Genomic DNA, 143,415 nt, shown 5'->3' with positions numbered 1-143,415 from the left:
AGTCCACCAGGTGAGAGGCATAGCAGCACATGCAAAGGGCCTGAGGTATGACAGCACAGCGCCTTGTCAGGGCTTTAACACTGATAGAGCCTAAAGGTGAGAACAAGATTAGAATGCGCCTAGAAGTGGGGGCAGGGACCAGGTCAGCAACCTACCAGGCAGGATCCCTTGGCCTCCTGAGGATTCTCACAATAACTAGTACAGTGGAATAAACCAATGCTCTCCTGGTCCCCAATTTCAGGGAGCAAGTCGAGGATCAGAGGAAAGTGATAAGGAAGTGGTTTATAGAGCGTCCCCCATGTTCTGAGCCACGTACCAGAATCCTGTGGCATGTGGGTGAGCAAAACAGGCAAAGAGCTTCACTTCTGGGAGCCAAGATATGGGCCACAGGAGTCAGACAATAAATAGCCATCCTAATGCTCCTTAAGTGTGTTGTGTAAGTTGCCAGGAGGCAACACATAGTATGAAACCAAAAAAAGGGGGTCAGGGTGAGGGGCTTGGGAGTTTTGGGGGTGGGGTGTGGATGATGCAATCCTAGTGTGGCTTGACAGGAAGCAACCAGTTGAGCAGAGACTCAAAGAAAGTGAGGGAGTGAGCTATGCGCGTATCTGGGGTAAGAGGGAGTGGCCAGTGCAAAGGGCCTGAGGCAGGAGGGTGTATGGTGTGCAGGGGGAAGGCAAGGGAACCAGGGTGGGGGCCGAACTGAGTGGGCAGAGGGGAGCTGTAGATATGCGCCCAGGTCAGGAAGGCTCCTGGAGGCTACCTTGAACCTTTGACTTCACTCAGAGTGAAATGGGGAGTCACCACCCAGGGGTGACACAGTCTAACTTATGTCTTAAAAGGATCATTTCAGTCATTGCAGTGGGAATGGATGGAGGTAGAGCTGGGGTCACAGTGGAAAGACCAGTTAGGAAGCCAATGGGCTAATCCAAGCGCCAGAGGATGGTGGTTCAAACCAGGACAAAGCAGAGAGAAATAATCGATTGGGAATATAGGATTTCCTAATGTGGGATAAAAGAAGGAAAGGAAGCAACGAGGATTCCGGGGCTTTGGGACTGAGCACGAGAGGGACGGTAATCAAGTAGAGTGAGCTACAGGAGAAGCAGGGGCTGGGGCTGGAGGAGACCAGGGGCCCAGGGGCATGGAGTTTGCGGTGTCCACCCACATTTGGCTGCAAGTGCGAAGGGCGCTGGAGGTATGAGTCTGGAGTTCAGGACAGGGGTCTGACGGAGGGTAGGAGTCTGGGAGTCATCACTGTGTAGGGAGCATGGGTAAGGAGAGCGCCCTTTGTCCCCAGGATCTGGACATGACCCAGGAAGGAGGTGAAGTTCCCTTTAGCATCCCAGAGCCGGGATGATTTTTTTCTAAGGAGCAGGAACAAAATCACATTCATAGGAGAAGGGTGTGTGCTTCTCCTGTGGGTCAAACTATTGTCTTGGGAAGAATCAAACACTTCCGTGCCTGCCTCACAGTAAATCAGGAGAAAGCAGCCACTGCCACTGCTGAGGAATGACACGTAGCAGAACCCAAGGACTTTCCATTGTCCCCAGCAACATTCCCCTGCCTCAACCTACTCATGCATATAATGGGTATACACCTCTGCAGCAGAGTTCTGGAAAGAGTAACCATAGCAAACTATGTTGCTGCTGCTTTCGTGATTAGGGCCGTTCTTAATCTCATAAAGGGCCCAGCCCATGGTAGGTGCTCAGACAGTAGTGATGGTCACTCTTTCCGACAATGAGGATGACGGTAGTGATGGGGAGAATGGCGAGTCTGGCCTTTCCCTGCTAGGGCCCTGCCTCTTGCTGGTGAGAGCCCACAGAACTGCCAGACAAGATGATCAGCCCCAGGCCGGGGACCCTGGAATGCTCCGCAGACAGCAGCGGGGCCGGCTTCCCCCAAACTCGCCCTGCCCCCACAGCTCTGAGGCCCAGGAGGGTCCGGCGTGACCCCACGCCCTGCTGGGCCCCTGATGTGAACCAGAGCCCAAGGACAGAACAGTGATCTTGAGTGTCAGGTCCTGTCCTGAGTGCTTCTCAGGTCATAACTCACGGAGTCCCGGAGACCCGGAGCATAGCGGGGCTCCCATCAGGCCCGGAGCCGGACCCCGGCTGCAAGCACGCTTAGGTACCAGGCAGGCTTGTTGGATGACAACAACGGAAACCAGCTGTGAGCATATAACGTGGGGGACCGAGGTAGTTGGTGGGAGGACATCGGCTAGTTGGCTGAAGCGATGGGCGAGCCAGAGAACGAGGGTCTGCCCCGGGGCGGGGGGTGGGTGGGGGCCGGAGCAGGGCAGCTCCAGGTCCTGGGGAGCCGGCGTGGCTCAGCTGCTCACCACACCCCACGGGGGTGCCCGTGCTCCAACTCTATTGTCCGTGGCTTTCCTGCTGGAAGGGGAGGTGTTTGTCACATCTCTCTCTGTTTTAGACGAACGGTCCAAGAAGTCGAGTTTGGGTCAGCCGTCTAAGAACGGGCAGTGGGCAAGTCACCTGAATTGAGGACGCCCTGAGACTATACCTCCAAGAAATCAGGGTGCTGTGACCACAGAATTAGGAATGAATTCGGGGGGGGGAGGTCCTGCAGACAACCGACACCCATGGCCTTGGGCTCAGAAGACAGGCCGACCTGGATTCACGTTTATGATCTGCCATGTGCAGTCTGAGCCTCGGTTTCCTCATCCACAAAATGGGGATAACAGAATGTGCTCTGAGCGTCATGAGAAGCATCACCAGATGGTGCTTAGGAAGCCCCTGGCCGTGCCTGGCACAGGCTAGGACCTCAGGTAACAGGACGCCGGGAGGTCTGGCTCTAACCCACCCCACTGTCCCCCAGAAGAGACTCCACAGGTTCACTGTAGACAAAGGGGCTGAATTCTCCAGACTGTCTCCAAGAAGGCCTGATTCCTAGGACGTCCTGTAGCCCCAGGGGCAGGAGACTCCGGGCAGGACAGCATTTATCAGCAAGACATGCAAGAGGTCAGTCTGGGGTGGGATTAAGAAGGCGCGTCGGACCCTTCATCTACAAGACCTGGAACACCCTGGACCACCTGCCCTGCCCTCCCCCGGAGTCAAGGAGATTTGCAAGGAGTGTGGAGAAAGCGACAGGGAGACTGTGGGGCAAACAGGAGGCTGCCCACTGCTAGGTGTGGGAAGGACCTGTGGGTTTCCCGGGGCATGAGCAGACCTGAAAGTAGAAATTCAGGGCTCAGGTCAATGTCACAGCCCCCTGCTGAGATCAGGGAGGGACGCTGGGAGTTGTAGCTGTGAGCCAGCCTCCAAGATCAGGGACGCTAGGAGTCAGAGCCGTGAGCGGACCCCTGCTGACCATGAGCACTAAGAGAAGGAGGTAGAGGCTGAGCCAGGGCTGCCTCCAACAGGCACCTCTTCCTGAGAGAGCCTGCCCTCAGGCACCCGCCTCACAGGAGGCAGCCTCAACGTGTTGGACAGAAATACAGGCAAAACCCTGGGGCAGAAGAGTAGTAAAGCTGCCATCTCTGACACGGGGCTGTCTGCAAGAAGCAGCTGGTCTGAACCACCCAGAAGAGCAGAGCCCACCTGCAGGGCGCGGGCACACGAGGAGGCAGCTTTCTCTGGGACCAGACTCCAGACGAGGCACACACAGCAGCACACGCACGTATGTTCACATGCCCGGGCATGAACACGGGTGCACGTGTATATGCACGTGCAAACACACCTGCAGACACGTGCACAGGCACACATGCACACTCGTGCCCCCCGCCAACACACACGCAAGACCCTGGTGTGGAGCCCAGCGTTCACGTGAGATCGACCTTTTAAAATGAACAGGGTTGAGTCTTAACGATCAAAATGAAATGATTCTTTTCAATAACCACAAGTGATCAGAAAGTAACAGGACGGGTCTGTTGTTCTGAGTGGAGGCCAGCCAGAGGATGAGGCTCAACGGAGCACCGTGGGAGCGGTTGTTAGACAAAGTAAGATGCGTGATCACCTTTCCCTGTTGACCTCGAAAGCTGAGGCCCTTCATGCAAATGGGCTTCATTAATTACCTTTGTTGCCCCATCTCAGGCCAGGAAGTTTCGTTGTCACCCTCCCGGCACACGGAAGACATCTCCGTTAATTTGGGAAACTGGTGCATAAGCTAAAATTTGGGGGAGTCGGAGGATTTCTTGCTGCAACTTAGCTGCCTTCATGCCGAAGAGTACGTTTGCAGAGATGTTCACCAGCGTAAAGGGGCTAGAGAAACTTCTGTACCTAGTCAAGGTACAATAACACTCTCCTCCATACACTGTCATGTTCCCCGCAGAACTATCCCCTCCTGGAGGCCAAGGACACCTGGGTGTGTCTTCAAGCCCCCTTGTACCCCGAATTTTCAGGGTTGGTATTAAATAGGGTAATAATAATGACTACAATTGCTTTTTTCATCACCCCCTTCAGGCATCTCCATCTCCTCCCAAATTAAAATTAAGTATGGGAAGGAGCTGGGGATGGGAAGCCCACTCCTGGCACATACCAGCTGTGTGACCTGGGACAAATCACTGCCCTTCTCTGATCCCTGCGTCCTCACCTGTCCTGTGATGATAACGCCCAGCTCAGGGAGGCTGTAAGAAGAGCAGACGGAAGACCCTGGATGGGAAAGGCCCCCCCGTGGGTGGTAACCCCCTAGACGTGCGAGTTACTCCCTTTCTAAACATTTTCGTGACCCCAGCTACTTACCCGCCACTAGGAACCAGATCTGACACCGTAAAAATTCCCTTGTTCTTTCATTCAAGACCAGTAGAGGCAACTAAGAGACTTGGTCCCTGTCTTCTAAAGAGACAGGACACTCTCTCCACTTTGTCCTAACGAAAGAAGTTTCTGGGTGGGTTTGTGTTTTTTCTTTTTTGGCAAGCCCCTCTTTTGCACCTCACTCCTACCACCTGACTTCACACCTCCTGCCTGGGGGAGCCCGTGACAACCCATATGCTCTCCCCCTCCCACCCCCGTTCACAGATGGGGCTCACCAGGGCTGCTCGGACAGAACCGCTGTGCTCCCTCGCCTCCCCCATCGGGCTCCGATGCTGACCGAGGCCTCCGCTAGCCTGACCTTCCTCTCCCTGGGAGGGACTCTGCTAGAAGCTCAGGCTTTTCCTCTCTTACCACGGGCTGTCTTCCCCATTCACTGATCCTCTGGCCCATGAATCAAAGCTTGTCTTTTTTTTTTTTTTTTTTTTTTTTGCCTCTGCTACCAGCCCTTGAGTTTCTGATTTCACCATTAGCTCATTGAACAGTGGCAGCGTTCCCAAGCCTCATTCAGGAAGGCTCCATCGTCGGCAGGAGGCCGAGCTCAGGGCACCAGGGCAGAGCCGGAAGCGGACCTCTTCCCCTCGGGGAACCTCGTCCCCAAGGCCACCCCCAGAGGCAGGGTCTCGGGCCCAAGTGTGACTCCCTGGGCCTACATGTCCTCATCTGTAAGGCTGGGGTCGGCGTCCCTGATCCCAGCAGATGCTTTGTGATGTACACACTGTAAAGTTCTAGAGGAGTGAGGGGTTAGCGATGTGTGGTGCAGGATAAAGGGCTTCGTAGGCTGTGAAATGCAACACCCGTGCCGGGCATCAGCGCCTTTGCAAACACCGGGGAGCTACAGTAGGGTTGTGCCTTTCACGATGTCAGGAGAATGCTGTCCCGGGTGTGGACAAGCCACTGGGCCTGGGAGCGTGAGAAAAAGGGCTAACAGAACTATCCCCTCCTGGAGGCCAAGGACACCTGGGTGTGTCTTCAAGCCCCCTTGTACCCCGAATTTTCAGGGTTGGTATTAAATAGGGTAATAATAATGACTACAATTGCTTTTTTCATCTTAAGGCAGGTGACCCTCACACCATGCTCAGGGTAAAAGGGAAGCAAAAGTAGGATTTCCTCCTCTGTAAATGAGGTTGTAGAATCATCTGTCCTCCACAGTGCCTTCCCATGTTGGCTTTCAGGGAGCCCCGGAGTCACATTTCCTAGGTCCGTGGGACTGGTCAAATGCAACCCCTACGTAATTGTCAAAACTGTATTTACTAAACCCCTGCCCTGTGTCAGTTTCCGTACACACAGCGCCTCTGGTCATCCTCAGTTCAACCCAACGAAAGGGAAATTGAATCACCCCATATGGCCGAGAGGGAAGTTTAGGTTTTCAGGTGTATAGTCATTTGCCTGTTGTCCCATAGCTGAGATTCAGAGCCAGGCTCCAGGTCTGAGCTCCTTCCGTCATACTCCGCCACCTCCCCACCAGGAGAGGGCGCGGGGAATGGATTGCTAAAGCTGCTTCTCCCTCTGAGTGGCGCCCTGTGAGCTGCTGTGGTCATGATTCCTACCTCACAGGGCAGGACACTGAGGCCCAGGCACGTGCCCATAGTCACAAATCGCCACCCTCTGGCCACAGAGCCTATGAGCTTAGCCACGGGGCTACACAGCAGTCCCCATGTGGAGGTGCCCCGGAAGATGCTGGGAAGGAAACAGTGGGAAGCATGGGGGTGCCAGGCAGTACCGTTAGGTATGAGAGAGGGTCCAAAAAGGGGGTCTCCCATCCTACGCTGCTGTGGGAATGCAAGCTGGTGCAACCACTCTGAAGAACAGCATGGAGGTTCCCCAAAAAGTTGAAAATAGAGGTACCCTATGACCCAGCAATAGCACTACTGTATTTACCCTAAAGATACAAATGTAGTGATTCGAAGGGGCAAGTGCCCCTGAATGTTTATAGCAGCAATGTCCACGATAGCCAAACTATGGAAAGAACCCAGATGTCCATCAACAGATGAATGGATGAAGAAGATGTGGTACGTATATACAATGGAATACTATGCAGCCATCAAAAAACCGAAATCTTGCCATTTGCAATGACGTGGATAGAACTAGAGGGTACCATGCTAAACAAAATAAGTCAATCAGAGAAAGACAATTATCATACGATCTGACTGATATGAGGAATTTGAAAAACAAGACAGAAGATCATAGGGGAAGGGAGGGAAAATGAAACAAGACAAAACCAGAGAGGGAGACAAACCATAAGAGACTCTCAATCTTAGGAAACAAACTGAAGGTTGTTGTGGGGGGGGAGAGGGGTGAAGGGATAGGGTGGCCGGGTGATGCACATTGGGGAGGGTATGTGCTATGGTGAGTGCTGTGAATTGTGTAAGACTGATGATTCACAGACCTGTACCCCTGAAAGAAATAACACATTATATGTTTAAAAATAATAATAATAATAAAATTTTTAAAAGAAGAAATAACCAAAAGAGGGGCGGTTCCCATCCCAGACCAGGACAACAGGAGTCTTCCTGTCGGGAAGTGGGGGTGGAGTCCTGGAAGGTGAACAGAACGGGCACGGCAAAGGAAGAGAGAGGAGGTCCCCACACCATGCATGTGGGGGGACAGTATATGGCTCAAAGGACATGAAGTTTGGAAAGATGACACTAAGTCCCCTTGCGGTGGGCTGGAAACCAGGAACAGGGCTATGGTGCCCAGCAAGGTGGGGACACACCTCCCGCAGGCAGTGACAATGGGTGGAGAGGAAGATGCATGCTCAGGACATGTGAAGGAAACCCCCGATGCTTCCATAAGAAGGAGTCCGCGGTCACAGGAGACCCAACACCCACAGCCCTCAGCCCTCAAGGCACACGCGCATAGGCCAATCTCAAAGCCCTAGAGCTGTAGAAGGTGTCGAGTGCTCTCGAATTCAGCTTCCCAAATTCGACTTGCCGCAGGACGCTCATGCTGTCATTTTCAGTCTGACACCCTAGGGAACATGCAATGGAACTAATGTTCCATTGGAATTCACCATGAGGAAGTGAGCTGTGGGCATGCACGGGTCGAACAGAGAAACGTCTGGCACACAGTGGGTACCGTGAGAACGTTTGTTGGCTGGACCAGGAGACACAGCTGAAGCAGTGCCCACCATCCGGGAAGGGTCAGGGCTCCGGGAGAGGCTTTCTGTCAAACCCCCCCCCAACTCCAGACCGTGAGCATTTATGGACCTTACTGTGTGCCAAGCACTTTACTACATGTCTTACTTACAATATCTTCTCCCGTTCACATGACAGCTCTATGACACGTGGAGAAGATAAGAAACTAGGGGCTCCCAGTGGGGTCAGTCAGAAGAACATGTGACTTTTCATCTCAGGGTTGTGAGTTCAAGCCCCATGTTGGGTATAGAGATTACTTAAATAAGCAAACTTAAAAAAATATGCCAATCACCATTTAACAAAACAAAACCAAGCAAAAAAAGAAGATTAATAAACCAGCCAATGGCCACTCAACAAAAAAGTGGCAGAACTGGAATTATGACCTAAATTTAGCTAATTCCAGAACCCTTTTTCTCAGCTGCTAGATGTTACTGATTCTCCAAAGTCCACATTTAAGCATTCACCCCTTTGACTTAAACATCTGCTGTTCAACATAAACATTTGAGGTCTGTGTCACCCTATCTTATCAGACATTTACAGTGTGGTGTGAATGTGTATTTTGGGTTTTTTTTTTAAATATGATTTTTTTTTTTTTTTTAGTCAGAGAGAGAGAGAATGAGAGAACAAGCAGGGGGAGTGGCAGGCAGAGGGAGAAGCAGGCTCCTTCCTGAGCAAGGAGCTGGATGCAGGACTAGCTCCCAGGACCCTGGGATCATGACCTGAGCAAAGGCAGACACTTAAACAACTGAGCCACTCAGACATCCCTGAATGTGTATTTTGAAGAGTATCTGTTATGTGATTATACTAATACAAACACCAGTATTAATATCATCCCTAGTATGAATTTTTCACAGGGTATTTGTCATTGAACCCATATTACGTGCCAAATATTATTATAAGCACTTAAAAGTTATTATCTCTTTTAAACTTCACAGCAAACCATGTCAAAATGTGATAGAATTAGTATTCAACAAAGATTGACCTCCCCCCTACTATGGGGCGCCTGGGTGGCTCAGTGGGTTAAGCGTCTGCCTTTGGCTCAGGTCATGATCCCAGGGTCTTGAGATTGAGCCCCATGTTGGGCTCCCTGCTCAGTGGGGAGCCTGCTTCTCTCTCTCTGCCCCTCCCCCTGCTCGTGCTCTCTCTCTCTCTCTCTCTTTCACACACACACCCACACACCCACACATGCTCTCTCTCTCTCTCAAATAAATAAAATCTTAAAAAAAAAAAAAAGCGAGTTTGGCACTTAGTAGAGCTTCAGGGACTTTCCCAGAGAAGGGCACAGTCTCCAGGGAGTGGGTTCCACGGAGAGGCACTCAGGCCGTATCAGCACATTGGTGGTGAACAGTTGCTGAACTCGGATAAAGTTAGCGGCCACCCTTAGGGAGGATGGCACCCCCAGGCTGCATCCTCCTCCAGCCCCCTGAGGAGGAGGGAGGAGGCAATGGACCAGGGAACAGGAGAGCAAGAGAAGGAGAAGCCCGCGTACAAGAGATGGTGTGGAAGGAAACTCCGTGCTCCAGACCATGGAATTATTTTATTAAAAAAAAAGAAAAAAGCTTCAGGAACATCACTTTGTGGCTCCCTAAGTCTCGTTTAGTATCCTTGCTGAGCCGATAGAATAATCGAGGCATCCAGGAGGGATGTGACTTGTTTGAGATGAAATAATGAATCGTTTTCTCAGTCAGTAGGAATCCAGATCTCTCTCGCAAGTCCGGGACAAAGCCCAGTTTGAAGATGCCACTAGGTGTCTATGTGTGAGAGCTAGAAAGGTCCTTTTCATGCCTGGGATCTACGCTCTGAGACGGGGAAAGTGAAACCCAGAAGGGCCAATGACCTGGAGAAACTCACAGGGCAAGACCCACCGGATTACTCTCCCATTGAAATTCACTGTGATTCTCACTTGTAGGAAACCATCCCATGGCAAAATCCAGAAACCATTTTTGCATTAAAACGTTCATCTCATCATTCTTTATAATCACGAAGAATGGAAACATCCTTACCGCCAACAAGAAGGAAATCAGTCGCATATGTCCCCAACTACATAGCCTCTGGATTTGGGGTCCATTAAACTGCTCTCCATTTTTGGAAGACTTGCCATTTCAAACTTAACTTCATGTCTTTGCACATGCTGTTCCCTCTGCTAAAATTCCCTTCCCTGCATTGTCTGTCTATAATTTCCCGCCCACTCTTCAACACACAGCACAGACTTACCCAGAAAAATGAACAATGTATCTTTATATGCCCCCCACCTAGCTCGGGCTTGGCATATAGCTTGACATATAGAACTGATCACTTAGCAATCTATTGAATAAAGGAAGGGACCATCTAATGAAATAGCAAAGACAAATATGAAGGTGTCCTGAATCACTATCCAGAGCTATTTATTTCTCTTGACTTTTTTTTAACCTAGCACCTAAAACCAAAAAACAAATGTCTAATGTCTAAATTATATAGTTTGGCATGAACTTTCACCAAATCTTTACCCCTTCCACCATCCTCCCCAAGCAGCCTCCCCTGGCACCCAGGTCTTTGCTCCCTGCAGCTTGGCTATAGCTGGGGCCATGTGGTCCAGTCCACGAAGATGTGAAACAAAGAATCAATCCAACAACCAAAACACTCCAGATAATCCACGCTCCTTCCTTATGTGTCTTGGACACCGCAAAGGAACATACACTGCAGCAAAATGTCTTAAAATCCACCTTCCTATTGGCCTCTCTCACCGCCCCTATAGCTCCTTCTATGTGCTCTCCTCCAGCACCCTGAAAAATTCCTCCCGAGCCTTAAATGGTGGGCTTCTTGTCCATTTCCTTCTGTCCCTTTCTTCTTGATTCTGTAGCCCCCAGGCTGCCTCCCCACCCCCCCCCAAAAAAAACTAGTCAGGAATCAGAAGGAAAACAAAAGCAAAACAAAAACAAACAACAACAACAAAACCTCAGCCAAACCTCACTAGCTGACAGCCTGAAAGGAAAAACCAGTAACACTCCTTCAGAAATAAACTGTTCTTTTCAACGGCATCCTCTTATCCAAAGAATAAGTTTTATTTTATAGCCTCTCCGTTTTGTCCACCTGATGTTATGTCCTCAGCCTCTTTTCTTCCAACTTGCAACATCACAGGCGATGGTACTATGAAATAAACCAGCAAACGTCTATGCCCCGAACCTTGCTCATCCACAACTGACACTCCCCTGGCTCGAGTCAAAATGGCAGAAGGGCCCAATGACCCCCATTCACATTCCCCCTCTCCCTGCGTCAGTGTGACTTGTATAAAGGCTACACGACAAAGGTCTGGGTATTGCCAGCTTCTTGTTTCAAGGGGAACATTGTGCTTGGGCACATTTTATCTACAGAATCCATTGAACTTGACATCGCTGGATACTTACTTAGAACAAATACAAACGAGCAGGGACCACATCAAATATTCAGCACACACAACGTGAATCTGATGCAAGCACTTACCACCACCTGCGCCCCTGACAACCTGCCCTGATGTCAGGTTCCTGACATATCCACTGTTCAACCAGGTAAATTCAACTCATCGGAGGTCAGCGAGGCCCGGCCCCCAGCCTCTCACGCACACTTTTGTGTCTACACTGGCTTTGAGGAGTCACCAACCACTCGCTTCCTATGTTTCCAGTTGATTTGGCGTTTTAGAGGCAGCATAGATCAATTGGAAAGTGAATTATCCCTGGTAGTGACTAATAATAAGATAATAAAGTTATAACCACCTCAAAAAGTGTGTAGGAGCTGGAGAAAATGTGGCAAGAGCGGAAAAATTGAATCAAGTTATGCAAAAAAAAATTAAAGTGGGTGACTTTGCAAGAAGGCAAAGAGCAGTTAATTTGGCTTCGGAATTAAATTATTCCTCTGTTACAGACGAATTTAGCCGGGCAAAATGTAGGAAAATGTATTTAAATGATCATTGAGGTAATAAATCCAATAAATCGTTTTGATCCTACTGAGTCTCTCGGTTCCTTTGTTTGAACCTATAAATGCCGTACCACAGTCTGCAGTAAGATCTCTCCGCACCACTGTGCCTACACCGCCTTCCACCTCACCAGCCGCGCTCCAGCCCCACCAAGACTCCGGATTCTGTCTCGGAGTCTTTGCACCTGCTAGTCCTGTGCTTGAATGTCCTTCCCAGATCTCCACACAGCCTCCCCATCTTTTTTCAGGTCTCGGCTCCTTGGAGGGCCCTTCTCTGGTCACACCTGCTGAAGGGGGACTCTGCCCCCTCCTCCTCCCACTATTGGGTGACTGGTCTTCTTTCTCTCTTTCCCACAATCCTACCTTTTTATCTTTCATAGCCCTTCCTGCTATATGAAATTATTTTATTATACATACTGTATCATATTATGTATTACATACATAGCTCTTCATTTATAGTTTCATTGGAATGAACAGATGTAGAAGTAGAACATAGCAGGGGCGCCTGGGTGGCTCAGTCAGTTAAGTGTCTGCTTTCAGCTCAGGTCATGATCTTGGGGTCCTGGGATCGAGCCCCACATCGGGTTCCCTGATCATCAGAGAGTCTACTTCTCCCACTCCCTCTGCCCTTCCCCACCCCATCTCATGCTTTCTCTCTCTCTCACTCCCTCTGTCTCAAATAAATAAATAAAATATTTTTTTAAAAGAGAAAAGTAGAACACAGTGTTGACAGCAAGGCCTTGGGGTCAGAGAGCTCTGCTCCCACCAGCGGGGATCCTGGGCAAGTTACCGAACCTTGTGGAGACTTGTTTTTCTCAACTGGGATGATAATACCCACTTCGTAGGGCTTCCTATGGACTGAACTGTGCCCCCTACTGTCACCACCACCACCAAATTCATGTGTTGAAGCCCTAACCCCCAAGGTGATAGTATTTGGAGGTGGGGGTCTATGGAAGGAGCTCTCAGGATAGAATCATGACCCTTGAAAGGAGACACCAGAGAGGGGCGCCAGGGTGGCTCAGTGGGTTAAGGCTCTGCCTTCAGCTCAGGTCATGATCTCAGGGTCCTGGGATTGAGACCTGCATCGTGCTCAGCGGGGAGCCTGTTTCCCCCTCTTTCTCTGCCTGCCTCTCTCCCTACTTATGATCTCTCTCTGTGTGTCAAATAAATAAATAAAATCTTTTTTAAAATTTTTTAAAAAGAAGAGATCAGAGAGCTTGCTCACTCGCTTGTTCTGTGCTGTGAGGACACAGCAAGAAGGTGGCCATCTGCAGGCCAGGAAGAGGGCTCTCCCCAGGAACCGAGTCTGTCGGCGCCTTGATCTTGGCCTTCCCAGTGTCCTAAACCATGAGAAATAAATGTCTACGGAATTTTGTTCTAGAAGCCCCAGCTGACTGAGACAGGGCTTTTTCGAGGACTTGATGGATTAATGGATGTGAGGCAATTAGAATAATGCCTGAAACATAATAAGCTCTGTATGCGTTTTTAAAACTTTTTATTATGGAATATTTCAAACACAGACAAAGGTAGAGAGAGTAGTATAATAAATATTATACTATGAAGCCATTAAACCCTGTGAAACCATCACGGAGCTTCCATAATGATCAATTCAGCCTTATTTGAGCTGTACTTCCATTCAGTTCTCCCACCCCTCGCTTACTTAGAAACGGATTCAGACTTCATATAATTTTATCTGGAAATATTTCCAGATGCATCTCTAAAACACAGGGACTCTTGGTTTTAAATCTAACCACAATATTGTCATCACACAGGAAAAGAATGAGCACGATACCATCGTCACACCCCAAAGCCGAACTTCTGTCTTGGCCTTGGCTACCCCCAGACCTAGATTAAGGTCTGGCATACAGTAGGTGTCCAATAAACAGGGGTTGGAGAAAACCAATGATTCTTTCTCTTTGCTTCAAGTGTCTATGAGAGTCTCAGTATCCCTGAGGCTTTCTCTAGTTAGAGTCGTCTACTCTGTACACACGTTCGTGTTAACTTCCTTTGAGCTTGCGTTGGTCTTTAATACCTTCTATAGTCCTGGAAGAGAAGGGCAGCAATAGCATTCAACCAATATCTCCTGCTCCCCAGTTAGTTGCTTGACCCCACGTAAGTCACTGGGCTCCAGGGGTGGCCAGCATGCCATTGACTAGAATGATCTCAAAGTTCATCTGGAGGAAGGGAGACCTGGTAATAACCAGATCCAATGAAAGGGAAAGTATCAGGGAAGAACACAGTTTACTAGAAGTGAGAACGAATTGAGGCCCCTGTTAACCAAATTCAGTTGGAGGTGGTGGGGAAGTGATGGGGGGAACAAACCGAGAGAGGAGGACTAGATCAACATATTCACGGGGATTTAATATGGGGCAGAGACAGTACTGCAGTTCAGTTGGAAGAGGGGTAATTGTTTAATTAATGAAATTTGCACAACCAGCTCTCTTTTGCAAGGAAGTTGAAACCTCATTTGACCTCAGATGGATCAAAGTGTTGACATCCAAAAAATAAACCAAAACAATAAATATCTTGGAGGAAAATGTGGAAGAGGACAGGGTCAGTCATAGAGCATTTAAAAACAAGAAAGTCGGACACCTGGGTGGCTCAGTCGGTTAAGCATCTATCTTCAGCTCAGGTCATGATCTCAGGGTCCTGGGATGGAGTCCTATGTCAGGCTCCCTGCTCAGCAGAGAGTCTGCTTCTCTCTCTCCTGCTCCCCCTGCTTGTACTCTTACTCCCTCTCTCTCTGTCCAATAAATAAATAAATAAATCTCAGAAAAAGGAAAAGAAAACAATAAAGTAGTATGTAAAAAGACAGCTTACTCTCCAAAATTACTTTTGCAGGAACAGATTCCATTCACAACATCAATATGAAAATAAGGAATTCAAGTATAAAGCTATTTGGCATTTTGCAGCATATACAAAAATTAAATCATTATGTTGTGCACCTGAAACTAATATAAGGTTATATGTCAATTATTCTTCAATTAAAAGAAACTATTCCCAACATAGTTGTCAGATAAAAAGTTAATATTTATAATAGACAAAGAGCTCTTATAAACGGATAAGAAATTCACAAAGAGGATTGCGTCAAAGGGTAAGACTCAGGAAGACAAGGTGCAAATCCAGACAGCCAACAAACACATGGAGAGAGGCCCTAACTCACTAGTTGCACGGGAACTTGAAATGACAGTAACTGTGAGATTTCATTTTGTCCCCTTCAGACTGGCAAAAACTAAAAATACTACTAACACCTATTGCTGGCATGGATGCGGGGAAATAGACTCATAAGATTGTTGTTGGAAAGGTGACAATTTACAGCATTGCTGGAAAGTGATGTGAAATTTTTAAAAATACATATACCCTCCAACCGAGCAATCCCACTCCTGGGTCTCTAGTCCATCGAAATAAAAGCTCCAGCTGCAGGATACGCATACACGGGTGGGTCCTACAGCACTGCTTACAGGCTCAGGGTGCAGGGGCCGACAGGAAGTAGAGTGAATGCCTGTCCGTCAAAGACCAGATGAAGAAACGAGAGTGACTGCTCACTATGAAATATAATGCTTGTAATGCATTACAGGAATGAATTAGGGCTGATCCAGCTGACTCAGAGCGTCACAGGAGTTGCTATTTGAATGATAAAGCAAGATGCAAAAGCGGGGGCCTCCTAGGACCCTGCTTTGTGAAACCGCACTCAAGCCCCACACGTGCGCGTGCGGGGCACGGGAATAGGAGCAGGTGGGGGTTGACGGGCGCACTGCTGCAGATACTTATGATTGTGTGAATGCCTAGAAATACACAGGATATTAACATGGGGATGAAAGGGATGGGAGAGAGAAATGTGTACGGAGGAGGGAGACAGGCCAAAGGAAAAAAGAGGGGGAAAGAGCTAGCATGGTGATGTGGTCCCTGTTAAGCCCTTCTGCAGATCATCTGCTCGCCAATCCCAGTGGGGAGGTGAGAGGAGATGTGTGAGAAGGGGTAGCACCAAAGGGCCTGGCTCGATCAGAGGAAGAAGGGGAGCATGGCTGGAACTTGGGGTATACGTGGGGGTCGGGGGCTATGGAGGGAATAAAGCAGATGAGATTGGAGGAGACGCGGCCAGGCCTCACAGAGTGTAGACCCCACTGAGGATTCTCAGCAGGGAGATGCTACCATCTCCCACCTTTGCTGGGCACCCTCTGTGTACCCTCTATGCACAGCTCTAGGTGCGTGATCTGAATTAATCCATACTATCTGAGGCGGCTGTGTGATTTCTCCCATTTCCAAGCTGGAGGAATTGAGCCTCTGAGAAGGGAAGCATCTTCCCCGAGATCCCTAGGACTCTAACCCCGTCTTCTAGCTCTAGACTCTATGTTGTTCCCCCTACCCCATTCAGTGTGGTCTCCGTAGCTAAGTACAACCCACTACATCAAGGGTTAGGACTAGGTGTGAGGACAGCAAGAAAGCAAGAGCTCAGCAGATGCCCACCTGTCACTGACTCAAGGAAGGGGAAGGACAGGTGCCCCGCAGGACCTCTCCCCTCTCTGGGGCAGAAACTCTACACGGGCAGAGCTCTGGGCAAACCATCATGAATCTGCCGTTTGCTGCTTGACTTGGCATGTTCCCCTCCCTGAGCCTCAGTTTCCCCAGGTTTTCTGTACTATTAAAGGACGATGAGGCTGGCACACAGTAGGCAGTCAGCAAATACGAGACCCTACAGCGTAAGAACCTGAGGGCTGGCATCTTGACTCTCTCATTTCCTGGCTGTGTAACCTTGGGCAAGTTGCTTACCCTCTCTGTGCCTTGGATTCCCCATCTGTTGAATAAGAACTGTGACAGACCTCCCCTGGAGGGCTTGCTGTGAGGGTCACGGGAGTTCACGTGACCTGAAACAGACCTGGTGCACAGGCCACGCTCAACCAATGTGGGAGCTGGGTGGTCAACAGAACCCCCGTCATTGAAGAAAATGTGCTCCTTTAACATTTTTGCTCCTCATCTCTCTCCTTCCCCCCAGGCCCCCACCACCATTTATCAACCAACATGTACCGAGAGCCTGTTTTGTGCCCAACTCTGCGCCGGATGGAAAGGACAGAGCAATGCTCACGAGGACAAGAGTGCAGCCTCCCGTGACCCAGGACTGACCAGGAAAGACGAGGAACAGTGTTTGCAGCACAGGGAAGTGATGTCCCAGGGAAAGAAGCTCAGGGTGTGCAAGAGACTCCGCTGACACCAACGGGGGCGTGCACAGGCGCACAGGGGTTGTTGAAGAGAACGCTACATCGGGGAAAGACAAACTTGACACCCTGCAAAATTCTCCGAGGTCAGGAGGCGGGGTCTTCTCTACCTGCCACCACTGATTGTCCCCATCAGGCCTGGACAACGGGTGCTGGGCCACATCCGGTAGGCTTTGGACCTGGCTACCCTCCCTGCCCACCACAGAGCCCCCTTTGCCATCTTGACCCCTCCTACAAGGAGTCAGGTCAGCTCACTTACAGAATCAGCGATGAACTTGGTAGAGCATAACAACCAATTGTTCGTACTGAAAACTTCCAAGGGGGAGACACACACTCGATCAATCTTCATGATGACAACAGCCCCATAAAGTCACCATGACGCGCATTTTACAGATAAGCAGACAGAGGCAGAGAGGGGGAAGAACCCATCTCAAGCTCACCTAGCTTGTGGGGCAGGCGTGAATCAGGATTTCTAGCCCTTGGCCCTAGCACCCCCCAGGTTCCCCACATTCTGGTCTTTGGGTCAATAGCTCAATATGGTACCAGCTCCTCCTTCCCTTATACCCAAGGCCTAGAGAGAGAACTCTGCCAGGCTCAGAACTCTTCCCTCTTAAGCCATTCTTGGGTGTGATTAATGCCCCTTTAAGCCCCTTTAAGTTACGGAAGCCCATCCCTAAAAGGCAGGACCGTCAGCTTTGGGACTGCTAGTCCACTGAAGGAAGAGGCAAAGGTCACCTCCTCCATGAAGTCCTCCCCCCTGTTGTTTTCTGGGCTGTCCTCCTGTCCCACCGTGGACTGCCCTCTACCACGCCATCTTCGGGCATTGGTTCCTGCCAGTGACGGCCTTAGTTTTGCTCACTTTTGTGTTCTTCGCACAGAGCTCTCCCCCAGCTAGCACTGCTCTTGATTCAAGACCCTCCCTGATCTGGCCCACCTCCCCTGCCAGCGTGATCTCTGCCAGTCCCTCCTGGCACCTTAGCAAAACAGAATTACCTGCAGTCCCCCCCCCACACACACATGATAGCAATTAAATAATCAATTTGTAATCAATTACCCAAGGTCTGCTTCCTGGGCATGTGTGATCCTGGGGGCTGGGACCATGCCAGTCTCACTCACTATGTGCCTTGGCACATAGCAGGTGCTCAACACCAAAAAAAAAAAAAAAAGTTAGAGGATAAAGATTTTTTTTTTAATAAATGGTTTGCAAAAATCACAAACACCTCTTAGGTTAGAAATAATTAAAAGATTGAGGGATTGATTTTCTAAATCTTTTTTTTTTTGCAAGTATTTATTTTCTAACAAATTCTTGTTGTGGGAACGTTTCACCTCCCCTGTCTTTTCAACTACTGTTCCTTCTGCCTGGAAAACTGTGCCTGGCCTTCTCTGTCCCTGTCTCCTGTTCATCCTTCCAGACCCAGCTCCGCAGCCACGAAGTCCCAGAAACCCTGTGCTGAATACCCAGGTGACACTGCCTTGCCTTCCTCGCCGTGTCCGCGTGTCCCCCTCTGCCCTCCGTCCACATCATACTGACTGCCACCGGCAGGTCTCTCTCCACTTGACAGATTGCCTCTGAGCAGGGACCACATCTTTTTTCATTTTTGTATTTTATTCAAAGCACGTAACATCCAATAGGAGCTCAACATGTAGCTAATATTTATTTAGGGCTTACCATGAAGGAGGCACTGGAAGTACTTTTTTATTTCATTTAATTGTCAGCATAACACCTCGAGGCCAACGACACTGCCCCATTTTTCAGACAGGCCAGCTGAGACTTGGGAATGTCTGGTCGCTTGCCCAAAGCCACAAGGCTAGGGAACATCTGATCCCCATCCTTCGGCTCTTGTGTGGTCCTGCCCCGCCACTCAGCAGCCCCTCCTCTGGATCTGCCCAAAATCTACAGAGAGAGGAGTGCCCTCCCTTCTCTTTGCTGCTTGTCACCTTTCCAAGTTCCACTTTGCCAGGGGACCTTGGAAGCCCACCCCCCCCTTCCTCCCAGAAACCTCCAGCACCTTCTGAAGACACTGTTGGCTTCCCTGTGCAGAGTTCCAGGCCAACTCTCCCGGGATGTTCCAACCAGGCCATTCTGATATCCTGCCTCCTCTTGCCTGCTGGAGCCTCTGTTTCTCTTCCTTCTAGCCCAGGGGCTTTCTCAAGCAATACACAAGTATTTGGTGAGCACCTGCCATGTGCCAGACACTGTGGGGCCAACACTGTGGGGGAGGCAGGGAGGATAATAATAACACGGCCAGACCCTTGTCCTTACACTAGAACTCAGAGGATAGATGTATACATAAGGTGTGTGGTGCAGCGGTGCTACTAAGGGTTAAGGAGAAAATTTCAGCAGGTAAAGAATGAACGATGATAGAGGAGGGGCAGGTGGGTTTCTCTACCCGGTGGTCAGTTGGGTCTCTGAACAGACAACTGTGGGAAGGAGGGACTGAATCAGCTGCCAGGGGACAGGCATCCCAGACACCAAAACTATGATGCAAAAGCCCTACGGTGGATGTGGAGCCGTGGGATCCAGGCATGGAGTCTGGATTAACTGGAAGAGAGGAGAGAGGGAAGGAAGTGGCAGAGGAAGGACTTCGAGGTGGCTGAGCCTGGTCATGAGGGACACCCAGGACCCATTCTCTGTCCCCTCCCAAACCTGCTTGTCCGCACACAAGACCTCCCTCTCACTTCTTCCACCACTGGATTCCCCAAAAAGTCACTGGAAATCGCCTTTTCTCCCTGCCCTTCTGCCCTACTGTCTCTTGTTTTACCTCTGCATCTTTATGTATCCTCTTTATTGTATTATTTTTTTCTACTTTGTAACTTTCTGATTGATTTTCTATCATCCTATTCTCTACCATGGCTCGGTTCCTGGAGAAACTGCACACCGGCCGGGGACCCAGGTTGGGGGCAGCACTTCGGCGATTCCGAGCTCAGACTGGGGCTGCAAGTCCCAGGTGCGAAAGCCACTTCCTGTGGGACTTCCGGTCATGGCCACGTCCATGTGTGGATGTTCAGCTTCTGGCTCTCCCCAGGCTCAGGACTAACTTCATGTACTCCTTTACGAGATGAGCTGGTCCCACTCTTCCGGCCCTTTCCGGCAGTAAACACTTGGGTCTCCCTGAGGCTCTCTCCATGGCCTTCAGCACTGCAAGGCATGAATCCTACCTTGTCTCCTAGCATCGTCCTTCCTCCCAGCCCCACAGGGCCTCCCTGCAGTGCCTGCTCAGCATGAGGCTGAACAGCCAACCGCATGAGAAATCTCTGGTCATCCGTGGTGGCCTATGCTTGGGTTAAGAGAGCAGAGAGCAGAGGAGAGCAGAGCAGGCCCACGAGGGGCAGCGCAGAGAAGCCAGGCCAGCGCTGGCTTCCAGTCTTCCCACAGCATCTGGGGCCCACCCACACCTCCCTCTCCCCACCCCACCCGCCAAGTGTCAGGAGTTTCTAGAGGCCTGCTCCCACTATCTTCCAAATGCTTGTATCTGGTCCCTACTGTTTACTCTTTACAACCTTGACCTTATTCCTTCATTCAAAAAATATTCTCTGAGCACCTACAATATTTCCAGCACTTTCAAGGCATTGGGGATACTGTAGTGAACAGGACCAGTGTGGCCTGACATCCTGGGGGAAGCAGGTGGCTAGGGAGAGACTTCAGATAATAAACAAGAAATGTCAAGTTGTAAGAAACACTATGATGTGAACAAAAACAGGCTAATTGGGGCACCTGGGTGGCTCAGGCATTAAGTCTGCCTTCGGCCTGGGTCATGATCCCAGGGTCCTGGGATCGAGCCCTGAATCCAGCTCCCTGCTCAGCAGAAAGCCTGCTTCTCCCTCTCCCTCTACCCCTGCTTGTGTTCCCTCTCTCACTGTATCTCTCTCTGTCAGATAAATAAAATCTTAAAAAAAAAAAAAAAAAAAAAAAAAAAACAGGCCAATGGCGTATAGAGTGGCATGTTAAGTTGTGCAACCAGCAATGACTTTCTGGAGGTGATCTTTCAGCTAAGACCTGAATGATGAGCTGGAGATCCAGTGTTCAGGGAGGAAAACATTCCAAAAGAAGGAATAGTAAGCGCAAAGAACTTAAGGTAGGAAAAAACTAGGCACGTATTAGCCCCACTTACAAATGAGATAAGCTGAGGCACAGGCCAGTTTCTGCCAGGAAGTGGTAGAACGAGGATTCAAAACCCAACTCTGTCTGACTCCCTGGCCTGTCCTCTTCCCACTTCAATGCTTCTGCCCAGGCAAGGGCCACATGGACAGTGACCCCAATGGGTGCCCATTGCTCCGGTACCCCTATAGGTGACCTATCACCCTGGGCACAGTGGTCTCTCTGGAGTCAATCCCAGCCTTCCTTCCATTCCCATCAGCCACACCAACCTCCTGAGGTCCTCACACTGCTTCAGATCCCTTTGCATTTGTATGTGCTGTTCCTCTGCTCCAAATGCCCTCCTCTCTTCCTTGACCCATATGACCTTTTCTCCTGGCCTTTGAGAGTGAGCTCCTTAGCAAAGCGAAACCTTCTGAGATACTCCAAGAGAGAAAGAAATGTGTCCTTCTGAACTTCACTCATTCATTCATTCATTGGTTCTGCAAAAATATATTGTGGACCTACTATGTGCCAGCCGTTAAACAGAAATTCCAAATCTGGAGAGAAGTACCACAAGAGGATACTTCCCAGGGGGCTGTGGGAGCACGGTGAAGAATGCCACATACACCCCAGACCTTCCTTGGGCGGGGTCACACTGCCCCAGGAATTAGCCGTCTGCTTGCCAATCTCCCTGATTTGGGTATTTTAATCTCATCTGCCTCCCTTGCACCTCAGCCTATGGCCTGACCCAGAGCAGACATGCATTTAGACGCATGCATTTAGATTTTTGTACCAATAAGGTAATTCATTTTTATAGAGCACCTACTATGTGCTGGCAGGATTCCAGGTGTTGGAAATATAGTACGAACACGACAGACCAAAATCCCTGCATTTGCAAGGTTTTACTCTGGGAATGGAGTTGGGAATAGAATGTAATTGAATGAAGGACTGATAGTCCTAATTAATGAATAAACATGCGGAGAAGAGGAAGAATGGGAGCAGGGAGTGGAGAGGCAGTAGAACGTACCAGAACCACACTCAGGACCAAAGCAGAATTCTCAGTCTCCCCACACCCCACATCCAGCCCCCTCCAGCCTGCTTCTTTCTCAGAACGACTATCTCGGTGACATGCACCAGTATGGATTAATTTTCTCCCCAACACCCCCAAAACCTCCACTTCTTTCCATCCCCATTGCCACTACTGGTCCAAGCCACCACTCTGTATTCCCGGGAGCCCCGTCACAGCTGCCCTACTAGCTCTCTGCTTCCCTGTTTGCTTCTCACATGCCCTGTCCCCCCAGCCTCCTCTGGGTTGCTTCTTACCCTCCCACCTCCTTTCCACAGCCTCCATGTTCTGAGCCTAAAACATTTCCTGTCACTCTCTTTAGATCAGCCATATTTAGCATGATTTCCCTAAAACCGGCCAATCATCTTTTCCCGTCTGTGCATCCTTTTAAACCCTGGCCCATGCTGTTCCCTCAGCCTAGAACGTTCTTCCTCTTCTCAGTTCCTCTTCACCCTCTCACCTGCATCCTGGCCTAGCTCTTTCTCATTCCTACATCTCAGTTTAAGGACATTCCTCCAGGGGCAAGGAATGACCTAGGTTGGGTTTGGTCTCCATCACCTACCATACTCCTCGCCTCAGTGTGGCTTTTCCTTAGCTGTCTGCTCCTCCTGCTTGTCTTCGGGTCCTTGGAGGAAAGAACCACGTCTGTCCTGCTCAACATGCCCAGGGAGTAGCATGACGTTGGACACATAGTACATGGTTGATTTTTTGAACCAATAAATGAACTGTGGGGTTTGGAGCTAGCAGAACTTAAAGCAACCCGAAATATTCCAATCCCCATTCTTCCAGTTAACTTGATACATGAGCTTCTGCTCACTCACCTGCAGCATGAGATGTAATCTGCATTGACAAGGTTGTTGGAAAGGTAGGTGTAAGCATCTCTGTGAAAAAACCCAGCACCTAGAAGTTACTTCCTAAATTCTTGCCAAGTCTGTGGATGAGAAGTAAAACCCAGTGGAACACCCTCATTCAGATAGTTTGTGTCTTGGGTCAAGGCTAAAGTTAAGACATAGGCCCTCAGGCTCGGGTGCTGGACTAGGATCTCAGCTCTGTCACTCACTAACTGGGCAGCCTTGGGCCAGATACTGAAACCATGACGTGCCTTGGTTTCCTCATCTGTAAAATGGGAATCATGATCGTACATGTCTCATAGGGTTGTAGTGGGATTCAGCCCAGATCTGTGCCTGGTCTGTTGGCTTCTGTTACTGCTATTAACATGTGATACTGACAACCACATTGTAATGTTCCTCCCCTGGTCCTCCTTGACGGATGAAGAGAGGTTCCCAGAGAGGTTAAGAGACTGCCCAAGGTCAAAAATGAGGAAATGGCAGTCTTGTGCTTCAAGGCCAGGTCTGCTGTACCCAAATCCCATGTTATTTCCACTCCATCAAAGGAGCTCAAAATAGGCCTGTGGCATTTCAGCTAATTTCCTCTAAGCCTTTCCCAAGTAACCAACCGCAGGCACACAAAGCTGCTCCCGTAAGAGCACCCATTCAGCAGCTGCTAAGTCTGTGTGCCCGGTGGACCCAAACCATGTAATGGGGCTCACACTGAGCCAGCTCTTCCCAGGCAGCCTTGTTGGGTCTGCAGAAGGGACCTGAGGAGAAGGGTAGGTCAGTGAGGGGGAAGGGGGCGCAGAACAGGAGTTAGAGTGAAGGACGCTGGAGACCAAACTGGATGTAAAAGTGGGGAGAAGAAATGAGAGGCAAGCCACATTTATTGAGCGCCTACTGTGTGCCAGGCACATCACCCATCTCATACTATAATCATTCAGCCATTGCTATCAAGCATCGGCTATGTCTCAAGCCCAGCACGAGGTCCCCAAGACGTCATGATGAACAGGACATAAGGGCTCACAAGTCAGTGAGAGAGATGATGCCTTCACAGTGAAGTGTTGGAAATGGGATGGTAGAGGCCTGAGCACGGTGGTGGTGGTGGCAGCGGTGAAAAGCAGGGAGTAACTAGGAACCACTCCAGAAAGGAGGAGGAAGCGGTACCAATGCTTTTGTTTTATGTACGGTAGACCTGAGGCTCTAAGAAGCCAACTTATTTGCAGTCATGCAGTTAAGCAGCAGAGGTTAACCTGTGGCCTCAGGCCTGTTCTGTCTCCAGAAGTCTGCTCTGTCCATACTGACAGCCCAAAGCTGTTGCATTCCCCCCAACCCCTTTTCTTCTCTCAATGATGATCTGGCCAGGAGATTAATCAATGCTGCTAAAGCTGTGGCTACCGTCAGTGGCTAAGGTGTTACCAGCTTCTGTGGGCAAACTGAAGTTCCTGAGCCTCTGCTACTGATTCCCTTTGAGCAAAAGATTCAGGGGTTGGTCTGTAATGGGATGAGCGGATAAGGAGGACTCTGTCTCTAGTCTGAATGGACTTTGTGGACAGGTCAGAGGCTATCAAGGTGACAAGCATAGGAGAGGGCAAGCTGCTCAGTCCTGTGTGGCTTTAGCCAACCGTCTCTCCACTACCCCCCCACCCCCGCCAAAAGGCCTAACCCATCTAAGAGGCCTTCCTGCTTGTCCTTCACTTCCTCCCTACAGACCAGAGCCAAGAAAATCACCCACCCGAACCACCGGCTGAACCTGCTAAGTTCCCTGCTCAGTGGATCAGCACATTAGCCCCTCTCCCACCCCAATTCCCATCCCCGTCCTCAGAGGATAAGAAACAAAACTGGAGAAATCCTCAGTCTGCAAATGTCTTGCTCTATCCTAAAGGTACCTTAGCAGAAGTTGTTGAAACTGTCCTTCTGTTCTCCAGACACCAACACCGTCTCCCATATGCCAGGGGCACAGCAATTGCCCCTCGTAAGAGGCCTGCCCTTCTGAGGAAGAAACGGAGCATGAGAAAAGAAAGTTTTCTGCAGGATGGAGAAACAGGTCGGGTTTCTACACCGGTTATACCTGCAGACCAACTTCCTAAGGGAAGGAAGATAGACAACACCAAAAAAAAGTCTGTTTTTAATTCGATCACCTATCATCACATACTCTTTGATAATCACCAAATCACTGAGAAATTGTGATCTTGAGACAAAAATGGAGGGAAAGAGAAGAAAATATGGAATAACTGAGTTTTGTGATTAAAACATCTATAACCCCCAAAGAACCCACCAGACTCCCACCTCTCTGTAGGCTCCTCCCCCCAAAAATGAAAAACTGCACCTATCATGCCTCATGTTCTCCCACTCACTTAACTACGAAACTGATCAGAGAAAATTGTAATCAATAGCGGTACGAGTCTGACGGGCTTCTTTCTCCAGGAGTCACATTAAGGAAAAGTTGCACATGCAGAAAGAAGTAGCGCTGTAATTAACCCAGGATAGCATTCTGCTGAGAAAGAGGGGAGGGTTGCGATGTGTCTCAGGGTTCACAGCAGGGAGATTTATAACTCCTCCAATCCAGTTTATGAATGACACGGTAAGTTAGAGGGATTCACATCTCTCCCACTTCCCCTGCAAACATGTTCATCCCTGCAATGGAAATCATTGCCCAAGCCCCAGCCACCAGTCACCCTTTCGCACCCCTTTTTCCATGAATAATCTTTCCAAAATGTCTGCTAGTAGGAGCAGATTCAGAATTTCACGGAGAACTACAGAGACACACACAAGGCACTATACACCCCCTGTGAGCCGGAAGAGACAAAGAGAGGAGAGAGGAACCACCAAAAGGAGACGCAGCCAACATGCCAATAAAATAAAACGAAACAAATCCCCCGAAGCAGCAAAGTGAAAACACATATAGACGGTGTTTGTAGTTACCCATCCAGGCTATATTTTCACCGCTTCCAGGCAGAGAAACGGCGGGTTGAAGTTTTGTGCCCATCTGACTGTGATGGGAGGGTTGTATTTGAAGCTCTGGGCACGTAGAGATGGAATGAGAAGGAGGCTGAGCTGGAAGAAACACCAAGGGGGGAGGGCAGGGGAGAGAGAGTGAGAGAGAGAGAGAGAGAGAGAGCTATCTCTAGCTACGCCTTCCTCTGAGCTCCGGGAGCCCAGGAGAGCGCTCATTTTAGGACTGGGGAGAAGGGTAAAAAGAGGAAAGGCAGCCCCCCTCTCTGCCCTGGCCTTGCCACCCCCGAAGGGAGGGAGGACTCCAGCCCCGCGCCCCCCTCCTGGCGGGCCGCCCAGAGAGCCGGGGAGCGCGCGGAGCAGGCGGCGCAGGGAGCTGTCCAGTTCAGCACCACCCGGTAATGCAGTAGGTGGGAGCGCCTCCGCCGGGGGCCGAGCCGGCAGCGAGTGGGGGGGCAGGCGGGCGGCCCATCCTGCAGCAAGACGCCGGCTCCCTTGTTTCCAGGAGCTTTGCAGATAGGGGGAGGGAAACCCGCCTCGATTCTCCGGGAGAAACCCCTTCCCTCCCCCACTTCGCCAACACTACCCCCGCCACCAACAACAATAACCGCCGCCGCTGCTCGTCCTGCCGCCGCCGCCGCCGCCGCCGCCGCCGCCACCGCCACCGTGCCTGCCCGCCCTGCTGCCGCCGCCGCCGCCGCCGCCGCCGCCGCTGCCGCTGCCGGGGCAAAACCATGGAAGGCGAGACCCCCGCACCTGTTCAGCTGAGATCAAGGGCTTACAGAATACTGGGAAGTCTGGTCTGAAACGAAAGCGCCCGAGACCCCCCCAAGGAAGAGAACTGGCGAAGCAAAGGATTTTCATGGCGCAGGCCGCAGAGCCGAGCACGAAGACCGAAGGTTGCCTCCCGGCTTTTACAATCTCTAACTGTCTAGGTCCCGACCATGAGAGATTGTGTTGAGAATGCGGCTGTTCCCTGGTTCACTGTGGAAGCCATCTCCAAATTAGCTATCACATATGGAAACTGGAGACCAGAATTTTAGGAAAAGAGATTAAGGCATCTCACTTGGGGGGGTGGGGGGTGTCTTTTTATTTTTTTCTTTAAAAAAAAATACTGCAACTGGAACAGTTTCTGATCTCAAAAGGCAAGCCTCTCTTCCCGTGTGATCTTTATAATTTACACTCTTTTCCGTGAGCTTTCTTACCTCCCTGTTTTTATATCTCTCCATAGTCTCTATTCACACATATATCCATTATATTAGTAGTGGAATTATTTTTATTTATTTATTTTTTTTTGCTTTAGTACTTGTACCCTCACACACACTCTCCCGAGAACCAGAAGTCGGTTGGGTGTTTATATAATGAAGAATTATGGGGCTGTTTGATCGAGGTGTTCAAATGCTTTTAACCACCGTTGGTGCTTTCGCTGCCTTCAGTCTGATGACCATAGCTGTGGGAACAGACTATTGGCTCTACTCCAGAGGGGTTTGCAAGACCAAAAGTGTCAGTGAGAATGAAACCAGCAAAAAGAACGAGGAAGTTATGACCCATTCTGGATTATGGAGAACCTGCTGCCTAGAAGGTATTTGATTTCCCATCTCCTCCCCCTCTCCACCTCACCCCTCCCCTTCTCACTCCCCCTCCCCACCCTCCTCCAAATAAGTCCCCTTTACATTCCACCATTTTCTTACTTCACTCCTTCCACCGCAGATCAAGGTTGGCTGGGTTAGTTTCAGAGGAAAGAAAATCAATAAGCAAAAACCATACTCAACTCTCAAACCTCCACCACCCCCTTCCCTTCAACCTCTTCATTGGAATCATCTGTGATATGATGAAAACAATCAGAGATTGTCTTTAAAAGTCGAATGAGCTCTGCCTGCTTTGGAATCATTAGGATTTGCCATTTGGTGTAGCATTGCCATTTACAAGGGGGGAAAATAATTGCTTCTCTCAACACTGCTCCTCTTTTCCTAATGAAGAATTCGAAAATGCTCTTCCTTTCCCCCTCCTCCACCCCTTACTCCCCAAAAGTCCCAGACACATCATCATCTGCAAATCTCCTTTAAAAAAAAAAAAAGAATCTGTTGTTTCTAAGAATCCTTATTTGGTAAATCCTAATTATTCCAGGATCTCAAGCTGAGTTCAAGAGCATTTCGTAATGTCTATGAGCCACACATATCTTTCGGGGCAACTGACTGCGTGTGTGTATGTGTGTGTTTTAACGTTTACAAAGTCTAAAAATACATACGTCTCTCGCAGGAAACAAGCCCAAGTTCTAATAAACAGCAATTCACTTGAGGGTTCGTCTGAGAACCAATTCACTTGCACGCAGAGTGACATGTCTGTTATCCAGAAGGGACAGCAGCATTGCAGCCAGCTTGAGCATCAGACATTGTGCAGGGAGGCCAGGAGCGAGGCGAGGGCTTGGGGAGCCCGAGAGGGGGAAGAGGGGGCAGTGGACCTGGGGTATCAGCTGTTTGCCTTGATTTTGCAGGGTCACTGAGACGTGTGTGTCTGTGCATGTGCTGTGGGCCAAGGGGTCCCCACGGTGTAAAGCCTGGGAGCTCAGGGTACAGATGAAGGCATGTGTTTCTGAGATACATTAACAAGCACAGAAAAAAAAAAAAGAAAGAAAGAAAGAAAGAAAAAAAACTCCTGCAGGTCATACAACCTGCATTTAGCAACAGACTTGAATATGAGGGACTGCATTCGAACGGCTATGTATATATATATATCCGTATCTGTATGTACAAGCTACAGCTACCCATAGAAGGATGTGAACAGAGAGCTACATGTTTGTGTGGAGAGAAAGGCTTATGTGCTTTGCTTCTGACATGAACCAGTGCCGGAGGCTGTTTGAGGCAGCGCTGGGAAGCGGGGACTGCAGGATTGTTTGTTAAGCTCAACATGGGATAGCGATGCAGGCACTCGAAGCCAGGAGATGGGGGAGAAGAGAGGGAAACGGATTGGAGAGGGAGAAACTGATGTGGCCCCAGGGTCTAACCCAAACTGTGCAAAAGCCGCTCTTTGGGAAATGGTTATGTCTGGGAAAGAGCACCGTTTCATGCCCCCCCTCCCCACATTCTTGGTGCAAACGGTTGAGTGATGGCTGAACATGTTTTGAATAGCTAAGTGACTTCATTGAGCGATGGTCTATTTGACGCATACTGCATTTTGTGCCCTTTCTCAATCCAGAACGCTGCCTTGAACATAGTCTGCAGAGGAGCTGTATGCTGAGTGCTCTGTGCTCTTCCCCAGCCAGAGAATCAATATCAGGAAATTAATAGGGACTGTTTTAAACACACCCATCCTTAAAAAATGAAAAGCCTTTCAAGCAGCTTGTCATTAGCAGTGGAAAGGCTTCCATTTAATTAAACATTTATGGCAGACTTCTCTTCCCAAAGAGAAGAAAAGCAAAGTGAATGAGAGTTGCTTTAGGGAAATGATCGTAGTAGCAATTTGCCTTCCTTGGATTTTAGTTAGATGGATGGAGCCAAGAAATTAGAGGAAAGACGGGACATTATTTTAGGAGAAATATACTCAGAAATTGGTAAGTTAGCATAAATATACTTTGTTATCAGGGTTTTACTTGCAAATTCTTCAGACTGTGTTCTCTGAAACAGTTTATAATTCCCAGAAGGCAAGAGGACTAGAGGTGGCTTTGGATCACTTGTGTATTAAAAAGCTGAAGTATTTTCTTTTAAATTCCATCTGTTTGGTGCCTACGTCCCCATATTTGGTGCCCATCCCCTTTAACTTTCTCTCCACGCTGCACCTCCTGTCACCTTCCACCCCTACCTCTCCCCACCCTGAACTATCGGTAAAAGGGTTAGCATTACAACACTTTCCCAAGGGTTGTGTGATGCTCAGCAGGAACTGTGGGTTTGGCCCCTCTCCCAGGTCTGGGGCTTCCAGGCAGTGAGGGCAGGGCTGGGCCAAGCTCCCTTCAGGACTCTATTCCCTTTCCACTTGTAGCCAAGGCCCAGGCAGGAAGGGTGGGTGCTTGGAGACCCCCATTCAACGTGGCCTTCCATTTCCAAAGCATCTGTCCCTATGGGGCTCTGTGGGTTGGGACCACCTATGGAAGTTGGGCTTTGGCCCCTTAGGAAGTGGTTTAAAGATTTTAAGCCACTTATTTTCACAGACTGCACTGATTTCCGAAGACTGTTCAGAGCATTTACTTCTGAAGATTGGCATAGACGGTTCTCGTGGAGTGTTCCTCTCCTTCCTTTCCGGAGCATTCAAAATAGGGTCAGCCTTTACGGAGATCATGTTGTCAGCGTTTCACCCGTAGCCCAATCTATGTTTTTTTGTGTGAGAACTTGGACTTTCAAAAAAGACTCCCCCGTCACCTCTCTATTGTGTTTCCTGCCCGCACCCCCCAAAAAAGTTGTGAACAGACCTCAAATCGCCCCCAAGATGCTGCTGATAACTCCAGATGAAAAACAACCCTGTCGGCTTCTGATCTCTTCTGCTTTCTGGCTTTCACTCGGGCTTTTTGTCGCCTGAGATGCGTTTTCTTCCTTTCACTTCTTGATGAAAATAAGAATCAGGAAATAGTTCCCTGCCTCTGTTGCTCCTTCTGAAGTGAATCAGTCTGCTGACGAATGAGGAGGGTCGGGACCACCTGTTCGCAGTTGACACCCAGCAGGAGAGGAGAGGAACCAAGAAGCGACAACCTTTATTATGTTTTCCTCTGCATAGTGAACAGCAGCATCTCTGTGTGTGAACTTGAGCTCTCTAGCAGACTGCGAGTCCTTAGTGGGACTGACGGTGTGGGGCTGCGAGAAGATACAGGTAGGAGGAGCCCGATAGGAGAAGTCCTTGAACTTTTCAGGAAAGCTGTGCTAAGTGCCTCCGAATGGAGAGATGAGTTAGCCCTTTCAGGGAACCGTTCAATAAAATCCACAACAGGACCCGAAAACATCATTTCTGCGCGAGGCATCTCTGGGCCGTGCCGTGGCTTGCTGCTCAGGATATTAACCTCTGTTGTCACCTAAAGGAATCATCGTCTCCAGGGACAGCAAGAAATTCACTCTGTGTTTGTTCTCTCCTTCGCCTCCCTCCCCTCTGCCCTGGCTCCACGTCTCCCCTAGAGGATTTCCAGCCCTGCAGAGGAGGAGCCAACGGCAGTACAACGTGGTCTATAGCAGAAACCACCCTCCCTCTCTCGCTCCTTTCCTTGCCGTGTGGCAGCGCAGAAATCTTCCTCTCTGTCTCCACTGTTTCATTCTCTCTGTTGGATTTCCGAGCTCCTCTTTCATCCACGGTTTCTCCCGTCTTGGCTTCCGGGTGCTGCTTGTTCACCGTTGCTACCTCCCCACTCCCTTTGAGCAAGAAGTGTCTCCATCTTCTTGAACTGTCTTTGCCAAGTTGAGAGTTGCATACCCTTTGCTTGGCCTGCAGGGTGGCAAGTGCTCCACGCTGGGTCCGGCCCTGGCTCTCTGGTTCTCCAGAAGGAAAACATCCATCTTTTATTTTAGGGATGACAACAGCTTCCCAGATAATTTTGCCTTTTAAGTGTGTGGATGTGCTGAGTATGGAATTTCCTAATGGGCCATCGCTTGATGCAAATATCACTCGAGAATCCCCAAGATAATCTGATTCTTTGTAGGCACTTTGCACACAATAGGTGCATAAAAATATTTATCAAGGGATGGATTTTGAAATTCTTCAAATTATTTAGGTGGATTCAAACATCATAAGGACATGTGACAAGCGAGTGATCAAGAGAGGGACAAGGGGGTGAGGAAGTCAGGATGGTTGGTGGGTTCCTCCTGGCGCTTCTTTTTTAAAAGAATAATAACGAGTCACAAGATTCATTAATTCAGTTCAGAAGGAGTCTGTCATTAGGGTTGTGCAGCTCCTAATTGGCTAGTGGAAAATTATCAGCAGACTCTCTGCAAGCAAGGAAAAAAATAACCGATTGATTTTCTCCCCTTTTCTGCTTTGAAAGTACACCAAAGTCCAGTTGGATTGTAATAGTCACCAGAATAGACACTTTGGGTAGAGAGCAGCCATTATGGACCGTCCCCATTTCGGTACTCCAGAACCTTCTATTCTCTAGCAAACCTCCCCCACCCAGCACCCAGGACCCTGAGAATAGTCCCTAAGGTCTTAGGTTCTGACCAGCGGTTTTCCAAAGAGCCAAGCCCCACATTCCTAAGCATCCTCACCTGGGAAGGCAAACTTGAACCCTTTACTGTGGAACACACTCTGGGAGTCCTTGCCCACTCACAATGCCCTTCCCGCCGCCACCCCCCACCCACAGCCACCCTTTACAGCTGAGCAGAACTGCACACAGAAGTGACATCACGTACCAAGGCCACATGGGCAGAGCCATCCAGAACTTGAATCCAAGCGCCTCACTTCCACCCTGCGCGCCTTCAGAGGGCTCTACGCACATACCCTGGCCTACTGTGGCCCTGTGCTCATAGTCACTGTTAGCCCTGGATTTTATTCTGTGTCCCATTAAGTGTCCCCCATCGAGGGCCCAGCCTGAGCTTGCCGGGAAATCTGGGTTCTGACACACCTGACACTCCAGCTGCCATGCGCCTTGCGGAGTGACCGTTCTGCCGTAACCCCCCTCATTCCTGCGAGGCCGAGGGAATGCGACACTGAACTTCAGGCCAGACCCACCAAGTGCCTCTTTGGGTTTTGCCCTTTCATTTTCGGAAGTGTCCTCAATGTCAACTATCCATTGGTTTTATGTTTGCAAACATGTTTCAGGAAACAGCAAATTTCGGTCCCCTGGAAGTCATGGAAGTCTTCAGAGGAAGCTTCATGGCGTGTGGGGTGGTTGAAAGAATTTCGCAGCCGCACGGGCCTGGGTTCATTCCAAGCACTGCAGCCTGGGAGATCCCGGGCAGGCTCTTTCCCCTCTCCAAGCCTGTTTCCTTCTCCGAAATAGCGTTCTCACCGGGTGGTTTCTCTGACGGACTTGCCTGCGGTTGCAATCAAGCACCCCAACCTGCACCCCTCCTACAGCCCTCCTGACTCTGTCTTCTTCTTTACAGAGTACTTACCACCTTCTAGCACAGTACCTAGTCTCCTCGTGATATTTGGTGTCTGTCTCCACCCCCGGACTGTGCGCTCCAGGAGGGCAGGGACTGCCATCCTTTTTTTTGCCTGTTGCTGTAACCATGGCAACCAGGACGTTGCAAGCCACCAACCCGCCTTTGTTGGGGCAGGAAACGTAGGACAGGTGGGGATTCAGAAATGGCGGTCCCTTCACACCATCACAGGGCTGTTCTTTCAGTGATACACAGTGATTGGTGGTGGCAAAAGCATCTTTTTTTTTTTTTTGACATTCCAGAAAACAGTGAACTTGACACAGAGGAGAGCTGGCAGGGGAGGCAGGTTGGGGGGTAGGTGGTGGTTAGGGCAGGGAAGAGAAAGAGAGAGAGCAAAAGAGAGAGGGAGGGTGGTGTTCAACACACAAAGGATAAGAATAAGGAAAGATAACAAAAAGGAAAGTGGAGAAAAAATAAATGCCTGAGAAGGAAGTGCTGGGGGGATGAGCGTCCTCTAAATAGATCCTGGCCGCGCTTTCCTGCCTCCACATCACTCACGGTGGCTGGCACAGGGATGCTCGGGGACAGCTTCCCCTGAGTGTTCGCTTTCAGGTCGGAGCGGGGGGAGGTGGGGAGGAGAAGATCCCGGACGAATAATGCAAAAGATTTTTAACCTGTTCAAAATTCGATGGTTCCGTTTAGCCTCAAATATAAGTATTTTGGCCACAAGACCTGTATGCAAATGATACAGGCATTTTCAGGTTCTCGGTCAGTTTACAGGTACGGATCAGGCCAGTCCTTTGCTCATTTGTTTGTTAAATCTTGGATGAAGTTCTGCAAAATGCCAGGTGGAAGTCAGGATGGGAAGTGGCTCCTTTCGGGGTCACTGCCTTCAGTCCTTACAGCCCACTGGGAGAGATAGGCCCTAATTCAAAGAATAGACATTCACACATACATGTAAATTACAACCATGATAAGGGCTCTCAAGGGAGGTCACATGGGACTGCGAGTTCATAATATCAAGATTATATCTAATCAGAGAAGACTTCCCGGAGGAGGGGACATGAGAATGAATATTTGAAGGAGTAGGAATTAATTGGGTAAAGAGAGGAAGAAAGACCATTACGGGTCAGAGGGCAGTGAGTGCAGAGATCAGTGAGGAAGAGGAAGACAAGGCCTGAGTGAAGGCTGGTGGCTGGAGAATAGAGCTGGGGGGCAGGATATAGGGTTGGGGGACAGTGCTGGATGGTGTAGGGATGGGGGTGCAGAAGTAGTTAAGTCCCAAAGGTGTGTTAGTCTTGTTAAAAGGTTTTGCTCTTTGACTTCTGGCTTCTTGCTTATAAACTGTGTGACCCTGGATTAGTTAATCCCATCTCTGTGCCTCCTTTGTGCCATCCGTTTAGTGGAGACCACAGTAACCACCCCTTGGGTCATTGTGAGGATTCAAGCCCCACTCCCTGCTCTTCCTGTCATGCTCCTCCCACTTCCATCCCAATCTAATCATGCTGGTCTCTCTGGCCTCCCAACTTCCCCTGACAGTACAGAGAAGGGAGGAAATAGATCGACTCAACTCCAATCAAACAAAATTCAAAATCAGCTCAGTGGAAGAGTTGACGGCAGATGCCAGCCCTGAGCTAACATGGGAAGGCAGTGGGGAGCAGGCCCCCACCGGCCTGAGAACCGTCCAGGCCAGTCCCCACCGGGGATACCGAAAAGCAGGCATCTCAGTCCATACCAGACATTTGAGGTAGCCTGTTGCCACCTCCACTCCCCCTCCCACAAATTCAGAGAGATTCCTGGCGTCTCTCCCAATTGGTTAGGATCATCAAGGATTCGAGCTGGAATTTGAATGAGGCTCAATTATATCCAGCAGACTTTTTGAAAATAAGAATGAGAGAGGAGAGATGCTCATCCCCGATGCAAAGGAATGCATGTCAACCACTGTGAGATCATCGGTGAGCTGCGTGGGTCTCACGGTATCCTGGTCCTCTCGCCCGGGTATGAGAGGGCCTTCTTCTCCCACTTCCGTTCTCCCCTTGGTTCCAAGGCACGATCAGTTATAAAGTGAATTTTCAACTAAAACAGCTTTTGGTGGAGGGGAGAACGAATTTAATGGACACATCGATTGTAAAACACGCTCGAGGTTCAGAAACCTTGGAACCTAAAATATGTGCCTTAGAAGCAAAGGAAGATGGTAAGCTATCTTGCTGGCAGAGGGAAATGCAGGCAGGGTGTTGAGAGAGCCCAAGGGATTTCGCCAGCGCACAGCTGGTGCCTGTCCCGTGACTCAGGGAGCAGCAGAGGACAGAAGAATGTGGTCCCACCAGCACCTTTCTTGACAAGGTATAGGGTGATAGTGGATCTCTGTCCAACAGCCGTTCCCTGAGCACTAACAGGTACTGTGCGAGGGTCTAGGACGGAGTCAAAGGCTCTGTCCCTGCCCTCGGGCAAGAGGGACTTCTCATCGAGCACAGGAGACACGCCAGTGAGCAGAAGACAACAATAGCACATCACGAAACATGAGCGCAGGGGATTCTGGGAGCACAGAGACTAGGGAGGTAGTGGATGCCGCAGGAGACGGGTCCTGAAGGATGCATAGGGGTGAGCAACGTAAGGAGAGCAAGAGCACCTCAGACTGAAGGAAGGGCCGAAACAGATGCCTAAGCCGCCATGCTGAGGGTCCTGCGCTGCTGGAAGAGAGAAGGCAGGGAGGAGTGAGCATGGGAGGCCGTGCGGATGTGCTCCCAAAGGAATAGAACGGCTCACAAGGCAGTATGTGCTTCAGCATGGGAGAAAAGGAGGCCCAGTAAGGCACAAGCAAGGGCAGCCAGTGGCTTTGCCCATCAGCGAGCTCATTGAATGTGGAGGCTGTCTCGGAGGGCATCAGGGATTGGCCGGAGCTGGTGAGCTTTACTGGGAAGGGGTGAGGCACGACGTGCAGGTTGTTGCAGTGAGCAGGTGACTTCTGCAGAGGTGGTTGTAGTAAACAGAGGGAAGATAGAAGATTATAAGGGATGCGCAAAACAGGTGCATTGAGGTCCTCCCTTCTCTTCTGACGTCCCGGTATAATGCCCCACCCCCCGCCACCTGCCATGGTTGCAAAGATGCAGGAAATCTCTGCTCAGATGTCACCTTCTTGAGGAGACTTCTTGACCACCCTATTCTAAAGAAGCCCCCAGTCCTGCTACCCTCTTTCCTTTCCCTCTTCAACCTTTAACATTGACTTTTCCCTTCCTAGCATTTACTTGTCTGTGATCTGTGCCCCTCTCTAAGACTGTATGCTCCTATGCTTAGAGAGAGAGAGAGAAAAAGAGTGCCATGGAGCCCCACGTTGGATGAATGACTAAAGAAACAGCTCCCGCCCTCAAGGAGCTCCCATCAAGGGAGGGGACAGACAGGCTCCGACAAAAACTTCCAGCATCCTCTTGACAAGTCTTTTCTCGTAGGCTTGGCTGGAACCACACAGTAAAAGACTCGAGAATAGGCAGGTGTTCCCACTTGCATCCTGCACCCTGGGAGGCTCTCTGGGGCGGGGCGGGGGGTGCCTCCTGGCCACAGCTTTGGCATAAAGCCTCAGGAAGCTGATACGCTGCCCAGCGCCAGCTCCTTCCCGGGAAGCAGCCACCTTTTCTTGCGATCTAAATCCTTGTTCATTATCACCTGGCCCAGAGGCACTGACTTAGCAGTGCTGGGTCTGCTCTGAGGAGCCAACAGTCTTTATTCCCTCTTCCCTGAACTTCCTTGACCTTGGGTAGTCTTCCAGCTGCTAACAAGAATGCTGAGGATTAGGTGTGCGATCCCAGGTGCATGGTTGCTGCAGTGTCATTGGGCGGGGAATCAGCACCTTGCTTTGCTACACCAGCGACAGGCCATTTAAGTCCCCCAGCACCGGCCTCTCTCTGGGCTGGCTATGGGGCAAAATTCACTAGTGACTGCTAGTGAGACAGGCTGCTGCTGACCCTGAGACCTTTATTCCAATCTTGCCCTATTGCTCCCCTCTCTTGCTTTCTCTGCACAAAGGATCATGCATTCTTTTCTGTCACTTCCCTCCCTGCACCTCTTATCCTTCCTTCATCCTCCTTGGATTGATCCTAAGGTTGGAAACCCTTCTCCCCAGTTTTCCTCCGATATCTATTCATCAGGCAACCTCGGCATCACTTCGAAACTCACAGTAACTCTAATAGTAACAGCTAATCACTCACTGAGTTCTTCCTTGGTGCTAAGCACTATTTAGAGGCTTTTCAGAGGGTAGCTCTTATTTAACCTTTACGATTCTGAAGGTATGTGCAGCGATGCCCATTATCTCCATCTTAAGAGGCTCAGAGAAGTAACTCAGCCAAGGTCACACAGCAGAGCTGGTAGGGCTGGGATTCCAGCCCAAGCCTGTCCATCCCCAAAACTTGTGCACAGACTTCTGTTACGCTAAGTGTATTTACAATGTTCCCCTAGCCCCCAGATACATAGATAAATTTCTCGGAGAAGTTGGAGGCAAGACCGAGCAGAAATTGCCATGTGCACTCCGCACATGATGAAGTCTTCAAAGCCGTGGGGCTTCAGTCGGATAGGCTCCTTACCCAGGCCAGAGTGGGGACGAGAGGAGGGGCTGCAAGTTGTTCCTTACTGCTTTGAAAACAGAAGAATGCCTCAAAATGCACAGACATCCCTTTCTCTGTAATCTGCGGATATATATATGCACCCTCTCCCCAACCCACTGCCCAGAGGGCCTGTTCCCAACCACATTCTGCTTGTCTCCAGGATTCGGCTAAATTGCCACTTCCCCAACACCTCAGCTGCCCCCCACGTAGGTGACATCCCATCCCTCTTTCCTTCCACAGCGTCTACACATGCCTCTAACACATCGTCCATCTTCCCATTGCTTGTTTCCGGCTCTGTCTCCACTTCTAGACCACAAGTTCCCTTAGCCACTTCATCAACAAAATTCACTTGGTTCCTACGTGCCAAGTACCACTTAGGCTCCGGTTTAAAAAGGGTGAGAGGATGTAGCCCCGCCCTCCAGGAGCTTTTGCTTTAGTGAGGGATGTAGGGACACAAGCAAGCACACTCGGAGTGGGGACCCTGCTCCAAGGAAGAGGTGTGAGAGAGCATGGAGTGTTCAAGGGACCACACAACGTTTCTGGTATTGCTCAGAAGGGTGGGAGGGGAAGGTGTTAGTACCAAGGGACAAAACTGGACAGAGCCCACATCTTGGAGGGACAGCTACGCTGTACAAAGAGACCAGAGAGGAGATTGTCAAGAAGGGAACGACTCTGTCAAACTCGTACCTTGGGAGGATGGTTCGGGAAGTAGGGATGGGAGGAGGAGGAAAGAGAAGGGATTCCAGGAAGGAGAGGACTGCACAGTCTGGCAAGTGATGAAGCAGCCGATCCAGGGCAGAGGGCTGACCCCAGAGGATCCACAGGACCTGGGGACTGCTGCTGAATAAGATGTGACCGTGAGTGACCTTGTTCGAGATGGGGCAAAGAAGAGAAACTTGCAGGGAGAAATTGGGACCTTTCGTCTTGGATAGAGGAATTCCATACCTGTGTCCCCCCCAGGCCTCGCCCAGGGCCAGGCACGTAGTAGGAACTCGGTGAGTGTTGTGTTGAATGAATGAATGAAGAAAAAGGCATAGAACGTAGCTTTACATCCCGAGATCGGGATACATATTAATGTCAGATTTTCTCCAGCACCATCATAGTCAAGGGGTAGTCCTGGGTTCAAATCTCAACCCTGTCCCTTACCAGCTAGGTGACCTTGGGCAAGGAATGTCACCTCACTGACTTGATTTCCTCAAGGGTAAATGGGGAAAGTTGTATCTCACTCCTGAGCTGGCTATGACATTTTTAGCAAGATGTTCTGTGTCAAGTGTTTAGCAACAGGCTAGCTCAGAGTGCGTGCTGATTGAATCCCAAGGGCGTGCTTATCCATCGGGGGCTTGCTACGGATCACACCTCCTGACCTAGCCAGGGGTTGCAAACGGTGACCTGCGCGTGAGTTGGGTGTAGCCCTCAAATCTTCCACAAATGAAGAACTTCCCTACAAAAATCCCTATTTTCAGCTTCTCTTGAGAAAAACAATCTGGTTTTTGTAAGCAAGGGCCCCTTTTCCTATCTGGCCACAATTGGCAGGAGCGCGGCAGGCAGCAGCTGTCCCGCCAGGTGTGGCAGGGTCTCTGCGGTTCCCCCCGAAGTCCCCTCTGCTCCCAAGTGTCTTCCCTGGCTGCCCAGCTCGTCTGATGCCAATGGCAGTTTGTAGATGGAGTCTTTGTCTTCTGATGACCCCCAGTGCTGGAAATGTAAGTCAACCAAGAGCGGCCTAGGCGGGGCAGAGCCACTAACGGAATGAGGGAAGCTGTGCCTCTGGAAACAAACGCACACGGGGAACCAATGTCCCCTGGTGGCGGCTGCTGACCAGATTGATTAGGAGGAGGGGGAAGCCAGCCTCACCGGCCCCCTTTCACAAAGCATCTGTACAGTAACTTGCTGCTTGTAAACAGAGGCTCTCACCCATTTTATGCTACCCCCATAGCTTCTCGCTCAGAGGTTGACATTTTCTGACCTTGACCCCGGTTCGGGGAAGCGCACCCTGTCGTGCAGACCACGTGGTGAGCTTTATTCAATAACTAAATGGCAGGCTCCGGGGAGACAGCCCACACTGTCGCCCAGGCTGAGGAGAGAGGGCGGGGGTGTTGCTAGAGCGCGGGGGCACGGGGGATTCTCTGCTTTCCGTGGTTGCCTCAGGAAGCTTCAGAGAGAAGAGGGAAATTTCTGGAGTCTTTGGGGTGGGGGGTGGGCGGGAGGCGCCCAGCCATTGCTCTGGACGGATAAGATACAAACGTGAAGCCGTGCAGCTGGATCTGGGGGATGCTCACATCTGATCCCGGCTGACACGTGTCGGATGCTTGGTATGCCAGGTTCTGTGCTGATTCGTGGGGTTCGGAAACCTGGGGAAGGGGTTCTGCCCTGCTCCCTGCTGCTGACATCGCCCGTCCTCTTCCCTGCCTCTCCTCCCTACTTCGTTGTCTCCATCATACTTGCCACTCCCTGAATTTGTGTACAGTGTATATTATTTCTCTCCCAACCAGAACAGAAACCCTGGGGGACCAGGGTCCTTTGTCTGTCCTATTTACTGCCATAGCCCCAGGACTGAGATCAGTGTCTGGCACATAGTAGGTACTTAGTAAACGTTTGTTGGATGACAAAATACATGGCCCTGCTCTGAAAGATGGAGGCCTTACAGAAGAGACAGATCCGTATGAGAAGCATTGCCAGGGAGCTCCCACACCGATAAAGTTGTGGGTATGGGCAGGATGAGACAGCAGGTCTATTTGGGGAGGTCAGGAAAGGGATTCTTAGGAAATGCCCTCTGCAATGGGTTTTGAAGCATGAATAGGAGTTTGGCAAGTAGATCTGAAGAGAACAGCGCAAAGAAGGACATGACACTACCTGAGGATGCCCCCATGCGGGTGGGGCCAAGGAGAGAGCAGGGTGCCTGTTGAGAGCAGCGTTTTCAAACACTCATGGAAACACTAAGCCCCTGAGAGTCTTACTGACCAGCTGGTGGTGATTCAGAGGGGGTCAATGCAGGGGCTGAGATGTTGTTTCTAGCTCCCAGGTGAGGGTGATGTCACAGGTCTACAGGCCATGCTTTGAGAAACAAGGTTTTGGAGCATGGCCAAAGGACACGGATCTAAATCCTGACTGGGCCACCAGCCAACTGGGCCTGTTTTTGCTCACCTCTGGAATGAAGATAGTGGTCTTCCTCCCAAGCACTGAGTAAGTTCAGAACACCTGAGTTTGGTAAAGCCATTCGTTCAGTCCCTGGCCCCTCCCATCGGTATGTTTCCGCTAATGTGATTATTTAGGGTTAAAGGTGGTGCCCACAGGTGTGACAGGAATGGATGGTTTTCCTGAGAGCTGATGGTGTTTGAGGGTCTCCTGTGTGTTGGGCCATGTCCTAAGGACCACATGCATGTCACTTTGCTTAGGCCACAGAGCACTCTGGGACGTGGGTGTCATGATTTTTATCTTCCCAGTAGGAAACAAAGGGAGCATATTCACTTCCTACGACTGCTATAGCAAATCACCCCAAGCTTAATAACTTAAAATAATACCAACTTATCACCCTTAGAGTTCAGGAGCTCAGGAGTCTGGAACTGGTCTCTCTGGTCTGAAATCAAGGTGTCAACGGGGCTGTGTTCCTTCTGGAGGCTCTAGGGTGGAATCTGTTTCCTGGCCTTTTCCAGTTTCTAGAGATGGCCCTTGTTCTATTGGGGCAGAAGGGCTTCCTCCATCTTCAAAGTTGGCAAGTGCCAGACACAGTCCTTCTCATGTTGCATCCCTCTGACTCTTGACCCTTCTGCCTCCTTCCTCCACATTTAAGGACCCTCGTGATTACATCGGGCCTGCCTGGATAATCCAGGATAATCTCCCTCTCTTAAGATCAGCCGATTAGCAACCTTAATTCCCCCTTGCCATGCAGTGGAACATATTCGTGGGTTACAGGAATTGAGATGTGGGCACCTTCAGCAGGCCATTACTCTGCCCAAAACAGGAAGTGAGTGTTTAAAGATCCCCTAATGTCACAACCTCAGAATGGTATTCCTGGAGGGTATTTTGGAGCTTGTATCAGGAAGGATTAGACTTGACAAGTAACAGAAACATAAAATGAACAGAGGCTTAAATAAGACAAAAGTTTATCCTCTCTTAAGTAAACCAATCTGGAGACATGTAGTACAAACTTGGTGTCCAGGTGCCACAAAGAGGTTAGCAATGCAAGCGCCTACCAGCTCCCTGCTCCACCATTCCTCTGGTGTGGCCTTCAACCTCACAGTCTATGACGGCTGCCAGAGCTCCAGCCACTGTCCTCACGTTCCAGGCATCAAAGTGGAGAATGGCACAAAGAGACACAGGCAGAGGGCACCTGTCACATGGTTCTTTTTTTTTTTTTTAAGATTTTACTTATTTATTTGACAGAGAGAGAGAGATCACAAGCTGGCAGAGAGGCAAGCAGAGGGAGAGAGGGGAAGCAGGCTCCCTGTTGAGCAGAGAGTCCGATGCGGGGCTCGATCCCAGGACCCTGGGAACATGACCCGAGCCGAAGGCAGAGGCTTTAACCCACTGAGCCTCCCAGGCGCCCCTGTCACATGGTTCTTAAGGGAGTTTCCTAAAAGATATCACATAACATTTTTGCTTCGGTCATTGGCCAGAAGTGTCACCTGACCATACATTCCTTCTAAGGAAGTCTAGAAAAGAGCATCTTTATTCCAGGTTGAGGAAAAATATCTACCAGTACAGCCAGGGAGCTCATCTAGTCCAGACCTTGTGGCCAAAGAACTTGAGGCCCAGAGAGGGAGGGGACCCCACCAGTGCCATCAAGCCAGCCAACAACATTCCAGGACCTGTACACCCTGCTCCTTCCCGGCATTTAGTGCAGAGCCTCCAGCACCCAGCAGGGCACTTGGGACATAGTAGGAGCTCAGTAATAGTGGTGGGACTAAAGAACTTTTGCCATCCTGCAACACCAAACAATCCCCCGTGGACCACACACGCTGCCTCTCTCTGGGCAGAGCTGCCTGTGCTCCTGGATCTCTATCCCATTGCTCCCACCGACACCTCTGTGCATCCTTGGGCGAGCTCCAGGCTTCTCTACATGTCCCATGAAGTCACATGGAAGGGCAGCAGGATCTGGCCAAAGGGAGCCTTCAGATAGCACTGAGACACAGAGGGATGGGGACATCTTCTCGGAGACTGGGCTTTATGTCTGGGGGGTGGGGGTGGCCAGAAACTGTCTGGCATTCTGCAGTGGCAGTGTTCATGCCAACACGGTGAAGTGGGGGACAGAGACCGATCAAAGCCCGAAGCCAGGCAGCCACCCATCTTCCCACGGGCTGCAAAAGCCAAAGGTTGAGCGTCTGCTGCCCCTGCAAGTTCAGATGTGCGCAAAGACCTTATACTTTCTCAGGCTTCTCTGTTTTCAAGCCTCTGTCTCCTCAAGCATGTAATAAGGCCCTTGAGACAGGGGACTGTCCAATCTGCCTGTGTGCCCCATTGCCCGGTGGGGTGCCTGGCACATGAACACTTGGTCCATAAACATGGGACTGGACAGTCAGTCAGAATGAAGCAGCCGTGCCAGCGTCTGGCACATAGTAGGCTCTCGGCAAACTGTTCTAAGGAAAGAAGAGATAAAAGGAGGAAAGGAGGGAAAAATGAAAAGATAGATGCAGGAAGGGAGGGATCAATTGGCTTGAGTCTTGGCTTGCTGTGGAAGCAGCGGCTCGGAGAACAGGTTGCTCTCCCAGCCTCCGCCCTGCAAGAGCAGAATTCCTTCCCCCAGGACTGAGTTCACAGGAGAACAGAAGAACCTGGCCTGGAAGATCTGTTTCAAAGGGCCTCCCCTCTAGCTTGAGAACACTGTGCCTTTCGGGCTTCCCAGGGGGCCTCGGTGGCCACGGCGCCTGGCACCAGGGTTCCACAGACCTGGCTAGAGGCAGAATAGGTGAGATGACAGATGCACGCGAGGGAAAGAGTAGTGAAGGGGAGAGGACACCTCCCCACCCCCAGCTCCATGTCTAAGACAGTGGCTTAAAAAGGGAGAGCCCAGGAGAGCAGGAGGCGGGACCAAGGAACAAACAGGAAGCAGAAACTCAGCAAAATGAGGTTGGGGCTGCGGGGAGAGCTTGCAAAGGATGGGCAGAGGGTGCTGGGAGGGAGGGAAGACAGCCGGGCATGGGGGCCAACCCCTCTCAGAGCAGATGGAGCAATAGAGCCACAGGGTCCATGACAGTTGGTCGGAGAGAAGAGAAGCAGCAGCAGAGCTCCAAGAGGGATCTCACCCCAGGCAGGGACAGACACCCCTTTCCAGCCCCAAAAACACTGCAGGAGGAGAATTCACCCAGACCCAGAGAGTGCAGAGAACCACCAGGCAGGGGAGGAATGTTCGTGGACTGAGGGATGAAGCCACAAAGCCTGTGGCCAGGATCTGGGCTAAAATTACAGGCCAGGTGACAGGACCACACACCAGAGCAGCCTGGGACCATAGATTTTCCCTAGAACACGACCACATCCTGCCCTAGTTTCTTCCCTGATTGATTAAGCAGCACGATCCAACAGAAAGAGCTCTTTCTTTAGGGCATCAGATGGGCGTGGGTTTGAACCCCGACCAGCTCCGCAACCCCGGGGAGGGGGGTTATTCTCGGCCATCTCTCATCTGCCACAGAACATAGGAATTATAATGCGTACCATACAGTGCATTATAAAATTTAAAATAATCTCTATAAAGCACTTGTACACAGAATAGGGGTTCAAAAGATCATCGATGTTGCGAATCGAGGTTTCCCAGCCTTCCGTCATTTGGGTACCCCCTTCTTTACGTTTGCTGTATCCAGGTACCACCTATATTGTTATTAATTGAACAGTTCTCTTTAACTGACCCTGTTTTAGCCTCATCCTAAGCAATAATAGGCAAGGAATCATTGGCTTGATGCACAAGTGAAAATTCTAACACACGTTAAAAATTCTCCACTTAAGGGCGCCTGGGTGGCTCAGTGGGTTAAAGCCTCTGCCTTCGGCTCGGGTCAAGATCCCAGGGTCCTGGGATCAAGCCCCACGTCGGGCTCTCTGCTCAGCAGGGAGCCTGCTTTCTCCTCTCTCTCTCTCTGCCTGCCTCTCTGCCTACTTGTGATCTCTGTCTGTCAAATAAATAACTAAATAAAATCTTTAAAAAAAAATCTCCACTTAGATCGGTTGAAATGTTCATCCCTCTACCAACTAAATTCATCCCAGATACCATAACAGCCCATCATTCACTTGGCAAAAGCACCATTCTGACGTATAAACCATCCACCAGGTTTGAAGAAGATGGAGAGACTGGCGTCCCTTCATCCTCATTACTCACTGACTTTCTTCTTTAGTGGCAGGGGGTCACTGGTGTGGAAAGCAAAGAGAAAGTCAGAGGCCAATCCACAGAAATTGCTTGGACTCCAAGAGCCTTTCTGTGGCATAGGGAACACTCAGCTCTTCATTAAAATTTGACCTATGCTTACATCTCTGGAAGGACAATGGTGTGGACTACAGCCCAAAGAGAGGTCGTGAGCCTATCTCCCTTGCTGACAGATGGGCTTGAGCTGGAGGACTTGCCCTCTGTTTTCCCATAGGGTCTTCAGGAACCTGAAGAGGTTCAGGAGATGCCCCCTCACAAGACCACCTAAGTGAAAGGAATTCGCTCTTTCCTCTGCATCTACTGGAAGTAAAGGGATTTCCTTCTCTACTCTAGAGTCTCTCAAACATCGAGGGATTTGCCCCTAGTTTGAAGAAGTGCTATGAGATCTCTCAGTAACGATTATCCTTGGGAGTGAGACCAGCCTTGTAGGAATAGTAATGACCATCTAGCATGACAGTAATTGCAGAAAGGACTTGGACGGTCTGGGACAAGTTCACAATAATGTGAGTTAGGACTCCAGGTGTTGGGTCAGAGCAGAGGAACACAGGTACGTCCTTTTCTACTTTGGGTCCTGACTCAACCACTTGGTTTCCAGGCTCATCTGTAGAGCATGCTCTTGAAATTGTAGCTCAGAACATCACCCCGAACATGTTTTTCCTGGAGATCCAGCACTGTCTTGTTACAGCCTAGACCGCTGAGAAGAGACAGTTATTTCTTAAGCAGTTGAACAAATCAACACATTATTAAAGGTATAAACTAATTGTGGGGTATTAACGTGGGGGCCTAGAAATAAATCACCCTCTATGCGGCCATGAATGCAGAGGCTGGGAAAGAAAGAAAGGATGCCTCAAAGAAAGAATTGAGAGCAGTGTGCTTTCCCTTCGGAGGGGCCTGAGCTGTCATGAACTAGTTGGCTCTAAGAGCCCCCTTTGGGATGACAAGCGTGGGGGAAGTAAGCGTTCTCGCAATGAAGCTGATGGGATTTTAATAGCCAGACAGATGGCCTGAGAAAAAAGGGAAGATTTTTTTTCAAATGAGGGAAAACACTTCCATAGCTTTCCTTCAATTAAAACAAAGTGAGAGCCCTCCATGTCGGGAAGATTTATCACCATTATTAGTATTGTCAGTTTGGAGATCTTTTTTTTTTTAATAATTGCATGATTAAGCATCAATAATAAAGTAGGGTAGTATTTTACAACAAATTAGAGGGTGTAGATGTCCACTGACTTTCAATGCAATTATTATCACTTTGGCCTCATTTGATTTCACAATAATGATCCCAAATAATTGTGTTGTTGCTCTTCTTATTTATACAATCAAACATTTATTGCTTATCAGATTTTTAAGTGGCCATCCTCCTAGCAACTGCAGGTTCCACACAAGCCACCGGTGAGCAGCCAGCATCTTGTACCACAAAGCCTAGTAAGAGGAGGAAATGCAAAAAAAAAGGAGGCATTCAAAAAGAAAGAGAGGCTAGAGAGGAAAGGAAGAGAAGAAAACATCTGCTGAGCAACCCCCCTAGGTGCTGAGGGCTTTCATTGTATCCTCAGAGCCACATGTAGCATCTGTCTTAGGGTCTCGTGTAGCAGGGAGGAGACTAAGGAGCTAAGAGAATAAGTAATTCATCCAAAGTGGCACAGATAACAGGTGCAGAGGTGGGGGCCAGTTTCAGGGCTCCCTCTTCACCCTCTTCACTCCAGCAAGGTGCTTGCCACCCTGTAACTCCTTCTCCAGGTATTACCATACTGTGAGAACCATCCCTGTCCATAGAGACGGGCTATCCAGGGGTTAAAGGCAGCAAACCCACAGGGGAATTCTACCTCCAGGTCTGCCTATGTTACACTTCCTTAATCCAATGAACTGATTCACCTAATGGCTAAACATTGTGAAGATAAGCTGATGGTAGAGGGATTGCTGACCCCCAAGACCATGCAGCCCAGGCATCCTTTATCTGTGTCCAAAATGGACACTATAGCAGAGGAGGAAGTGATGTTTCATAGGAAATATACATGTACCAAGTACATGTCTACCATGGGCTGGGTACTTTGGGAGCTACCACTGTATAGACTTTCTTTCATTCAATCTCTACCATGTTTCCTGCATGTCAGTAATTCCCATTGCACAGATGAGAGAACTGAGACCAAAAGAAAAATGACCTTTTCAGGTTAGTTGCTGGTGGAGTTGGAATTTAAATCCTAGATACCCAATGGATTCTAAACATTAGTAATCAATTTTACTTCAGCATCAGGGTCATGAATTTCGATAAAGGACAAAAGGAAGGAGTGGGAGAGATTTAGGATGTGGTCCGAAAAGAGACTAAGAATAATGGTGGCTGCCCAAGGGTCTACGGGTTTAAGTCCTCTCCTGCCTGAAAGCTGACACTCAAGTCCAATTCAGCAAGCACTCACTGGTTGTCAACAATGTGCCCATCATGTCCCTAAAGCACCAGGTGCCAACCAAAGGTTTGGATTTACTGCCTTCTTCCATTTTAGAAGCTTTTGATGCTGAATAAAAAGATGTACTCTTTTCCCCACAGAAAGATAAAATAATTGAGTTGCTCTTCACTGTGCTGTGTCCAAATAAGAAAGTTCTGGTCTCTGTACTAGGGCGTTTGGAAGCATTCTCTATGTGCTAGGTTGCTGCATTGGTTCACTTTAGGCTTTGAGCTCCAAACCAACTGCAAGTGAGGGTGGAGGTCTGAAGAAAAAGAAAAAGGGAAAAGTCACTGAAATGCAACCCAAAAGAGAAAGAAGAAGATGACAGGTAGACAGATGATGGATAGTTTGATAGATAAGTGGATGGATAGATAGATTGATTGATCAATTGATAAGATAGGCAAATCTTGAGTTTCTAACTTATGAAGAAAGCAGATAAAAAAATTTTTAAATAAAACATAAGACATTATATTTCTATTTTTCATTCCTGTTCTTTATTTAAAAAATAAATTTATGGGGTGCTGAGTGACTCAGTCGGTTGAGCAACCAATTCTTGGTTTCGTCTCAGGTTGTAATCTCAGGGTCATAAGATGAGCTCTGCATTGGGCTCCATGCTCAACAAGGAGTCTGAGTGGGGTCCTCTCCCTCTGCCCCTGCCCCAGCCTCTGCTCTCTCTTTCTCTCCCTCTCAAATAAATAAATAAAATTAATCTTAAATTTTTCAAAAAATAAAAAATAAATTTATAAAAAGGTTGACAGGAAAAAAGAATAAAAGAGTGCAGGACAGATTCAGAGTTGTTAGATGTGGTGTGCTGGTAAAAATAAAGGTACTGGTGAAGAAGGTGGTGGTGGTGGTGGTGGCAATGATGATGATAATGGTGGTGGTGGTAATGATAGTGTTAGTAGTGATGGTGGTGGGAGTAGTGGTAATGGTGGTGATGATGAAGGTGGTGATGGTAGTACTGATGGTGGTGATAATGGTTGTAGTGGTGGTGGTGGTGATGGTAGTGGTGATGGTGGTGGTGATGATGGTGGTGGTGGTGATGGTGTGATGGTGGTGGTGGTGATGGTGGTGGTGGTGATGCTGGCATCCTTTATCTGTGCCAAAAATGGACACCATAGCGGTGTCCACCACCATCACCATGGTGGTGATGGTGGTGGTGGTGTTGGTGTGATGGTGTTGATGGTGGTGGTGGTGATGGTGGTGATGGTGGTGGTGGTGGTGGTGATGGTGCTAGTGATGGTGGTGATGATGGTGGTGGTAGTGATGGAGGTAGTGGTGATGGTGGTGGTAATGGTGGTGATCGTGGTGGTGATCGTGGTGGTGGTGATGATGGTGGTAGTGATGGTGGTGGTGGTAGTAGTAATGGTGGCAGTGGTGATGGTGGCAGTGGTGGTGATGGTGATGAGAGGTAGTAATGAAGGTGGTAATGATCGAGATGGTAATGACATTAATGATCACAGGGATTGTCATCATAAGAACATTTGGGACAGTCTTCATAGCATCCAAAGCCTTTTAACTCATGTTACTTCATTTTAGAAGAGAAATTCTGTTCATACCAATATGCTGGATTTATCAAAACAACAACTATCTCTAATTCTAGTTCCACCTCGAGTGTCACCCAGCTCAGCCAAGTTCAGAGAAAAGCAAGGAGAGCAACAGGCTCTTCCTGAATCAAACACAAATGGACCAGTGGACAGGGACGAGTAAACAGTTACAGAAGGGAGGACGAGGCTCTGAAAGCCCTCTTGTGCCCTCCCTCAACCACCTGCCCCCAGCCCAAGGTCATTCACCCAAATCAGTCCCCAAAATTGATAGTACGTGATGTCTTTGTCACCTGATAGCTGCTTAGGAGCTTTTATGAAATGCAAAAATGATGGTGGTCTGGTTCCTAGTGGCTAAATAAAAAATCATCTGTGATAATTAAAACATATTTACTTTTTAATTAGATAGCAACCGAGAATGAGGAGTCCATGGAGAGCAATCTCCTATAACCTCTTAAGAAGTCCCACTGACATGGAGAAGGGGGCATTTGGTGGCTGGTGCCTTTGCTCTTTCCCACATTTTCCTGTAAAGACCTTCAGCCCTGAGCTGTCCACAACACCACCAGAACCGTTCACACATCATATTTTTTTATAAAGAAAATTCAAAATGCTGATGGATATGCTGCCAACAAAATGATTTCTTCAAAAATAAGTTAATAACAGAACATCAGATTAAGGCATGGGCAGCTGTGCAGTTTCCTCTGGTCATGCCAGGTGCCAAAACAATTGTCTGCCCTGGGTTGTGCTGAAAACTTTGGGAATGTTGGCTGTGTCGAAGGGTTGGATGTTCCGGCAATAACACCAACCACGTGTCTTTGGGAAGAGGAGGGTGCAATGATATTGATGACCTGAGTAAAGTTTGAGGAGTGGGAGAATCAGGTCAAATCCCTGTAAACGTACCTGGGGAAAGAAAAGATTGCCGCCAAAGGTAGAGCTGTGTCTTCAGCCCTGAAAGAAGGGACTGGTGTCACCTGTAAAAAGGGAAGGTAAACGTCTGGCTCTAGTCCACCGGGGCGGGGGAGGGGAACAGGTGTGAATGACTAGCATGGAGGTGGAAATTAGGTCAGATCTGTAGTGTGGGGAGACGTAGGGGGAATGTTATCGCATGTGCATAGGGAAGGATGGAGCCAAATTGGGTCACGTCTTTGTGGAAATGATGAGAGAATTGGGTCAGAACTGTGGGGGAGAACGCTCGAGAATTGGGTCGCGTCTTTGGATAGAAGGGGGAATTGGGTCAAATGTGAATGCGTATGGAAAGAGGGTAGTAGAAGGTGATAGAGAGAGTGGGCTGATCCTCTAAGATCAGAGAGGAAGGGGATGAGGAAGAACCTTTGATGCACACAAGGGTTAAAAATTGAGCTTCTGACTGATGGTCCTTTTTTCCCAGTTCTGTGGACTTGCTGGCTCCCCTCACGTAATGTTGGACAAAGTCAGGCTTTCCTCCTCCTACCCCAAATTGTGTGTCATTAACCTCAGCCAGGACAGGGTGTGATTCATTCTTCAGCGCTTTGCAAGCCAACCCCAATTGGCATTTGGGGAGGTAACAATTCCATAACTTGGTGTGGCCTCATTTTACCTGAGATGTGAGCCTGGTAAACAGCCACCCTCCCTTTGAGCTTCAGCGTATCAACAGATCCAACACCAATTCTCGATTCTTTCCACCCGCTGGCGTTGTTGCCTGACCTCATGACTCGGAGCCTCAAAGTACATTTTGTAAATAACAGCTGAGTAATAAGTTCATATTAGCGACCTCCAAACTGGCTTTGTTCAAGTCCGTGCAATCAGGGGCAGCCGAACCACGACAGTACTCAAAACCGTGCTTAAAAGGAAAGTACTTTTATTAATTAACTGAGCTCCTATTGGCCACTTGGTTGAATAGAATAGAATTCTCAGGGCAAAAACAGAATGTGCTGTTCACAACTCTGTCCGCGGTGACACTCTATGGAGAAAATGTATTAAATCCGCAGAACTTTATTACAATTGAACAGAGCCACAGGGTCAGCACACGCCAGTATAAACTTCTCCAGTAATTTCAGCTTCATTTATACCCATGTGGGTTAAGCAGCGTTTCTATTAAAACTGATGGTACCCCCCCCCTGACCTGCCAGGTCCTCCTGGGACCTAAGTAGGGAGTTATAATGAATCTGCCCAGATAGGACCTCATTGGTTAAATCTGCATTTCGGCTTCTTCTGATAATTCCCTTGTATTGAGATGGATCATAGTGATTAATGACATAGACTTCAGTGGTGTGTGGACCACTCTGGCACATCCTGGAGAAAGATGCTCGTGGAGACAGTACAGTGATAGGGAAACCATATTATACCCTGTGCCCCATACAATGTTTAAGACATGAGATATCCAAGCACCAATGCTTTCTATTCTTAAGGGGATACTAGGGGTATTTTGGAATTACGGGGATGGATGCCTGACAAATATACGTTTAGATCAAATACGTTGACTCTGGTTTTCCTGGTCTCTTGGAATCTTTGAATGTAGAAGGATCTCGGAGTCTGAAAGCCTTCACCAGGAAGCAGAGAGAGAGGGACTGAAAGAGAGCCATTCCCTCTGCAATTCAAATCAAACCTTCATTTTCCGCCGCAGAGTTATTTTAAGTCATTCATTATTATTTTTCCTCTGAAGCGCAGGCCGTTTGATACCGCAAGATTGTTAGAACCAAAGAGCATAAAGAGGACACTGAAGTATTATTCCTGCTGCAATTTCAGATGAATTTGGTGCTGACAAAAGATTTTTAAAGTACACACACACATGTGCGTGTGCACACACACTTCATATTACAAGAGGCAGAAAGAGAGACGAGTCTTCCGATCGGCAGCTGAGGGAAATGAGGTCCCTGCCATTTTTCCAGGGTGCTCGCCGAGGCTGGTCGGTAGATGTTCCCAAGCAGCAGGGGTAGGGGAAATGGCACCAGATGTGGAGGTCGAAGATCTGGCTAGAGGCTGTCTGCTTTTCCACTTCTGGGTGGTGTGACCTTGCCGGAAGCCCTTTCTTCCCCCTCCGAGGTTGTCTGCCCCTCTGGAAAACAGATAGTGTAGGTAATTTCTAACACCTCAGTAGGGAGCCACAGCGCACAAAGGACCCTCTCGCAGAGGGCCTCCTCCGAGCAGTCTCCCTGGAATGGGGTGTTGATCTGAGTCGCAGGGTAGATCTGAGACTACAGTGACTTAATATAGGGAGTCAGCTGGTGACCTGAGGCCAGTGGCTTCATCTCTCTGAGCCTCGTGATTCTCATCAAGACGAGCGATGCCGCTACTGCAGTGACCGGGCCACATGCCTGACACACGGCAGGTATACCGTGAGTGGTAGCAATTGCCTTAGTCACAGGCGGCAAATTCTCTTCTCCTAAAGAGAGGGCCATGGTCCTAAAGAGAGGGCCATGGTCCCAACCAGTGAAGGATCTGTGGCTCTCACTAGAGAGTCAGGTTTGGAGGGACTTCAAGACCATAGTAATTAAAGGGAGGTCCAAGTGCAGATGGCTGGTGTGCGGTGACAGCGACAGGGAGCACGAGATCAGCTGCGTCTGTGTGGCCGGCTGTACATATCGCATGTCTGACTTCCTCAGGAGACAGCGTGGGGCAAGCCTCCCCCCCAAGGGCTGGGGCAGGACCGCATGTGTGACTGGTAGGCACCCACTGCCTCCAAATCGGCTTCCCTCTTGGTGCCTCTTTAGAATGAGGGAAGGGGGGCATGCCTGGCTCCTGGGGTCGCTGCGAGGGTCCAGCCCGACAGTGCAGAGCGTGGTCCGTAAGGATGGCTGCTGTCACTGCCATCTTGTTGTCTCTGTTGTCAGTGGTAGCTCAGAAGATTCAGATCAGACTTTCTCCCCCTCCCTCTCTCTCTGTCTCAAATATCTCCCTATGGAAAGGGAAGGAGCAGGGAGCCGGGTCCTTTGGAGCCCCTGACACCACAGTGACAGCCGTGTCTTCAACTGGCAGGGTGATATCAGAAGCTTAATGTCACCCGGCAGGCCCGTGGTTTTTTGATGGGACGTAATTCCTAGGACCGTTATCCATACAAATGAGACTTGCCATCTTGGATGTACTCCCAGCTGTCTGAAAAAAGTCAACATCCAGAAGCACCCATGTCTCAGGGTGGCATTCATTCCCACCTGGCTTCAGGAGCTCTCCGAAGCGCACCTGTTAGGTCAGAGAAGGAGACGAGGGGAAAGGCCCGATACTTTTCAATCCCTCACCTCCTTAAGTTACTGTATTCCGCGCTCCCCCAGGCCGACAAATACCAAAAACCAGAATTCACTGAGCACCTACTATGTGCGGGGCGCTGTTCAAAATGACTGGCTTGTATTATTTCACTTTAATCCTGATTACCAACAAACCTTGGAGATGTTCCCACGATTAAACACATGAGGAAGGAGGCTGCGGGAGAGTCACACAGCCAATCAGCAGAGAGCCAGTTACAAATCTCGCTCCAGGGTGCCCACCTTGAACCCCTGCAACTTGAGTCGGGCACCATGAGTCCGAGCAAGGTTTAGGGACTCAAACTGCCTGCGTTCAATCCAACTGTTTCAGTGGCTGCCCAAGGCCTTGGCTTCCTCATCTGTCAAACGGGAATGAGTTTACCCTGGGTCCTCGCTGAGGAGGAGGTGAAGTCGCTTTCCCGTGGTCACCCCTCCCCCTGCTCAGAGGCGGTAGAGCCAAGATGGTGGCCCAGCCCCATGGCACCATCACCCATGAACCAACATCAGTCCACAGCTGTCCACTGCAGGGTGGGGGCCCAGCCAGCTGATCTCCTTGGTCTCCAGGGCTGCCTTGACCAAGCACGGGCACTGCCAGGACTTTCTTGATCTTAAGGAAGGGATGGGCCACCAGCTGCCCAAGCCCCATGGTCCACCAGCAATCAAGGGCAGCTGCGAGAGAGTCACATGGCCCATTACCAGTTTACCCCATCCCCTCACTCACTGCACTCTCCCCTCCAGATGCTCGCTGCCACCTCTCCCACTCCCCTGAGCATTGTCAGTTCCTAGAATGACAAGCAGAGATGACATAGGTTAGAACTCTGGTACTTCATCAACTGTAAAGTGCGCTACCCAGGTGGGGGCTTGGCATGGAGGCTGGAACCGCTGGGCAGAGTCCAACGCCCTTCTTCCCCTACCTGAGCTCACCAACTCCGCTTCCTCTAGCAACAGCGCAGCAGCAGGGTGCCAGCCCTCTCTGCTTTCTTCCAGCTCTTGGGGTCACACCTCCTCCTTCTCGTCTCCTCTTGCCCCCCTCTCCCTCCACCCACAGTGTTCTTTCCTCTTCTTCCCACCAGAATGACCCCTCCATACAGATGCTGTTTCTACTGCATTTAAGAATTTGTAAAAGAGATCAGTGTGCCTTCTGCAAGATACTTTCTTCATAGGCGACTGTCCCCATTAAAGGTTTACCAGTAGTCCTGCCATTATTGGCGTTCAGAGAATTCGACCTCCAGGCTTTTCTACCTTCTCCTAATCCTTGCTGCCTATTCAGCTTGATAGATCACCTTCCTTCCCGTCACTGGGCCCCATCCCGACTCCACTGTATTTGCCTCTGCAAACATTCATTACTGCACTCCTTCAACATGGCTCTATTAAGGATGTGTCCAGCCCTATTAGCAAGGGAGATGCCAGCCTCAGCCCACACAGCCTACAGTCCTTGGGTTTGCTTCTCAGACTTCAGTGAGCACAAGCCCCACCCCCACCCCAGGGTCTGGTTAAAACACAGATCCAGATTCAGGGGGTCTGGGCGGGCCACGGCTGTGGGGGACCCACGTGTAAAAGGGGGGATCTAGTGAAGTTTGATGGTGGCGAGGATGTGGGAGGTAGCATGTCTGCTGGGAGCGTGGGGAAGGAGGACTGACCATGTGAAGTGAGAGCTGGAAGGGAATGGAAACTGCTCCTGGGTTCAAGGTCATCCCAGCAAGCTGGGGGAATCTGATATCCTAAGACCCAGCTAGTTAGCGTCGCTGCTCTCTACCTGCGCAGAGCCACACTGAAGCCAGCCTGGCGGAGGACGCCTCCGTGCTTGCGGTTTCTCAGCCTCCTGCTCCCCATCTCCTCTCCATCTGTTCCAAATGTTGCCCCTCCCTGGGCTCCTTCCTGGCCTCCCCTCCACACGCTTCCAGCAGCTGTGGCTCTAAGTAAGTTCTCTGTTCCTCTCGTCTCTTCTACCTTGGGCCCAAGGAAAGGTTTTTTAGCCTCTCTATGAATTGCATCTGTCTCCTTCTTGCCATCACTCCTTAGTGCCCTTCTTCCTTGCCTTTTGTTGGGGTTACCACCGTTCTGCCCCTTTGAGCCCCTCTCCCATCCCTGCCCTCTAATCTCTGAATATACCTCTCTTCTCTTCAAAAAGACTTGCCAATTTTCCCACTAGTGGAAGCATCTTTCCTGGGTGAAGGGCTGGGAGAAACTGGAGTCCCACCTCCATAGCAGAAGCTCTGGGTTCCTGATGGCCTGGGAAGGAGATGGGAGCTTTGTCCTGCAGAACATGGAAGGAGGGGCTCCAGGCAAGCCCTGGGAGCACACGGTTCCAGTCACATCTGTAACTTAGAGCACCAGCACCTCGGGTGCTGGAAACACAGCCAGCCCTCTCCCTTTGGTCGACAGGAAGGCTGGGAAGGCTTATGTGTTCTGAATATCCAATTTTCTGTTGACCAGTCCATGAGTTACTGAACAGTGAGGTCTTGACACAGAGAGTTGCCTTACGACGCTGGGGGAGGTGGCAGGTCTGAGCCCGTCTCTGCATGTCAGCCTATAATCGCCTGTCAGTCACAGACCTCATCAAGCAAATGCCAATTCCAAGCAATAGGCCCCACGAAAGGGTATGAATTATTTAAACCAATCAGCTGTCAATGAGTGGCCCAATTATGGGGGTCGAATCCAAGGGGAAAGTAGAGTGCTATTTTTTAGCCTGCTTGCAGATTGTCAGATTAATTTTCACTTATTTATTTCTGACCTTATAGGAAATGTATTAGCACAAGGTCAAAACATTTCTTTCTTTCTCTATAATTTTAGAACTTCAGAAACATAGGCACGGACACCAGTAGAGTAAAGAACAGACACTTTGGACCCGGCTGGCAATTCCAGCAGCCTGGCCTGCGCTTTGGACAAATGACTTAAACACTGAGCCTCAGTTTCTCCTTCAGAGAAATAGGTGTGAGAAGGCCTGACCTGAGGTGTTCTGGACACTGAACGCATTGTGGGTAGAGCCTATTTTAAAGCTCAGTTATTTAACTACTGTGATAATCAATCTTTCTGTAATAGCCCAGCAAGATCATCAGGTTATAAAGATACAAACTTAAAAAATAGATCCCTCCAGGGCACCTGGGTGGCTCAGTGGCTTCAGCTCAGGTCATGGTCTCGGGGTCCTGGGGTCGAGCCCCGCGTCGGGCTCTCTGCTCGGCAGGGAGACTGCTTCCCCCTCTCTTTCTCTACCTGCCTCTCTCCCTACTTATGACCTCTCTCTGTCCAATAAATAAATCTTTAAAAAAAAAAATAGATCCCTCCAAACAAGCCAACTAGCCAGAAGACGCAAGCTGTAGAATCTGTATTTACATTTCATGTTCAATGATATCTGTAAGTGACCTAATTTGATACATTAGGGCAAAAGTTGGGTTGTGGAGTTTTGAGCTTCAGAAGATGATTTGCTCCCCAATCTATTGGGTTTTTCCTTAATTCTTTCTTCATGTTTGTCCTCTCATGAACAATCAGTCATGGTCCAGCCCAACACCCCAGTGCAGGTCATGGTGTCTGGTGTACAATGAATGTGTAATACAGGCTTGTGAATTGATTTTTTTTTTGAATGAACGAAGTCTGTGAGGGGACTCTTAAAGTTAGATCAATGTTCTATGGGAGCTGAGAGACACAAGGAGACTTGATCCCTGTCTTCAAACAGTGTATAATCTAAATATGGAAAGAGAGTGATCACAGAAGCACACACATGCACGCACACACCTGTTCACGCACACACTCATACACATGTTCATCCATGCACGTACACACTTGTGCACACATGTTCGTGCATGCACACACCTGTTCATACATACGCACATACCCACGTGTCCAAACATGCACGTGCACATACTCACACGATGTTCATACATACACACTCATGCACACTCGTATTGATACATGCACATGCAGGCACTTGTATACACACAAGGTCATACATGCACGCATACTCATATTCATACACACATAATCGTGTGCACGTGTTCGTACATGCGTGTACTCATGCACACATACACGCACATGTTCACACATGCACACGCACACAAGCACACACAAGTTTATACATGCACGCTCATGTTCATACGTGCCACTCATGGACGCCTGTTCATACATGCGCACGCTTGTGCACCCATGCACACGTGTTCACACATCCACATGCACACATGTGCGCACACAAGCAGTGGACTGCCAAAGATTAAAGCAGGTGGTTTGGACTCTGAGTGCAATGTGAGTTCATATAGAACTTTCTGGCAGTCTTGACTCAAGCCAGACCTCAGAGGCTGCATGGAGGATACAGACCCGAGGCAGGTGGCCATCCCGCGGTGAGTGGGCAAGAGTACCTGGGAGGTAGGGAGCCCAGACAGTGGAGCTCTGGCTTGTGCCTGGGAAGCCACGTGCTTCAAGTGGCCAGGATGCAGAGTGGAGCAGGGACTGGGAAACAGGGGCGAGGGGGAAGAGAGGGCCGGGAGCTCAGCAAAGGTGGCAAAAGCCCTGGAAGCATTAACCAATAGTATCCCCTGCCTCCTGATTGTGCGGAAATCTGAGCCGTCCGAGTGCCCGAACCGCTTAGACCGGCACCAGGCACCAGGCAGGAGCCGGACGTGCTCGCCATTTGGTGGTGATGGTGAACATGACCCTTGAAGAGCTTGAGAAGTAACAGCATGGGTGAACTGCTGTAGGAAGCCAAGACTGGCAAAGCAAAAAAACCAAGATAATTACCAGATATTTAGGCCAGAAGAGAACTGATTAGCATAGCTCTGTAAGGCATATTTAACAACACCCAGTGACCTAATTTCTCGAAGGAGAAACATGAACCCTCGCTTTATTCCTCCTTGATCCAGAGGCGATGTGATGGCAAAATGCAGCATTCCTTCCCCGGCTCTTTGTCTCAAAGGGTTTTTAACCAGGGAAATCATCTGAACAGCCTCTCAGGGCTCTGCACGGACTTAAAACTTCCCCCTCACTGGGCATGTTCTTACTTTATAATAATAACTGGTTTGCAAGTGCCCCCACTGACCTACACTTTCTCCTTGTTAAATGGGCATATTGACTCAGCAGCCACTGACGGAGGCACAGTGCTACGTCCTGGACAGCACTGGCGGCTCAGAAACAAGGCCCAGACCCTAACTGTCGAGTGGGGGACAACAGCCATGTGAGCAGGTCAGGACAATGAAGTCATGAGGAGACCCGGGGCCACACTCTGCAGGGGGCTTGGTAGAGGCACTTAGAAGAGGGAGGGGTGAGTTCTAGGGTAGATGAAGGGGTCCTTCAAGTTCTCCCCAGGGCAGGAGCTGAGTCTGAAAGCTAATTTCATGTCGCATATGGTCAGGGGGATCCTCACGGAGGAAGAAGTACCAGGAGGCCCAGCAGAGGGAAAGAACAAGGTGCTGGCAGGGCCTGCTGGTCCCTGGGTCCAGCGGGGGACGTACAAGGATGGAGCAACACAGGATACAGAAAACTTCCAGAAGGGCCAACAGAGGCCAGATCACAAAGGTGTGGTTTTTTCTTGGGGTTGTGTGGTTTTCCTCGGAGGGCAATGAACAGCCTTCACTCATGGGTTTTAGAAAGGGGAGTGCTAGATGCAGATTTAAAATAATGAAGGCAGTTCATGCTAACTGAGCATCTACTATGTGCCAGGCTCCCTCTAAGTGCTTCAGGCACACTGGCTCATTCTAGCCTCATTGACAACCTCGAGTCTGGCCCAACCTCAACCTTTACTTAGAGATGAGGCATTGGATGTCCAGAATGGGTAAGTAAGCTTCCCACGGTCACACAGCTTGGGAAGGAGCACACCAGGCTTCAGACCGAGGAGGCTTGGCCCCAGGATCCACGGTGCTAATCTCCAGGCTCTACTCTTGCTAGAAAAATCACTCTGGCTGCATGTGAGGGTGGACACTGGGAGGAGAAGCCAAAAGTTAGAGATGAGCAAGGAAGTGTTTGGCATAAATCCAACAGGACTCTCAAACCTTCTCTCTAACGAGTCTCCCAAAGGCACCTATGCCCCATCCTGGGGTCCTTCCAAGTGGGACCTCCCACCCCCAGCAGTGCCCCCAAGGAGTCAGCCGCCTGGTACACCAGGCATCCCGTCGTCAGAGCTGGGTTGTAAAATCAGGAATCGATTTCTTCTGGGTCTATTCTCTTTACGTTTCAGCCTAAAACACATGCTTTTCTCCCTGGAAATTCCTCTCTTAATTCTGCTTTCTTGTTCTGTAAACATTAGAAGATGATGCTTATGAGGAACTCCGTTTTATTATACCGCAGTCTAGCGAACATAATCGAATTAGGTGATGTTTTATTTGAGCACACGTCACCCGGGTTCTTCCTCCAGGATTGCACCAGCCACCCCAGCTTGAGAGCTGTCGCCTCTGAGCAGTGAGCAGAAAAGGAAGAGGCCTGGAAACCAGGCTCCGATCCTGGTCCCCAGCCTAGCGTGCCGCCTCCGCCTCCGACAGGCTGACCTCCCTGAGCTTAGCTCCCTGGGGCAGAAAGTGGGAGTACCCATTTTGCATTGCACTGTGGCTTTAGTGAGATTAACCTGTGCCATTCTGGCTCCTGGAGAAACTCCCCGAAGAACACTGGGATGAACATAAGCTCTGGGGACACAGGAGCTTCAGCGATCCTATCCGCCCCTGCATTCCCCGTGCCCAGGACAGTGCTTAGCACTGAGGGGTTTTCCGTATTTTTGAAAGAATGAATGTCAAAATATGCCTCTCCGTTTCTCAGCATGCATACGCGCGCGCGTGTGCGTGTGCATGCCCGTGTGTGTGTGTGTGTGTGTGTGTGTGTGACCCTGCAACTTTCTCGGCTCTCATATCCTTACTAGAAAACTTTTCAATTCCGTCGCGCACGCCTGAACCTGTCTTGCGATTCCTGACTCACTCAGTCCATGGAATTAGGTCTGCATGGTATCCAGTTACAGACCTTTCCGGGTCTGTAGGTGCTTGGGCGCAAGCGCGGCTATAGGGAAGGGGGGTGTGGAGAAGCGCTCAGCCAGGCCGTGCAGAGGAACGTCCTCGGAAACCAGGGTGTTGATTAGTGGCTGTGCTCCTTAATGAACTCAGGTGTGCCCCTCCCCCCCAGGCATGATTTGTGCTCGTCCCTGCAACAGACAGCCTGGTTCCTTCTGAGCCTCTTCAGGGCATCGGTGCCCTTGGTTAGAAGCGGGCCCATGTGACCGAGGCCCGTGTCCTGAATTTCCCGTGTCATCCAGCCCCCCACAGATGGGAGCTGGGTTAGGGCTGCCTTGTTCTTGCCCGGGACACAGCAGGTCCCCGTGACGTGGCTTTGCTGGACTCTGAACGGTATCAGGCAGTCATCTGAGGCGCCCGGGGAGGCTGAGGACCGCGAGCAAGCAAGCTCTTTGCATGTCTGCTTCCCACAGCTCGTGGGGAGAGTCCCCCCGGAGACACATTAATAAAGATTAAAGGTCCCTCCAGTCCCTGTGATCTTCGCCATGTCAAAGGGAAAGAGTCACTTTCTACCCTTCTCGCTGCCGTTTATTAATATTACAGGGCTTTGCTCTCAAAAGAAAAAAAACTCCGGATGCTGGAGAAGATGGGTGTTCTGAGGGCTTTCGCTTCTGTATTGCTTTGTCATGTCTCATGGGTGCGTGCGGTACTCATCGGACCTCCAATTTCTCGGATTCGCGGAGAGCAGAGATCTAAATACCGCTCTGGCTTAAACCAAAGACCTTTGGATTCGGGGGTCCCCAAGTAGACTGGGATCACAGAGAGCAGGGCTGTCGGAGATGTCACCCGCAATGGGGAGACACGTCGGTATATTCTGAGCGCTTCCTACGGCAGGCCCCGGAGTGGGCCTGTGGGGACAAATGCTGGCATGGGTCTGTGCTCACGGGCCTTCTGTCCTGATGAGCCCTCATCTTCAACCAGCCTGGAGAATGGAAACCTGGGGCACTTGACTGAGGTCTGTTCTTTTTTTTTTTTTTAACTATTATTATTCTAGAAATACCTCATAGTGCTCAGAATTCATTCAAAAACTATTGTTTGAATCCCTCTATGGTGTAGGGCCCCAGGAGGCAGAGACATAAATAAGCCAGGGTCCAGCAAAAGAGACAAGTTAAAGGGAACGTGTACCCAGCTGCCTCTGGGAGAACTACCCTGTGTTCAAATCCTGTGTCCTCAACCATGAAATGGAGAAAAGGGCACCTCCATTGAGGAGGGGCACAAACAGCCTCGCACAGGCCCAGGAAAAAGAAAGTGCCAAGGAAATCGAATCCATTTAGTCCCCTGCAGGTGGTGGGAGCCTGCATCTAGGGGAGGCCAGGCTCAAGGAATGCCTACCTCTAATGCCTCGGCAGGAGGGCTTCCTGGAGGAGGAGACACCTGGGGCGAGCCTTGAAGGATAGGCAAGACTGAGTCAGGTGGAGGTAAGGAGACAGCCAATTCAGGCAGAAGGAACACAAAGGCAGAGAGGCGTGGGTTGGCCTGGAGAGTTGGGGGTAACCTGAGCAACGTGATTCCCACGTACAGGGGAGTAGGAGATGAGAGCAGAGGAGGGAGCAGGGACCTGGTCAGGAAATGGGACGAATGAGTGACCCTGAGCAAGTTACTGACCTCTCTGTGCCTCAGTTTCCCCAACTGTCAAGTGAGGCTATAATAGTCATAAGTACACCACAGGGTGACTTAGAATAGTGCCTTAGAATATAATTAATAAGCTGTTATTAATTCTCTAGTCTCACAAAGAGGGGTATTATCACACCCATTTTTCAGGTGAAGAAACTGAGGCTCAGAAAAATTAAAGAAGTTGCCAAGGCTCCCCTGGGAGTGGGTGTGGAGAAACCATTCAAATCCCCAGCCCATTAGGCCACTTTGCATCTAATCCCAGAAGCTTTGTCCTGGGACAAGTTCTGGACCAGGTCCCCCCACCTAGGGGACCATCAGTTATAGTGTCCCTTTCATTTGGTGACATGCAGGGGGGCTAGTTCCTTCCTTCCAGGCCTGCCTTCCAGCGGGGAAAACACAGCCCTTTGCAAAGGGGAGCTCCAGGCAAACCCCAGAGGCTTTGGGACAACAGCATCACTGGTATGGTGGCAGCTCTTGGGAACAGACCCCGCCAAGACCCTGACACCCATACCTCCCTGAGTCTCCCCGAGACCCGTCGTGGAGTGCAGTTACCAACTCCATTCACAGACGGGGGCACAGGCACGGGACGAGAGTCGTCTATCCCAAGTCACTCAGCTCCCAAGTGGCGAATGCCACACGTTTTTCCTCCGTGGAGACTTCATGATCTCCCAACAAAGGAGTAGCGCTGCTTCAGCCTAAACTGGGTTCTCAGGAACCCAGCATTGAAATTTTGCTCGCCAGCCTGCAGGGAGGGACTGGAGAGAGCCACCATTAGGCCAGTAATGCGTCTAATAGACATGTCAGCCCAGCTCCTCGTTCCATTTCTCGACACTGGATTTGGATGGAACCTTCATCCAGACCTGTTCTCACACGGTGCACCTGGGAGGGTCCAAGCGTGGAAGGGATGGTTTTCCCAGTAAAAGGGCTTAGAGGCGAGGAACGTACCACCCTGCGAAGGCCTGAGCTCTGGGAACAGGTGCGAATGCCGACATAGGACGTCAGCGTCATCGCCAAGACTTACTGAGTGCTCACTGTATACCAAGCATACACGGCACTCGCATTGTGTCTCCTTGAATCCCCACAGTGGGGTGCCAGGGCTGTGACCTTCTCCATGTCCCAGAGGAGGACACCGAGGCACAGAGAAAGTAGGTAGTTTACGCCAAGTAGCGCAGCTAAGTGAGAAACTAGAAAGAGGCCTGATGCAGGAAGCCCTGGGTGAGTGGCGAGTGAATAGGGATGGGAACACGGTGAGTGTCCAGGTTGTTCCCTGGGGAGCTGGCCTCTGTCTAGTTCACGACCCACCACCCAAACCTGGGTGCACCTGCCATGGGGGCACCCAGTGGGTGACAATGCGGCCGGCCAAGCACATACGCTGCCCCTCTTGCCTGGGTGGGGGGCCCAGGCTGGCAGAAGGGAGGAAGCCCTCCAGCTGAAAGCGGCAACGTCTTTGTTTGTGCGGGAACCCAGTGCCATGTGCTCAATTCTGCTTGAATCACGCTGGCAAGAATTCCAGGAGCAGCGTGGAGTTTCCTTGTGATTTTCCAAGACAGAAAGTGAGAATGGGCTGGAACGAAAGCATCGGGAGGAAACAATGCTGAAATGTGGCAGGTGCCTCGTGTACCTCGCATCCCAGGGCTGCTGAGGCGGGGTGAGCCTTGCAAGTACCAGCCGGGGCCACAGGGCTCTGTCTCCACCAGGGACCATCCCAAGGCAAGGGTGGGGAAATTTCCCGTTCGATTAGGAAGGGAATTCAGCAAATACTTGCTGAGCAGCCCCTGTGTTGTGCCAGATCCTGTCATGGGCACCAGGGACAGGAGATGACTCAGGCTCATCCCTGCCCTGCAAGAGCTCACAGTCTAGTGAGGGACGGTGAAACATTGACACACAACCATGTACAGTACGGCAGCACAGGTGTGTGCTGGGTGGTGAGGGACAGGCGGAGGCTTCTGCACGTAGCACCCAAAGAGTCCCGGTGGGATTGTCCCATTCTGGCCCCCGGAGGGGGCTGGGCAGTCGGACCAAGCTAGAAGGTATGGGGCCACTGGACTACTGTCCTCCCTGCAGCTCGGGTGGCAGGGAGCCAAGGTGAATGAGTCAGGCTCTTCTGGGGGACTGCTTACTCAGGCAGCCAGAGGCAAGAGGAGCCATGGGGGCCTCCTCTCCGGGTGGCAGGCTGGGGGAGGGGCAGCATGGAGAATGGGGACATTCAAGACGTTCTCTCTACCTCCTGGATTTTAGCAACTGGGACAGGGGGGGATTTGAACCCAAGTCTGTCCATCCAGAACTCAAAGCCCAGCCCAGTACACCAGAGTTCCACCTGTGCCCCCTTGTCCTCTCACCATCCTCCCTCTCCCCATCATCACCCCCCTCCCCCAGAATGACCCCTAGGTCCTGCTCCTTTGGTCCTGCTCCTCCCCTAGCCTGGCTGGTCTGCTGCCACTGAGCCTAGTTCACAGGAAAGAACGTGGGTTTTGGAGTCAGGAAAGCACAGCACACCCTTAGTAGCAGACTGACCTTGGGCAAGTTACTTTAACCTATCTGTGCCTCAGTTTCCCCCTTGGAGACCTGGGAGACCTCTAGGAAGTGAAGCAGGGGGAATGGTTGACACACAGTTCTCGGCAGAGAAGGCATCTGATCAAGGTTACCTCCCTCCCTCCTCGGTGAGAAATGCCATCGGGATCTCCACAGTAGATGGGCTCCCACCCACACTGGTCCCCACCCACTTGCACTCCCAGAGGGCTCCACCCCAGCCTCTTTTCTGATCTGGGATCAGAGCTCGTGCTGTGAGAAGACAGCCTGTTGTCCCATAGAAAAGATGTCCCACAGCCTTCCATAAAAGGATGCAGCCCCGCCTTCTGTTTGCCTTAATGATGCGTTCGGAATCTCTCTGTGGAACTGTGTCCACACCTGTCGGGAAGCTGTTGGTATTTTCCAGACCCCATCATCTCTTTGACTTCCAAAGACCAGAAGTTTCCTACCCACTGAGCAGGGCTGTATTTCCTCTTCTGACTGGAGTTCCCCTCCGGCAAAGCCCACATGCAAGGGCTGAGAGGACACACACTTTAGAGACACAACTTCTGACTCCCTCTCCCTTCTGCTCACTCCTGTGACATGCATAACCCCTTCCCCCCCAACATCGCTACTGCTCCCCCAGGCCAGATGCAACCCACACCTGGCCCTTCCCACACAGGGCTTCACATTATCTCTGTCCCTGACCCCAAAACCTGAGGACAGCCCACTCCATTCTCTCCCCATGACTGCACCTTGATTGCCCCTCTGTGGTGCTACCACAGCCATGACAATTGGTTCTGTTTTGCTCATTATAACGTCCCCCGGAGATCGGAAGCCCCATGAGGGCAGGAGCATTCCTGCTTTGGCAATGGCCAGGTATCCAGCACCTGAGCAGGGCCTGGCACAAGGTGGGCCCTCGATCCAAATGTGCTGAAGAAAGGAAGGGACTGAGTAAGAGATGGGTGAGGAGGTCAGCCTTCAGTCTGAGCGCCATCCCAACACTCGAAAGAGATAGTAATTATCTACTTCTGAGCTTCGTTGTCCTGGTCTATAAAGTGGGAACAATAACGATTCCAGGAATTTTTCTGGTGCTCTCAGACATGAAATGTCTGGTACGTGTTGGGTGCTCCTTTCTGCGTGGCTTCCCTCCCGGTGCCATCACAGTCTCCAACAGTCTGTCCATTGGGGTGCCCATCTCTCCCCTGTTTTCTGGCAAGGGCACCAGATCCCCTAAAGTTAAGGGAAGAATCTGCCTTGACCTTGGTTCTTGTCCTGATTTGAAATTCACAGTCCAGGGCTCATCTTCTTCCCAACAAGGGTCAGAGTATTTTCCCTTTACACATGCTCACACTCAAGTTCATGGGCCATTTTTTTGTTCACTCCGGTGGCTTTGTGAAGCCTTTGTTCTTATTTGATGCGCTTCTTCTGTCAGGATTCCCAGGGACCAAGCTGGCAACCCACTGCAAACCAGGACATGCTGTAATACTCCAGCAGAACACACTTACAGATGACAACCGAAGAGGGACATTGGGATGGCCCCTAGAAATAACAAGTCTGTAGGCTCATCCCCACAGGCACAAAGTCCATGCCAGCCCTCAGTCTCGCTGAACCTCTGTGGGACCTTGGGGACTCAGAGCAGTTAGACAAGAATTTGAGAAGCGCATTGTGCCCCTGGGCACCAGAACCATACCAGGATTTTGCCATCTGCCTGGTTCACTAGGGTCCCAGATATCTCTGCACCAACTTGATATTCTGGAACCCGAAGCTTCTATTCTCTGGGTCATGGCAGAAGAAAACCGCCAACCTCAGGATAGCCTTCCTCGTCGCAGCACTGCCCGTCCCCGGGCCAATCTTATCATCCAGTTCAAAAAAAAAGCTTAAGATGTATTAAAATTAAAACTCTGTTCAAGTTAAAAAATATTGTAAGCACAGAGTATAAATCCAGTGTCCAGTCCCATCCAATTTAGGAAACAACATCTTGCAAAGATAAGCTCCTCAATCCAGGGAACCTCATCCGAGCGCAGTCAATTCCAGCCCAGTGTCCCCCAGCCTGACTTCCTGAGCAGTCTCCACACCCCTCTCCTCCCAGGCAGAGGCTTCCCAAGTCCCAGCCGAGCTCCTCCATCCTCGACACATGAGCCATGTGTCCTCAGCGACCAGGACCTCTCCTCTGAGGTTCTGTGTATTCCAAGGTCTAAGCACAAAGCATAACCTCCTTTGGTTTCCATCCACTGTTGGAACTCCAGACATGGAGGCCTGGGTTCTCTTTTGCTCAGCTGCCCTTCCATATGCCCAGAGCTACTCAATCTTCCTTAAAGAAGGCAACCAGGCAAGAATTCCACACGAATCCCCCACACTTAGGCCACAGACATTCCACGTGTATAGATGATCATCTTGCCACCATCACTGTGAACGTCAGAAACCAAGGCCCGGGCTATAAGGAGCGACCCACCCATTGCCTATTGCCCGTGAGACCTCTTGATATTTAGTCCCTGATCACCGTCAAGAACTTCCCTGTGCCAGGTGCTGGGATGCAAAGGTGGGCAGAGCCAACAAAAGTCCTCCCCCTTATGACACAATCTCATGCTCCAGGAGATAGACAAGAAACAAATAAAAAAGCAAAATATAGGTCAGATGGAAGTAAGTGCTCTGGAGAATTCAATAGGGAAGGAGGCTGGGGCGGGCCAGGCAGAGGAGCTGCAGTCTGCACTGGGGAGGCCGGAGAAGGGAGGCCTCAGTGGGAAGAACATAAAGAAGGTGAGGGGAAAAAAAACACATAGATATCTGGGGCAGAGCCTTGCATGGCAGGAGAAATAAGAATATGCTCCGTGCATTTGAGGAAGGGTGAGGAGGCCAGTGTTCCTGGAGCTGGGGGAGGCTAGGGAGGCAGCAGGGGCCAGATCGAAAGAACTTTCTTTGGCTTTTGTTCTGAATACAATGGAAACCATAAGAGGGCTTTGAGTGGAGGAAGGTCATGATCTGGTTGGCAGGTGGGGCACAGACTACAGGGGCCTGGATGGAAGTAGAAAGACCAGTTGGGAGGCCATTACAACAGTCCTGGTAAGCGAGGTCGTGGCTTGGACTGGTGGACCAGGAACAGGGATGGTGGTGAGAAGGGGTGGGATTGGGGCCATGTGTTGAAGATAAAGCCAACAGGATTTGCTATGGATTGAATGTGGGTGACAAGAGAACAACAGGAGTTGAGGATGAGTCTAAGTTTGGGGGGCAGCTTAGAATCATCTGCAAACTTACCAATGCACCATCTTTCCAGTCCCGGAATCATCTATAAGAAAGTTGACTACAAGAGCTCAAGACCATTTCCTGGTGTTACATGCATTTCCTAAGTTAGATCAGTTCCCAGAGGCAACAAGTTAGAATCTATTAGACTGTTTCATCCTATATTGCCTAAATGTTTCCAGGACTTAATTAAAGAGAGATTTGGAAGTCTTAAGTGAATCACAGCCATTGGTAGCCTCATACACTCACTCAAAGCACATTTACTGATGATCTAGTGTATGCCAGCAAGTAGGTAAGGTCTTAGCGATGGCTGAAACTGTAAAGAGCAATAAGATGTAGTTGGTCCCTATTCTCCAGAGCCTTCTGGCCAAGGAAGGGATACAAATACATAAACTGATGAATTACCGTATCGAGGTGGGTGGGGTGGGTATGAACACTAGGACAGAGCCATAACCACATTGGTGGCCAGACGTCAAGGAGCTAGCTAATTGCTGAAGGATGGAGGAAGGCTTCTGTGGATCCAGACTCGAATTGCTTAACTAAGGTCTTGGCTAGAAAAGTTGACATTCTCCTTACAGGAACTATTCTATCATAAATCCAATAGAGCCTAAATGTGTGGGATCCTAAAAAATAATAGAGCTCCAAGTGGCTCAGCTCTGCAACGTCACATGTGAGCCAAAGAGTAATTAAAAGAATTCTAAACCAATGTCTACTCCTGATGCCTAAAGAACATGAAAGAGGACCCAATTCCCAACCCACAGAGATAGCTCTCACATCTAGAGCCTCCTACACCACACCCAGAATTCTCCCGCCCAGGCCCCAGCTTTCTGTTCTGGCCCCTCCCTCCCATGCCTTTAGTCTGGATAAATTTGGGCTTCCTTGCTCCTTGATCCTTGGGTCCCCTTTCTGCCTGCCTCCCTGCTTCTCTCAACTTTTCCTGATCCCGCACAACAAAGCTCCTGACGCCAGCTGGGCAAAGGCTAAGTTGGGGTAGAGAATGTGTCCCACCACATTCGTGTAAGAAATCGGAGATCCTGCCCTTGACAACTAGACTGCCCAACAAGGACAAGAAACATAATCCCTTCAAGTTCTAAGAGATCCTTTTGAAATTCTAGTAAATGAAGATCACTCTGACACCCTAACAAGCCTGAATTGGGTTGGAACATTTTTGTAAGGTTGAAGTGAAGACGGCCCTTCTTAATGGATCGGTATAGCTGGTTTGGGCTTGAGGTTTTCAAAGGTATGGCGTTCTCCATATGCTCTCCAAATATGTGTAACAAGCAGTGTTATCATGAACTTCTTGTAAGTATAGGTTTTAAAACTACAAGAAGAAAGGGAAACGTGTGGGAGAAAGCCCAAAGTCACTTAATAGAAACCAGTTGAGGAGGGAAAGAAAAGTGTTCCTCAAAGAGAAAAGTTGACACTCTTTTAAGAATATAGGAAATATCATTCATATGAGGCATGCGTGAGTTTGGACCACAGCTCTTGTATGTGAGAAAGCTGCATCACTATGTTCTAGAACGACTTAGTTCTCTGACTCTGAAAGTTACCCCCCACCACACACACACACATCTGAAATTCGTTGTGTTCTTGAGATGCTTCTTTCTCTCCCTATTATCTTGTAAGAATCCTTTAGGCCAGACACTGTCCAGAGCCTGTAAGCAAGGGACTGTTGTTTCCAGGCCATTTCTTCATCCTTGTCCATCCCATCCTGAAGGTGGGCAGCTCCATGGCTGCCACAAACTTGGACCCAGGGGACCAGCCCAGCCTGGGAGCCTAGTGCCTGGGTCCCCTACAGAGCCCAGAGCCTTTAGAGTCTGCAAACACCTCTGGCTTCCCAGGTTGGCTCTCCTTGACCTCTGGTAGCCCTTGGAGCCCTTTTAATTTCATATAATCCAGCTCTGTTTTCTCCGAGAGCTGAGGCTGACACCACAGAGAAGCTAGGCAGGTAGCCTAATGGAGGACCCTTCCCCCATCCCCCCAAGCAAGGACTGCTGGCAGGTCCCACACACGGGTCCCAACCAGGGCAGCCCAGGTTAGCTCCCGCCAACTGCCACACTGCAGACCCAAGATTACAGGATCTTTCAGCTCTTCCAAAGAAGCCAAATATTCAAATTCTTATGTGAAACCTGACAATTTTTCAGGGTTAGCAACTCAACCAAATTTCAAAAAAGAAAAGAAATACCGGAGGGACCAACTCTGTGCTGGCCGGACAGAGTATCTCTGCATACAGCCCAGGCCCTCCAGCACCAGGGCAACTTTGCATACTGGCTCTAAGGCTTTAACGCCATTAACATGCCCCCAGGCTTGAAAGCTAACTAGCCACTGAAGACCCAACCTAAATTAATTGCTCAGCAGGGCCTCCCACCCAGCCCTGGTTCATTCACTTGAGAAGTGCATTGAGCACCTGCTATGTGCTCCCTGACTGCCTTGTGGGCAAAGATCTCAGAGGTGTGGTCCCTGGTCAGGGGTTCAGGAAAAGGGATGAAGGTGACCAAGAATTAGAGGGAGTGAAGGGTGTTCTGGAAACAGGGGACAGAAGGGTTTGCATGCAAAAAACAAAAGGCATATTTGCAGGATCCAAAGGAGGTCCGAGAGGCAGCGCTGCTGAGAGGGCGGCATGTGGCAGAAGAAGTGGACAGGGCTGGATCAGGCAAGGACTTTGACCTTCATCCTGGGCTTTATGGACAGAAAGCAGTAACTATGGGGAGTGGATGGAGGGGACATAGGGGGATGGTGAAGACCAGTTAAGAAGCACGTTATAAGGAGGCATCCAGGTAGCTTGGCTGATGGTGATACAGGAGAAGTGGAGAGAATGGACAGATCCAAAATATATTTAAGGAACAGAATGGGTGGAACTCAAATGTGGGGGCCTGGGGAGGTTGGTAAGTGTCAAGGGTGACTCCCAGATTTCTGGCTAGTTGAATTGGGAAGACTCAGTTATTCCCAAATATTTTTCTCTTTTCTTTTTATTTAAATTCTACTTAGTTAACATACAATGCAATATTGGTTTCAGACGTAGAATTCAGTGATTCATCATTAACACACAGCACACAGTCCTCATCACAAGTGGCCTCTGTAGTACCCATCACCCATCTAGCCCGTCCCCCATGCACCTCCCTCCATCAACCCTCAATTTGTTCCCAATTTGTTCTCAATCACTAAGTCTTTTATGGTTTGTTTCCTTCTCTTTCCTCCCCCCCATATGTTCATCTGTTTTGTTTCTTAAATTCCACATGAGCGAAATCATATGGTATTTGTCTTTTCTCTGACTTATTTTGCTTAGCATAATACTCTCTAGCTCCATTCACGTCATGCAAATGACAAGATTTCATTCCACTGATGGCTGAGTCCAGTGTGTGTGTGTGTGTGTGTGTGTGTGTATACACCAAATCTTCTTTATCTGTTCATCAGTTGGTGGACATTTGGGCTCTTTCCACAATTTCATTATTGTTGATAATGCTGGGGTGCATGTGCCCCTTTGAATCTGTATGTTTGTATCCTCTGGGTAAATGCATAGCAGTGCAATTGCTGGTCATAGGGTAGCTCTATTTTTAACTTTTTAAGGAACCTCCATACTGTTCTTCAGAGTGGCAGCACCAGCTTACATTCCCATCAACAGGGCAAGATGTTTCCCTTTGATCACATCCTCCCCAACACCTGTTGTTTCTTATTCACAGATCTGTCTTGAGCAGCTACCCCATATGCAGCTCTGTTCTAGGTCTAGGGTTACAGTGATGAAAGGAAGAGGTGAGGAACTCTGTCCTTGTGGCTCACTCTCAGGTGGGGAGAGATGCAAGCAACAAAATAAGTCAAGTATATAGCATGTTGCTGGGACCAGCTACATAATGTTTGGGATCAAGGCCAAATGAGTTTGTGGGGTCCCCTGTTTAAATAAGGTATCTTATGAATTTATAGTCAGCACAGGGTCTGTGTGACTGCACATGGTCACACACACCCACGAAATGAGCCCTACATACTGCAGAGATAAGTTCTAAGGAGAAAAATACATTAGGGACATAGCCTAGAGTGTTTCTGGGGCAAGGAAGTTGCAATTGTTTATAGAGTGGACAGGGAAGGCCTTAGTGGGAAGGTAATGTTTGAAAAACTACCTGAAGGAGATGAGGGAATGTATCTAGGAAACAATAAACAAATAATAACTATCTAGGGAAAGATATCTTTGGTAGAGGAAACAGCTAGTGCAACGGTCCTGGGACAGAAGTGTTCCTGCTGTGTTGGAGGAACAGCAGGGAGGCTAGTGTGGTTGAAATGAAGCAGGCAACACAGAAGGGAGTGGACAATGAGAATAATAGGTATTGAGGTGAATGGGGGGGCAGATCTCATCAGCCCTTAGCAGCCACTGTGAGGAGGTTATCTTTAACTCCTAGTGAGGTAGGAGCCATTGGAGGGTTTTAGCAGAAGGGTGACCTAACCTGACCTGTTTTAGCGTCAGGACTCCAGATGCTGGGATGGGGGTTTAACAAAGAGAGACGGGTGGCAATGGGGCAGAGGACAAGTACAGAAATGGAAAAGCCAGGAGGCTGTCACCACGGTCCTGGACAGGAGTTGGTGGTGGCCTGGACCAGGGTGGTCACAGGAGAAGCCGTGAGGGGTGGCCAGATCTGGGGCACATTCTGAAAGCAGAGCTGATAAGGTCTGCCAGCTGATCGCAAACAGGGTGTTAATTAGAAGAGGCAAGGGGGACTCTGAGCTTTCTGGCCTGTGCACCTAAGAGGCAGGGAGCTGGGGAAGGACAGACTGGGGACCGGAGGGGGTTGGGAGCTCAGCTGAGATCATGCCAAGTTTGAGACACCAGAGGGGGAGATGTTGCATGGAAGGCCCCCAAGTGAGGACAGCAAGAATGGGAAAGGCAAGAACCAACTCGTGTGGGGCTTTGTAGGTCATGGGTTGGAATGTCTTCCTTGGCAAAATGGGAACTCACAGAAGAGTCTTAAGTATGTTCAGAAGACTATGCTGGCTACTGGGGAAGAAAGGAGGGGAGGACCGTTGGAAAACCTTTGCAGGGAGGATGGTGGTTACGACCAGGACAATGGGGTTGCAGGAAAGGACCAGATTTGGGGCAGGAATTGCCGATAGATGCAATGCACCTGGGATTGGGAGGAGCAGAAAAAAGCAAGGATGATCCCCCTGTTACTGCTATGAGCCAGTGGAGGGTGTGAATGGGTCATTTACCCAGACGGGAAGGAAATGTTGTTGGATGAGCTGTTGCTTGGGCAGGAAAGTGAGTGGATGCTTGCCCCGGAGGCCTGGAGATGGAAGAGCAAGGAGGTGACGGGAAAGGTGGGCAGTTTGAAGCAGAAGGAACCATGTTCCCGGCATGGACTTGTTTTGGGGTCCTCTGAGCAAGGTCGTGCTGGAGCAGGTGTGAACAGCGGATGGCAGGACAAGCTAGACATGCCAGTGGGAACCCTGTGAAGGAGGACACTTATTTCAGGCTACCCAGAGGACTGGGTCTCTGGGATGTTTCCAAATCAGTGGTTTCTGGGCTATTTACTTCACTGGTAAAGAATCATCATTGTACAATTGTATGGCATTATTTTATCCTGTTGCTTGATTTGGAAATCATATGCTCTTTTTTAATTGTTTATTTGCATTTAATTACGGGCCTCCCAGACACTTGCCAGGATGTGCTGGAATTCTTTTATAAAAGGCTGAACTTACACTGGGAAAAAAAATAGCATCATTTCTCAGGTTGATGTTGAGGACTCACTGATAGTAGAACGGGTGGTAATGTTACCTGGATGATGAACACCTTCTTGGCAGCTGGGAAACAGACATCTGAGCACATGAATTTCTTCTGTGGCTCCTGCCTTTTTAGACAAAGATCTTAAATTTATCCCATAGTTACTCATTCATTCAACATTTTTTTTTCTAAATTGTTACTTTGTTCCAGGGGATAAGGTGGGGAGCAAACAGCAGAGCCAGTTCCTGCTCCCATGGAGCTTAGACATACACCCCCTAAACACACACACCTACAAACCATCCTAAGTATTGTGAAGGAAAAAGCACTGGGAGTCAGTAGAGTGTACAAGCAAAGGTTTAGCCTGCCCGGGGAAGCTGGGCTTTAAGAGATGACTGGTGGTTAGGAGAAAGTTGAGGAAAAAGAGTGTTCCAGGCAGAGGCAACAGCATGTGCAAAGGTCCTGAGGCAGGGAAGCAAATTGAGATAATTAAGAACCAGGAAGGAAGGTAAAGTGGCTGCAGCAAAGATAGCAAAGCAAGACTTGTGGAAGGAGAAACAAAGACAGATGTTTATTTTTGTCCTTAAAGCCCTGACAACCACTGAAGGGTCTTAAGAAAACCACGGAGGTGATAGGATGTGCATTTAAATGAGCTCACTGGTGACAATGCAGATGAACAGATAAGAAGGAGCAAGAATGATTGAGGGCAGACCTGTGAGGAGGTCACTGCAGCCGTCCAGGTGAGCGATGGTGGTGGTCAGGGCTAAGATGGTTAGTAGAGAGGGAGAAGAGTGAAAGATGTGAGAGGTAAATCAATAGGACTGAATGCGGTTAAGTAAGTGACAGCATCCCTAAGAATTTTAAATGAAGATCTGCCAGGATTGTTTGACTTATTGATCATTTGCAATATGGCTAATCCACTAGGAACAAAAGCCATCCGGAGCTGCTGTGAGCCGACAGGCACTGGATGGTTTGAATAAAATGGCATTTTTGTCCATCAGACCGCCATGCCAAGGCCCAGAAGCAAATAGAAAATAAGGGTCCCCACCTTCATGAATTAAGCCCATGCTCATTTATTCATTCTTTTCTTTATTGATTACTGTATGAGACATCTCATGACACACAAAATATTAGGGGACTCCAGAGCAGAGACCATCAGTGCCTGGCGCTGGTAAGAGGGAGGGCAGGGGGAAGAAAGCGGTGGGGAGAGCTGATGAGAATTCCAAACCAAACGAAAGAACATAAAAGTAGAACATCCAGGAAGTGTGTGGTGTGGCCTGAGCTCAAAGTGCCTGCTTGAGGAATAAGAAAATGGTCATTAGTCCAGGTTTGGGTTTTACACTTTATTCATAGAGAAGAGGCAATTACTGGCTCTGTTTTATAGACTAACATAGGCTTCTTAGATTTTATGGGATTTTTAAAAACCAATATAACTGATTGCAAATCAATTTGCGTGAGGCTACAGATAAACCTTGGCAGAGAACCAGCTAATGGCAGCAATGATGGCATTCTTATCTGATTCAGACCTCATCACCATTTAAACGACTCGCAAACAAGGTCTCATGTAGTGCTAAATTTCATTCTAGTCAATTTTTTTTTTTTTTTAGTACGCCAAGATCGGTATCACTATCTCAAACTTCAGATACATCAGAGGAAGGTTGGTAGGCGTCATTGGCTAACCATACCCATAAAATAGGTATTTCCCTATAAAATAGGGGAAAGTAGATAACAAAGAAAAAACAAATGCATACCTAACAATGGAAAGATATTTCTCAGGTGGGATCTTGCTATTAGTCATTTCACACAATTTTTTAATACATCAAACCAAGCCAAGACTTGGAGGAACCTGATAAAAAAAATTTCAATTGTTAAGAGTTTACACCTATCCCTAACTTTCTTTGTTTCTGCTTCAAAATTTTATTTCAACCCAATGTTGCCCAACCTTCAGCATAAAGTAATAGGAGGAGTGTTCTATACAGAAAAAACTGACTCTATGTAGGAAATTTTATGTAGAAATATGCATGCCCAACTTTCTTAACACACACATGTATAGGACTTATTATTTGCCAGGCAGTTTTGAAAACGCTCAGTAACTTATAACTTGTTTGGCCCTCACAGCAACTCTTTTTGGGATTAGTATTAGTATTAGTATTAGTATCATTATCATTCTTACTACTACCACCATTTTACAGGTTAGGAAATGAGGCACAGAAGGCAAAATCTGTCAGGCTCTGATAGGTGCTGTGCAGAAAGTTCCAGCAGGTTAAGTGGAGAGGGAACACCCAAAAGGGAATGCTATGAGAGAGAAGGTGGCCAGTGTGCAGGGACTCTCTGCAGAGCAGGGGACAGTTGGGCAGAATGAAAAAGAATGAGCCATGTCACTATCTGCGGGAAAAGCATTCCATTCTGTTTTATGTAGAAATATGGATACACATGGTTGCTTCTTACAATGTTTCTTTTCACATGAGTTTCACTGTGGAAATAACAATTGAATGAGAGGGGAGGTACAAAAGCAAAAGAAGAAATGCTCCGTGTACATTTCCCACTATGAGACTCCTGTAGCTCTAGAGCTACATCTCCATAAAGTGATTTGACATCCATAAATGCCAATTTACAAAGCATTTTCCACTGCCATCAAGGAAAAGAAAACCATATTTTCCCTCTCTCCCGGCCCAATATGTAAACTTTGAAAACAATTACCAGCACATGTAATAATAATACAGCAACCTGCATTTCTATAGCAACTTTCACTGGAGAATTTCTCAGTGCTTTGCGAACAGTAATTAATCAGACCCCCTAACATCCCCGCAAGGAGCCCAGGGATGTGGGTACGTGCTGAACATTCCCCCAACACAGACTCGCTCTCACCCCTGGGGTGGATAAACAGCTGTTGTTTAAAAACTGTAGAGCAAACAGAATTCAACATTTCAGAAAATTGTTGGACTCGGAAGTCCAAGATGTAAAAGAAAATTGCGTCTGGTGCAGGCTTTTTGCCTTGTCATGCAAATGCAATAGAGATGAGAACAAGACACTGTTTTCTACATCACCCACCATCCCTGCATCCCCTGGAGCTAGATTTACCCCATGGCACGCAGTTACTCTGCTGGGTTCATTGTCCCAGAAACGACCCCGTTACCAAACCATTTTGCTCTAAAAAATGTAACAGACTTTCTTAACACACACGTATAGGACTTATTATTTGCCAGGCAGTTTTGAAAATGCTCAGTAACTTGTACCATTTTGCTCTAAAAAATGTAACAGACTTTCTTAACACACACGTATAGGACTTATTATTTGCCAGGCAGTTTTGAAAATGCTCAGTAACTTGTAACTCACTTGGCCCTCACATCAACTCTTTTTGGGATTAGTATTAGTATCATTATCATTCTTACTACTACCACCATTTTACAGGTGAGGAAATGAGGCGTAAAAGGCATTAAGGAGGCGCCTGGGTGGCTCAGTGGGTTAAAGCCTCTGCCTTTGGCTCAGGTCATGATCCCAGGGTCCTGGGATCAAGCCCCATATCGGGCTCTCTGCTCAGGGGGGAGTCTGCTTCCTTCCTCTCTCTCTCACTCTCTGCCTGCCTCTCTGCCTACTTGTGATCTCTATCTGTCAGATAAATAAAAAAAATCTTAAAAAAAAAAAAAGAAGGCATTAAGGAATCTGCCCAAGGTCTCTCAGCTTCTGAGCTGCTGAGCCAGTGCCGTCCAACTCCAAAATCCATTGTACACACTTTATTAACCCTGTGTGACCTCTCAGGGTTGGTATCACCTGTAAATAAACTTGAATGGGTACAAACTGGTATATTTTCCCAGCTTGGTCATGCAGTTTGTCTCCTATTTTGAGGAGTGGGGTTTTTTGTTTTGTTTTTTGTTTTGTTTTGTTTTGTTTTTTTCCCACTCATGTGGTTACCAGAAGTAGTGACTCAGAGGCAAGCAGCCAATCCAAAAAGTAAGCGCCACTTGCTTCAGCACCAAAGAGAATGCCCCCACCCCTGTTTTTCCCAAGCGCGGCAGCACCCCTTCCAGACCTAAGAGGCTCCACTGCAAGGAGGAAGCCTGAGAATAGGCAAAGCCAAGCTAATAGGGGTGGGAGGGGGAGTTGTTTTTCATTTATTTCTGCCTTTATGACAACAAGAGATGGGTACAAGATTATCAGACTAGTTTAGCCGGGGCCACCTGAAGCCTGAGACCTAACACCCCTGGTTTCCCCATTCTTGGGATGTCTTGGGTCTGGAAGCTGATGAATGAAGTACTGAATATCATTTTCCCACTTCATGCGGATGTGCCTCTCCCCTTTTTTCCCTCCCAGATCTCTGGCAGGAGACCATCTCCCGGGGCAATTAGGCTTTTGCCCAAGGACCATTCGTGTACTTTTCCAGTTTGCCCTGGGGGAGAGACATTGAAGTCACTGACCCTTGAATAACACAGGTTGGAACTGCATGGGTCCACTTACATGCAGATCTTTTTTATATCAACACGGTACAGTACTGTAAATGTATTTTCTCTTCCTTAGGACTTTATTAACATTTTCTTTTCTCTAGCTTCTATTATTGTAAGGATACTGTATGGATACTGTATGGAATACATAGAGCCTAGAAACGGTGTTAATCATCTGTTTATGTTATCAGTAAGGCTTCCAGGAAACAGTAGACTATTCATGATTGAGTTTTGGGGGAGTCAAAAGTTATATTTGGATTTTTTACTGCACAGTTCAAGGGCCAACTGTATCTGGTTAAGAACACTGGCTCCGAATTTAGACTGCTGAAAATTCACTTCAGCTCTGCCACTTTCCACAAGTGACCTTGGAAAAGACACTCAACTTTTTTAAAGACCCAGGTTTTCCATCTGTAAAGTGGGGATAACAATGGCCACTGAATCATAAGATTGTTCCAAGGCTTATTAAGGAAGGTCCTAGGATTAGATAACAGATTTTATTATGAAAGGAAATAGGGAAGGTGGTGATATCCCTTTCTGAACAGTAAGACTCATTTGCGTGACACACTTGCCCTCTCTACCTTGGCCGTCAGGGAGCCCCAGGCCTAAGTTCCCATTTAGCATTGGCAGCTCTGTAGGACCCTATGGATTGCCTCGTGGTATTTCTTTTCTTCTCTGATGTTGACCTTCCCTTCTCATTGACATATCCTTTGATCCTGATATGTGTGGGTGTGTAATTTTATTGTCTGCGTTATTTCAGGTCACTACATGAGATGGACAGACAGACGGATCATTAGAATATAAGCCCCAAGTGAGCAAAGAGTTTTGTCTGGTTGGTTTGTTGCTGTCCGCACAAAAGCCTGGGAGGTACAAGGCAACTGCATCTGCCTGTAACCGACACTTGGAATAATCCCTTTCCTTGGATATACTCCACTCACTAACCCAGTAGCTTTGCACTGGTGCCGAGTTAGCTGGCTGCTACAACTTCACTAATTATCTATAATTCCAAGAGTCCTTGCCAGGCAGACGAACTGCAGGAGCTGTTTCCGTGACGATGCTGTTTACAGCAGTCTGTCCCCCCCCTCCCCCCGCCGAGTTGTCTAAGGACAGAAAATGAGGAAGCAGGATGGGAGGTGATCAGGGAAATTCCTCTTTATCAGGATAAACTACTCTTGGGATCTCAGCTGGTGCAGACCCCTTCCCTAAAATGCTAGCAAAGTTTTACCAAGGAGGTAGAAACAAGAGTAGTAAAATTAGTTGCAGAAACACGCCCTTCTGACTCAGAGACCCAGTGTGTGGGTGGAGCGGGGCAGTCTCCTGTGCTGGGGATATCCCCTGGGAAGGGCTGGATTTTTCCCTGTGACACAGCCAAAGGCTGCTGCTCTTGGTGACAGATTATTAGGTGATATGAATGCACCAGCGAAGGTGGGAGTTGGGGGTGGGGGATGAAACTTGGTTGAATCAGATCACAGCAGCTAACACAACCTCCAAACCCTCATCGGCCAAATTCAACTCCAATTCAGTGTACATTTCCTGAGCGCTTACTATGTGCCGGGGCCAGGGAATTGCTGATGCCGCAGATTTCCAGGCATTTGGCTGTAAGAAAACAACAAAAATTGGAAAAGATGCTCACACGTCTCCCTTTCTCCTCCACTTTCTCCCCTCGGTCTGTTGGCCCTGCTCGTCAGATTTTTAACACCCTCCCAAGTAGGAATCAGCTTCCCTTCTGGTTTCTGGAAGGCATCCAGCCTGCTCTCTTCTCTCTCTCTGCAGGGCATCGTGCACACAGCAATTCCAAGCAGGCAGGGAGCGCTTTCCTTTCTCCCACTTCAGGAAATCTTCCAGCTCTGGTCTTGTTATAAGAATCACGCATTTGAAGTCTCCCTGGGAATAAACACACGTTTCTGATAACTCTAAAGATTAAGCCAATGAAATAAAAATTCATTTTTGAGACATAAACTGTAAATGACCGGGATTTTCCACGGCAATATTGGCACTTTGGTGAAGGCACGGCAGCCCTCAAGTTGACAGTAATTTGCTGCAACGTGCCAGGCAGTCCTGAAGTCGTTCAATAGACAAGACATCATCAAATACCACATCTGAATTCTGTTCATATTACTAGAATGAAAAGGGTAATTCAATTCAATTGCCTGGAGAATCGTGGAACACAGGCATAAACAGAGCTGGCCAGAGGCAAAACTGCTTAGCAAGTGGAGTGCATCTACAGGGCCCTTGGCTTGTCTTCCTTCACCTCCCTCCGCAGCCCGGTCCTCCCCTTGGCAGGAACCCCGTGTGAACTGAAATCAACGCGTTGCCCCTCCCAAGGGTATTTGCTTTTTAAATGTCCTTTCTAGTTTGATAATGAAGGGATTAAAAACTCACATTTATCAAACACCTACAATGGACCAGGCCCATTTCCACAAACAATGTTAATCCTTGGGCACACTCTGCGATTGTTCACTCAAAAAACCACTATCTACACTGAGCCAGGAACTGTGCGGGGTGCCCGAGATCCAGCAGAGATCAGAGAGTCAGATCCTCCCCTCTCGGGCTCCAGGCTCCGCAGCAGCCCGATGAGAGGAAGGAAGCAGTAAAGGAACAGATGCATAAACGTTTGTCAGGTTCTGAGAGGAGCTGTGCAGAAAGATCCGGCAGGGTAAGCGGAGAGGGAACACCCAAAAGGGAATGCTGTGAGAGAGAGGGTGGCCGGTGTGCAGGGACTCTCCGCAGAGCAAGGGACAGTTGGGCAGAACAAATGAGAATGAGCCATGTCACTATCTGGGGGAAACTCATTCCAGGCTGAGGGACCAGGGGAACAGCAAGAGCAAAGGCCCTGTGTGTTCCAAGAGCAGAGTGAACAGGGGAGACAAGGGGGAGACAGGAAGGGCTTATAGGCCAGGACTTTAGGGACTCAGGGTTATTGGAAGCCATCAGAGGGTCTAAGGAAAGGAGCAACCATCCACATTCGTTGACTTGGGTTTTCAGAAGCTTGCTCTGGGTGGTGGGTGGAGCGCAGCCTGTATGGGAACCAATGTGGACACAGAAGTCTGCCAGGAGACAGCTGGCAGAACCAGTAGCCAAGGCAGCCTCGATAGGATAGGAGTGAATGGTGGGGGGGGGGGGGGTGTTGATGCTGAAAGGTCAGACCCCCCCCCCCGGAGAGGATCCCCCATCCGGCAAGTAAAGAAAGAGAAGCAAAGAAGGGGTAGATAATCCCCCACCATCAGGTGGGTAGGGAACAGCCAAACAGAGTCCTTCGGGCTGCCAGCGGCAGAGGCCTGGTTCTCTCGACTCTGCCCTGAGCTCCTTTCTCTGTTGCCATACGATGAAAGGCAGTGAAGAAGGAATTTCAGTCCTCAGAGAACGGAAAGAGGGATTTGGGAGGCTGGGGATTTTTCTGGACCCTTGCTTTGGCAGGGTTCCACTGAGGTCTCCTGATAAGCGTCAACACACGTCAGGCCATTACTGTGCACAGGGCTGTGTTCTATGGGCTTCCCGTGGGTTAGCGCAACCATTCCCCACAACAGGTGCCACGAAGGGACTACTACCATTATCGTTCCTGTTTTACAGATTGGGAAACGGAGGCTCAGCTGTGTGAACCAGTCCAAGGTGACAGAACCGGGCTGCGGATCCCGGCAGGGAGGTTCCCGGGGCCCCAAGCCTTCAGCATAACGCTCTTTCTTCCTTGAAAAGATGTTTGCTTTTCAGTACTTTCCTACTGAATTTTGGGCTTGGAGACTGACGTTCACATGACTGATACGTGTTGAAACTGACCCCCACCCATCCCCCGCCGACATGACCTCGGAGCACAGTAGAGAGTCTCCAGTAGGTCCCCCCTCAAGGCTTCCGGCCCAGGACAGAAGGCAGATGAGGGGACCCAGATGGGTCCCCACCCATCTCCAAGTGGTTGCTAAGTCTCATATCCCTGGCTTGTCCATCCTGGGCACAAAGCTCCCAGAGGCTGGGAGAAGAACCACAGCTACCAGCTCCTAATTCCATCTGATGGATGACAGAGATGTTTCCAATGCTCCCTTCTTCCCAGTTTTGAGAGGAAAGGGGAAATAGAGGTACAAGTTTGCGGGGAGGGAAACAGGATGGGAACAGGGGTGAGCGTGGAGGAGGCAGGGTGAATGAGGGCTTTCCAAAGATAAGCTGAACTATTCTGAGAAGAGAAGGGGTGTGTGCCCCCCAAGGAGGGAGAAATGGAGATACGGTGATTCTCAAAACGCCATAATCCAGATTCCCCCAGAAGCCCTCTCTGCTGTCGCACAACCATACCCCCCCCATCTACCCTGCCTCAAAGGCACTTAATCCTGTATTCAGGCCTCCTTCTCCCCCCACCCCAGTAAAGGACCTACCTCCCCCTTTAGGCCCCACCCAGCTAATAATAAAAATAACATCTCCTCTCTGTTGAGCTTTGCTTTTACACACTTCATCTCATCCGTTTTAGCATCAGAATGGCCCTGCCAGATGAGTCTCCTTATTTCCATTTCACAGAGGAGCCGCTTAGGAAGTGAAGTGACTTGGCCAAGGTCACACTCTGAGAGGCTAGAAGGTCAGTGACCCCAGCCTGACTCAGAAGCTCAGGCTCTGTCTCTGCCTCCCCCTCCACCCGTCCTGCCCTCCATCCACCCCCACCCCACCCCCGTTACTGAGTTCCTGGAGGCCTGGCAGGTCTTCTCACTCGGTTTTGCACCCTCAGCATCCAGCATCCAGTTGGCACTTAGTAAAAATTGAGGGAAAGGACACACGACTGAATACGCGGCCGAGAAGGGCCCGAGAATGAACCGGTGCTGTAAACACACCCACGGGCACTTACGCTGTCAGAGACAATGCCAACAGTTTTTGAGAACCATTTTTTCTGTAAGATCTTATTTATTTATTTGAGAGAGAGCAAGAGTGAGAGAGCACAAGCAGGGGGAGCAGGAGAGGGAGAGGGAGAGGAAGAAGCAGGCTCCCTCCTGAGGAGGGAGTCCCACGGAGGGCAAGATCTGTCTATTCATTCAATGGATAAAGCACACACTTATCGGAAATGCGTTGAGTGCCAGGCAGTGTGTCTGATGCACGGAGGTTATGGGCAACAGTCCTGGTGCCTAACCTTAAAAAGCTCATAAAATAGAGGCGAGAAAGACCAAGACCAAAGCAAGTGGCCAGCAATGTCACCAGAAGAAAAAAATGGTTGCAAATAATTGACAAGCAGTGAAGGGAGAGCGGGGGACACTGAGGAGAGGGCTTTGGTGGACAGGAACGTTCTCTGAGGAAGAAACGTTTTCAAGGTTGAATAGAAGTCACCCAGGAAAAAGGGAAGCGTTTCCAGCAGAAGGAATGGCATATGTGAAGACCCCGAGGCAGGACTAAGAGTGTGGAGCCTTCCAGAAAGTACAGGAAGACTACGCGGGTAGAGCCAAGAGTCAGGAGATGGAAGGAGACGGAGCAAAAGATCCAGGAGGCCCTTGAGGCCTCGTTAAGTATCCTGGATCCCAGCCTCATGGCAAATCAACCCTGGGAAGGGTACAAAACATGAAAGTGGCCTCCTGAAATCCGGTTCCACTCTGTGGGTGGTGGGGAGCGGCGAAGGGGTCGACAGGCCGGCTGGCAGGCTATACTTGGGCCGGGGGTGGTAGGGAAGTGGATGCATTTGAGATCTCCTTTGGAGACAGGAAACAAAGCAAAGCAAACAAGGTTGACCCAACTCGGCCGTGTCCACAAAGGCACCCACGATGGAGTAAGGGCAGAGTGGGCTTGAAAACAGACCAGATTCTAACCCACTCTCTGTCTGATGCTCTGTGGTTTCAGGCAGGCCATGAAGCCCGTGGGAGCCTCCAGCCTCCAGGAAAGTTGTCACTGAGACAATGCATGCAGCCGTGTAGAGAGAGCATGGTGACCTTCCTTCCTCCCCCTTTGCCACCTCCAGAGACCCGTGGCCTGACTCCCCAAGTGGACCCATAATACTGGGCTCCACCAGTCCCGAGCAACATGTTTAAAGACAGAATGAATCCCCATATACTCCATGCCAAAGGCCAAGTGCAGGAAGGCCTGCCAGCTTCCTGACACTAATACTTGTCACGGCCACAGCGGCTCATCCCTTTAGCAGTAATTCAATTACCCGTCCCTGGGCACCTTCCGGCACAAGCTCCCCTGGGTCCCCATTGTTTTCCTGAGACGCCAGGACACAAGTTTGTGCCTTTGTCCTAATGAGAGCTTTTCAACACCTGACAGTAAGCCACCAAGGATGTGCTAAGTGCAGTCGTGAGGCCACCCAGGCTGCCTCCCAAGACAGGGGTCCTGGCCACCCAGGAGGTGCAACGTGGGCTGTGGCACCAGGGGCTCACACAGCAGATGTTGTTGCCTTCGCAGCAGCCGGGCCAATTATGATGTTAACACCCTGGACATTAATCCCTGGACCCCTGCCAGCCAGGACCTGCTCTGCTCTCTGGCTTCATAGCACATGTCCTCTGGGAGGCTCAAGGAAGGGTCCTGGAAAAGTCGCACTTTCCACCGCTCATACTCAAAGCCCGACTTCTCCTCTGCATCACATCTCATGTCTGAAGAACCCCCAAATATTTTAGCGGCAGGAAACGCTGGCCCCAGGCACCACAGGGCGGTCAGCAAGCAATGTTATTGCAACTGAGACCCCGAAAATTAACCATCTTACTCAAGGAAATAAAACCCACTTGCGGGAGTTCCCTGAGTACAGATTTGCTCTCCTGATACCCAGATTACTGAAATGTGTTAAATAAAAGGTAAGCTCCTGGAGAACAGGGGAAAGAGCACAGGGTCTGGCACATGGTAAAGATTTTTGGCACAAATGAGCAGCCCAGATCAAATTCAGTATCGGAACAGTGCCCCAGGTTCCACACCTGGTTGTGCAGAATATCCACTCTGCATTAGCAGGGACAAATGTTTTTTAACACCTGACTCCTCACCATCCAGAATGCCCGGCGCCGTCTTTGCTGTTGTCCAGTCTGTGTGTAAGACACAAAGCAGGTACCCAAGGAAACTGACCTAGATGCAGAACCATGGAGGGCTTCCTTGGGGTGACGGAGTCCAGGGGATCCGGAGGATATAGAGACGTGAGCCTCGCAACGGTGTGGTCGGAGGTGGGGGAGCGGATTTGGAAAGTGCATCCGGAGCAGAGAGAACAGCTGAGCGATGACGGGCGGCTGGATTGTGCGGAAGGAGGCGGAGAGGAACAGCAGGACAAGAGGGTGGAGAGATAGGCAAGGCTCAGACGAGGTAGGAGCAGGCCAGGGGAAGGCTCTGGGTCTTTGTTCTAGAAGCATCAGGAAGTCTTTGAGAAGTCGCAGGGTGAGGAACAGCAGACACATGCTCAGACACATGTGGAACAGACTGGAGAGGAGCCCAGGCTCCCTCTGGCAGTTGGAGATGGCAAGGCAGGAGAGGCCAGAGGAGGGGTCTGGCGGAGGGGCGGGGACTCATAAGCTTTGGCTGGGAACACTGAGTCTGAGAGGTCTTGGAGACGCCCCGTAGGCAGCTGGCGATTTGGGAGTGGAGTTTGGAGCAGTCAGGGCCAAAGTCATGGATGCAGGAGCCATCCGTGCTGGCAGTAACGTACACGGTGCACTTTGATGGCGTTTCACAGGGACAGAGGACATCAAAAGGATGCACCTGGGTCTACCTAAGCCTTCTCCTACTACTGGACATTCGGGTCACTTCTGCTCATTTGCCATTTTAAGTGTCCTAGTAATGAGCACCCTTGTCCTAATTTACAGCTTTTCCATATTCTAGGTTACTTTTCTAATGGCCTACCTTGCTAACACGGTTGGTAATGCATAACTGCTCAGGGTGTAAATGTATCATGTGTCCAAAATGAAACAGAATTTTTTTAGTTGGAGACTATCTGTGGTGGCCTATGCAACATTATCATCTCTTCTGATACCTGCTGGTTTATTAAATCTTCCCTAACTGGGGGCGCCTGGGTGGCTCAGTGGGTTAAAGCCTCTGCCTTCGGCTCAGGTCATGATCTCAAGATCCTGGGATCGAGCCCCGTGTCGGGCTCTCTGCTCAGCGGGGAGCCTGCTTCCTTTCCTCTCTCTCTGCCTGCCTCTCTGCCTACTTGTGATCTCTGTCTGTCAAATGAATAAATAAAACCTTTAAAAAAAAAAAAAATCTTCCCTAACTGGCCCAACCAAAGGGAACTTCTTCCCCTGAATTCTAATGGCTAATCCTAGAGACACTCCACTCTTGTCCTTCGAGGTCTGATATTTTAGGATCTACGGAAGTCTTCCTTATCTGTAGAGACACATTCCAAGACCCCCAGAAGACCCCCAAAACCACAGACAGTACCAAACCCTCTATATACAATGTTTTTTTCCTAACCCTAGTACCTATAGGTACTACACACCTATGATAAAGTTTAATTTATAAATTAGGTACAGTAAAGGGTGCCCGGCTGGCTCTTGGAAGAGCATGTGACTTTTGATCTCGAAGTCATGAGTTCAAGCCCCCACACTGGGCATAGAAGTTACTTGAAATAAGTAAATAAAAACTTACTTTAAAAAATTAAATAAATGAGTCAGGCAGAGCCCCACATCAGGCTCTGTGCCCAGCTCAGAGTCTGCTTGAGATTCTCTCTCTCCCCTCCCTCTGCCCCTCCCCCTCCCAGCTTGCTCACATGCTCTCTCTCAAAAAAAAAAAAAAAAAAAAAAAAGCCTGCATGATGAGATTAAGTATGGTAAAGGATGTAGGCCTTGTGACACCACATGTGAGGCTATCCGTGACCTCCGGATGACATGTCTGGAGGAGCATGTGCTTCCCAGCCCAAAGTTGCCAGAGGGTTACTGAAACCAAAAAAAGCGAAAGCACGCCTAAGGGGAGATGACTACAGATATGCGGGAAGGGTCATTGTTGGCCCCATTGTCCACACCTAGGACTCGAGAGCTGGGACTGTGTTTTATCCTTCTTGAGAGCCCTTGACATGTACTGACTATTCTAGATTACTCACTAGGCAAGAGGATCATAAGAACTAGGATCTGTTAGTCCCTTGTGGCTCACAGAGACCTGTTCTGGGAGCTTCAAACACAAAATGCATTTCAGCTCTCCCTAAAAACTCCCCAGATCCCAGGGGCTTAATACCCAGAACTTTCTTTCTCACTGACATTTGTTTCTCAGGCACTCCAAGTCCCAAACGGGCAGCTCTCCTAGAAGCCGAGGTTCGGGGACCCACGCCTTCTGATCTGGTGGTGCCACCATCCCAGGGATGTGGCTTTTGAAGGAGCCAGACTCCTTGGCCTCAAACTAGAAGGGGAAAGAGCAGAAAGGATAGCCCATGAGAGGTTCTTATGGGCTTCGCTTGCAAGGGGCCCACATTACATTCATCATATTCCTTGGACCAGAACTCAGTCATGTCATAATCAAGTGCAAGGAAGGCTGAGAAAGGCATTCGGCCTGAGTGCTAGACTGCAGGGAAGACAGACGGGTGGTTCATAGTCGTCTCTGGTCTGTGACAGGAGACACCAAAGCCCAGAGATGTTAAGTAACTTTCCCAACGTTACAGAGCAGAGCTAGGATTCATGCTCCGTAGAACTCCCAAGTCCGTGCTTTCTCCACTCCACCCATCCTTCTGGGGCCTTTGCGCTGCACCTACTTGAATCATCTTGGCAAGTGTTTAATTTCACTTATAACCTAACTTCAAACCATGTTGAGAGTGGCAGATTCACCCTAAAACCAAGTTTCAGATGTGTTTCACAGACACAGCTTGTTTCTTCCAAATATGCTCCCAGTGTCCTCCTTCAACAAGTCAATCAATTTGCTGACACATCCTCACGTTAGGTAGGCTTAGTCCTGTTCGAAAGTCTAGGCCTTGTAAACTTGACATATTCAGATGCTATGGCTTTTATCGTGAGTAAATTAAAGCTCTTAAAATGTCAGAATGCTTCTGTCTCATTTGACATTCTCACCATAGGTCAAACTGCCTCCAAAGCAGACGTGTCTAAATGGTTGTCTAACCATATCGCTCAGGGTGGCTTTTTAGGAAGTGCGGGACGCCCAGCAGCGCGTAGTTCTGAGGCCCCTGAACATCAGTAATTCTGTTTGGCTCCGTTTCCATGTAAGCAATTTATAGAGCATCTGCTGGACTTGGAAAACCAAGAGGGACCTTGGGAGGTCAATGGCACTCCCTCTTTGCACGCACATACCATAGAATCTTAAAGTTGATAAAAATAATGACGCCAGTAACAACAATAGCAATGACCTTCCGTGAATGTATTCATTCAGCAAAAATTTATGGAGACCCCATGATGTGCCCAACACGGTTGCAGAAACTGGAGGTTCTGTGTATAAAACAAGATCCCTGACCTCACGGGGGTGACGTTCTAATGGGGGAAATGCATGAATAAATATATAACGCATTGTGTAGTGCTGAGCCCCATGGCAGCAGGTTCAGGAGAGAGGATGTAGCTTGATGGTAGGTTATCCAGAGTTATGGGGAGGGCTTCTCCAAAACAGTGACATTGGAAAAAAGACCTTAGAGAAGAGAGGTAGTGAGATGCTAGGTAGAGGGGCTAGCAAGTAAAGAGGCTTGAACCGAGAGTACACGTGGCATTTTCCAGAAACAGCAAGATCAGGTGAGCTGGGGGATGGTGGTAGGAGGCCACAGAGGAGACTGGGAGGAGCAGAATGGCAGAACCTGACAGCCCATAGTAAGGGCACTGGGCTTTCTGCTTAGGCTGAGAGGAGGGGCACGTGAGGGGTGAGCATAGCTGGAAGAGGGGGTTTGAGGATCGTGTCCCAGGACACTCCATCTCTTGGGGTCTGGAAGATGAGGAGGAGCCAGCAAAGGCAGAAAGGAATAGCCAGAGGGGCAGGAAGAGAACTAAGCTTGGGGAGGGGGATGCCAATCTCAAGTGAGAAAATTCCAGGAGAGTGATGCGCCAGTTCAAATGCCACTTTTATTGGTTGAACAAGATGAGGACAAAGAACTAAATGACAGATCTGACAAGGAAAGCTCATCTATAACCATGTCATCAGTAGAGGATGCTGGAGATGAAAGCCTCATGGGAGAGAGATGGAGAGAGAATGGGAGTAAAGGTGGATCTCCTCTCCTCCTTCTCTCCCTACCCCCCTCCCTCCCTCCATGCCCCCCTGCCATTGTTTTCCAGGCACAGAAGCTCCTTATAGGAGTTTCCCAATTTAATTCACAGAACCAACTTGGGGGGGGGGGCATTTCACAAAGAGGCTCAGAGAGATAACACAGTTCCTAAAAGCATGAAAGCTGGACTTGACCTTCATGGATGCCAGAGCCCAAAGCTGCCGTCTTCTTTCCTCTGGACTAGTCCCCATCTCTTAGAGGTCGTCTGGGGCAACCAACACAAAATGAATTCCACTTTAAAAAAGTCTCAGAAAATAGGTCATTCAGCTTCTCTTTGAACAGTCTGAATCATTCTAATGATTAGCATCTCTCCTTTAGATGTTTAATTAAAGGGGTTCCATAATCCACCCCTACACTACCACAGGGCGGAGTGCTCTTCAAGGAAGTTCTTCCCTCCACTACTCTACTTCTCTCCTCTTTAAACAAACAAACAAACAAACAAACAAAAATTTAAGTCTTATTTGAATAGGAAAACTATCCATACCAACCTTCCTCCTCAGAGAAGCGTGAGCTAGAGTTCTTGGTCCAGCTCACACTCTAACCTGAGCTCCAGGTCCCCGCAGAGTGCCCACGTGCCTGCTGGAAATCCCCACCTGATGCCCCACTCCCACTGGTCCTTGCGTCTCCTCAGACGCTCTGGGCTGCTAGTCAGAGGAATGCAAACTGGCTCCACAACACGGAAACGGGTTCCTCTCCTGAACTGAGCAGCCCCAGCCTGGGTCTCATTATCCCCAGGGTGGTGGCGAGACAGCTGCAGTGACTTGAGGCTGCACACCCGCCCGAACAGCACCCAGAACACCAGAAACAGTCGCGTCCAAGCGCTCTTGGGTAAAGCACCGTAGCTGCTCTCCCAGAAGCCCCCGGGAAACCTCTCCTCCCATCCCATTGGCCCAAGTGAGTCACATGGCCATCCTCATACTAATCATTGGCCGGGCCGGCACGCCTGCCTAGACAGGAAGACCATCCCTCAGCAGGGGGCGGGGTCAGCCTCCCTTGAAGGATTGGACTGCATGCAAGGAGGGGCAGGGAGGTGACTTGAACAAATCCGTGTTCTGTAGGGAAGAAAGGAGAGCCAAATGCTACTACTAGGGAAGAGACACATCGTATCTGCTCCATTGGAGTCTATAACGTAACTCCTTACCTCCTCAACCCTCCCCATGCTTTACGCTGCCCTGCAGTGAATGGAAACCCCACCCCACCCCCTGAACTTCATGGAACCCAGAAAATGAGAGTTCACCACCTCGTCTGCATGTCTAGTGAGGTACTGTGTCCTGCACCTACCACCCACTGAATAGCTCGCGAACCTTTCCTCTTCTCGCCATCCCCCGTTACTTCAGCTACCAGCTCCACCCGGGCTGTTACAACAGCGTCCTGACTAAACTCTCTGCTTCCTGCCACATCCTTCCAAGCAAACGTCTACCTGGAAGTTCATCTCTCAAAAGACGAAAGCTGACAGTGTTACTCCCCTTCGTAAAAGTCTCCATGGGCTACCTGAGGCCTGCGTTGTGTCTGGCACTCTCCTGGGGCCAACAGGGTCCCTCCTGACCTCTGACTGTCCCCCCTGCTGTCTCTTATCCCTGTCTGTAAACTTGGGTTTATGCTAAGCTTGCCAGCCCCGACTTCAAACAAAACCAAACCCCTTTCTCCCACCTCTGTAAAAGGCCATCATCTACCTGCTGCTCAGGCAAAAGCATCCCAGAAGGTATCCTTTATTCCTCTTTCCTTCTCCCATCACTTCTAATCCTTCCATGGACACTGCTGCTTCAACTTCCAGAACATAATCCCAAACTGTCATCTTCTGACCATGTTTATCTTGTGACCATGTTCACAACCACCACCTCCACCCAGGCCACCCCAGCTTCCCACCAGGTCGCAATAGCTGACCAACTGGTCTACCTACCCACTCCTGCCCCCTACTAATAACTCTTAAAGACCTCACCAAGGGCCACAAGTCCTGCAAGATCTGGTCCCTGCTTACTTCTTTGACCAAATCCCTTCCCCAGTCCCCCCACCTCACTCACTGCCTTCTCTTCTGATCCTTAAAGACACCAAAGCTCATTCCCACCCAAAAGCCCTGATGCTTCCTGTTCCCACCACCTCCTTGAATGCTCTTCCCTGGAACTTTGCTGACTCAGGGCATAGTGTGGAAGGTCTGAGTTGGTCCCTGGCCACCTTCAGGCCCACCACATCCTCAAACCACATTATACATTCTTATATTCTTCACAACACATCACTATTTGTGCCTTTTCTTTGTGTACTTGTTTGCTTACTTGTTCATCACCTGGTTCTCTAGAAATATAAGCTCTCTGAGGGCAAGGATATTGTTCATTGGATTCTTGGGCTAGTGCCTGGAACATGTAGGAGCTCCGTATAATGTGTCAAATGAATGAATGAACAAATGACCATTCTGTCCTTCCGGCTTATATGCTTATTACCTGGGCGCCTTTACCTACCTAACTTTTCCTGTCATTCAAATTCAGCTCTGCTGATCATCGGTACCCATGCTGGCACGCGCACGCAAGCGCGCACACACACAAACGAGTTGCCTCTCCTCTATCTCCCACAGTAACAGCCAGCATTTACCTCTGTCACTGTAAAGAACACCCTGCACTATAGTTGTGGCTCCTTCCCCCATGTTCTGGGTTCTGTGGGGACATGTCTGTGTCCTCCCCGCTCTGCAGCTCCATCAGTCAACTCAGCCTGCCCAGAGAAGGCACTCAGCGACTGCCTGGTGAATGAATGAATGAATGAATGTATTCTTCATTGAGAGTTAGGGCTTTGATTATTCCTTAGAAATAAAACTAGAGCTGTATTGCCCATTTCTCTCAATCAAATCTCCAAGTCTGAGACTTGGGGGGCATCCTAAATTGCCTCGCAAGGTCCCCTTAAGTCTTTACTCTTGCTGTAACAGGCTAACACTTCTCTAAATTATTTGGGAACTGGAGCTTCCCTCAGTGTTGTATTTCTGATTGGTTACTATTTGTTTTGACAGTTGTCGGATTTTTTTATTTATACCAAGCTCTCTCTGGGGTTTAGTTTACTGGATCCTCTCAATCTAACACCTAGAAAGAAGAGAAAATGACTTACCTGTAAATCTTTTTTATTGAAGGTGTGCCATAAAACTGACCTTCCTTCACCTCTCCATTCTCCCCTGAGATTTAAAGATTCTTGGTTTTTATTGCTGTCTTTACCACTCATTTGGAAAGGACAGAGCAATGGGAGGCTGGAGAGGCTTGTTAGATCCACCCAGGAGGGATCTTGGGGCTTACACTCTCCTTGCGGGTGCCCCCAAACAGTGGGAGCTTTCACGGAAATGCCTGACAGTTTCATACCAGAAATGCACAGCAAGCTGAGGAAATGTACTATATGACAGACATCCACAGAGCCTAAATTACAGACCATTTTCTCCTACCTGTCCCTGTTGTTTGATTTCTGGCAGATGTCCATGGGTAAAACCATCAGTTTCCGCTGGGAAAGCAGAAACCTAACTATAAATGAGGACTTCAGGGGCTCCTACAGACAGAATCTTTCTCTTGCTCATTTTAACTGGTGTTTCCATAGGAGATGGGGCAGAGTAGAGGATGTGCCAGAAATGAATTATTTCAGAAACTCAAATGAGCAGTCCCTCAAACAATTTATTCCTACTCCCACCTCTCTCTCCAACATCCATCTAGGCTAGAATGTTGATTAAGGTCAACAGGAAATTGCTTAATACCTTGCTTTATTTGGTCTCTGCACATAATAGTCACTGTGTATTTCAAAAACATCTCGTCCTCAAACATCTATCCTTTTTTAAAAATAGCAGATTATTCTTTGACTGTATAAGCAAAACATGTACATTATAAAAACTTCGATAATACAGAAAAATATAAAGAAGACAATTAAAATAATTCAGCCAGAAATGCGTACTGATAACATTTTAGAAGTACTGCAAATTCTTGGCCTTTTTTTTCTGTGACTACAGATACACATCTTAATCCAGGCTTAGATCATATTGGGTACACAACTTTATGTTCTCTTTTGTCTAAACATCATATCAAAATTTTTCTCATATTGTTAAGTTTTGGAAAGCATGACTTTTAATGGGCTAATATTTTACTAGCTTTAAAATCCATCTTACACAAAATAAACCCTAAAGAAGTTACTGGGAGACAACAATCCAGCTACCTCCAAAGTGAGTCCAAAATTTGAAAATCAGTTATTCATGTTAACTGCTTTTCGGTGGTCTCCATGGCAACATGCCAACAGGCAAGGCTAGGGTGAATTTAAGGTATCAAAGCCCAACAATGCAGAACTCAAAACCCTGCTGTGGGTCACAGTTCTTTCTGGTTTGTGGAATTATGCGCTGTTTTTACTTCCTTTATTATTCCTTTCTGTACAGACTATATTTGTTACCACAAGCATGCCTTGCTTTTAAAATCAGAAATAAATCATAATGCTATTTTCATTTTGGAAGCAAACACCTAATCACACATTACTGAGGTTTTATCATTCTCCCTCTCTGTTTCTGTCTATACACCCACCCCGCCAAGGGACCCCCACCCGGAGCCCACTGCCCATCGCCCCTCCCACTTTTCCAAGTACAGAGCCTCCATCCCCACCTGTCCCAGGGAGGGAGCTGGGGGAGGAAGGGGCTTTTGCCTGATCCCCAGCCCTTTCCTGTTGGGCTACAAGCCACTCATCTCCAGCCTGATGCCAAGAGGCAGCATGTTCAGCAGAAAGGAGACAAACTGATGGAAATAGGCTTATGACGTGAGAAGGACTGGGTCATTTCCTGTCTGTGTGGCCCTGGCCAGGTCACCTTACCTCTATGAATCTCAGCATCCCCTTCTGTAAAAGGAGGATAGGATACCACCTTGCATGGTGATACCATGATCAAATGACATCATCTCCGACAAAAGCTTGCACCAGATAAGTGCCTTCCCCATGTGCTCACTGACCATCTTTGGGGCCTTAGTCTTCCCCAGAACTGCCAATCCTCTCTCTGGCCAAGGCTGAGGCCAAGATGTCTTGGCTGTAGCTGCAGACTCTTAATCAGCTGGGACTTTTCTGCTTGCACAAAGAGATACCTTTTAACATTGAAGCCGGAAACTCTAGCAAAGGGCTGGGAATCTGGTTTCAAAAGCAAAACAGTGAGTAGATAAAAACCAAAATATTACCGGATTCTTGAGAAAAAAGCTCTCTCCTGATTGGTTATGATTCTTAGCTTGCCTTTGCAGTGAAATCCACAAGATCTTCTGTAAACACTGTCCTCATTGATAAAATGGGAAGCAGACCCACAAAAGCCTGATAGTTTCTCTCTTCTAATCGCACATGTCATCCAATTAAAAATTAAGAAGAAAGAGGGATGGGGGTAAAGATGCAGAAGGCGGAAGAAAGGAGGATAAAAATGGGCAAGAGTGATATGGATCAGATGATTATTTAAAAAGACAAATAAAAAAGAAACAAACAAGAGGCAAGAATGAAGTAGGTCAATGCTGTCATCCTTTGCCAGAGGAGCAAGCTTGGGTCCGGCATTTAAGTGACTCATTTCAGAGACTAAAACAAGTCAGGGTCAGAAATAGGATTAGAATCAGGAGCTCTTTGTTGGTCTGCAATTGATGCCAGTGGTAAAGATGTAAATGCCAATTTATAACTGGGTTTTCAGGGGCAGCTAGGGCACTCTGCTAGATTTCTCATGTCTATGCCTTTAAATTCCCAAACAGCACTGCCTATTATTAACACTTGTTTTCACTTTTTGCTTTTCTCCAAGAAAACGACTAGAGGTAGAAAAAAAACACAAAGCGAAATCATTTTCAGAAGGTTTTGCTAAAAAAATTTTTTTTCTAAACTGTAGTTAAAGATAAACAAGATTTCTCCAAAGCTGAGCTATTCTATCAAATCAGACAAAATATAGTACGGTTTCTTTTAGGACCCTGGATTAGTTATCGTTGGTGATTATCTGGATCTGATATGTGACAGTGTGCAGACTGGAGCCGCCTACTAGATGCAGTCATTCATTCTACAGTATTTATTGAACACAGAGTTTGTGAGAGGTGATGTCTAGACCTTGGAGACCCTGACCAAGGCAAAGGAGGGGTACCAGAGCCCTGCCTTGAAGGACTCCACCCTCTAGGCAGTGTGAAGTGACCTCCAAATTACAGAGCCCAGAAGGTTCCTCTCATCCGTGAGGTCCAAAGAGAGGAAGGGACTTGTCCAAGGTCAAACAGTAAGTTTTGGGAAGAGCCAGAATGTGTTTGCAGATTCCACACCCAATGTTCTTTCTTCTGTGTAAAGCACAGATTTGAGTTGAAAGTATGAAATGCACTATAGTTCCACCCCCGGATTTCTCCAAGCTAATGGAGCTCTAGATGTCCCTTCTGAACACATTCAGGATCCTAGCCTCCAAGACTGCTGGATCCAGAAGGGACGCCCATGGATCACCTACCTGGGCCTGTGGTTCCTAATCAAGAGGGCACATCACCCCAGACCTACCAAATCAAGGTCTGGGGGTTGGTGTCTTTACTGCTTCTTAGTACTTTGAAGGAGCTTATCAGACCTTCCCTGGGGTACCAGGCGCAGGTTTGGAGAGAGACCTGTAGGATGAAGGGGTGACTCAGAATCAGGGGAAAGAGGAAGAAAAAGACCAGAGAGACCGTTTACAGTGATGGTCACTGGCATGGGCTTGGGAGGCAGACAGGCCCGAATTCCAATCCTGAGTCTAACCCTTGAGCTGGGTGACTTTGGGTGAGCAGCCTGACCTCTCTGGGCCCGTTTTCTCATCTGTGAAAGGGATGGCTTACTACAGGACTCAGGGAGCTCAGGGGGATGACATGTGGTGCCCAGCAGGCAGTCAGTGCTGCAAAAAGGACAGCGGCTGCACCCACTATCAGGGTGGGCCAGGATGGTGCCAAGAAGTCTCCTCCCAGTTCACAGCTTCACTATGGGCTACCCTGCCCCCTCCCAGATGCCCAGTGTGCAAAGGTGCTGTATGGCAGATAGGATTCATGAAGTGTCTAGAATTCCAAATCACGAATTCCAGGGAACTTAGTCCTTTGACACCTGAAACTCAAGGGAAAGGAGCTCCCCACTCTGGGAACCACCAAGGCTTTATGAATTGACGTGTCTTAATGACTGGGGAGAGCAGTCCCAGGAGCAGCACAGCCCTTAGAGAACATCAAGGTCAATCCCATCCCAGAGGCCCATAGAGGTCAGACAACTTGCCCAAGGTCAAACACTGTTCCAGAGATTAACCCCATAGACCCTCGGTTTCTTCATCCCAGAGGTAACAATTGGGATTACTAAAAGAACTCGGTAGAATTTTGCACAATGACTGGCCCACAAATATCTCAATGAATAACATTAATAGTGGTTATTATTATTATTATGGCCATCATCATTAGTATTATTATTAACATCAGTTTGTAAGCAATTCGCCAGACTCTCAGCCCATCTCCCTTTCAGTGGCTTGAACCTTACTCATCCAGACTCAGTCTTTCTGTTTTGTTGACAAAGTCACTGACAAACTCGGGTCCAGGCCTTGCTGTTCTAACTCACTCAACCCTCCCAGTGAGCATTATAAGGGAGGTACTCCTGTTACCCCAACCCCCAAATTGGCCAACTAAACACAAGACAATGAAGTCACGTGCCCAAGATGACATCTGCAGGAAGGCTTAAGGCTATGACTTTTACTGAAATGACCAATGCTGTACTCTTGCCACTTCGAAACCTTCTCCAAAGCATGCCTTTGTTACTTCTCCAAATTCCGAAGACTGAGGGAGATGTCTTGCCTTAGAGGAAATTTAGTGTTGGGGTGGGGCTGGCAGAGAGGAGGAGCCTAAAACTTGTTCATTCTTCCCTCTGAAGTTTCAGAGCTAACTTTCTGCTTTCACTGAGCATGTCCTGGGCACCCAGTCCCACTCACAGATGGCCTGTGTCTACATACCTTGAGGAACTCGCGCTTCCTGCTCTAAGGGAAAGGAAGTTAAGATTTTAGAGTGTGTCCCCAGCCCATCGGCACCAGGAACTCTGGCTCCTCTCAACGCTCTCTTAATTGTAACCTCTGGGGCCGGGGTCCAACAGTCCGTTTCAACAAGCCTTCCAAGACTTGCTGGGGGTACGCTGACAAGTGAGAAGCATAGATGTAGTGATTTTGTGCGACACCTAGTCAGTGCTCAGTGCCCAGTGGGGACTCAGGAAAAGTAGGTTGAGCCAACAGGCCAGGTCTGAGTCCCGCCCCTCCACCGACTGGCTAAGCAACCTTGGGCAAGTCACTTACCTTCTCTGTGATTTGGTTTCCTGGTTTCTAAACAGAAGGACAACAGTGCCCGTTTGCAATCACGTCTGGAGGGCTAAACAAGATCACAGATGCAGAGCACTGACAGCGTGAACAGCAGACAGAGAGTACTCAGTAAATGTCACCTGCTGTTTAATTGTTGTTGTCATAGGCAAGTACGTGAACCAACGTGCATACTTAACACGGTGGCAAACACACGTTTGCCTTAAATGGATGGAGCTCCAGTTGTCTTTTTAATTCAGCTAGTCAAGAAATACTCACTGAGCGTCTATTACTTGCCACGGCAGTGTGAGGCCAGGAGGAGTAAGACACTGTCCCAGGAGACAAGTGCAATGATGCTGTGGGGAGGCGGCCAGGGACAGGCATGTGTCACAGTACCTAGGGGGCGCACGGAGCAGAAAGGGGAGGATCCTGGAGAATGTGTGTGTGTGAATGCACACAGACTCTACTTAATCGTTGATCTTTTTTTTTTTTAATATAAATCACATATAGGCATTAGGGATGGAATGCATTCTGTTCTCCTTGCTTCCCTTTTATCAGTTTCAGGGATGAGCTCAAAACCTATGCAGCATCATTATTCCTCATTCATCCAAGCACCGAGTGTAATCCAAAAACAAAAGTCTTCTTTGTCCTCAATTCACTCCCATTAGATGTAAAATTCTTAAAGACAAAAGGAGGTCAGAACAGACAGGCTTGGACTTGGGGGCAAATCCAGCAGCAGGAGTACGCTTCGGGAAGGTAGCTCTCTCGCTCTGAGCTCCTGGAAGCAGGGAAGGCGTCCCAGAGGAGATGCAATCCTTAGTGGGCTTTCTTGAAGGATAAGGACTTGAATTATTGAATATCCCTTCATTTTGGCGCTCCTACTGGCCTCTGGCCAGATGCTAGAGAGAAGTTGGTGAATAATGCAAATGTGATCTTGTACTGGGTCTCAATGATGCAAGTCCCATGCAGAACGTTTAAAATGCACCCCTCTTGTGAGCCCCCTCCAACAAATCCAGTAGGTGGCCACACATTACCACCAGTACCATTTTACAGATTTGCAAAAAAAAAAAAAAAAAAAAAAAAAGTAGAGTTCTTTTAGGTTCCCAGACCGAATTCCAATGGGCGGGGGGGGTCCCCCAATGGCCACAACACCCAGCAATTCTCTGACTCCAGCAGGGTGTTAAAGAGTTCAAGTCAATTCTGACATTGTCTACCCAGAGACAGCCCCAGATCCCACAGGGGGAGGCCCACCCCCCACCTCAGAGCCAGTTGCAAGCCCCTTGCGAGGGACCTGTGGTTCCGACCCACCCACTATAGACTAGGGATTCCAACCACCTCCTTTTTGGGGTCTTTCCCTTTGCTAGGGCAGCTCACTGAACTCAGGGAAACACTCCCTTAGGTTTACTATATTAACAGATACGATAAAGGATTTGCATCAACAGCCCAATGAAGAGATGCATAGGGCCAGGTCTAGGGAAAGGGTGTAGAGCTCCCATGCCCTCTCCAGGAGAGCCAGGGTCCCCACTCCTCCACGTGTTCCCCAACCACGGAGCCCCTATGCTTAGGCCTTCTGGGTTTTATGGAGGTTTCATTGCATAGTCTTGATTGACTAAGTCCCTGACCATTGGCTGATTCAGCCTCCCGCCCCTTTCCTGTCCCCTGCAGTCAGGGGCTAGGACTGAAACTTCCAACTCTCTAATCACAGGGTTGGTTCTCCAAGCCACTACCCCCTCCTCAGGTTACCTAAGGGCTCTCCAAAGGTCACCTCATTAACATAGCACAAGATGCTTTCCTGGCCCTTAACACGGGCAATTCCAAGGGTTTGAGGAGTGAGTCTGGAACTCTGGCCAAGCCCAAATACCTAGGAGAACTATATTTTGGTCATTTGAGTGACCGAATAGATATTTTTCATCAATCATAATATCGCAGAGGTTAAGTAACCTGCCCAAGGTCACACAGCCAGTAAGTGGTGTGGCTGGCTCTCGGATCCTGGGAGCCTCCCTCCTAAGTCTATGCTCTTAAACACTCCACACCATAGAACAAACGAACTGGCAGAAGGGACCAGAGAGGTTTTCTAGGTGGGGGCATTTAATTCAAGGAAAAGGGAGAAAACACAGAATCCTTTTTCTTCAAGTGTACCCATGGGAACACATCTCTCCCCACACTGTCAGCCTCACTCCGGACCCAGGGTTTGCTATCACTTGGTTGAGTCATTCATTTGTCTCCCAGAGGACCACCTGCCTTAAGTTATCAAGCCAGGAAGGGAATGCTTCTCCGAGCTGCTTGCCCTCTGCAAACAGATTTGGAAGGTTTGCACTGAAAGCTAAGTGTCCAATTACTTGTCTTTGCTGCTCTAATCTGAGCAAAGTCACAGAAGGCAGGGGAGGATTTCCCTTCCTAGACTCGCGGTCCAGGCACTGGGCGTGTGTACACACACATGTATGTGTTCTCTAGTTGATGATAATCTTTTAAAATCCACTTACGCATAACTGGCTTACGCGGATCTGCGGAGGCCCCTCTGAACACCCTCGCTGCACAGGAACCGGCCTTTGTATAAAGCAAGGACCCCAAGTAGTACCATTTAATTTCTAACAGCTGATAAACATACCCAGCCTCCAGAGGCAGGCGGGTCTGACTCTCAAGTGACCACAATCAGCTCTCAGCTTGAAATCGGCTCCATTATAAACTTCTCTCTTCTGTTCAATGGAAATATTCTGTTTGCAGAATATTGCTTTCACTGAAATTATCTGATGACCTGAGACTTGGCTCTCGCGAAAGTAGTTGGGGAGGAAATGTACCCCCTTAGTTGTCACAGACTAATAGAAAGGAGAAGCAATCATGGATGACGGGCTCCGGTGAACGGGGGGCCTTTATGGAGGAGGGTCTTGGGATGATTCACCGTGAAAACATTGGTTGACAACAGAGGAATCACTCGGCATGTCCCAGCCAAGGCATAATGAGCTCAAGAGAGGCCTGGGCGAAATAACGTCCTCTAACACGTTACATCAGGGCTGTTGATTTGAATTCGATCAGTACGGCAACTCCACAGTTCCCTGGCACTTTTGTTTACATTTTACAATTGTGTAAGACCTGTAAACTCGGGCTGCATGCGTAAGAAATTTACAACCTGGCAATTATATGCTTTTACAGTTCAAACATCAGACTTGTTAAAAATCTGTCATCCTGCAGAGCCCTGAGACTTCTGTGCATGTGCTACAGCCCTAACCTAGTGGAGTTTGAGAAACCCCAATGCAGTGCAATGAGCACAGATCTGGGGGCCTCACCAAACGGAGGTTAAGTCCCAGCTGTGCCCCAGCCACTGCGTAATCTTGGCCAATGAGTGATTAACCTTCCTGGGACTCAGTTTCCCCATCTGAATGGGAATAATGACACTGCTCCCCACCTCAAACTGGTCATGAGACTTTTAAAAGATCTTCTGTGGAAAGTGCCAGGCATGCAGTAGATCCTAAGAGTGACTTTCCGGCCATTTCCTCTAAGCTTTCTCCCTATCTGCATGGCATTCTGTTGCTTCTCTCTTTCAAAAGCGGAGGCTAGACCGGGAACAGCAACCACATCCAGTCTCCGTGACAACTCTGGTTTAATGTCAGTCCGCACCGGGGGCAGGCAAGTCCCGGTGGCCGTTGGGAAGGCGGCAAGGAGGAGGGAGACTCTGCCCAAATACCTGCACCTGTCTCCCCAGGAAGGGGAGAGCCGGTCACTGGCGAGAGGGCAGGAAGCAGACCTGGCAGCAAATCGGGGCAGCCTCTGCAGCCTGGGATGGAGCGGAGGAGCAGCTGCCCGAGGGGCCCCTGCAGGCACACTTGGCTGCTCTCCTCTGGGTTCCACCCGGGTTCCAGCCCAGCTGAAGACACAGCCATATGGCAGCAGGCTCTTCTACGGGAAGAAAGGGGAGGTCGGCCCTTCCAAAACCCAAGGGAGCAAAGTCACAGAGGAGAGGCCGGCAGCGGCCCAAGCCCAGAGTCCTGGAGCCCATCCAAGGGCCGCCAGGTGTCACCAGCTCTCAGCTCAGGATTCACTCTACCTCTCCCTCCCCTCTGCCCTCCACCTCCACGGAGGATGGCTTCCGGCCACCTAAAACTCAGGGACAGTCTTGCAGCACATGTGTACGGGTCAGTTGCTGTGGCCAGAGACACACCACGAGGCTCTCATGCTCACACGCTAAGCAAGTGGCTGAAACATACAGGCTTCTAAATTTTAGACTGAGGGCTAACAGAGCTACCAGACCCCGGAAGGCGGCAGGTGTTCAACATAAATGATCTCAACCAATCTCCTTAGAAATCCTCAAAAGCACGAGCTATTATCCCAACTAGAGGTGAACAAATAAGCTCAGAGAGGTTGAACAGAGGGGCGATGAAGGCACAGCTCAGTCCTTGGACCGTCCATTTCCGAAGCCCATATCCCTCCCTCCACAGCACACTTGCATTTGAGAGGGAAAAAGAGACTGGTGTTTTATTGAACACCTACTCAGGACCAAGGGTTGGGATTTTATACAGATTTCTTCCTTTTATCTCCACAATAAGCCCATGAGGTCGATATGATTAGACATCTTTTTCAGGGGAGGAAACCAAGACTCAAATGGGTGCAGCTAGCGGCTCAACATGAACTAGCTGGTGACAAAGCCAAGCTTCTCATGAGGTCTGTCTGCTTTCCAAAGCCCTTGCACTGCCCCCCCCAAGTCCCTCCTCGTGCAACTGCCCAGATTACAGCACTCTCAACACGACTAGGTTGGCATAATAACTCTACCTACCATCAAGGAATTTACAATGAGTACCTATGTTGCTTCCAGCCCTATGCTAGGCTCTAATAATTTTTTTAAAAAAACTGTTTCTGTTCCTAGCCCCCAAGGAATAACCATCCAGACAGTCAGGTAAGACATGCAACACAAAGACAGACTAGGAAATACTCTGGTGCTCTGAAGGACTAGGCGATGGGGAATCTTCGGTCTCCCCACTTCCTTGTCCTCTGCATAGCTAGTTCCTGGTCATCTTTCAGGTCCCTACCTCAATGCAGCTTCCTCGGGGAGAAAGTCACTGAAAGCCCACCTTGGTTCAGGTCCTCGGTACCCATCTCCAGGATTCTTAGAACTTTTTCTTCCTGGTACCCTCCACATGTGCCATAACTTGCCCTCCCACCAGCCTAGGTATGTCTTGAGTGCAAGGATGGCCCCTGATTCATTCACTCTCTCCCCAGTGCTTAGCATTCCCAAGGCCCGGCATGACACCTGAAAAGAGTATTAGATAAATATATAAAGAAGAGTAGAAAGTAAATAAATCGTCATGTAATAACTGAATAACAACTTAGTCAGGAAAGACTTCACGAAGGACACAGGATTTTAGTTGTGCCTTGAAGAACATGGGAGACTCAAACCGGTCATGAGAGGGGATATGACAATTCAGGAGGCCAAACTAGTGGGACACATGGGCTGTGCCAACGGGATATGCACATGGGGACCACGTGAATGGCAGCCCCTACCTCACACCATACATAAAAAAGTCAATCTCTGATGGGTCACGGATCCAAATGAGAAAGAGAAGGCATAACACCTCACCCAGTCCTCTAGTAGTGACACTCTCACCTCTGGAGACTTACTCACCGGGAAGACAGAGTAACATGAACTGGAGACAATAAAATCTAGTGAATCATAAGGCCCTACTTTCTGTGGCAGAGCTTTACCAGGATAAACTCAAGAGTAAAAGACAACTATTTTAACATAAATCTCCAATGCAACTGCATGAAAAATACATCAGAAATTCAAGGATGGAATTCTAATATGGGGAAATTTCAATAAAAATTCAGTAGGAGAATAACCCAACAATAACTGCATTTAAAGAGTTCTTCGTATGTGTCAGCCTCTTCTCTGAGCACTTGACCAAATCAGCTCCTTCACCGCAAACTGGGAGGCACATACTTTTCTTATCTCTGTATCAGATGTGAGGAAACCAGGGCCACAAGAACTTAAATGATTCAAGGATACTGTCATTCAGGAGAAAACCGATTTGGAGTCTTTGGGCAGGTGACTATTTTTCTGAGCCCTGGGTTAGGACAATGGGACATGAAAACTCTACCAGCCACCTCGGTAGTGGTGAAGAATAAATGGGGGCAGGGGGAGGGGCGAACATTTTCTTCCTTTTAAATGCAGTGTGCCAGTAAAGTCTTTTTAACGGATTTCTCGGCTGGCATTATTTCTTTAGAAAGTAGAAGGCTACATCAGAGCACACACAAGATCTATTCACATAATCCACAAGTATTTACTGAGCACCTGCTATGTGCCAGGCATTGTTTTAAACACTGGAGCTTTTATAGAATGAACCGAGTAAAGCCCTACGCTCGTGGATCTTCGCATCAAACAAGGGAGACAGAGAGTCAACACCTAAGCGATAAAAAGGCAACCAGACATCAACTAGTGATTAAATAAGAAGCAAAAGAAATCCAGCTAAGGGAGTAGAGGTGACAGTCAGACAGTTTTTGTTCAGAGACCAGAATGAAGCAAGAGAGGCAGCCATGTGGACACATGGTAAAGGCAGTGCAGGCAGGGAGCCCCAGGTGCAAAGGCCCTGTGGAGGACGTCTGCTTGGTACAGTTAAGGACAAACTGGCTGGAGTGTGGCTGGAACCAGGGGAATGGGACAGAGTGGCAGCGGAGGACAGCAGTCCGTCCCCACGAAGCCGGCTGGGGCCCTGTGGGCATGGTACCGATGAGATGCATAAAATGTATACAGTGGCTGCCAATCTATGCAGTTTGCTCACCAGGTCTTCTCAGCATGAGACTCCAGCCAATCACAGCCAACCTTGGGCAAACGCTTTCCCTCCTGGACAGTCAGATGGGGGGTTATGTGCTGTTGCTGGCACAGGGCTGTGAGCACACTGCTCTGTTCATTCATTCCCCAGACCTTCACTGAGCACCTGGTGTAAGCCAAAGCCCTTGCTGGGCGGCAGGGAGCCCTCGGGAATGCTCCGACGACAGGCGTCCTCTAGCAAGGGAGACAGAAAGCAAACCGAGTCACGGTGCCTGGTGACAAAGGCCCTTGCTGCCCGTCTGACACTGCTCAAGGGGTGAGGGGAGGCCCGAGAGAAGCTGGAGAAGGAGAAACGGGTTCTGCCTCCAGGATCCAAAACCTCCCCCCCCCCCCGCCCTTTCCTGTGCAGTAGGTCTGGGCCGTATGTCCGTGTTCCCAATTTCACAGCACAGCTGGTGAGGGACAAACGGATCTCTGCAAACCACAGAAAAGCCCCAAATCTCACTGAGTCAATAGTTGTACCTTCTTCTTCCCTCCACCAGCACTCAGGAGAGCCCAGCAAAACTGACTGCAATGCACTTGTCCCCAATACCTGTTGCCCCCACCCTCCGTGCTCTCTGGCAAGGGTCACACGGCGCACAGGCATGTCTGGAGACACAGAAGGTGGGCGGGCTACCTTTTGCCTCTAGATGTGATGGTAAACACAACAGATTTTGAAAAGGCTGCACTCCCACGGAGGGGCTTGGCAAGAACACTGGCCAACAAGGGGCTTTTACAGAATGGGCCAGCACAGAGTGCGGTGAGGGGCTGCACGAAACAGAAGAGGGGCGGGCAGCTCTCTGGGAACATGAGGGGAAAGCAGACCTGAAGGAAGCCTTCCTAGAGGAAACTGCGTGTCACCTGAGAGCGGAAGCTTGAACAGGAGGCAGGGAAGGAATGGGTGCAGAGGAGGGACAGGTGTGGAAGTCCAGGCGGAAGGCTAACGAGAAAGTCTGAGATAGGAGTGTGCCCGGTGGGTGGTGGGGAATGGAGTGGGCATGAGCGAGGCAGGGAAGTCAGCTGGGGTTTGGAGCTGCCCTAATAATGCGGGGAAAGTCAGCGGTGGGCTGGACTAAGGCGTGGGTGATTCTGGGACCTGTTAAAGAATTAGAGGATTAGAGGTTAGACCAGAATGGGGATGGAGAGGTCAAAATCAAGGACGACTCCCGGATTTGCAGCTTGGGAAACCAGCTGGATGAAGAGAGAGCCTCTGGGAAGGGGGGTCTGTGGGAAAAGGAGCGAGTTCAGGCTAAGGCTCATATAACTGTGGGTATTTCTGAGGGGACACCAGTGCACCGTGAAATCAGGGCTAAGAGACAGGTCTGGGAGAGAGACAGAGTCTCGGGTCATCACTGCACAGAGGGAAACTGAAGCCACAAGATGAGGGGCTCTAAGGAACTTTTATGAACGGGCCAAGGGGAGAGTCCCAAGGACACCAAAATTTAAAAGACAATCAGAGGAAGGGGAGCTTGTGAAAGACTATGGAAATGAGCAGGGAAAAACACAACTGACAGGGCTATCTCAGGTGCCCAGGGAAAAGGGCACATCGGGAGGCCAGAGTGCTAGGCTGGGTCAAACGACGCCAACAGGACACAGCAGAGGCACAAAAACGTGTAAAAAGCCTTCCACGCTAGCACGCAAAGGATTAAAAGCTGTTGGGAATGTCTGTACCTTACTTTTTCACGACCCTCTGCTCTCCATGAAAGCACAGCTAGAAATTCCAAGATTCATTCAGTGCAGGGCTGCCCAAAAGATGATGGGAGGAACCCAGCGCCGCGAGACAGAAGCCGCACATGCGCACTCGCAGTCTGTAGCGAGCGCAAGCTCAGAAGGGCCGTGCACTGTATTCTCCCATCAGGGTTTGACGATGCAATTAGCAGAGCCAAGGCTCTGAAAAGCCCAATGGTAAAAACACCTGTTCGACCTCATTTCATCCAACACTTCCCAAACCTATTTGACAACGGAACCCCAGTATGGTGTATCCCCTACCAACATCTCTTGGGTGGGCATCAGCAAAACGCACTTTGGAAACTGCAATGTTAATGGAAAAAGGCACATGTAACTGATGAAATTTCCACAGCTGGTAAACCACTGGGGAAAAGCAGCCTGTCCCAAGTTTGTGACAGAAGGAGTCCTTGGGCTGGGTCCCCCCACCCCATTCATGCATTGATTTAGAATGCATGGGTGTCTACTAGGTAGCATCATAGCTAGAGGGTGGCAGATGTGGCACATCTGGGGAGACAAGAAGGGTGTTCTTTGGACGTGCGTGCTCCTGGTAGAGGATACGACCAGTCAAATAACCAGGAAAATGCCAACCCACGTAGCAGGATAAGGAAGAAACACTGCCATGGGGTCGCCTTCTGTCCTCCAAGAAGTTATGAGATCTGGGGGACTAAAAACAGTAAGGGAAACATGGTGATAAAGGCCAGGAAGAACCCCAATAAGGACTAGACTCCAAGTGGTTGCACCTGCTACCATTTATTAAGCACCTACTATATGCCAGGAATTCTACACAATAATGACATAACAACTGCTAACATTTACTGAATTCCTTCTTTGCACCAGACACTTTCCTAAGTCTGTCAGCTTACTTCTCCTTCCAACAACCCAGGAAATATTTATTAGCTTATGTACCAGACAGAGCAAAGGAGATGGTCAGAGGCGACACTCCTCACCCAAGGCCATGACCAGCAGGGTCAGAGCAGAGATTTGAACCTAGACAGTCCGCTCCAGATATTTCACTCTCGCAATTCTGCATTCTAGACCCTTTAAAAACATCCCACTGATGCTTGAACTTGGATCACTGGAGTGTGGATCTAAAGTGCCCACCGCTATACTCTGGAAACACCCACACTGTTTATGTTCTTTGATCTTCATGACATTTTGACGTACGTGTGATAAACTCCATTTACAGAGGAGGCGCGGACTATTAACCCAGCTCCTAGCGGCTCCTGAATTGTGTGTGTGTGTGGGGGGGGGGGTGTCTGACTCCAAAGCTCAGACTACTAGGTCTCTAACGTCTTGCTGTCCAGACTGCTGTCATTTTTACAGACTGGAATTGAGGTGATAGTGTAGGGAAGTCTGGCAGCCTGACCAGCCAGAATATGGACACTGGATCTGATGGGAGGACAGCATCCTGGAAACACCCATGCGTCAGGTTCCAACCCTTGATTTGCTGGGGGTTGGGGGCAGGGCTGTCCAGGTCCTGCAAGAAGGGTCAGCATGGCCACAGGGCAGAGGGAGGGGAATTTGGGGGTGCTTGGACAGCAGTCATTTTCCTGACCGATATCTGACATCCAGCGTAGGGGTATCAGTACACACGTGCAGACTGTGAGCCCTGCCTGGGACCAAAAACCTGATTGGTTACCAGTTTCCAGCAGCCTTGACCTTCAATGTCCTGGACTCAAGGCCATGTGGGCTCCAAGTCAGTTCCCCTGTGCAAGTTTGGCCTCCTCTGAGGAGTCCTCCCCTGTACCAGGGTCGTGGCCTTGAGCCTGAGATAGGTCAAGTTCATCTACCCCTTTCTCGGGTCACAGGCCATAGCCCCAGTCCCACAAATGCAGATTCCCTGGCCCAGAAGAGCCAGGACCTTGCACCCCTCTCCCAGAGAAGCCAAAAGCAGGGACTCTGCATCGGGACCTGCAGACCGCAGGCCTCAAGGCTGGGAGGGGCCAGCCGGTGCAGCCCACACAGCCCAGGCAGCCCACACAGCCCCTTGCCTGTGCCACACACACCAGGCCCCAAAGGAGCTCCTAACCAAAGGGCCTGCAAAGCCCTCTGTGCATTGTGGATCTAATTAAGTTCTGACATCATCTCAAATTGAATCCTTTTATTAAACATTTATCTTCAGATTCTGGAGTGTCACAACACCACATTGTTTTAAGTGACAGAAATGCAAACAGCGTGCGCCTCCCTCACAGCAACTGAAGTCCTACTCTTAGCAGTCAACCAGCAACCTGCTCTCCCTCCACCTTGGCCATTGGCGGCGGGGGGAGGGTGGGGGTGGCTTGGTGGTCCCCCTGCCCCAAGCTTGCCCCGGGCTCTTGGACACACCTGCCTTCCTCCGGATCTCCTGAGGCCTCACAAGCTGTCTGGATCAGCTGCAACTCCTCTCAGTAATTTTCCTCACCCTCCCCAGAATCTTTTCCTCCCGGGGATTGCGGTGGAGAGGCTGGAGGCGGCCTTCACTGTCTTGGCTGCCCCCGCTCTGTGCACAGGCTGGCTCTGGGGGGCTGGGGCTCACGGGGTCTACTCCTTGTCCTCCCCCCAACCCCACTCCCGCCCCCAGATTCTGAAGGCTTGGGAGCAGATTCCAGTGTTTTTATCCTTCCCTGCTTCCCTAGCAGAGTGCCATCCTAGCACGGAGAAGGCTGCCGATGTGTTTAATCGATGAGTGGCTCAATAAAGACCAAGTCTCGTCTTTAGCTTTGTAGTTTTGAGAACTCTCTTCGCACTTTTCCCAAAGGCGATCAAGTTCTAGGGAACGGAGTCCTGCCGGTTAGACTCCTGGGAGACCCACCTTCCCTCTTCTACAAATGCCCCCCTGGGAAGAATTCCTTCTCTTATAGGGAGCAGACAGTTCTGAGGAATCAGAAGCTCCCACCTGGGTGACCTTGCCAAACTAAGGCTCGAGTTCTGACCGTTCTCATTCCAGACATGACAAGACCCACCACTCCTCTGACAACAGTAGTAATACATCACGTGTTCTTACAGCTCACAATGTACACTGTCCTAAGAGCTTTACCTGTGCATTAAATGCATTTAACCCACACAAGAAACTCTGGAATAGGTAATGTCTATTATCCCATTTTACGGAAAGGAAACTGAGGCCCAAGGTGGTTAAGCAACTCGCCCAGGGCTATACACCCAGCCATTCTGACAGCATCAGTCCTGAGTTTCTATGAAACTAGGTAATATTCAAGCACTAGCTCACACTTACCAAGCTGTGCAAGCCTCCAGGTCCTCACCTGTAGCATGGGCTCATGAATAGAACCTACCTGACCAGCTGATAAAATTGAATCAGGTGAGACATGCAGTATTGGCACAGAGAGGATTTTCGGCGAATAGCAGAGAGTCTCCTATACCCACCAGGAGAATGGAAAGTGTGCAGTTCAATCCCTGTCCTTGATGCGTGCAGAACGCTATTAGGAAAATGACACACAAACTCGTGAAATCCGAAATAACAAGACAGGCCAGCTGTACAGGAGCTGTCATGAGGCAGCCTGTGGCTGACAGCCACATGAGTGGTCTTGGAGGTAAAAGCAGAGTTGGAAGGAAAGAGGCAGCTCTGAGATGTGCCATCAGGAAAGGCTCCTTAAATCCTAGCTTCCAGGGAGTAGAAGACCCCCACTCAGAATCATCTATTCCACCTCCCAGCTATTAAAGAAATGCCCTCTTCAGCATCCCTAAAAGGCAGCTGCTACCTTTCGCTTGAATGCCTCCAGTGACAGGCAGCTCACTACCTTGGGAGGCAGTTCTGAAAACCACCACTCTCGACCAGGTACTGACCTGACATCTCCTGCCCTACACAAGACCAGGCAAGGTTGAGGTGCAAAACTAAAGGAGGTGCTCACTGCACCCCCTCAACCCCAAAAGGGAGTGCCTCTTAGATTTGAACCTTACCTGTGCATGCCCACCCATGGCTCCTGGCTGTCCCTCTGCAATAAAGCAGGTATTGTTTTAGGTGAAGAAGAGGAAAGAGCTTGATTCTGCTGGGAGAGAAGCTGTAAGCAAAGGTGAGCAAAGGGACAAGGGCAAATGAGTTCCCAAGATGGGCATAGCTGGGAGAGGAGCATGTGAGCAGAGAAGGTGAAAAGCTTTGGGTCCCACTGAACATAGCTGGGAATGTAGTTCTCCAGATGTCTGCCCTTTGTGCCACAGGCGTCCAGAGTCTTGCAGATTTCCAACTGAGGGAGTGTGTTTGGCTCGGAAACAAGAGCGTGCGTGATTGGGTATCCCCAGTCCTATGGCTCCTCATCACATAAAACGTTTACATCCTCCTGGGTCAATGGTTTAGATGCTGTTTGACCACTCTGGCCTGGATCTCTGTCACGGTATTGAATGTGCCTAAACAGTGAAAACAACCCGAAGGGGGCTTGGGGAAAACTGTTGTCAGAAATTTAAGGTGGATTATACAAAGCATGAGAGTACTCTGGCATTTTTCACTCCATGAAGGAATCTGGACAACATATTGGAGACCTTCAGGAAAGCTACCTAAATGTCTGAGGGACATGTCCGGGCAGCCAGGCCCCAGGATCTTGGTGTATGGGGGAGCAGAAGAGACGCTATCCCTGTAGGGATCTGTATTTCTCCAGCATTTATTACATGGCAGGCATGGCATCCAGCACTTTCCGGCATGATCTCGTTCATGTTCACAATAACCTTAGCCCGTGTGTCAGAGGAGGCAGAGGCGGGGTTGGTCTGCCCAAGGTTACACAACCAGTGAGCTCCAGCACAACGCTGTGTCCAGGGAGTGGGAGCGTCTGTGAGGGGAGAGGCGTGTGTCAAGCCATTTCGTTCACTGCGGGATGCCCTGAAGCTCAGCCTGCACTTCGGCACCAGGTTTGCAAATTACCAAGTGGGTTCATTAGTTCTCACTTCGTTTATTCCCTTACACCATCAGGGAAGCAGGACGGGGCCATGTCCCCATTTGACAGATAAACACAGATCTCACCTCACTTCATCCCTTCTCCCCAGCTCTACCGTCCCCACCCTGCGTGGGCCACCTCCCTTTCTCCCCTGGATGCCTGCCACAGTGACCCAGGCAAGAGGCCCTGGTGACTTCGACGGGGCTGGTGGTTTCCAGTCTCACCCCTCCTGCCTGGTCCCCACTTGGCCACCAGCACCAACATCCTAACGCACAAATCTGGTCACATGAACTCCTGGCTTCAGACCCTTCCGTGGCACCCCATGGCTCCTAAACTCATACTTTGAATGGCTTATTAGGCCTGGAGTAATCTGACTGCAGCCACTATCTCTCCCAACTGGTTACACACACATACATACACACACACGATTATATCCAGCACAACCATCTGTCCTTCAGAAAGACGAAGGCTCTTGGCCTCAGGATCCCGTCCTCTGTCTCTGGTTAACCCTTCCTCCTCCCCCTAGCATCTGTCTGCTCTGCCTTTCATCTGCCAATTTCTACTTACCCTTCATGGCTCATCTGAGATGGGGCTTCTTCCAGGAAGCCCTCCTGACAACCCACCACCACCCAGACTGAGCCACGCACCCTTCTGCCCACCCTCCAGTGTCCCACGCTCTGCTGTAGCAATATCACACAGGAATCACCTAGAAACCCACTGCCTGGAGTCCAGTCTCAGCAACTTCGCTCACACTGGCAGCGAAGCTTCAGATGTATTCCTCTACCTCCATGCCTCCATTCCCATAACCTTTAAATTGGAAATAAAAGGGTTTCTTGAGGACTAAATGTAAAGTGTTAACTTTAACAAGTCATGCAAGTTAATTATTTGTCCCAGTGCCTCCTGGACTCAGATGTTGGGGATAGGGAATCCTGCTGTACCAATCTCCTCTCTATCGTGGTGCCCAGTTCAACTACCATACCTGGCAGGCACTCAGTGAAAGTTCGAGAACTGGCCGACATACAGACTGAGTCAAAACATGTACAGCTTGCCCAAGCTCACATGACTAACAAATGACAGAAAGGGAGCCAACTCGAGTGCCCTAAGTGACAAGGCCACCTTTCCACCACACCACAAGGCCTCTCAAGACGAACGCAGAGCTGTTGACACATGACAATATTTATTCGTTACTCACCTGCCTCTGGGGCTCTGGGGTTAGCAGAATCATCTGAACAACCCTGTTTCATAGGACCCATGCGTATTGGGTTCCCATACGGCCTGGGCATGCCTCCACCAGGGAGCTCTCCTAACATCTTGGTAGTGTAATCACCATTCTCTCTGGCTAGACTGCGAGCTTCCTGAGAGCACGGACTGTCATGTGATCCATCTGTGTCCCCCAGCATGGAGTCCAGCGAAGGCACTCGCACCTACCACTTACCTAGCATCTACTAGGTACCAGGAACTGCGCTAAGCCCTCTCAATATGGTGCTTTGGGCAATTCTCACACGCTATCAGGCAGGTCCCATGGCCTCCTCATTTCACAGATAAGACTGAGGTTCAGAGAGGTCCAGTGGTATAACTGGGATACAAACCCAGCCCATCTCCAGACTCTGAGGCTAACCGCTGACCTTCGTCGCTGCCTCCCTAATAGTAGGAAATGAACTAACTGAACTGTATTTTGGGAAAACTCCTTCATGGCCTATGACAACACCCAAGCCTACAGGTCTATTACTTCAAAGAGTATGGTTTAGGTTGTTTCCTTACGTGTGAGGAGAGTCCTTAACCTCATCTAGAACAGGCTTTCCATCACATTGTGAAGCATTTGCAAGGTCTTCCTGTCTCCAAGGCCTGCTCCAGTGTCAACGCTGTGGAAGGAGAGATGGGGTGGGGGGGGGAGACAAAGTTGGGATGAGGGCGCTTAAGTTCAGGACCCAGATCCTCCCGCATCCTATCTTAGTGAAGTCAGACCCGTATCAGTCCACAGGGTAGGGCCCTGATGACCAGCATCACCCGCCAACCCAATCTCTAAGCTGGCCTGCTGGTCTTCACCAGACTCTGTTACATTCTTCCTGCTTAAGGTCAACCCCCCATCCCCCCACTTCCCCCTCCCTTTGTCCAAGGCCTGCTTACAGCCATGCCGTGCCTTCCCTCACCCACCGCCACAGCTGGAACCGTCGCGAGCGGAGGTCATCCCAACCAAGGACACAGTGAGGAACACTGAGACACCTCTTGACTCATTCATCCGTTCAGTTACTCTATAGATACGTAGTGAGCACTTGCTGTATGCGAGCACTGAGGTTGTTCAACGAGCTGCCTTCTAAAACTGCGTCTCGTATCAAACCCATAGAAAAGACGATTTTAACATGTATGATTATGTTCATTAGGAGTAGGCTTGGCTCCCAGGGCTTCTTTGATAAACTAAAATTATAAAGAGTGGTTTACTTCTCCTTCATCACTCAGCTCCGGAGGTAAGATGCCCGGGGCTGGTGCGGCTCCGTAGGGGCGTGACCCAGGCGCCTCGTGCTTCTTCTACCGTGTGCAGCTCTCCATGCCCGAAGTGGTCTCACGGTTCAAGACTGCAACCAGCCCACAAGCCCAACAAGAACGTTTCCCACCAAGAGTGCTTCCCACATGCAGCTTCCCTTTTCCCGGAAGTCCCACCCACCACTTCCGCTTACACCGCATTGGTTAGAACTCCGTCACGTGGCCACCTGCTTCCGCGTGAACCGTGCAAGTTCCCGGAAGCCATCTGCCCGGGTAAAAAGTGGCCAGACCTAGAAAACACGGTGCTCAGTGCCGGGCGTAGAAAATAACTATAAAATGAGCACCACCCCGCCCCCCCGCGCCCGCATTCTCTGCGCTAGGTCAGGAGCTAGAGCGTTCCGGGCACCGAGGCCATCCTGGGCCCTCCCTGTGGCCACCCCTACACCTCCACCTTGGGTCCATACTCTCTTGAATTGTGTATGTCGTTGCCTGCCCGGGCTTTACCAAACGTGTATTTCTAAACAATCTATACGGCCTGGTTCGACAAGTTTTTACCTTCTTGAAAATAGAATCCTACTTTATATACCCTTCTGCAGCTTGATTTTCCGTTCAGGGTGATGCGGTTGGGATTCGCCAGTGTTGACATGGAGTTACTCATTTTCACTGCTGTGTAATATCCCGTCTGATCAATATCAGGAGTTACCATTCTTCCGACGGTAGAAATGTGGGTTGCTGCCGGCGTTTTGCTGTTACAGCTGGGCTGTTGGGAAGATTCTCACACACCCCTCCCCAGGGCCTACATGAGGGTTTCTCCAAGGCAAATTTCTAAGAGAAATCGCTGGGTCGTGGGATATACACAAATTTTCGTATGGCTTTTAATAAGACAGGTGCAAAAGCTGCGGGTGCCCCAGGGGTTCTAGTAGTTGGGATAGTGTTCCTCTCATTTAGGAGGATGGAAATGTGGAGTACATTCCCTGCCCACAGGCATGTGTGTTCACACATACACACACACACGAAGACTTATCTCTTATCTGTCCATTTGTTCAATAAACATTTGTCATGCAGCCCTTATCATTAATTTTAGGATACCCCATCAATGTAATAATGATTCCTCAGGAGAAAAGAAACACGCTGCTGTAAATGAACCCCTCAACTATAAGGCACATTCCAATTTCAGAAACACTGTAATGTGCATGTGAGCATCTGAGAACCAAGGGAAATAGGGTATATTCAAGGATCTCTCAAAACTTTGCCCCTAGGATCTTACAGACTTGCACCTACTTATTCCCAAGGATACCAGAACACCGACTCTGATCAAAACAGATACAAAGTGCTTGAAAGCCTCGCTACCCAATCCCAAGTGTGGTCCTCAGGGGATGCCGCAGCATCAGTGCCACCTGGACACTTGTGGGCAATGGAGTCTCCGGCCCCATCCCAGACCACTGAGTTAGCATCTGGCTTAACACGAACCCCAGATGATTCCCATACCCATTAAAATCTGAGAAACAGGGGTGTCCGGGTGGCTCAGTGGGTTAAAGCCTCTGTCTTTGGCTCAGGTCATGATCCTGGGGTCCTGGGATGGAGCCCCGCATTAGGCTCCCTGCTGGGTTAGGTCCTGGGATGGAGCCCCGCATTAGGCTCCCTGCTGGGTTAGGAACCACACTGGGGAACTTCACTTCTAGTATTTCATTGCATTCTTAGAATCACCTCATGCGGCGGGGATGAATATATTTTGCAGCTAAGGAAACAGAGGCACAGAGAAGTCACGTAATTAGCTGCTAATAGTAGCAGAACTGGGCTTAGAAGGCAGATCTTTCAGAGTCTGGAATCCAGCCTCTTCTCCTGCATCAGATGGAAAGAACATACAAAGTAGCTGTGGGAAAGCATCAGGACAGGACACACCTGGAGGTTGTAGGAACAAGTACTCTCACTGGGCTCAGCACCTTTGGGAGATGAGCACTTAGACCAAACAGAGAGGGCAGAGCCGGGAAAGGACGGCGGGCAGCCAGACACCTTACCCCACACTCATCCTGCCCGGTGACTACACGGGAGCTAGCACATAGTAGGCATTCCAAACAATCCAATGAATGCATGGACGCATGAGCAAACTCCTGGACAACCACACAGGCGGCTTCAAACCCTCCAGCACCAGCTGTCACCGGCGCTGTGCCAGGGGGCTGGGGTTCCAGCCGGGGAGGAGCCCGGCACTGCCCACCCACCCCGAGGTCTCCCAAATCCCTGCCGGCAAGGAGGGCCCTGCCAGCAAAGCAAAAAGCCAGGAGCAGCAAAGGTTTAAAACAGAGAAAGCAGCTCCCACCAAACCCTTCATTTGCTTCACTTAAAAAATTACTTAGCCAGCCAGCCTCCTGCCGCTGCCTCACCCCCTCCCTCCGTGCACCCGCCCAGCTCTGCGCGGTTCCCTCAGCTTCTCATGAATATGTGGGAAATAAAACAGCGTCTGTTCAGCCCCTAATGACCAGGTTTATGAAGAGCTTATTGTATCTCAAAGAAATGAGACAGCAGTTGGTGTTGTGAGATATTAATGCGTTTTTTACAAAGCTGATGAAACCTCCTTTAAACTACTTAATACCTGCAAGCTGAAATTTCCAGTCTGAGGGCAAATTCCTGGAGGCAGAGCTGCAGCAGCCCGAGGCACAGCCCTTGGCTTTCCTGTCTCGGCTTGGCCTTCAGTCCTTTGGCTTTGGAGTCGGCGGAGCACTGCTGTCCTTTGGGGCGGGGTGCAGTAGAGATTTCATGATTCCCTTGGTGGAATAATCCTTTATAGTTCAAGGGTGGGAGAGTCCCCCCTACAGCCTCATCCTTAATAGCTCAAAGCCAATGTCTTTCTGGGGAATGGGGGGTGAGACGCCCCCTCTTCCATTCAGCCTGGCCCACAAGCCCCTGGGGACCTGGCCAGCCATCTCCCACCCTCACCCTTGCCCAGGGAGCCTCTACACGGGACCCATCTTCTTGGAACTCTCCAGTCCCACTTGGAATTCGTGGATCTGCACCAGCCAGCCCTTCTCACAGGTTGCCCTTCTTGCAGTGGTGTGCTCACAAATATTTAACAACTGGCTCTCCGAGCAGGGAAAGGGGACATCGATTTACAGTACATGCCAGTTCTCACAGTGCACATCCTCCCACTGTGGCTGGTTTCCAGCTGCTCCTGTGAGTCATGAAGAGGCGCTAACAAGCAGATCCCGGGAGCTGGAGCAAGCCTGCTGGCTTCCTTGTATCCCAACTCTGCTCTGGGGGCCCTTCCCTGAGCCCCTGAGATAGTTTGCTCCCTCTCGTGTGCCCAGCACTTCCCTGCCTTTCCTTTTGCTGATCCCATTCCTAGAAATCTCTTCTCACCACCCACTACTTCCTCATCATGCCCTGAGACACACATGCGCACACACATACACACGTGCACGTACGCACTCACATGCACACGCGTGCACACGCACTCACACACCTGGACGTGAACCCCTCCTGTGTGCTCCCAGACGTGGTCTGCTTCGCCACAGCACATGTCATCCATCTCCCACCACACGCTGCTAGGCCCTTGGGGACAGAAGGTATATTTTTTCCTCTGTGTCCTTAGCAGGTTGCACAGAACATGGCATACAGTTGGTGCCACACAAATGTTAGCTGAACAACTCGGCTCCCATAAGGCCTTGTGAATTCTCTACGATAGTGTGATTACATTCTAGTAAGTTCTGTGTTGTCTTCTCCCCCTCCCCCGGACTGTGAGCCCCCAAAGGACAGGGATCAGGTTAGATTTCCCTCCACCCACCCCAGTGCCAGGCACTTGGGCATCCTTAGTCCCTACCTGGGGGAAGGAAGCCTGCCTAATGATGAACCAATGGAGAGGTAAATCAGAGATGGAGAGAGATACCAGATTTTTTTTTAAGATTTTTATTTATTTATTTGACAGACAGAGATCACAAGTAGGCAGAGAGGCAGGCAGAGAGGGAGGAAGGGAAACAGGCTTCCCGCTGAGCAGAGTGCCCAATGAGGGGCTTGGTCCCAGGACCCTGGGATCATGACCTGAGCTGAAGGCAGAGGCTTTAACCCACTGAGCCACCCGGGTGCCCCGAGAGATACCAGATTTTCGAGCACCTAGATCCATCTGTACCTGAAGCCATATGAGCCGCTGGGCTTGATGACCACCAACCACGAAGAAACACAACAGATCTCTAGGCTGGCATCAGAAAAGCAAGATTACACACTCTTCACCGACTGTTGGGGTGTCCCACAGATGTTCTACCAAATTTAAACTCCAGGAAAAGTGATTAAATGCTGCTGGAACCACCTCCCCTTCATGAACCTCAGTACCACTTTAATTGGACCATGAGCCCATGGCCACAGAGCTCCAAGGGCTCCTGGAGACCCCTTATGTCTCCCGCTCATCCTTCCCACCTCACTGCCACCATCAGCCGCAGGGACTATGGGACCAATCCCATCATGACCCCGGTTTACCTCTGTTATTCCTCCCTACCAGTCATCTGTCCTTCGGGGCTCTGCTCACCTCCCTGTCTGACCCAATCTCCAACTCCCCCAGCCTTCCAATCCCTGGCCCTGGGCTCCCCCGACATTTTGTCTGGATGTCAGCAAACTCCCCATGTTCCTAACCTCTTTTCTTTTCTTTTTTTAAGATTTTATTAATTTATTTGAGAGAGAGAACACGAGAGGAAGTAGGGTCAGAGAGAGAAGCAGGCTCCCCACTGAGCAGGGAGCCTGATGCAGGACTTGATCCTGGGTCCCCAGCATCATGACCTAAGCCAAACATAGTCGCCCAATCACCTGAGTCACCCAGGCGCCCTCTCCTCTTTTCTGCTCACTCTGACAGAAAGCCGGCTGTCCCTTGAGGACACCACTCCCTCGAGATCCTTCATAGGGAGTGTTTCATCACCCACACCCCTGAGGTGGTAGGCCCCTCCCTGCTGCTCACTGCCTCATAACCACTTCATAACCTAAAGCCCTGCCCCTCTGAAACTCACCCAGCCTTCTCTTCCCTGACTCTCTGCTGACCATTCCCAACGTGGGCATCCCCCCCACTCTTTGAAGAGTGAAACATTGGCCCGCCTCATTGTCCAAGGCCAGCTTGCAGCCCTCCTGGATTTCACAAGCGGGCGGACAGCCCTCCCGGTACCTGGCCTTGCCCACCTTGCTCAGCCAGCACGTACCAGTCCTGTGTGGCTGGCTGTTACCTGCTAAATCCTGCATGCCAATGAGCCCCACAAAGTGCAGCCACGAGGGGTGGCTCCTGGCTGGGGCAGACAGAGCAGGGAGGGGTGGCACTGTGACCCCATCTCCTCTGTGCCCCAGGCCCTGCAACTCTCCAAGCTGTAGGCCCAGCCCAGCCACACCTGCCTCTGCGGAAGTGGGTCAGGGCCCCAGGAACACAGAACCTTCCTGCAGCCAGAGCAGCCGGGCCAGGCTGGGCACACACCACCACCCATGAGAGAACTACCTTTGAGGTCCCCACTCTTCTCTTCCCCGCCCCCACTCTGCCACCCCCAGGAGCATCCCTCCCCAACTCCGGGGTTGCCCAGGATGGAGGGCTACCTTCTGGGAGAAGCGTATGGCATGGGACAGGGTAGAAGAGAATTCTGTACTCACTGAGAGGAAGCAAGTCTTACTCTAACAGAGAAGTGCTGGAAGCTTCTGGTATAGTTCCGTGTGTCAAATCATGATCCAGACAGGGCCATCGTTCAGCTTGAAGGACCCTCACACTAAATAGTTTCTAAAAACCAACTAATGATTTGGGGTTTATCAGAATAATGTGATGAGTCCTTTGCATATCAACTTTAAGATGGTAAGCAGGTTCCTAATACGTACTTGACTGCATATAGAAAGTAAAAGTGAATGTTAAGTTTTCTCTTCTGCGTTAACTGGGATGAACTTCCCAGTTGCTAGATACTTTGACTGTCATCCCTACCTCCTGAGACAACCCAGTTAGTTCATGGACTTATCCTTGACCCTGACATGACCAATCACCACACCCCCCTACAGTCTCAATCCTCAGCACCCACTTTCCGACTCCCACACCCCAGCCTTCCAACTCACTCCCATGAGCCCCCACTCCCACAGTTCCTTGACCTCCCACCCAGGCTTCTAATGCATTGACCCCAGCACTCTCCACTGTCCCCTTCCCCAGCTTAGAGTCTGGCCCATCTTCATAACCACTACCGCCCCCACCCCTGCGCTCATGCTCATCCCACAGACTCCCCACCCTGGTTAAAGGCAACCCTCCAGCCAGACCCAGCCACACCCTAAATGTAGCCTGAGAAAACCACAGAATCTGAAAGGGAACTTCAAGGCCAGACACACATGCTTCATGTCTTGGGTGTGGTCCATTCTTTCTCCCCGTCTCATGGAGAAAAAAACGCACTCCTTTCCTCCATCCTCAAATCTCCAACCCTGACTTCCCTTCCTTGTGCTCCAGTAATGATCCTGCTTCCCATCTTGTGGATGGGAAATGGAAAATGAAAACAACCAGAAGAGAAGTGTCAGGGTTCTCACCACATCTACTCATCCCAGCAGATGCTCCTACAGGTGGCACCTTCCCTTCTGCTACAGCAGACACCCCACTATCTACCCCATATGATGCCACCCTCGCCCTTGTGTCCTGGACCTCACCCCCTCTCTCATTGCTCCTTCATCACTCCCTCCTCTCTCAGGCCATCACATCTTCCCTCTCTACTAGAACATTCCCACCAGCATCACCCACCTTAACACTTCCCCCCAACACAGAAAGGACAGCAGAACAGCAGACACCCCACTAGCACAGTGCAAGGGGGGCAGAGGAAGGTTGAGGAAAGGAGATGACGAAGGATATGGTGGAAGCTCAGGCAGCCAGACCAGCATGGGCAAGGGTCCTGTGGCAGGTGGGAGCATCCATGCAGGCCCACTGAGATGGCATGTGCACAGACAGGGAGGTAGGTGGGAAATAAGGCCAGAGAGAGGTCAGGGTCAGGCCTCTTAAAGACACAGAGCTTTCCCTAGAGCCCTAGGAAACTGCTGAATGTTTCAAGCTAGAAATGGCTTGATGGGATTTGCATTTTCAAAGGATCACTATGATTACTCTGTAAGGACGGATAGGAGTGGGTGTAAAATGACCAGTGGGGAGGCCATGGCCATCATGTAGGGAAGCCAGGACGGTGGCCTGGCCGTGGGTGTTGCTGCCAATGGAGAGAAACTGAACTGACCGTTTTGAGAGCTACTGAGTGCTAATGCAGACAAGACGTCCTGAGGGGTGGAGCCTGTAGCGAGGAGGAAGAGAAGTTGGCGGTGACAACTGGGCTCAGGCTGGCACAGGCAGCAAAGGAGAGGCATTCCCTGAGCTGGTTGGTGCCTCCAGAAGGCCAGGCTTGAGGGAGAAAGATCCTGAGTTCAGATCTAGACGTACTGAATATACAGTGTCTATAACACATCTACCAGGACGCATCAGAGAGGCAGGTGGATACTAAGGCTGCTGGTGACTTCGCACAGCCTCCCCATAGCATCTCTTGGGTCCTTCCTCTGCGCTGGCCCCCCACTGGGAGCCCAGGGTCTATGAATGACGGGGCACGGTTCACACAAATAAGCAGGCAGGCTGCAGGGGAGCGGGTATGGGTGTGGGAGAGAGAAGTGGAGAGGAGTGGAGGCACCATTCACCATTCACCATTCACGAGCCTCGGGGCACGTGAGCATCGCGCTCTCCACCTCACCACCTGCACAGATCCCTTAGAAAGATGCCCGGCACCGAGCGGGCACTGACGAAATATTTGTCAGATTGAATTGAGAGAAAATGAAAGTGCTTCACAAATACACCGATTTGTAATTTGAACAATAGGGAGGATATTTTATCCTCTTAGCAGCGGATACAAAGACTTCTCAGGAGAGAAAGGTGTGTGGTGGGACCTAGGGAAGAAGTCCTAGAGGGAGCCCAGACCTCCTGTGAATTCCTGAGGGCAGCTAAGGGAAGCAGGCTGGGCAAGCGAGAAGAGGAATCCCCCAGAACTCTTGGACAGGAGGCAAGCCCCAGGGGAGCATTTCAAGTGAACCCCTGGGCTCCGGAGACCCACGAAGCTTCACTGCCATTACCCAAAGTCCCCATGAACTCTGGGGAATGGTTTTCTCTTGCAGAAGTCAGGAAAAGAGGTGAATTTGGTGCACAGACAGCGAATGGGGAGTCAACCAACTTCTCTGTGATATGTAATAGCTAGAAATGTCTCAAACGCCTATCTTTATGAGTACACCTGTATCCTATATAAGCAGGTGCATATATATAAGAATGCCTTAAAATTCCTAAATAATATCTATAGGACACAAGGAAACCTACTTTACAGGATCTGAAGGCTTAGGACTCTACGGGAAATTAAATTGCTAACACATACCGAGGACTGTATTAATTAGGTTATATTAGCTCCTGTCACAGAACAATCCCAAATGTCAGTGGCTAAATATAGTCCGATGTCCAAGTGTCCCTCACAAGGATGCCCCCAAGCACTTTTCCCGACGTGCCAGCCACTGCACTGACGCTTTCCCGGCGTTGGCTCTTTAATCCCCACGACAGGCGAAGGGAGAACTCTGATCTCCACTTTTCAGATGAGGGAACAGGGGTCTCTGTGATGCTGAGCTGGACCCAGGCAGCCCAGCTACGGTTGCTGCCACAGGTCGGTTATTTGCAAGAAAGTTCGCCGACATGGGCTGTAGCTGGGCTGGTACTGGGGTACAACGGTGTGTGAAACAGATGGAAGTTTCTGCTGTCCCTAAGCGGACCCGCTCGCTCGCAAGCTCTAATCCACGCATCTGTCCTTAAGACGATTGCATTGCATTCAAGGGTTGGCTCGCTCACTTTGTGGTCGCTGGTGGGAGGCAGTGGGGGGTGGGTAGCTGTGACGTTGTGTTTTCACCTGGCCGCTGTTCGCCTTCTCAGCCAGCACCCCAGGAAAGATTTAGAGTCAACAGGCCTTCCTCTGAGCATCATTCGAGCCCAGCTTCCATCATTTCCTGGCCACGAGCACTTACTCCCACCAAGGAGCCTCCAGGAGCCTCAGTTTCTTCATCTGTATAATGCAGGAGAGAAAACCCCACTCAAAGGCCTGCAGCAGAGCCCAGCTGAGTTGTAGTTCAAGGGCCTGGCCGAGGTCCCAGCCCCCAGGGCGGCTCCACCTCCTCCCTGCCCCCACCCCTGGAGCATTTCAGCGCAGCGTGGGGGCTGGGCACAGACCATCCCAGTCACTGCCCATGGGAAGGCGCTTCTGCAAACTCACTGAAGGGCCGAGGGAACGTTTGCCATCCTCCATGTGGGGTCTGCCTTCTTTGCAGAGCGATCTGCTGTCTGGCATGCAAAATGCGAGGTGACTCCCAGCCGAGCGGGGGCACAGAGGTGGGTGGACTGACCCGTTCATCAGCCTCCTCGGCGGCAGTCCCCAGCCCCGAGCCAAACCTCTGCTGCCCGTCAAGCTTCTGCTAATCTTCAGAAGCCTCAGTGCAGCGATGGAAGGCTGGGTTTTGAAGTCTTAGGCCTTAGATCCTCTCCACGGCACCGCGGGTGTCTGTGTTTTGATTCACCAGGCAGATGTCCAAACAGACAAAGCGATACCTTCCTTCAGGGGCCTGGGAGAGGGCTGAGCCAGCTTCAGAAGAGCAAGAAGTCAGCACGAGGCCAGTGGGCACTGAGCCCCTGGAAACTCTGATGTTTCAAGTGTCCTCTCTCCTCTTGTTTTCCAGGGAACTTCAAAGGTCTCTGCAAGCAAATCGATCACTTCCCAGAGGATGCAGATTACGAAGCTGACACAGCAGAATATTTCCTTCGTGAGTGCATGCAATTTTTTCTCCCTTCTGGGGGCAGGTCCTGTCCATCCCAACCTCCGGGAGCACCGAAGGCCAGGATTATCTAGAGATCCCTGTCTTAGCAGAGGGCAGGAAAAAGCTGAGCCTCCCTCCTTTCCTCCTGTCCAGAGACCAAAACTTCATGCATGCTGTTTCCTCTGCCTACAACACTAGTCCCACCCCCTTTGTCTGATAAACAACTACCCATCCTCCAGGTCACAGGCTGAAACACCACCTCCTACAGGAAGTCCTCGGTGCTCCTGAATGGGTTCCCAGAGCACAGCACCTTTGTCATGCCGTGGGGTCCTTTTCTATTTGTGGAAACATCTCCCTGGCAGTCCTGCTGATTCTATGAGGCCATGCGCTACCACACCCCTTATCTTGTCCACTTGTTCCTATTCCTAGAGCAGGACCCCACACATAATGAGCGCTCAGTAAATATTTCTTGAATAACTGAAGGAAGAAACTCGTCAGGCATTGTCTGATTGGAACTTCTCCCGAGACAATAAGTGAGATTTATTTTTTCCCCCAACAACCAAGTCAAAATCCTGAAGTAATAGCAGCTGTGACCTTAAATCTACCTGAGGCATATTGAGTCCCAAAGAGAATTTCTCAAGAATCAGCAAAAACTAACATGGTAAAATGCTCCCTGAGAAAGGGATTTCCAGGAGAGGGGCTGAGGGTCCTTGATGCCTGGGACAGCAAAGCCACCTGAGCAGAAGTGGTTGAAAGCTCAGCTCCGGGCTCTAAGGAGGCTCTTCTAGAAGAGGTTTGCTCTCTTCCCAGGAGCATGCCCATCTTCTGCCCCCAGTGCCCTTCCCAGCGGCTCAGAGCCCACTATTGCCTCCCTCCCATCCCCCACAGCAGAATGGCTAGCATCACTCTCCGATCACTTTTATGGAAAGTGTAGGAGGCATTTCATTACATGGATCACCCTGTCTCTTTCAATAACTACTCCTCACATCAAAGCCAACTCCCGGGTCAGCCTGGAATCAACCTGGTTTCATTGAAAAGCGCCCGGAACATGAAGTCAGCCGGGCAGCGAGGAGGAGAAAGGAAGGGAACACGATGTAATTTATAGATTTCTTTTTAAAGGGAGAAAAATATCTTACAATGCTCATCATTTCCTTTTATGAGTTCCCCAGAGACACTGCTCTTAAATGGAATTCCTAAAAGACCGTTTGATCATCCTTCTCCCTTACCGTGTTGGGGTTCTTGAAGGAGCCAGGGGCGGGGGGCGGGGGACAGTGACATAAAGGCAGCCTGAGGCTGACTCTGGGCCAGAGCCCGTGCTCAGGGCTGAGGACATCGAGGGAAAAGAATGGCACGCCGTCCAGGACCCCAGGCAGGGAAACAGCTGGCCTTGGGAGAGAGGCCACGGCACAGACAGACCAGCTGGTGCAGGTTCAAGTGGGGGACCAGTGCTAAGCCTCACGCCGGAAGCCCTCATGGTTGACCACAGTGAGGATGTAATACTGAATCAGCTAGATACAAAGGGCTGGGGATGGGAACTTTGTCTCTTTTGTGGCTGCCTCGAACAGCTTCTAGAATAGAACAGGTGCTCCATAAATGTTGTCTGTTAACTAACGGGCATATATAGGATTCCTCAGTGACTATTTCTACCTATTCTATACCTCCATCTCTTTATTATTATTATTATTATTTTAAAGATTTCATTTATTTATTTGACAGACAGAGATCACAAGTAGGTAGAGAAGCAGGCAGAGAGAGAGGAGGAAGCAGGCTCCCTGCTGAGCAGAGAGCCCGATGCGGGGCTCGATCCCAGGACCCTGGGATCATGACCCAAGCCGAAGGCAGAGGCCTTAACCCACTGAGCCACCCAGGCTCCCCCATCTCTTTATTATTAAAGAGAGAAGAGCTCAGAGTGTTTGGTTCACTTGACATCCCTGGACAAAAGACTGGAACTGGTGGTATTAACAAGGCAGGATTCCAAGGCTCTGATTTAAGCCTACTTAATCCAACAGTACTTTTTGAGTATTTGTAAGAAGAGTTGGCAAAGTTTTTCTATAAAGGGCCAGACAGTAAATATATTAGGCTTTGTGGGACGTACAAGCCTCTGTCCCAACTATTCAAGGCTATCCTTGAGTACAGACAGATGCTCCAAGGAAACCTAACTTTATTTACCAAAACAGACAGCAGGCTGCATTTGACATGGTTTGATCTATAATATGCCAATCTCAGGCCAAGCAACAAATGTCATTTTTGAAAGTTGCAAGATATGAGTTCCCATCATTCTCTAGCAGATTCTAATCCTAATTAGATTCTCTCATTTTTACTAAGCTCTAATCTGGTTGCCTAGAGAAGCTAGAAGGCAGGGATCATTCTTCTAGAAGGATCCCCAGCCCTACTGAAGTGGGAGGAGCTAAGGCCCAGGGAGGTGGATGGAATTTCTCCCAGAGGTGGGAGCACTTCTCCCATAGGGAGGTGGGCGGTGCTGTGCCTAGAGGTGGGCGGGGCTGCCGCCGGTGGGCGGGGCCTGAGCCCGCTGCCACTTCGGGTCTGTTACACCCATCCTCATTGCCAGCCTGCCACGTGGGAGGGCAGGAGAGGGGCTCACTGCCTAGAAACAGGCCCAGGAAGGTAGCATGTATGCCATGACAGACAGGGTTAGAGGGAAGTATGTGGTGCTGAGGGAGCCTGGCTCCTAACCCAAGCCAGAGATCATTCCAGAAGGCATGAGACTTGGCCTCTAGCAGCATTGGCTCATTTACTAATGAGACATTCACTAAGCACTCACTCCGTCCAGGACACTGTTGTCTCGGTACAGGGGATCCAAGGATGAAACAAAACAAAGTTGGCACCTCTGTGAGCCTGATGTTCCAGGGGGAGGAAGCAAGCAGTGAGCAGAGGCGTGAGCAACCAACCCTCTGAGACAGTTTCAGAGCTGGGAGGGGGCGGGTGGAGGGCAGCAGGGCAGGGGGTGGGGGGGGTGTTCCTTAGGTGTAGGACAGCTTCTCTAAATGAAGAAAAGGAAGGAGCTAAGAGGATTGGGGGGGAGCACACCCCTGAAGAGAGACTGGCAAGAGCAAAGGCCTTATGAAGGCAGGGCGGAGGCCGGGTGTGTGGGGGTCAGGAGGGCGGCTGGCCCGGCTGAGCACAGTGCAAGAATGGAGGGCATCCCACAGCATGAGGTCAGACAGGTAGAAGAGCCCAGTCATGTCGGGAAAAATCGGATCTCATTCTAAGTGTGATGGGAACCATGAGCTGGGGACGCTGATTTGGAAAATTAATTCTGGCTGCTGGCTGTTTGCTCTTGCAAACATCCTGGACATCCTGATGAGAAGCTATGGCTGTTGGACCAGATTTTTAGCTGTGGGGATGGTGAAAAGTGAGGGGTTGTTGGAAGACAGGGCTGAGAGGAGTGGGGTGGCCATGCCACGTGGGGTGGGCCCCGGGACAGGACCCTACTGGGTTTCCAAAGGACAGCAGAGGACCATGAGGAGGGATAGGGTAGGGGCAGATGACCTAAGAGGGTGGAAAGGGGCTCAACAAAGAGAGACCGTTCACACCCAGCCTGCTTCAGACTCAGAGGTCCAGTGGGGCATGCAGGGTGGACCCCAGAAAGATGGCTGGAGCTCCTGCTCCTACGGAGGTCAGGGACACAGTCTACCGGACCCTGCTCAACCAAAGGGCAGGATCTGTTCAGAGTCTGACACAGGGCCAGCCCCCTTCTAGAATGGTCAGAGGCCTGACCATGTGGAAGTGTGAGATTGTGGCCTTGCCTGGCAGAGCCATAGTTCCCAAAAAAAACCCTCTGAGTGTCTTCTGCTCAGCTCTCTGGGGTTGGTGCTCCAGATGCCAGAAAAGATCTGAGCCACCCAGCAGCCGTGGGCCCTTTTTGGCTGCAGACAAAATAAAGACCTGGCCCTCATGGCACTTGCAATCGATGACAATGAAATGAGCAAGTTCATTATATAGTCTGTTAAACCATGAGGAGTGATATGGAGAAATATCCAGCAAGAAAGGGGGTTAGGAAATTCTGGGGCAGGGGTGGGGGCTAATAAAATCCTTCTTGCGAAGTTTGGGCAAAGATCTGAAGGAGGTGAGAGGGAGCCATGTGGAAAGCCAAGCGAAGAATGTTCCAGGCAAAGAGAAAAGCAAGTGCAACGGTCCTGAGACAGGAGCATGCCCAGAATGTTTAAGGAAGGGGTCTGAAGCCAGAAAGACAAGAATAGGGTGAGCAAGGGGTGGCCAAGAAAAAGCCCATGCAGAGAGGCCCAGGGGCCCCTGCGGGTCATGGAAAGGGCTTTGGTATTGCAGAAAGCCATCGGAGGGTCTGAGCAGAGCAGTGAACACCATCTCACGTTCTACAGGATCCCCTGGTTGCTACGCTCACAGGAGACTAAAACAGGGCAAGGACAGAGGCAGGCAGAACAGTTAGGAGCCTGCTGGTGATAATTTAGACAAGAGAAGGTGTCCTGAACCAAGGTAGAAGCAGTGAAGGAGGAGAAAAGGGGTCAGAGCTGGAAACTATTCCCAAAGACCTGCAGATAGGATTTCCAGAAAGGCTGTATGTATTTACCAGGGAAGAAGGAGTCAGGGTTTGAGCCCAAGGCTGGGTTTGGGGAGACTGGGAAGCTCAGTGTCGGCCGCCTTAAGTCCTAGAGGCCTGTGGGACTCTCTGGGGAGATGCCCTGGAGCCTGGGACTCTGGGGACAGGTCTGGCCCCGGACAGGAGTGCACAGTTATCAGCAGGTGGATGAGATCTAAAGCCAGGAGTCTTGATGAATGGACGAAGGCAGTGGTGTAGAGAAGAGGGGCAGGGTCTGAGCCCCAGGAAGCCAAGGCTCAGAGACCAGGAAGCTGGGAAAGGCCCAGGGAAGGAGGCTGAGGAGGGTGGCAAGTAGGTGGCCCAGGTCATCTCTACCATCCTCATTCCACCTGCTGGACTGAAGATCTAGAGCAGAGCGGGAAGGAGAGAATGCCAGAAGGACAAGGCTGGTCAGGAATGCAGAGCTCAACTCCTGGGGTGGCAAAGCGGGGATCACTTGCTCTCAAGCCATCAGGCCAGGCTTTGGACATTGTCCAGTGCCTTGTGGGGGACCTGGCAGAAGTAAGGCACCTAATCAATATCTGATAGAGTGAATGAATGAATGAATGAATGAATCCTCTTACCACCCCCCCACATGCCCCCATAGGTATTTGAGGAGTTCCACGGCTTGTCTTGAACCACAGAGTCCAGGGGCTTTCTAGTGACAGGCAGTGGTCATAGCATGGGCCTCCCGACATCTGGGCCCCACAAAGGTGTGGCCAGTGCACCCCTCACCCACCCATCACTAGCTTACCCAAGACAAATGATGACCAGACCTGTTTTCCCCAGCAAGCTTTGGGGGGCCACCGATGTGTCCGCTCTGGTGCTCCCCATCCTTATCCCTCCTTACCAAAGCTTGAGCACGGGTGAAGACAGAGGCCGTGGTGACCCAGGTGTGACTTCCTTTGTGTGTCTGTCTTTGTGCACGAGGGGGTGAGTCTGTGCTGTGTTCTGTGTCTTCTGTGTCCACGCATGTAAGCGTTTGTCTGAACATGTAAGTGTCCATGTGCTTGTGTCTGCTAGTGTGTCTGCGGGTCCCTGCAGGGTGTGTGTGTGTGTGTGTGTGTGTGTGTGTGTGTGTGTATGTATTTCTCGGCACTCACAGTGTGATTTGGAAACATCTGAAGCCGCCACCCACACTCACTCACATCCACAGAACCAGAGCAAACGTGTCTCCAAACAGGGCTGACCTCCTGCACGCCACACACGGTGACACCCTCAATTGGGTCCTGGTTCACTTCTTTAAGTGCCGGTTGCACCTGGTGGGCTGACTTCAGCACCTTGTCCTGACTCACAACCTGCATTGGGATAAACACCAGCCCAGAGAACCCCGCGCCCCTCAAGAAACTACACCGGTCCCTTCTGCCACCGTGAGAACTAGCATTTGCTGGCACTCAGCCAGACCGGCCACTGTTGTAATTGCTTAAAGTGCGTTGATTCCTGATTCCTCATGGCGGGCTATGAGCTGGGTGTGCTCACGATCTCCCTACGGCAGGGGGGACAACTGAGGCTCAGAGAGCAGGCAGCATAGTCAAGAGAGGCACGCAGGCCGCCTCCATCCTGAGTTGGTGCCGCTGATCGGACACCTAGGGGACAATAGGGAATGGGATAGCCTCTGATGCCTGCACAGAGAGAAGCTCCCAGAGCTTCCAGAATTCTTTTCCAAGGTCATTCTCTACAGCACACTTGACTACTTTAGACATTGTCTCTGTTCCCCTTCACAACACCCTGGGAGCTAGGTCTGGTTGGGGTCTCCATTGCACAGACAAGAAAGGGAAGACACAGAGGCCACACTGCCAGTGGGAGGCATGGGGGGACTGGGATGGAGCCCCAAGGAGGCCACATGTGGAGCCCAGACTCTTAACCACCACTCTCGACTCCTCTCTCTTCCCTCATCCGCTGTCTTGTCCTTCCTCTTCCTCCTTCCCCGAGGAGGGTCTTCTCCGGGAACACTTGCTCTCCCCCTCTTCACTCTCTCTCTCACATTCATATGTGCTTGCTTGCACATACATCTGTGGTCCCGGCCACCTCCTCCAGCACAGCACGGAGGGGAGCGACGACAGAGAGATGCCCAAGAGCTTAGAAGGTTCTCCTGGGCCATTCCTGGGTGATCATGTCCTGCAAGAAGGCACCAAATACCAGGGGAATAACAAACTTCAAGAGTTGAGCGCTGGCCCCCAGAACTAGGGAGCCCCCCTCCATGCACCTGGGAATGACAACCATTCTGATCAAAGGCCATAAGTGACACAGGGACTACATAAGACAGTGCCCTGGCCTGGCTGAGTGACCCCTGAGGGGAGGTCTGGGGTGCAGAGACCCCTCAGAAACAGACATCACCTAGAAATCATCTAATCCAGACAAGGAAGTGGAAGGCAGTCACCCCCACGTGATTTGCACAAGCTCTTCCTGAGCTGTCTCTAAACCCTGCGGTCCCCTACACCCCAAAGCTAGCCTTCTCACTCGTCCATGGCCAGGCTCTCCCGTGCTCACCTCTGTGTCTATGATCTCTCATTTACAGTTTCAGCCCAGACCGTGCCTCTGTGCCCCGAGCCCACATGTCCACCCATGAACGACAACCTCCCCCACAACCCTTGCCGGCCTGGCCTTGGCCTGCCTCATTTCCTTTAGAGCTCCCCAAACCCTCCAGGGACTCTCTGTGACCCAGTGCCTTCCAGTTCCCTGAGTAAGGATCCTTCCTCCAGCCCTGCTCATGCTGCTTCCTCTCCCTGGCTCTCTTCTGCCCTGTCAGCTTCTCCTTATCCATCAGATGCCAACTCCAACATCACTCCCTCCAGGAAGCCCTCCTTGATCCCGTGAGCTCAGAATAGGGTCCGAGGGGCAGGAGGCACAGGCCTGAGAGCAGTGGTCAGACACCCAGACCCTGGAGGCAGACTGTGTGGGTTCACAAACCAGCTTCCCCACTTCCTTGCTGGGTGGACTCAGACAACTGGTTTAACCTCTCTGTGCCTTGATTTTAGCTGCGGTAGGAAGGGGGAATTCCAATACTTACTTGGCAGAGTTGTAATGAGAACTGATGAGTTAATATACATACAGTGCTTAAAATAGTCCTGGTGTACATTAAAGACTGGGTTATTATTATCTGGTGACATATATCTCCCTCACAAGAACCTAAGCCCCATAAGGACAAGAACCAGGCCTGTCTTTGAACCCCTAGGTCTCCCACGCCCAGCCTGGACCCCGGTTCCGTGGTAGGCACTCATTCCGTATTTATTCACAGGACTCACAGCTAGTCAAAGGCCAAGCCCCTCCCCACGCTGGACCGCATGGCCTTTCCCCGGGACACCACACTACATTCTCAGCCAGGAAGGGCCACACTGCAGCTAGTAGGCCAAATCTGGCCTACCAACTGTTTTTGCAAATAAAGTTTTATTGGAAAAGAACCGCACTCATTTGTTTACAGATTGCCTAAGGCTGTTTTCATGCTGCAACAGCTGAGTTGGGTAGCTGTAATAGAGAGCATATGGCCAGCAAAGCCAGAAATATCTACCATCCGCCCTTTTCCAGAAAAAGTTTGCCAATACCTGCTTCAGGTATTTGCAATCTCCATGAGGCCAAGGCCATGGCTTCGTGGGTTTTGTCTGAGGTTTCAGTGGGTTTGTCTTCATGCCAGGATGGGGCCTGGCACGCAGGAAGAGCTCCGTAAATGTTGGTAGGTACTGCGTAGTCCCATATGCTTAGTCGTAGGAGATCAATAAATATTTATTCATGAGATAAATCTGATACCTTCTGCTCCTCATGACAGATTTCAGCATTAAAACCACACCAGCTTCATAGGGAATCAAGATGATTCATGGGGAAGTAGGGTCTGGAGGAAGGAGGGGGAAACAACAGAAGTCAGGAATATCACACCTTTGACTGTACACTTTCCAGGATAGAACTAGGACTGGTAAGATCCAATTTGATCTTGACAACAGCGCTTGTCAAACTTTCATGTGCACATGACTTGGGTTACACACTTTTGTTAAAATGTAGATTCTGGGGCGACTGGGTGGCTCAGTGGATTAAGCCTCTGCCTTCGGCTCCAGTCATGATCCCAGGGTCCTGGGATTGAGCCCCGTATCGGGCTCTCTGCTCAGCGGGGAGCCTGCTTCCCCCTCTCTCTCTGCCTGCCTCTCTGCCTACTTGTGATCTCTCTCAAATAAATAAATAAAAATCCTAAAATGTAGAGTCTAACAGCTACCAAGTGAGCCCTGAGACTCTGTAGTTGTAACAAGCTTCCCACGATGCTGGCCCTCCGACTGCCCCTCCAGCAGCAAAGGGGCCTTACATCCCCGTTTGCTGGATGCGTGGGTTCCTTTTCCCATTCTGCAGTGTACACAAACAGACCCAGAGAGGTAAAGACCCTTGCCCACGGCCACGCTGTGAGGGAGTGACAAAGCCAAGGGCAAGAACTCCCGTGCAACTAACCCCGTCCCCCATCCTCACTCTGCCTAGGACGCTGCCCAGCCAGAAAGACCACCTTCAAGAAAATTCTCCAATGTGGGAGTCCTCGCTTGCTCTGAAGTCCCTCCCTGCCCAGCCTGAATCTGGGTCCTGCAAACATCAGCCTCCCTAGGCATGGCACAGTTTACCGGCTGTCCCCGGTCACCTTCATCCTGGGCAAACCTCGTCCAAGAGAGGCTGGTGTTTGGGGTGGCCCTGCTGGGCGGGAGAGGCTACTGTCCATACGGCCCACTGGCTACCCTGCCCTAGAACACATCGTAAGCTGCCCGGGACCTTCTAAAGTGGTCCCATTGCTCTCTGCTGGTTACAACACAGGAGACCTCCCTCTCCAGCCTCCTTTCTTGTCTTTGCACACATGTACATGCGCACGCGCACATACACACGGCTGCGCACACAGCGTCCCAGCTCCCTCTGCAGCTGGCGCTCCTTCTTTCTGCTGTCTGCAAGGCTAAGTTGGGATATCCGGGCTCTGCCGGCAGGCTGAGCTAACACCATCAGGCCCCTGCTTCCTGGGAGGCATTGGCTCCGAGGGTGCAGCCTGGGTTTGCCAAATGTGGGCATACGGTGGGCAGGAAGCGCCTGCTTTCTCAGAGGGGAAAGACTGGAGAGCTTCCTCCTCCGCTCTGCTCCTCTGAACCACCGCTGCTGCCCCTCGGAAGTCACACCAACCCGTCTTTCCTCCTTTCTGCTGTCACCCTCCATTCCCAGCTGGCCAGAAATCACAGGCACACAGAGAGGGCAGAAGCATGAGAAATCATCTAAAGGTCCACACCCACTTTTACACATGGGGAAACCAGAGAGGGCGAGGTACCTGCCTCTGCCACACAGCAAGTGAGTGGCACAGCTGGGACCCCAAAGCCAGATCTCTGGACTCTGTAGCAACCTTCCCAGGCTCCTCAAAAACCCCATAGGGAGAGTACAGGGTGGTCCAAAATTGGGACTGAGCTGAACTTGAATCCTGACTCATGAGCTGGGCTGCCTTGGGCAAGTAACTTTGCCTCTCTGAACTTCGGCTTTCTTGTCTATAAACTAGGGCTCTAAAAAACACAGCCCCCCAGGGCTGGTATGAGGATTAAATTAGAGAATGTACGTTAGGTACTCATTCAGGACTCAACACAGAGTAGGTGCTTGTCAAAGATTCTCTCTTCTCTCCTGAGTCTTCACTAAACTCTCCTATCCCCATGTGCTTATGAAGATGAAGATTCGAACAGTACTGAGTGTGCACGTCCAGGCACCATGTATGCGTGTGTAGGGGCGCAGGGGATCACGATGGGGACACAACCATTGTCTTAAAGTGGCTTGCAGGTGGAGAACGGCCACTCAGATCTGGGGGAGGCGGCCCATCCCTGCCTGCAGGAGAGGGGAGCCCGATGGCCCAGTAACCCAGCTGCGTCCCGTGCACGCCTCATTCTTCAGTCCCTAGTTCAAGCTCACCCTTCTTCAAGCCCCCTAAAATAACCCATTTACCCCACAGCATCAGAAAGCGGTGTAGACTTCCTGAAGATGCCGGGGGAAGAGAGAGGAGGAGTTTTACGTGACACATCAAAGCGAACTGCCTAAAATCCTCTTGGAAAAATTCCTCAAGTTCTATATAGAAAAACTCTGGTCTCCACAGATTTCTGTGGCCACAATGCCACCAAAGGGGGCGGGGGGAGCGAGGGGAGGCTCTCTTCCCAGCACCTTCCTCTCCAAAACACATCCCCAGTGAACCAACCCACCACCCTCCCCAGGGGGGTTGAGCCAAGGGGCCCTAAACCTCCTCAAAAGCCACTTAAACAACCCAAACATGTAAAGAAAACCTCCTTTCCCTCCCAGCAACTGCCTCCTGCCTGGCCCACAGCTCGCAGGACAGGGACTCAAGGTCCTGGGGTCAGCGCCGCCTTATTTGAATCTGGAGAGAAAGACTACTGTACTCTCCAGAGACACTTTGTGGGGGACCCAGAGCCTCTGGGTCCCCATAGGGACACTGCGCCCCACATCCGCCCCCTGCCGGCCTGGCCTGCCCCTCCCCCCTCCCACCCTCGGCCATCTGCGTCCCTCTGCCCTCCCGGTCCTCCCACACGCAGAAATAAAATGTTCCCGAGGGTGTTCTTTTCTTGTGCCTGTTTGTCGGTCCTTCCTTCTCACCTTATCCTGAAGGCGGTTTTTTTTTTTCTTTTTCTTTTTCCCTTGTCTTTTTCTCGGCAATATGTCTGCTTCTTTCTCTGTCTGGACTGCCTCCCCACAAATATTCACTCAATGAGCCTGCACTGGGGACCTACAATGTCTCCAGCATCCACCCGGGTTGGGGGGCCAGAGAGATTAAAAAGAGAGAACTAGGGAGAAAAAAAAAAGAACGAAAGAAAGAAACAGTTCTCACCTTCATGGGACCCCACGGCTTACGGAAGCATATACAGAAACAAGTTTTTCTATACTAACTATCCTTTACCCGGCGTTTACATGTCCCCAGAGACTTATCCAAGTGCCTTATCAGCATCAGTTCATTTAATCTTCATGGCAATCTGAGGAGGCTCGGCACTATGACCATCCCCATTTTACAGATAAGAAAGCTGAGGCACAGGGAGACAATTCGCCCCACCCTACATCGCTAATACATGTTAAAGCCAGATTCAGATCCTGGCCGTGTGGCTCCTTCACCACGATAACACACTGCCCCAGGGGCCCTAGCACAGAGGAAGGGATGGATCATTTTGCTTAAAGAAGTCAGGGAAGGCCTGACAGAGGAGGTGAGTTTGAGTTGAGTTTTGATGGGTGGATAGAAATCTGCTGAGTCAGAAAGAGCAGGAAAATCATTCTAGTGAGAAAGGTCAGTATGTCAAAAGTCAGAAGCATGCAATGACAAGACATGGGAAGTTTGTTGTGTCTAGACCAGAGAGGACATGGGGACTAAGAGTGGGGACCAGGAGGCATGAGGCTGGAGAAGGGTAGAGACCAAGTCACATAGTGCCCCGTGGGCCTCGTGAGGCCCTGGCATTTGGTCCTGTAGGTAGATGGGAGCGCCCGAAGGGCTGTGAGGTGGGCACTGGATTGTTCCTCCTCCCTCCCTCCCTAAGCAAACTTGACTGTGGCCCCGAGTCCACAAAACCCCCACCCCATGGGCCACTCTCTTCCCCATGCGTCCCTCTGGCTCACAGCTGTGCGGTTCTCTCTCTCCTTGACCATGTTCCATAGGGGCTGTGAGGGCCTCGAGCATTTTCCCGATCCTGAGTGTGATTCTCCTCTTCATGGGTGGGCTCTGCATTGCAGCCAGCGAGTTCTACAAGACTCGACACAACATCATCCTGAGTGCTGGCATCTTCTTCGTGTCTGCAGGTAATGGCCTCCGAGCTGGGCAGGCCAAAGCCCGGGCATGCCTGTGGGGAGCAAGCCGAGGTGTGGGTGCTCGGCAGCTGGGAGGACTTGACAGAGATGGGGGGAGGGAGGTCTTGCAACGGGTCCTGTCATAGGCTGTGCTGGGGTTCCTGCCCCACAGTAATGACCAAGCCCCCCACGGAGTCCTCCAGGAGCACCCCCAGACCCTATCTCTCAGCTCCATGGCCCATCTCCCTTCCAGTTTTTAGAAAAATACCCAAACCCCAGGTCCTTCTCAGAATACTGGGCCTATCCTCACTGCCCTGTCCCCTCACTGTCCCACACCCCGGGGAGCAGGCAAATACCTAAAACCACTGGCCTCAACCCTGTTACAGGACAAGTCACATTGCTTCAGATACCAGAAAAAGCCCGTGGCCCTACTTACTATACCCCAGCCCCAAACAGCTTCACATGTGCTAATTCATTTAATCCTCTACATGGCCCAGGGAGTCCTATCACCTACACCCCCAACTTTACAGATCTGCAAACTCTGACTCAGGTCACTTTGCCAAAGGCTTTGAATCCAGGTAACTGGCTCCAGGAGCCAGTCCCAAGCCCCCGCTCTACCAGCTCAAACCTCTGTGCAGTCTTTAGAGCAAGTTACTTAACCTGTCCCCGATCCATTTCCTCATTTGCAACCCTCCAGACACGCACAGCACAGCAAAGTCAGATAGCAAACACTCAATAAACAGCAGCTCTCCTGGTTACTCCGCACTGTGGTGGTAGAACGCCTCAGCCCTCCCCTAGCTTCGTTTCCATCAGCCCTCCCCTCCGTGGCTCTCTCCAATGGCACGATCCAATATTAAGGCCACGCTTGCCACCAGCCCTCTCCGGCACTGGCCACAAAATACCTGGAGCCGGGAAGGCCCCTGTGGCTGCCCCTGGCCTGACACGTGCTGGGAACTAACCAACCCTCTCTCCGACCCCGACCCCGACCCCGCCCCCGCCCGCTCGCCCGGTGTGTGCCCCGCAGGTCTGAGTAACATCATTGGCATCATAGTGTACATATCCGCCAATGCCGGGGACCCCTCCAAGAGCGACTCCAAAAAGAATAGTTACTCGTACGGCTGGTCCTTCTACTTCGGGGCCCTGTCCTTCATCATCGCCGAGATGGTCGGGGTGCTGGCCGTGCACATGTTCATCGACCGGCACAAACAGCTGCGGGCCACGGCCCGCGCCACGGACTACCTCCAGGCCTCCGCCATCACCCGCATCCCCAGCTACCGCTACCGCTACCAGCGCCGCAGCCGCTCCAGCTCCCGCTCCACCGAGCCCTCACACTCCAGGGACGCCTCCCCCGTGGGCATCAAGGGCTTCAACACCCTGCCGTCCACGGAGATCTCCATGTACACCCTCAGCAGGGACCCCCTGAAGGCCGCCACCACGCCCACCGCCACCTACAACTCCGACAGGGATAACAGCTTCCTCCAAGTCCACAACTGTATCCAGAAGGAGAACAAAGACTCTCTCCACTCCAACACAGCCAACCGCCGGACCACCCCCGTATGAAGCCCGAGGGGGGCCTGGCGCAGCGCCCGCAGGAGGGGCGCGCGGCCCTCCCCTCTCGCGTGGGCCCCCGAGGTTGGGCGGGGGGCGGGGGTAGGAGGGCGGGAACCCAACCATCCTTGGCGGAGGGAACCTTCCAAAAGCAAAAAAAAACAAAAAAACAAAAAAAGAGAAAAACATAACAAGTAAATTTAAAAAAAAAAAGAACAAACTATAAGAGGAACAAAGAAGCAAAACGACAGGAAATGTGAAAAAAAAATATTAACCGAGGGAAAGAAAAACAAACTTAAAAAAAAAAAAAAAACGAGAGAGGTTAAAAAAATTAAAAATAGAAAATAAATCTAAAAGAAAATGCATGAATTCCCATGTACCATTATTTTAACATTTAATAAAAACCAATTTAAATGAAAAAATAAAAGGGAACCAAGATAACATTAAAGCAAAAAATGAAGAGCAGAAAGGAAAGGGGAATGTTCTCTGCACTTATCAGGGGTTTATGTTCCTTTTTGTTTTAATGCGGGCGAGTTACTTTTCTGTTCTCTTTAACCCCAAGCGGGCTCTGCCTCCCTGGGCGAGTGGGGGGTGGAGACTCAGGGGCCCCGGGGCCAGGTGAGCCCCTCGGTCACTGCCATGTCCCTGGAGCCTCTGGATGGGTGCCCCAGGAACGCTGGGCAAGCTCCGAGGCTTGCGAGCCGACTCCACCCAGCATCGTTGGGGCAATTGTAGGCCTCCAGGTGACCCTAGAGTCCTTGGTCCCTCCTGTCCGAAAGGTGCCTGGAGGGGGGTGCACTTGGGGCCTGTCCAGCCCCCAAGTTCCCAGTCCTTAATGGTCCTTAACCCACTGTGATGACTTCCTAGGCCTTGAGGGAGGGGAAGGAGAGGGGATGGCTGCCCTAGGCTTGCGAGATGCCGGAACCCTGGAATCCTCAGGGTGAGCTTCTTGGGGTCACCACCCCAAGCTCCTGCCCTTAAGCAGGAGATGCTCACTCCCCGGGGGGGATATAAAGCAGCTCTCCCTCCTCACCTCTCACCTCAGGGCCACCTGATGACCCTGGGGCGATGGTGGACCCCCAGACTCATAGGCCCCCCCGCCCCCCTGGGAAGGGGGCTTATTGACCCTTTGGGGGTCCTTGGACTCACTGAAGCCCCCCTGGGGCCCAGCGGGTCCAACAACGACACTGCAAAAAGGTTTCTTTTTACAAAAGAAAAAGGAAAAACAAGTGGTGATTTTTTTTAATAAAAAAACCACAGACTATAAATAAATGTAAATATATAATAAGTGGATTTACTTGCAAGAAAATCAGATAGTATTTTTCTTTTAATTCTTTTCCAGCTTTAAACTGTGAAACAAAACAATGGGGTGGGGTGGGGGACTTAAAATTTAGCAGGGAACTTGTAAAGAGAAAACAGAAAACAAATATACAAATCCATTAAAAAAAAGAAAAAAAAAAAAAAACCTGCTGGGAGAGATCAGGGCTGGGCTCAAGGGGGAGGCCCAGGAGGAAGGCCCCAGAGGGATTGGCAGGGAAGTCGTAAGACAGAGATCTCTTCCTTATACCAGGAAGGTGCTGCTACTGCGGAAGAGAAAGAGAATCACGACGGTGAACAGGTCTACAAGAAGGAGATCGCACACCCACTCACACACACACACACACACACACACAGTCCTCCAGGCCCCACGCTCCAATCCACCGGGATACACAGTCTAAACCCTTCCCTCCCCATACACAGCCAGAAGTAGGGTTCAGAGAACACTGACTCCTGCCCTCCAAAGCCATTGACAACAGTAACACCACTGACACACATGCGCGTGTGCGCGCACACACACACACACACACACACTCACGCACACATACACACTTCACTGGCATGCATGGAAAGGACCCCAGTCAAAAACCCAGCTCTGGATTCTGGAATCCCTTGCTGCGGTAGCCTCTCTGGGCCTCAGTTTCCCCCATATGTAAGCATATGGATTGACCTAGATGAGCTCCAAAGGCCTATTCTTATTCTTGGAGTTGAGGACTTTAAAATCTGCCACCTGCCCAGAGGAAGATGCCAGGGATGACCGAAATAGCAGCCATTCTGCCCCCAGACATCGAGAACATTCCCAAATCATCAGTCAGCCTCTCAGCCACACACACACACACACACACACACACACACCCCATATGCCTCCTCACTGTGCTCCCAAACCCCTGCCCCCACATCAGATGTCAGAGCAAAAATACATACCTATGAGCAAACGTATCTTGCCATTCAGAGAACGGGAAAGCCACCAGAGGTCCCCAAAGTCACTCTTCATTTTGTGTCCCCTTTCTTTAGTGCCATAACCCAGTCACAGAGAGTGAAGGGGATTTCTTCGAGAGAAGAGATCAGCTGTCAGGCCTTCCCCGCCCTCTTTGGGCGTCAGAGAAAAAGAGGATCCTCTGGGGTTGGCTGGGAGGGGTTAAGGTCAAGGGGATGGAGGAGATGGCTTTACAGAATTTGGTCGCAGGTTGAGGACCAACCCCCAAAATAAAGCTGATGCCTCGGACTAAAGTCTGGGGCACCCCGTGTTGCTCCCCATTCTTCCCAGACCAACAAGGCCCAGTTCAGACAGAGAAGCCCAACAGCTTTCAGCCCAGCCTGCTGGCTACTTTGCTGCAGGAGGGGGCCCCCCCACCAGACCTATCAGCAGGTCTCGCGCTTTGCCTCTTCCCTGACCCCAGCCCAGCCTGAAGTTCTGAAGCAGGGAGTGGTTCTCGAGGCTTTGCGGGCGCTGGCACACTCCCAGCCTCCCTTCCCATGTTTTGTGGGGGAAATGAGAGCTCTGTTTTCAAGTCAGCTGCAGCGGGAACCCCAAACTCAGCCTGAGCCACAAGGCAGAGCATCTGCCTGCCCAGCCCCCAAGTGCACCGAAGGCCACACAGGCTCCAGACAGAGCACTGGCAGCCAAGGCTGGTGCGGTGGCGACCCAGCACCGGTCACTCTGGGCAGAAATCTCAGTCTCTCCCTCCCTTGCCCCACCAGCTCCCAAACCCAAACCGGAAAAGATGAAGGACTAGAGGGATGGAGAGGTCCCGAGGAGACAGTAAACAAGCGGGTGCCATTCCAAGAGCAAAATTGGCCCCAGCGGGTGCCGTTCCAAGAGCAAAATTGGCCCCAGTTGTGGCAGAGGGTTTGGGATGGCGACCGGGGCTTCTTTCCAGGCTGAAGCCCAGGGTCCCGGGGCTGCCTGAAGAAGGCCATCTGGGTGTGGAGTGCAGCCAGCACTGCTAAGAAAGGGCTAGGGGGGCCCCCCCGAGGGAAGGAGCGGGTAGTGGGATGCAAAGGGCGCTGATTGTCAGGGGGGACAATTGCTCATGTCCAGCTCAAACCAGTTCAAGAAACCAACTTCTGTTTTATTTTCTTGGTGGGTCCTTTTTTTTTTTTCAGACTGTTAACAGAAAAAAAAAAAAATTTTAAAAAGCAGAAAACTTAAAAAAGAAAAAAAAAAGAAAAAAATCCTGGTACATGAAATAAAGATTTTTTTTTATAGCTTGGTCCTCATGTCAGTGGATTTCTTTCATTGCTTTCCCAATCCTGGCATCCCCATTTAACACAATCCTAAAGCTGCAGATTCTGAGAGCTGGGGAATGGGAGGCTTAGAAGCCATGCAGTAGAGAGTCCCCCCCACCCCCCCGTCACAAATCTCCTCTTAAATATCCCTTAGGGATGTTTGCATACCTCCAGTGACAGGGAGCTCACCCCCCACAATAAGCAGCCCTGCCTGGGCTGGGCAGTGTTTATTCAACAGAGTCTCCTCCACAAGATGAATTTCAATCCACGTCCTCCTTTGAATCCAGCAACACTGAACAAATGCCTTCCCTTTCCAACACAATCATCCTTCGGATACTTGAAGATCGCCGGCATGACGTCCTTGAGTTTCCTGTTTTAGAATAAACCAGCTCCACTCCACAGCCCAGCAACTCTCCAGGGTTTCAGTTTTTCCCATGAAAGTGTGCATCCTGGAATGAACATGACCCTGCAGGTGTACTCAGAGGGCTCCCTGCACAGGGCTGCTCCCTGGAGAGGACTGTGGATTGGGAGACAAATGGGGAGGGGATAATAGGGAGTCCTGGGGATTCTCCTAACTTGGAGAGCTAGGAAAGGCAAAAAGGGACGTGTCCTAGTCTGCTCAGGTTGCCATAACAACAAACACGCCCTAGTCTGGGGGGCTGAAACAGCTGACATTTACTTCTCACAGTTCTGGAAGCTGGTCCAGAGTCAAGGAGCCGGCAGATTCAGTTCCTGGTAAGAACTCTCTTCCTAACTTATAGATGGCCACCTTCTCTCCTGTGCTCATGGGGCACCAAGCTCTGGGCTCTCTTCCTCTTCATACAAGGTCACTAATGCCATTGTGGAAGCACCCCCCTCCTGACCTCATCTGACCCATGATCTCCCAAAGACCCCCACCTCCAAATATCCTCACACTGGAGGCTAGAGCTTCAATATATGTATTTCAGGGGGCTGCAAACGTTCAGCCCATCACAGGAGGCCAACAGTAGAATCTGACCCTTGACATTGACACTGGCGAAAGGCCCCATTTGCAGGGCGCTAACGAGCCAGCCCTCCGATGTCCCACCATGGTCTGTTCCAACTGCCAGCATCAGCTATCTGAAAGATGGCTATGAACACTTCTCAAAACCCATCAAATACATTTAATCTAGTTCTTTTTAACTTTAAAAAAAAAACTGTCACATTGGAGAGGAGGGGAGGAAAGAAGGTATTTCAAAATCAAATCAAGATTTAAAAAGCAAACAAAAAAGAACTCCTCTGTCGGCAAATTGTAAAATGCTTTTTTCCTCCTTCTTCTATTGCTTCCCGGGCCCCACCTTTCCATCACCACCTTCCCAAATTTATTATCCTTAACTAGGAAGGTCAGGTGCAGAACGCGTGACAAATAGGAAAATGGAAAGCTAACCAAAGCTTGTTTAAAAGGAAAACACGTTGTTCTGAAAAGAGAAAAGAGCTTCGTTCTGTCTTACTGACATCCACCATCACGGACAAAAAAAAAAAAAAAAGCATGGAGGTCTCATTCATGACAATAGCTGGACTTCTTTGGCCTGGTTATTTTCATATTTTCATTTGGAAAGCCAGAAGAGTGACCTGTGTGTGATCTTAGAAACAGCCATGATAACACACAGTGATTGGCACTGGGGAGGGTCCCAGATGTCACGACCCTGTCCTGACATGGACCCGGGTTTCTTCTTGAGCTCTGGAAGGTGGGGGTCCCTGGGGGAGGAGGACACCGTGTACGATGTGGGGAGGAAGCTTAGTCATTGTACATGTCTCCTTGGGGCCCAAGAGAAAGGAGACCCAAGTGACACAGATGGGAGAGAAGACTATCCCACACCGCGAGACTCCAGAAAACTCTGCTCTGGAACCCGCCAACATTCAGAAGTCCCTTCTTCGCGCAAGTTACCTCGGGCCACACCAAGCCCCTCTGGTCTCAAGCATCTCTTTCTCCACACTCCCCCCTAATATTTGCAGGCCCCAGGGTAGGAACACAAACGGATCCCACATAGCATAAATCTGAATATTTAACAGCTACAAATCAAACAAACAAACTTTCAAATGTTTAATCCTTCTCTCCTGACAAACATTTCCTCACGATGACCTAAAACGCTCGGTGCGAATTCGGAAATCTCAACCTCGTCGGAATCCTGTACCCAAAAAGCGGCCTAGGGCAAACCCACCCCGGCTCCTAGCCCCCAGCCCGGTCCCCTGCCCCTCCCACCCCCAGCTCCACCCAGCCGGAGCAAGGCCCCTCCCACAAAGGGGCTACCCCGTCCCCACTGCACATCTGCGCTCCAGCCGCCCCAAATAAGCACTGCTTGGCCACACCTCCGGCCGCCCCAGCCTGAGGACAGGTGGTAGCCAACCCTGGAGGCCGGTTCACGATCCTCTGGGCAGAAGTTCTCGAGGAGCAGGCACCAGAGAGAAGTCTGAGAAGCTCAGGGTGAGCACATCCCCATGGAGAGGGGCGTGGCCAAGGAGGGCCAGAGCAAAATTCCCCAAAGCCCAATGCCCGAAGCAGGGGTCCCTCTTGCCCACATCTGGGGTCAGCACAGCCTCTCCCACCCAAAGGTTCTGACGACCTGAGGGCAAGAGGCCACCGAGCTCAGAAGACCTATCTCTTCAGGCAAAAACGCACGCTGGAGTCCAGAGAGAGCAAGCAACACGTCCACACCGGCACAGTGAACCGGCTTCCAGCAGGCTCCAGGCCCCAGGCTCCAGGCCCCAGCCTTCCTGACCCCCGCTGTCCCCAGCCACCCCTTCGGACAGAGGTTTGAAGAATCCCTTCTTCTTCTCCTGCACTCGTGCTCCAGGCTTAGCGCTCCCTCCTCGCAGTAGTGCTGACCTCCCCAAACTCGGAAGGCACTGGGAGCGTCTGCAGGAGGGGTGGGGGCCCAGGGAGGGAAGGCGGCTGTCTCGGGGAGTGTGTAGACCTGTCTACCAAGGAGCACCAGTTTGGACTGGCTGCTCCAGTCCTGTGAACGCTGGCTGGTAGCCAACAGCCGCCTGCTCCCCTGGGGCACAGGCTCTGCGAAGATGTGTCTCTGGCCAGCTTGCTTCTCTGGGTGTTGGAGGAACTTGACCACGGGCTGGCTCCAGCGTCCATCCAGCCATGTGCTGGGACTGCCTCCTACAGGCTCACGGGAGCCAACCCTGCGTTCCCCCCAACTCTGTGTCCAAGATGCCACGTGGTGGAACCTCGAAAACAGCTACAGAGTGTTTGCACCACAGAAAGGGGCAAATGCTATAAACCAGGGACCTTTCTTTAAATAAAGAGCAGATTATCAAACATTTACCTGCACACCATTGCATAAAACCGTAGATACAGTGCGTGCATATAGGTTCCCTGGGACACACCTTCCAGATACATCCA

The 143,415-nt window shown here is 50.2% G+C and overlaps 1 protein-coding gene and 1 long non-coding RNA gene across 2 annotated transcripts in view; one reads left to right on the top strand and one right to left on the bottom strand.

Moving 5' to 3' along the window:
- Window positions 1-5,179, bottom strand: part of LOC116854631 — a 9,065-nt gene extending 3,886 nt beyond the window's left edge. The window contains exons 1-2 of the long non-coding RNA XR_004380198.1: window positions 5,121-5,179; window positions 4,698-4,790 (exon numbers count right to left, since the gene is read on the bottom strand). This is a non-coding gene — a long non-coding RNA (uncharacterized LOC116854631). The remainder of the gene's footprint in view (window positions 1-4,697; window positions 4,791-5,120) is intronic.
- A 21,471-nt stretch (window positions 5,180-26,650) lies between these two features.
- CACNG2 (calcium voltage-gated channel auxiliary subunit gamma 2) lies at window positions 26,651-136,606 on the top strand. The gene is made up of 4 exons (XM_032836741.1): window positions 26,651-27,554; window positions 122,531-122,614; window positions 134,820-134,960; window positions 135,973-136,606. Exons 1-4 carry the CDS (start codon window positions 27,344-27,346, stop codon window positions 136,506-136,508), a joined length of 972 nt encoding a protein of 323 aa, XP_032692632.1. The 5' UTR covers window positions 26,651-27,343; the 3' UTR covers window positions 136,509-136,606.
- The last annotated feature ends 6,809 nt before the right edge of the window (window positions 136,607-143,415 follow it).

The sequence above is a fragment of the Lontra canadensis genome, unplaced genomic scaffold, assembly GCF_010015895.1.
Source record: "Lontra canadensis isolate GAN:19392208 unplaced genomic scaffold, GSC_riverotter_1.0 scaffold93, whole genome shotgun sequence".
Classification (NCBI taxonomy): Eukaryota; Metazoa; Chordata; class Mammalia; order Carnivora; family Mustelidae; genus Lontra; species Lontra canadensis.
Note: the sequence above shows the minus strand (reverse complement) of the source record. Positions and strands in the feature narration are given on the sequence as shown.

Bases quoted from the DNA above. Each gene is read 5' to 3' on its own strand.
- CACNG2 (XM_032836741.1), top strand. From the start codon at position 27,344: ATGGGGCTGTTTGATCGAGGTGTTCAAATGCTTTTAACCACCGTTGGT. The intron at 27,555-122,530 runs GTATTTGATTTC...CTTGTTTTCCAG, and splicing joins GAGAACCTGCTGCCTAGAAG to GGAACTTCAAAGGTCTCTGC. The intron at 134,961-135,972 runs GTAATGGCCTCC...TGTGCCCCGCAG, and splicing joins CATCTTCTTCGTGTCTGCAG to GTCTGAGTAACATCATTGGC.